Source organism: Carex rostrata, chromosome 18, assembly GCF_964058835.1.
Source record: "Carex rostrata chromosome 18, lpCarRost1.2, whole genome shotgun sequence".
Lineage (NCBI taxonomy): Eukaryota > Viridiplantae > Streptophyta > Magnoliopsida > Poales > Cyperaceae > Carex > Carex rostrata.
Genome location: NC_135935.1, coordinates 4,738,785 through 4,842,944, shown reverse-complemented (window position 1 = coordinate 4,842,944; position 104,160 = coordinate 4,738,785). Strand labels below are relative to the sequence as shown.

Genomic DNA, 104,160 nt, shown 5'->3' with positions numbered 1-104,160 from the left:
GTCTCACGTAACGTCTTTCATTATATCTCCAATTAATAAAGGATTAATGATGAATTTTGCGTTAGATTAGTACACCTCTATTATAGAGTGACTATTAATCTAAAAATACAACAGTTTTTTTGTGAAAAATATTTTATGCAACATTCTAAACAAATGGAATTTCACCAATGATCTTTTAAGTAGTACATTAGCTTCATTAAGTGCTTACCACTGCAATCTTTTTAAGGAAATCCAATGGTAAGAAAAATGTCCATGTCAAAATATAAAATTTAAATAATATTATTTTATATTATTTTTGAAGATAAATTTTTTTATTTAGTAATATACGAAGCCAATGTTGGCACTATTGTCGGTAGTACAAAAATTGATTGAAAGCTTCAAAAGAGTTATTTTGTTGTTACATAGAGGAATACAAATTTATATAGATGATGTATTATATTCTTGTAAGTCTCAAAAAATTTGTTAATCTTTAAGAATATCCGTCGAAATAGATGAAAAACTGTTATCACATTATTAGACCTATCATTTCGACTTGTTTCCATACGAAAATCTATGTTTTGAACCAACAAAGGGTGCCTTTTACATTGAACATCCATAGAATGTGGTACTGCTAAGTTTTGGTTCTTACTTTGCAGGAATCAAGCGAAATTGGGCAAAATCAGGCAATTGGCAGACTTCAGGAAGCTCTGATACGAGTCGCATTCATCTGGTGCGAGTCGCATCCAAGCCCAAAGCGACCTGCGATGCGACCCTCACTGCTCTCTCTTGAAGACCATCTGATGCGAGTCGCATCCACCTGATGCGAGTCGCATCAACTGTTGCCGCCCAGTTCAAATTAAATCTGACAAGCCCAAAGTCAACTCTGTTGCATATATAAGGAGGTCCTATGCCAGAATTTGAGGAGCTTTTTCCCCCTCTACATTCCAGAACACAAAAAGAGCGAAGATCAAGAGAGAAGAAGGAGATTGGAGCTTGATTGAAGAAGAAGAGAAGGGAAGATTTCAAGATCCTCTCCAATCTACTTTGGATCTTCGAGCTCCATCATGATTTGCTTATTCTCTCTCTTTTTCATGTTTACTTTTGTTATGCTTGAGTAGATCCCTGTTTCTTAGGGTTAAGATGTAATATCCAAACCTTTTCTTTGAGTTGAATGATGTTTTGATCTAATGTTGAACTTGTGTGATTGTTGTTTGAGTATTCATTGTTTGCTTGATTGTGATTTCTTGATTGATTCTTGATTGTCTACTGTTAGATGTCTATAGCATCTCTTCTAGTAATTAGGCCTTGATGTATCTTGTAATTGTAATTGAGCACTTGAAGTAGATCTAAGATCAATAGTAACCGAGAGGTGAAATTTCTATTATCGAGAGGTTATAGATACTTCTAGTTAACCAGACAATCAATCTAGGTTAGATACCAGTAGGCGAGAGCCACAGGTCGAAGCCTCGCACAAGAAATCAACTTAGATACGAACTCATGTCAGCTCTGCTCGAGGGCCATGCGACCCGCATCAGAGATGATGCGAGTCGCATCACACAGGTCGCATCAGAGATGATGCGAGTTGTATGATAGGTCCAGAGAAGGAAAAGTTTGGAGATGAAGTCTGAAACCCTAAGAACACCTTTTATAATTGATTCAAAACCAAACCTTTTAATCACTTTCATTTACCTTTAATTGAATTGTCTTTTGAAATTTAGAAATTGAAATAAATCAAACCCAATTCTTCAAACTTCTAGTACCTAACTTGGATTTGTGAAAGTCTAGAATTGAGTTTAACCGTCCCTGAGGATCGATACCTTATTTTACTACACGGATAGGATTGTACACTTGCAATCCTAGACGTGAGTAGATTCAAGGTTTAAAACAAGTACAATTAGTTGTATTTGGAACTTTGTAAGCACACTCTGAGAAGCGAACAAGTTTTGGCGCCGTTGCCGAGGACGGCTATCAATTCCTCTCTAGATTTACATTTTTCTTAGTTAATCTAGATTTTAGTTTGTATCTTTTCTTTTGCTTTACTTCTTTATTACTAAAAACTGGCTTTCATTCCCCCTCCTGCAGGTAAATACAAGCTGACTTACCAACTGAGGAGCAGAGGACCACTCTTCGACGAAACACCTCCAGAAGACACAGTTCCTGCTCAGACATCAACTGAAGCGACCCGCACAGAGGTTGACGCGACTCGCATCACAACCGAAGCGACTCGCATCACTACTAAGGCGACTCGCATCACAGAGACAATGTCAGAACATCCGAGCAGGGAGGACAGGGATGCAGAAAGAAATAAAGAGCGAGAAGACTTGACTGACCAGTCTGACGACGACATGGATGTCTTCATGCCAAGGACCTTGCGAGAGTTCAATGTACCAAGGGCTGGAGATGTGAGAGGCGCAATCCGGCTGCCGCGCATTCCAGGACAACAACCCAACTTCAATCCGGGAGTTGTCAACATGGTGCAGCAGAACACCTTTCATGGACTCGACCACGAGGACCCGCACTCTCATCTCCAAACATTCCTCGAGTGCATCACGACCATCAAAACCAACGGTGAGAATGCTGATTACACCAAACTTGCTCTATTTCCTTTCACTCTTAGAGACAAAGCAAAGAAATGGTTAGGATCTTTACCTAAGGACTCAGTTTTGACTTGGAGGGAATTGTCCAAATTGTTTCTGACCAGATTTTTCCCTCATAAACGAACTGCCAAGGTAAGACATGACCTGACCAGCTTTAATCAAATTTTTGATGAACCCCTGAATGAGGCATGGGAAAGGTTTAGAGAATTGCAATACTCTTGCCCACACCACGGTATACCAGACTGGCTCTTGATCCAAACATTTTATGACGGCTTGAACGAAAGCACTCGTGCTTACGTCGACGCTGTTGCTGGAGGCGCGCTGATGTCGAGGGAGCCTTTAGAGGCTATGAACTTGATAGACATCATGGCGCAGAACCAGCAATGGTCCGGCCGTGACAATTCAAGACGAAGAGAAGGCCAAGGAGGTAGCCAAGGAGGTGGCAAGTACGAGGTGGATCACATCACAGCTCTCACCGTTAAGATGGACGCCATGCAGAGAGCGATGGACAAGCTCAGCGTCAAAGCAGTTGAACAGCAACCTCAAGCATGCGTCATGTGTGGTGATGAGAGACATGCTTACGAGCAATGTCCGTTGGTGCAAGCTGACGAGGAGAGCGAGCAGGTCAATTCCATCAACAATGAACCTTCCTTTTTTCCAAAACCTCCCTTCAACCGATCCTACTCCAAGGATCCAATGGAACAACAGAATTGGAATAGGAATCAAAACAACCCTGCGCCTTTCAACAATGCTCCCAGGCCCCCTTTCACCAACCCCACCAACAACAATAACTCCTTCATCAATCCATCATCCGGCAACAACTGGAACAATTCTTCTGGAGGAGGCAACAGCAGAAACTTCTACCAAAACGCCTCTTTCCCCAATCAGAACAACCGAGCACCTCAAGCTGGCCCTTCCAGACCGTATGTGCCTCCCTATGCAACGAACTTCACACACGAGCAAGGGAAGATGAACCAGATGATGTGGGAGCAAATGCAATCAATGGCAACTCAAATGGCCACCCAAAGCAAATTGTTGGAGCAACTGAGTCATATCGTCACTTCTAGCCAACCTCAACCTGGCAAACTGCCAGCGCAACCAGAACCAAACCCCAGAGGAGAAGCTAAGGCGATCACACTGAGGAGTGGGACCCAGTACGATGAACCAGCTTTCCCAACGGATCAGATTCTAACTGATGCGACTGGCACCACCATTGATGCAACTGGCACCACCCCTGATGCGACTGGCATCAACCCTGATGCGACCTGCACCACCACAGTGCGACTCGCATCGACTCCAGAAGAACCTCTGGATGCGACTCGCATTGGTACAGTGCGACCCGCATCAAAGGAATCTGACAAGTCTGACAGAGAGAAAGGGAAAGGAGTTGGAAAACCTTACAGACCACCTGTGCCCTTTCCCCGACGATTAGCTGAGAACAAGTTGAACGCACAATTCGCGAAATTCACTGAGGTGATCAAAGGCCTGCAAATCACGATCCCGTTCACCGATGCCTTGACTCAAATGCCCTCCTATGCCAAGTTCCTGAAGGATATTCTATCCAATAAGCGAAGCTTAGGGGGAAATGAAACGGTGAAGTTGACAGAACAATGCAGTGCCATTCTGAAGAACGACCTACCTCCCAAATTGGACGATCCAGGTAAGTTCTCCATTCCTTGCATCATAGGAAAGGCGACAATCAGGAAAGCTCTCTGCGATCTAGGAGCAAGCGTGAGTCTCATGCCACGCACGATCTACGAGCGAATGGGGGTAGGTGAGCTCAGACCAACGCGAATGTCATTACAACTAGCAGACTCCTCGGTACGACTACCACTTGGCATTGTGGAAGACGTACCAGTTCAAGTCGGTAAGTATTTCGTACCTGTCGATTTTGTTGTCATGGAGATGGAAGAGGATAAGGAAGTCCCCATCATCTTGGGACGATCTTTCCTCAGAACGGCAGGTGCAATCATCGACGTCTCTCAGGGAACGCTGACCATGAACTTTGAAGGAGAGAAAGTGTGTTTTCAAATCGACCGCGCCATGAAGTATCCTTCAACCGAATCTTGTTTCCGAGTAGATGTGATCGAAGAATGTTTAACGGATTTGGTAGAAGACTGCCTTCTTGAGCGGACCAATGAGAGTATGAACGAGCACTTCGAATTTCTGTCTGAAATGCAAGTTGAAATAACGAATTTGGAAGTATGTGGAGCAGATGTGAAAGCAGCTGACTTTGGTGAGACTGGATGCGACCCGCATCAACCCCATGCAAGTCGCATCCCAAGGTCTGGAGAATTTGGAGCTAATGGAGGCGACTCAAGTACACCTGATGCGACTCGCAAGGAGTGTGATGCGACTCGCAAGGAGCATGATGCGACTTGCATCAAAGCCCAGGCAGAGAAACCCACTCTTGAGCTCAAGCCTCTACCAGCCAACCTCAGGTATGAGTACCTTGGACCAGATCAATCTCTCCCCGTTATAGTAAACGCCGAATTGAATCCCGAACAAACCGCCAAGCTTTTGGAGAAATTGACACTTCATCGAGGGGCGATTGGGTATTCGATCAACGACTTGAAGGGGATCAGCCCGTCCATCTGCTCACACCGAATCTTCTTGGAGGATGATCACAAGCCATCTGTTGAGCACCAAAGACGGCTCAATCCGAACCTGAAAGAGGTAGTCAAGAAAGAAATTCTCAAGCTTCTAGACGCCGGTATTATATACCCTATCTCTGACAGTAGGTGGGTGAGCCCAGTCCACGTGGTGCCAAAGAAATGAGGGGCAACGGTGGTGAGAAATGCGAAGAATGAACTGGTCCAAACCCGTGTGGTGACGGGACATCGCATGTGCATCGACTACAGGAAGCTGAACGCAGCCACACGCAATGACCATTTCCCTCTGCCATTCGTTGACCAACTCCTCGAACGACTTGCAGATCACTCCTACTTCTGCTATCTGGATGGTTACTCTGGTTTCTTCCAGATACCGATTCACCCACAAGACCAAGAAATGACCACTTTTACCTGTCCCTACGGTACGTACGCGTACCGTAGGATGCCATTTGGTCTGTGCAATGCACCAGCAACCTTTCAAAGAGCCATGATGGCCATCTTTTCAGACTTCATTGAGAAAGAGGTTGAAATTTTCATGGATGACTTCTCGGTGTATGGAACATGCTTCGACACTTGTCTGACCAACCTGTGCAAGATCTTGCAGAGATGTGAGGAAGTCCATCTCATTCTGAACTGGGAGAAATGCCACTTCATGGTTCAGTCAGGAGTCGTCCTTGGACATGTCGTGACCTCAAAAGGCATAGAAGTCGACAAGGCCAAGATCGAAGTGATCGAGAAACTAGAGATTCCGACGAGCGTCAAAGGAGTTCGAAGCTTTCTTGGACATGCTGGATTCTACCGTCGGTTCATCAAGGATTTTTCCAAGATTGCTAAGCCATTGACCAATCTGCTCATCAAGGAGTCTGACTTTGTCTTCACTGAAGAATGCGTCAAATCTTTTCACAGCTTGAAGGAGGCTCTCATCTCAGCACCTATCCTGCAACCACCTGACTGGTCTCTTCCCTTTGAGATCATGTGCGATGCGAGCGACTACGCAGTAGGAGCTGTTCTTGGGCAGAGGAAGGGAACGATGCCATGTGCCATCTACTACGCTAGCAAGGTGCTAGACCCTGCCCAGATGAATTACACGACTACCGAGAAAGAACTTCTTGCTGTTGTGTTTGCTCTTGACAAGTTCAGGTCGTATCTGGTTGGTTCAAAGATCATCATCTACACCGACCATGCCGCGCTCAGGTACTTGTTGAAAAAACAGGACGCAAAGCCTCGACTGATAAGATGGATTCTTCTCCTGCAAGAATTTGATCTTGAAATCAGAGACAAGAAAGGGGTCGAAAACACCGTAGCCGACCATCTCTCCAGACTCCGTTTGGATGACGAGAGTTCTGCCGACTTGCCAATCGATGATTCCTTTCCCGACGAGCAGCTCTTCTCCGCTTCAACTCTGGCTCACCTTGATGCGACTCGCATGGAGTGTCTTGCGACTCACATCCTTCATGATGAGACTCGCATGGGAGTCAATGCGACCCGCTTGAGCAGGTATCCAGACCCTTGGTATGCAGACATGGCCAATTACCTTGCCTCTGGGATCCTACCAAACGCCATGACTTACCAGCAGAGGAAAAATCTAAAATCTGACGCAAAATTCTATTTCTGGGATGATCCCTTTCTTTTCAAGTTAGGGATCGACAGCCTCCTCCGACGCTGTGTACCACATGAAGAGACACGTTCCATTCTTGAGCACTGCCATTCATCCGCCTATGGCGGACATGCCTCGTTCTCCAAAACGGCCGCCAAGGTTTTACAATGTGGTTTCTTCTGGCCATCTATCTTTAAGGATGCGAAAACCTTGGTGATGTCATGTGACAAGTGTCAACGCACTGGGAACATCACTAATCGCAATGAGATGCCTCTCAACTCCATTCTTGAGGTCGAAGTCTTCGACGTGTGGGGCATAGATTTCATGGGACCATTTCCAGCTTCATGTGGAAATGAGTACATTCTAGTTGCGGTTGACTACGTTTCAAAATGGGTCGAGGCGGTGGCCTGTCGAAGAGCTGACTCAGACCCAGTGAAGCGATTATTCAATGATGTCATCTTTCCTCGCTTTGGAGTGCCAAGAGCTGTCATCAGCGATGGAGGGAAGCATTTCATAAACCGTCAATTCAACAATCTCCTGCAGCGAAATGGAGTGACGCACAAGGTCTCCACCTCTTACCATCCTCAGTCGAACGGCCAAGCTGAAATCTCCAACAGGGAAATCAAATCTATCTTGGAGAAGACCGTGGCAAGAACAAGGAAGGATTGGTCTTTGAAATTGAGTGACGCACTCTGGGCCTACCGTACAGCATTCAAAACACCGATTGGGATGAGCCCTTTCAAGCTGGTGTATGGAAAGCCGTGTCATCTGCCAGTTGAGATTGAGCACAAAGCGTTCTGGGTCACTCATGCTATCAACATGGACTTGTTAGCAGCTGGAGAGAAGCGTATCCTCGATTTGCACGAATTGGAAGAGATGCGTCAGCACTCATACGAGAATGCGAGGATCTACAAAGACAAAACCAAACGAATTCATGACAAACGCATCATGTCTCGCGACTTCAAGGAAGGCGATCTGGTCCTCTTGTTCAATTCCAGGTTGCGACTCTTTCCTGGGAAATTGAAAACCAGATGGTCAGGTCCGTTTGTGGTACGAAAGGTGCACCATTTCGGCGCGATTGAAATTGGGAATGACACATGTGGGGATTTCAAAGTGAACGGTCAGCGTCTCAAGCACTATGTGGCAGATCATGATTATCAGGAGCGGGTTGTTCAAGACCTCTCTGACCCCGTCTCACCGGAGGATTAGCACAGAGAAGGTCAAGCTTGAGACCTGAAACAAGCGCTTCTTGGGAGGCAACCCAAGCCTTTTCAGTTTACTTTTAGTTAGATTAGTTAGCTATTTTTCCTTTTTATCGAAAAGAATTACCAACTTCCACTTGATGCGACTCGCATCATCTCAGATGCGACTTGCATCACTCGATGCGACTCGCATCCCACATGATGCGACTCGCATCCCACATGATGCGACTCGCATCAATGCGAACCGACGCAACATCAAAAGGGTGCGCCCAAACGACGCGAGTCTCACCATATAACCCTCACCCGCACCCCCTGTTCCTTTCTTCTTCCTCTGCCCAGCGAACCCCACCTCTCCTTCTTCTTGTTCTTCTTCGTTGCGACTCGAATCACCTCCGTGCGAGCCTCAACGAAACCCTCCACCGAAACCCTAAACCCTTCTTCTCCTACCCGTCGGTCTTCACCACCTCTTCACCGATCAACTCTCCATCCACCCCTGCCGAAACACCTACTCCTCACCCTTTTCTCCATCGCCTTCTCCACTCACGATCAAAACCCTCTCCTTCCTTCTTTTTCCGCCTCTGCTGGATCGTCCCTGCCACCAGATACCAGTCAGTGCGACTCGCATCACTCCCAGTGCGACTCGCATCATCTCAAGGCGACTCGCATCAACAACAGTGCGACTCGCATCACAGCCATGTCAGATGCACCAGATTTTCCCACATTCAACGAGCGTCGCACCAAGCATAACTTTGAGCGACGTCAAGCCGAGCTCCGCCGACAGAGGGATCTCCGTATCCAACAGGGGATACCGGACCCTACTCCCTCTCCTTCAGAGTCTGAGGACCACGACTGGTCTCAGCTAGGCGCCAGTTCAGCTCGCACCAGTGGTAACTCCTCTCACTCTTCTTCTTCTCATTCTTCTCAGTCTTCCTATCACCCTTCTCCCGCACAAGCAAGGGCTGGGTTGGGCACTATAGAGTACAACTCTGATGACTCTGACCCCATCTCGGGTAGGGAAACCCCCCGAGCAGCAGACTACCCAGCCTCTCACTTCATTCTCTCCAGCCATGGTATGCTGGAACGCTTTCTCTACCTCAGGCAGCGCACTTATGAGAACACGCGCCGAGTCGATTTCGACACTTTGGATGCCTTTGGGGTTCGCGAGGAATTCCTTCGTCTCACTGGAAGGATCGGGTTCACTCCCACCTTCTGGGCAATCGAGCGTAACTGCTACACCGAGCTTACCCTCGAGTTCCTCTCCTCTCTCAAGCTGCGTCAGGATGTGCATGACAACTACTACATCAAGTTCCAGATGCTCAACCAGACGCACCGGCTCACTCTGGTCCGACTCCGTGAGTGGTTCGGATTTGACAGCGACCCCGATACCGATTTCCTTGACCATCGCGTGGGGTTCGACAAGGCTCATTTCTGGCGTCTGATCTCTGGGATGATGAGTGCCACCAGTGCCCAGTACCGTAGCATTGCCATCTCTCACCCGGTACTGCGGTGCATCCAGCGCACCATCGGCTGCTCTATCTTCGCACGCGGGAGACTGCAGCCCGAGTCAATGAGGAGGACCTTTGCCTTATGGACCACATGCTCCGTCCTGAGGCTGAGTTGGTGCGACCGGACCTGATGTTGTTCATGGTCCGTCACTGGGTGGATCTCCAGCGCAACACGAAGGTGGGTGGCGCTGTTCGCATTGGCGCCTATGTCACCCTGATCGCTGACAGGCTTGGCGTCTCGACCGCAGGCCTCACTCTCTCTACTGGCCATCTCACCCTGGATGTCAGGGCATACGAGCGGGCGACTTTTCTAAAGATTGAGCGCGGTCCTGCTGGCCACCGTTCTCGGTACTTCTGGGCTCTGAAGGGTCATGGCTTGCATCTGATGCCTCTCCGCCTTGCACCCTTGTCTTTCGATGATGAGAGCACCTGGTTTTTCACCGAGCCCCTGCCAGACGAGCCGGCGCCACCTTCTCCTCCTATCCAGCCCACTTCTCCAGTCCATGATGACGTCGCCATGCCAGATGTCCCTCTCTCTCCTGCCCACCCTTACACTTCTCCTATGCACTTCCATGATTCCACATTCCAGGCAGACACATCTCCCTTCCAGGCAGGCACATCTACCTATCATGCTGGCCCCTCCACTTCCTATGCTGGTCCTTCCTATCCACCACCAGTTCCCTCACCCACTATCCAGGATATCTACAGCCTCGTCTATGACATGAGGTCTGAGCAGGGTGCCATACTCTATGATTTACAGCGCAGGGTGGGAGACATTGAGGATGTTCTGCGTGATTGGAGGTTCGACCCCTCCGATGACTGAGCAGGTTTGTTTTTCTTCTCCCCTTCCCTTTGTTTTATTCTAGAGTCTTGAAGCATTGAGGGCAATGCTCAGACTAAGCTTGGGGGGGGTGACTTTAGGATTTTTAAGATTTATTCGTTCTTACTTAGGCCATGTTTACTTGTTTATTGCATTTTTAGGTAGGAATTTGTGTGATTGTGTAAATTGGAAACTTTAAAACATAATTGTTGGTGTTGATCAGGATGACCCTAGGAGATTCGAACTATCCCATAATTGACCAACAAACTGATGAGGACAAATGTTTTGACCATTTGTAATGATGAAAACTTGAAATGCATTGAGAAACTCATTTAGAAATTGACTTGTGCCTTCTCAAATAGGGAAATGGGGGTTATTGATAAAGAAAGTTTGGGATATCATTTGGTATGAATGAATATCAAAGGATGTGTGTATTCATGATATGTGCAAAAGAATAAAAATATAATAATAGATAGAGAAACCAAGAGTACTGGCAATAAGTCCTTTTTAGGGTGCCTTTGAGCTCATCTCCTAAATAAAAAATTAAAAAAAAAAAATATAAAAAAAAGAGAAGAAACGAAAAGACGGAGAACATAAGAGTACTGGCAATAAGTCCTTTTAGGGCGCCTTTGAGCTCGTCTCCCACTTAGAAAAAAAAGAGAAAATTTTGCACATCAACACGCGAAGTCTGCAACTTTCTGACCTAAGCTTGTTCCAAGCTTGGGGGGGTTAAAAAGGGAAAATCTCCACAAATGAGGACAATAGTTAAATAGATAAATGATAACTTGATTGATTCAAGTGCTCAGCTTTACAAGTATTCAAATATTTCAGAATTTGAAGTTTGGTTGGTCGATTTGTGTGGAGAATCAAGGTTAAATAGGAAAGTCCAAGTTATACCAACATGATTTTTAAAGTTCCCAATTGAAACAACTCATATAAATTCTTACATTTAGGAAACTCGCATTTAGAATTTAGATTGGTACCAATGTTTAGATTTCTGCTTGAGGACAAGCAAAGGTTAAGCTTGGGGGAATTTGTTATCACATTATTAGACCTATCATTTCGACTTGTTTCCATACGAAAATCTATGTTTTGAACCAACAAATGGTGCCTTTTACATTGAACATCCATAGAATGTGGTACTGCTAAGTTTTGGTTCTTACTTTGCAGAAATCAGGCGAAATTAGGCAAAATCAGGCAATTGGCAGACTTCAGGAAGCTCTGATGCGAGTCGCATTCATCTGGTGCGAGTCGCATCCAAGCCCAAAGCGACCTGCGATGCGACCCTCACTGCTCTCTCTTGAAGACCATCTGATGCGAGTCGCATCCACCTGATGCGAGTCGCATCAACTGTTGCCGCCCAGTTCAAATTAAATCTGACAAGCCCAAAGTCAACTCTGTTGCCTATATAAGGAGGTCCTATGCCAGAATTTGAGGAGCTTTTTCCCCCTCTACATTCCAGAACACAAAAAGAGCGAAGATCAAGAGAGAAGAAGGAGATTGGAGCTTGATTGAAGAAGAAGAGAAGGGAAGATTTCAAGATCCTCTCCAATCTACTTTGGATCTTCGAGCTCCATCATGATTTGCTTATTCTCTCTCTCTTTCATGTTTACTTTTGTTATGCTTGAGTAGATCCCTGTTTCTTAGGGTTAAGATGTAATCTCCAAACCTTTTCTTTGAGTTGAATGATGTTTTGATCTAATGTTGAACTTGTGTGATTGTTGTTTGAGTATTCATTGTTTGCTTGATTGTGATTTCTTGATTGATTCTTGATTGTCTACTGTTAGATGTCTATAGCATCTCTTCTAGTAATTAGGCCTTGATGTATCTTGTAATTGTAATTGAGCACTTGAAGTAGATCTAAGATCAATAGTAACCGAGAGGTGAAATTTCTATTATCGAGAGGTTATAGATACTTCTAGTTAACCAGACAATCAATCTAGGTTAGATACCAGTAGGCGAGAGCCACAGGTCGAAGCCTCGCACAAGAAATCAACTTAGATACGAACTCATGTCAGCTCTGCTCGAGGGCCATGCGACCCGCATCAGAGATGATGCGAGTCGCATCACACAGGTCGCATCAGAGATGATGCGAGTTGTATGATAGGTCCAGAGAAGGAAAAGTTTGGAGATGAAGTCTGAAACCCTAAGAACACCTTTTATAATTGATTCAAAACCAAACCTTTTAATCACTTTCATTTACCTTTAATTGAATTGTCTTTTGAAATTTAGAAATTGAAACAAATCAAACCCAATTCTTCAAACTTCTAGTACCTAACTTGGATTTGTGAAAGTCTAGAATTGAGTTTAACCGTCCCTGAGGATCGATACCTTATTTTACTACACGGATAGGATTGTACACTTGCAATCCTAGACGTGAGTGGATTCAAGGTTTAAAACAAGTACAATTAGTTGTATTTGGAACTTTGTAAGCACACTCTGAGAAGCGAACAAAAACATTGAATATATGAAAAAACAGTATCTATATGAAAAACAGTGCATATGAAAAACAGTGCATATTGAATATATGTTAAGACAACTAATGAAAAAAAAATTGAATATATGAAAAACAGTGCATATTGAAAACAAATTGCATATATTTTTCCTCCGACTTGTACTACACATATATTAGTACAATTAAAATACATGTTATTATAAACCAGAAGTTTACATACAAGAATATGTTTATAATTTGGCATGACCGGTTGGGCCATTCCGGATCAATAATGATGCGAAAAATAATAAAGAATTAATGTGAACATTCATCAAAGAACCAGAAGATTCTTTAATCTGATGAATTTTTTTATGTATTGATTTTATGTCTAGAACGTATACAAAGTGATATTGTGGAACACTATATCCACAGTGTGGACCATTTAAATATTTTATGATTTTAATTGATGTATTAACAAGATGGTCATATGTATATTTATTATCAAATCGCAACCTGGCGTTTGCGAGATTACTTACTTAATTGATTTGATTAAAGAACATAATTTTATGATTATCCAATTATGAAAATACGTCTAGACAATTTCAAAATTAATGTTGAACATCCTATAGATGTTCGTATATAAAAAGAAGATATAATATTTTACATGCAACAAAACTAATTCCCATCATGCCAACTAGCTATTATAAAGTTTCCCCTTATAATTGGTTTTTGGTCACATACCTAATATTTCCCATATAATAATTTTTGAATGTGTGGTATATATTCTAATTGCTCCACCACAACGCACTAAAATGGGATATCAAAGAAAGTTATAAATTTATATTGAATTTGAATCTCTATATATAATAAAGTATCTATAACCATTGATGGGAGATTTATTCATGGCTAATTTTGCCGATTATGATTTTGATGAATAAAAATTTCCAACCTTAGGGGGAGAAAACTATTAGCTGGAAAAATATATTAGTGTAAATTATCATTATCTTATTTTGATCCTCGTACTAAAGAATGTGAACTAAATGTTCAAAAGATAATTCATTTGCAAATATTAGCTAATAAATTACCAGACACAATTACAGACTCAAAGAAAGTGACCAAATCACATGTACCAGCTGCTAATGCTTAAATTAAAGTCGATATCTCTGTTGGACAGACTAATTAAATTAGAACACGCATGAAGCGTGAAAGATCAATCGGTTTCAAAGATTAAAAAAATCCTCGAAAAAAAGGAGCAAAGAATGAAAATTGTTAAGTCGAGGATAAGATAATTTCAGATAAAACTCCATAAGAGAATCAAATTATAAGTAATATTGGAGTTTTAGCAGAAACTCAGGAATCTGAAATTTATGAAAATAAAGAGATCTCGATAAATTATATTATGAATGAAATAAGATGGAACCGAGATAAAATTGATATCAATGATATTTTTTGTAAATAATATAGCGCTAAATATAATAAATATTGAGGATCATGACTAGAAGTCTATTAAAGAATGTCGACAAAGAAATTATTGGTCAAAATAAAAAGGTGCAATTGAGGTAGAGTTAAACTCTCTTGACAAACAAAAAGTTTTGGACCTGTAGTCCTAATATCTAAAGGTGTAAAAATAGTAGGATTTAAACGGGTATTTACGCGAAAAAGAAATGAGAAGGGTGAAATTGTAAGATATAAAGCGCGACTTGTCACTCGAGGTTTTTCGCAAAGACTTGTAATTGATTATGAACAAACATACTCACTTGTGGTGGATGCTGTAACTTTTCGAAACATAATTAGTCTGGCAGTTCATGAAGGACTTGATTTGTGCGTAATGAATATTGTTACAGCCTATTTAAATGGCTCGCTTGATAATGGTATTTATATGAAAACCACTAAAGGATTTAAGATGCCTGAAGCAAGTAATTTAGGTTCTCGAGAATATTATTTAATTAAATTGAATAAATCTTTATATCGATTAAAGCAATATGGACGCATATGCTATAATCGTCTAAGTGAATATTTATTGAAACATGGATATAAGAATAATACGATATGTCCATGTATTTTCATGAAAAGATATAGAAATGATTTTGTTATAGTTTCATTTTATATTGACGATCTAAGTATTATTGGAACTCCTGAAGAGCTTCTGAAAGCAATAAATTATTTAAAGGAAAATTTTGAGATGAAAGACCTTGGGAGAACAAAATTTTGTCTTAGATTGCAAATTGAAGATCTTAAAATGACATTTTTATGCATCAAGAAAATTATATTGCAAGAGTGTTAAAATGATTTTATATGGATAAAATCACATCCATTGTGCACTCTGATAGTTGTAAGATCATTATATGTGAATAAAGATCTTTTTAGATCTTGAGAAAGTAGTGAAGAACTACTTGATCCTGAAGTACCATATCTTAGTGCAATAGTAACATTTATGTATCTTGCTGGACATACAAGATCTGATATATCATTTGCTATAACTTTATTAGCAAGATATAGTTCTTCTCCCATGCAAAGACATTGGAATGGAATAAAACATATACTTCACTAACTCTGAGAAATTTTAGCAATACATGAAGCAAGCCGAGAATGTGTTTGGTTAAGATTAGTGATTCAACACATTAGTCAGACATGTGGCTTGTCTTCTAGAGAAATGATCCCGACGATCATATATAAAGATAATACTGCATGAATTGCTCAATTAAATGAATGATACATTAAAGGAGATAGAACAAAATATATTTCACCAAAGTTCTTTTCACACATGATCTCCAAAAAGATAATGTTATTAATGTTCAGCAAACCCGTTCAAGTGAGAATCCAGCAGATTTATTCACTAAGGCGCTTCATACTACAATATTTGAAAAACTAGTTCATCGATGTAAAGGTCTTAATTGATGTTGTCATGAGATGGAGTTAATATGCACTATATTTTCCTTAACCATAGTTTTTTTTTTTTCACTGGGTTTTCCTAGTAAGGTTTTAGTTGCGTATTAAAAGAATAATGTACTATTTTTTCTTCACTATGTTTTTATCACATAGAGGTTTTCCTAGTAAGATTTTAATGAGACATACTTATGTAATAGATATCTAAGAGGGAATGTTATAAATAAATTATTAATGTGGATGTCCATAACTCTCAACATTCATTCTCCACCATCTCCATTACTATTGGAATTCATTTTCCCATTTAGTATTATAATTAATTTAGATGGTTTTTTATTCACAATTTGTAACCTATAAATAAATGTTATGTAATCTTATATTGTACACACATTAGAAATATATATATGAATAAGAGATTGTCATTTTTTATGTTTTCTCTATCTTATTTATTATTGTTTATGTTTATTTATCTTTATTTTATAATAATTTTTTATTAATAAAAATTTCGGCAGTTTGGCCCCTCCGACGGATCTCCTAAAGTAACTCAATTTTTAAGTTTAGATCTGGATCGTCCAATTTGAATCGGGCCGTTAATTTAAAGGGGCTCCTTGCGCTCTACCTCGGCCGGATTGGCTTGGATTCGAATCGGACGGTTCGCATCTAAACCCAAAAATTAGGTTAGTCGGGCCCCTCATCTTCCAGACTTCCAGTTCCGAGATCATAATATTAGTCTACTGTACGTCTGTACTCCTTTAGGCTTCTACTGTTGACTGTAAAGATCGATGGAAGGAGTCGAGCAGAAGTCGGATCCAAATCCGAATCCAGTACCAACTCCAACTCCGGCTCCGGCTCAGGTCGGTACCCCTTCGCTTAAAACTTCAATTGCAAGGCTACAAACGCCTCTTCGTTGCATCGTCAAGCTAGGTAATGTATACTGATGATTCGTAGTAATTTTGCAAACACAACAAATTCTGACGTATATAGCCCTGGTGCTTGTATCTAATGGATGCAAGAAAATATCACGTCATTGGAGGTTCTCCCATTTTACTTTTAATGGTCTTGCCAGTAACCTCAATAAAATAAGCAATAGGTGAATTTGACGATGTGCTTTCTTTTTTATGATTTTAGGCGGTGCTGCAATTACTAACAAAAATGAGCTAGAAAGTATAAGTGAGACAAATTTGAAATCAGTTTGTCTTCAACTGAGGGAAGCCATGATGCCTCAGAGTGAAAATGGAATTGGAATGGATTGGAGTAGGAGAAATGGAAATGAAATTGAATTGGGAGATGTTAGTAAGATTGGAGAGAGTTCATTAGATGACTTGAACTCCAACTTCATTGTGGTTCATGGTGCTGGTTAGTTAAATTTTCTTCACTCTCTTATGATCTAAAATTTGGAAATTACAGTTCAAAATGTTGGGTACAATCCTATGGTTCTCTTTAGTTAAGTAGGTGGTATATCTAAAAAGAACCTAATTTCAGATGATAACTCTGTGCACTAAAAAACTTGTTATGCTTGGAAAATTTGAGATTAAATTTCAGTATGAGAATGTGCATATTAGCAATTAGGTTTAGATTTAGGAGCTTGAATTTGAATTTGGGTTTGCTAGTCCCAGTGGTTTTAGGATGAAAAGGTTGAGGTAGTTGTTGTTTGGCATGGAGCTTGAGACAGCCTTTCAGCCCTTCTAATTTATACTTGGGGTGTTCCATCTTTCTAAATTTTCAAAAAAATGAATTTATATTTTCCAAGTTTACTTTCTAGTCTCAATATGTTATGAAGTTTTGTACAAAGCGATCAATTGACACATAATGTTTGAATCCCATCCATAGAGGCAATCAAGAATAATATGGCACCGTAAGTTGCATTAAGATTTTTTGCATTTGCATTTGCATTTGCTCACTGTATTCCTCCTCCATTATTATATCCATGTTTCGATCTCCTTTCTTCATCTAGTTAGGGAGAAAATGAATTGTGGTATCTCTTACTGCAAGGGGAAAGGGATATAGTATGTTTTCTGTTTATGAAAAACTAAATGAGCACTATGCGCTTCATTGTCTAGTTGATTGACTCATCAACCGACCAAATTGCTTCTTTTGAATTGTTCCAGGGCGAAATTTATGTTTCCCAGGTACAGTGGAGACCAACTGTATGCTTCGGCCTAATTAAATTTGTAACTTATGTTTCTTTTCTTTTTTAAGGTTCTTTTGGGCACTTTCAAGCAAGCAAATCGGGCGTTCATAAAGGAGGGTTGCATTCGCCACTTGTCCAGGCTGGCTTCGTAGCCACACGAATTTCTGTACCTCTCGTTGCATAGAATTAACTTGCCTATTATGCTACAATCATAATGTTTGCTTTAAGTTGTTTCTTTTAATAATATAGGTTACATCCCTCAATCTTGAAATAGTGAGAGCCCTAGCAAGAGGTTTGGTATTTGACACTAAGAAAATTGAAAATATATGGTTTATTGGACTTGATGTAATGCTTAATGTGTTTGAATTTTCTTTTATCTTTTTCTTCATTCAGAAGGAATACCCGCTGTTGGAATGTCACCATTTGCATGTGGATGGTCAACTCGACAAAGAGATGTTAGAAATAAATAATTCATCGTACTGATTTTTCATGCATTAGCTTCTTCCAAAGTTTAATTGGTTACTTGCTCAAGTTTTGAAATTGACAATTTCAGATTGCATCAGCTGATTCGTCTCAAATTGTGGACTCGCTCCTTGCCGGTTTTGTCCCTGTAAGTAATTTTGGTAAAAATTTATTAGATTATGTTTCCTCTTAATTTCCTCTTGCTACAAAAATGTTATGATGCATTTTATTTTAGGTTTTGCACGGAGATGCAGTCTTGGACCATGCACTGGTAATTGATGTTTATTATTAGCTCTCTTCTTATGCTTATTCCTCAAATTACTAGAAAGAATATTGTAATTTCATTGCTTTCTTCTTTCTTTCTTTTTTTGTCATGCACACTGATTGTAGGAATAAACTGAGCAGGATTGTACCATACTTAGCGGTGATGTAATTATACGCCATCTTGCTGAGCTATTAACTCCAAAATATGTCGTCTTTCTGGTAATTTTACAATAATGTTTGTTACTATTATTTCTAATTGCTGATCACACTGTGTGAATATATATGAAGTAGACTTGACTATGTTTAATGTCTTACACTCAAATGTCTTGATAAATTTTTTCTCCCATCATTTATGTCACAATATTAATCTTTTGAGCCAACCAAATTACTAATTTATCTTTTCATCAATTTTTAAGTCAAGTTTGATACTAGAATCTTCTAAGGGAAAACATGTAATAAGAACCTTTTGTACCGCCCAGTTGGTAACTTAGGAGGTCGAGGCCTGAATGAGACATAATGAGTGGGATTAAAGATGGATGCAAATAGATGCAAATTGATAATGCAGTAAAGGAAAATAATGTCATGTACTCGTGCTTATAACTTGTCTCTCTTTTGGGATCCTTGATGTAATATAGACAGATGTGCTTGGTGTATACAATCGACCACCTTCAGATCCAGATGCAGTGCTTCTTAAAGAAATAGGTATCTTATTTACTCCTTTCATATATCCATCTTTTATTCTCTCTCTCTCTCTTTTTCTCCCCTGTGCCTGCTTTGGTGCTCAGCTTAGTTAACAAAAAGAAAAGGTAAATGTAGACTATGTTTATTTACATTAGTGTTAGGCTGTTAGCTAATGCAGGTATATTTTGTTAAATTCTGGCTTAATTTGCCTAAATTTGGGCTTTATCATATTTAGGGAACCATTAACCTATTGGTCTCGGACTCTCGGTATAATAATGCTGGTCAAGTGGTACTGGTACACTGGCCTGAAATTTAGGTGAACCCACCAAAAGATGCAATCTTCTCTTTTAACTTGAAAACTTTTAACTAGTGGTACAAGAAGATGGAAGCTGGACTGTGATGAAACCTGATTTACTGCAAGCTGAAAAGGGAGGTAATTTATTTCTAATGCAATTATGACAAAACAATAGTATGTACATGTCTGAAAAGTTCATTTTTAGAATGTCAGAATCTTCTTAGGAAGGATTAATTTCATAAAACCAGCTAAATGGTTATGGTTGGATGTAATTCATCGTTTTGTAAAATGATCATGGTAGGAAGGACTAAGTGCATTTTCCACTATTTAATAGTTTTTTGGAAACGACAAATATTCTTCTTTGCTTGAGCAGTTAAGATAACTATGGCTGCTCATGACACTACTGGAGGTATGGAGGCTAAAATTATAGAGGCTGCTATAATTGCAAAACTAGGAATTGATGTCTATATTACAAAGGCAAGTATGCTCCTTTAATTTTAGTGCATTCATTGTTATTTTAAGGGATAGTACAGAGAATACATTGTATAGGTTAACTTGACAAAAATACCCCTGTTATCAGTGAGTGTACAGCTTTGCCAAAAATTTACAGTATCAAATAGTTACATGCAATAATTACAAATTTGTCAGTACCAGGAAGTATAAGGCACCAATCTGGGAAGCTAGTTTACCATGAATTACCATAGAATGAAAAGAGACGGATAGGAAAAGAAATGGGTATTTTCTGTGTATGAAGCATATTCTTTTTCCTTTTAACCCTTTCCTTAATGATGATATTGCAAAACCAACTTTTATAGGTTGGTACAGAGCATGCTTTAAGAGCACTTCAAGGAGAAGTGCATGAAAACCCAGATGATTGGCTTGGCACCATTGTTCGTTCTGACAAGTAGATTTCCAATTCTGCTTGGCCCTACAATGTGTTATTTATCCATCAATAGTCAATACTAATTTCATTGTTGATGCTATTTATTGCTGGATTTATGCATTTCTATTAACAGTCTGAAATCTGAGCATCATTGTTCAACCAATTCATTTCAGTAATTATTTCATTGTTCTGTGCTACATATTATGGTGTCAAGTAGAGTACAATCGAGTGTGCAGGGTCGAGTTCTGGCCCATTTGATTTTGGATGAATGTTGGGTCTCGAATTGTTTACGGATAGGGTCGGTTCATGTTTTGGGTTGCCGTACTTCAAATTATTCTCTTTGGGTTTAGGGTCATCTGACCTCAGGTCACTTTCAGGTTTTGAGTCTTCACTAATTGGATCTGGTCAGGTTTCGGGTTTTGGATCATTCAGTTTTCAGTTAGGTTATTTGAGTCTGCTCATTTTAGGTCACAGTTGTCTCGAGTTCCAATCAGGTCAAGTTTGGTCATCTTGGGGGTTGGGTAATTTTTTGGGTTTCAAGCATTTAGGTATGGATCATTCAGATTCAGGTGGTCAGGTTTCAGTCACCTGGCTTTTGGGTCAGTTATTTTCAGATCAGATTTTATTTCCTCTAGTTGCCAGGAAAACAACTGGTTGCTATTTGATTCACTATGGCCTGTAATAATGAAAGAGAAGTCAATTAGGCTGTAATACGGTAACGTGGTAAACAGGTGGATTGAGTTTGTTTTTTAACCTGGTCGAATCAGGTTCTGGGCATTTTCAGGTTATTTTGGGTCCCAAGTTTTTCGGGGTTATCAATTGTTCCATGTGATTTTTCTTGGGCATCCCATTCATTTGGTAGTTCAATACATGTTCAATAATCGAGTAGAACTATGGTGTTCTTAAGTTCACTAAGTCCTTTGGTGAACTCAAATTCAAACTCCGTCAAATCGGTTTTAAATGATGCATCCGAACTGTTGAAATCCGTCTATCTTACGAGTGATACGTCTACATGTGAAAATTTTAAATATTCGAATTAATTTAGTATAAAGTTAAGTGGTTAAAAAATATTAAAAAAATAAATGCATTAAAATTAATTTATTAACTTTCTAATTTTGATCGATTGACTTTATACTAAATTAATTTGAATGTTTAAAATTTTCACATGTAAATGCATCACTTATAAGGTATGCGGGTTTCAACGGTTCAAATTCATCATTTGAAGCAGATTTAACAGGTTTTAGATTTGAGTTCACTTACGAACACCCTAGTTCTACTCACCATTTTTTGCATAATTTCTTGAAGGATTTACTTGTGCTACATTTTAAATAGATTGTAAAACAAACTTAGATGCGGAAAATTTGTGAAAGTTATGGTCAGCTGGGTAGATGAACTCCTTATTTTAAAAACATTTATATTTCTATTTAATAAATCAATGTCAGTCTTTCACTGGAAAGTTTTCTATCCGAAGCTAACCATATTTTAAATATCAATTCAGCCCGTTATAAGATCGACGTCTGACAGTGCATCAGCACTCGGAGTTCACCAGGTCGCTCTCTTTGGTAACCACTCAAATCAGTACAATAAGAAATTGATGTAAATGAAGGTGTTCTCTGACAATTTATGCTGCTGAAATGTAAATTAATAAGGAAAATATTTAATTGAGAGTTGAAATGAGTAGGTTCATATGCCTCCTTTTTCGCCTCTATCATATCTCTATTTTTAGAACTCAATTAACTTAAAATTTAAAAGTTAAATGTCAAAATAAAGATCACGACATGTCTCTATATTATTTTCGCTATGCACTTGTAAAAAATCACAATATTTTGATATTATTTTAATTAATATCAAGAACTTATGAAAATACATCGATGTGGATAAATTCTGAATGAAGATTTTTTTTCTTGATGTATATAAAATCAAAATAAAAAGTGATAATTTTTATGTGTACGTATAAAAAATAATATATATCATATTTAAAAGTTTTATTTTGACATACAATTTTTTTAAAAAATATTGTTAAACAATTAATAAGTAGAGACTTGAGATATAAAAAAAATGAAAATATTCCAATCCTCAGTTGCAGAGCACATGCTTCCTGACCTCCAAATACTCTATGGCTGAAGCCCACTTAAAAAAAGAAATAAATTAAAAACAATAAAAGAAGAATTTGGCCCAACAAAGCCCACTTGTCTCCTGTCCTGTAATTTCTCCTTGTCCGTATCTTCTCCTAATCTCCTCCCTCCATCGCCAGAATTCTTCTTCGATCTCTGACATACAAGCTCCTCTCTCTCTCGCGCTCCCTTTCGCTGCGTTCGTTCATCTCTTGGTATGCTTTAACGCGCTTCTATTTCTTACTTCCTTTTAGCATCATATTTACTCAAAGACAGAGAGTAAAAAAGTCGAATTAATGTTTCAGTAGTTGCCTGGTAGGCCGAGAGTGCAATTACACTGTTAGACTGATTAGTTCTTGTGGTTAATATAGGATAATAAGTTACCTTTTCTTTTCTCATAAACTGTATTATCGTTTTTCTGTTAAGACAGTAGGTAATTTCATTGCTCCTAAAAGTTAAGTGTTATTGGGCTTTCACTAATTAAACCTGACTTTTTACAATGTTTGCAAGTAATGTTGAACTTTGTTATATAAAAAGAACAAGTCAAGTAACAAAGACTATAAAGCACACTTAACTTTGTCATATAACTATCCTGTATTCTGAAAGTTTCTATATTTGTTTTTGTCGATTTAGGCAACTCTATGTTTAGTGCAAAAATGAGAAGAAATAGTCTGTCTATTCTTTTGGTATTTTTTTGTTCAATATTTAATCGAAAATTACATAACCACTGTACCATCGCAATAAGTTAACTCCATGCAGTTAAATCAACATATCTTAAACTTTGACTGGATGTGATTTGATGTACAAAATGTATTGGGTTTAATGTTATTTGCTATCCTACCCCGAGACTTCACATGACCCCATGTATGCTAATAGCACGATTTTCCCTCAGTGACGAAATTTCTACAGTGAAACTATGCAAGCCCTATGCAATTTGGCTACAATAAATGGAGCACCTCTTCTAAATACCTCTCTCTGGAGAAAAACAGACCGTGGGCTTTGCAGTACATTTGCTGGAAGTTCAACATTTACAGGACTGTTTTGTAAGAAGGCTTTTCTGGGGAATAATTGTATAGAAAAATCAGGTGATTTGTTCGTCAGAGCCACCTGGCGTTTTTTCGGTGGGGGAGGTGGTAAGAGCACAAATGCAAGCATAGAGCACAGTGAAGCAGCTCTTGAGGACGTTTTGCTTTTTTACTTTCAATTGGATTTGGAGACCCGGGTTCAGGTGCGAGTTTTTCTCACCTTCTCTTTGTTACTTTTTTAAATTATTTTTATTTAATAGGTTATCCTTTTACTGTTTCCTTTGTCAGTATTGCCTCAATACGGAGCAGTATGACATTGCAAAAATGTTTAGAGATAAACTAAATGAGGTACTGAAGTTTTACTTGTCGCTACATTTAAAAAATGAGTAATTTGTAAAAATGCTATGCATTGAGATAATTGTACTTTGGAAGGTGGAAGCAGGTATAACCAAGCAACAGCAAGCTAAGAGGGGTTCATCAAAGAGTGAGGCCCAAGATAAAGAACTTAAAATTTTAACTCTACGGTGAGTTAAATTTTGACAGCTAGCTTCAAATCTACATATTACTATTAGTATTATTATTATTTCGTAATTTGCCTTGATTTCTCTTTCTTATGCAGTGCAGATATAAAAAAGGCAATTGAGAGTGAAAATTATGATGTGGCTGCAAAGTTACGTGATGAAGTATCTAAATTTGAGGTATTCAATCCGAGCTTCTTTGTTATTTCCTTTTACTTTTTTATTTACTCTTTTACCTAGGGGATTTCTCTTTAGACCGAGGCTTTGACGGCTTCAGCAAAGGCACTTGCATTTGAAAATGTAGAATATGCATTTCGGTTGGGGCAGCAGGTACAACACAAAGTTTTCGGTGAGTATAAATTTCAAGTTACCTTACAAAGTTGTGAAGTATTCATTTGTTGTTTATCCCTAGTTTTTTTTGTATATTCTTTTACCTCATTGCAGGGTATAGAGCTGTTATTTGCGGGATGGATCCAGTTTGTTGTGAATCAAAATCATGGATGGAGAAGGCTAATATTGACAAGCTGTCTCAAGGCCCAAACCAACCTTTCTATCAGGTTTTTATATATTTCTAGTCTTTTAAATGTTGAATTATGGTTTTAATTAAACTTGTACCAAATGTCACATTTTGGTATGTACTGAGATACAGAATAAACTTATTTTATTTAGAAAACTAAAAATGGATAATTACTTCTAAAATGTAATGTTTCAGGTCCTTGTAGATGTATATGCAGACCCAAATCTCCTTGTTGCTTATGGTAACTCCTTTTCCCCTATGTCAGTAACAAGCTTCTGATGCTTTGAATGGAAATGCATGTTCAACTTTTGTTCTTTATACATTAGATTAGATTGTTGGTTGATTCCTTTTTTTTTGTGATATATTGCAGTGGCAGAGGAAAATCTCTTAGCAAGTGAGGAGCAAGATAAAGCAAGTGCCTTCTATATATATTACAAAACATTATTTTAAAGACTTCATTCTATTTTCCTTTTCATCAAACTCGTAACCTAAAAATGATTTTTGTACAAATGTGGACAGAGAGTTAACCTAAAATTAGGCTTGTATAGAGGGGATAGACCATAGCTTGGCCTTGTATTTCGATAATTAACATATTTTTATACTCTTCATTTTCTATTGATGTGTAGGGAAGATTTGACCATCCATACACACAATTTCTGTTTTACGGAACTGATACAGCCGGTGACTTCATTCCAATAAGACAGCTTCGCGAAAAATTCGATCGACCACGTTACGAATCACCATATGAACAAGGTGATGATGGCACTGGAGATGCATAACATACTTATCATTTAGTTTCCTATTGCTGGTTATATCCATCTCGAGAGGTCTATATAGTCGATGCGCAGAAACATTGATGTACATGTAATTAATTCTATTTTTGAAGCATCCTATAATTTTGTTGATGCTGTTTATTTCTCGAAAACATCAATGTACAGGTTAGATGTTCTATTTCTGGCCGATCTGAAGAGAAATTATAAATGCCTTGTGTCATAATTGAAATGCAGGTGCGTTTGAGTTGCATTTATGCCTCAGTTTTGTTTTATTTTGTATCATTTCCATTACAGCGTTCTTTGCAGCACAGGCTACTGAGTGCTGCAGATGCAGCTGATTAGGATCCTGGGCTTAAAGACCATAGCATCTTAAGCTCCATGCTCAAGAAGCCATCTATGTTCTAAGCAAAGTTGGTTTATGGTATATAGTAACTAAGGAGATCACCTGCAGTTGGCTTGTACTCACAGAATTGGTCATATATTTAGGGATGCTTTTAACAGTTCCGACCAAATCAATTCTGAATATATTGCACCTAGTCTTATAACTATATTTGGAGACACGGAAAATGCTACTTGCTTCCACTTCTTTCCAATTGTAATGTAATTGAATCATAAACAATGTAGCTACTTGTAAAAAAGAACAACAAATAAACATCTATATTTCTCTAAATCTAATACATCTAAATATTTGATACAAGATATCCCAATTCTCATACATGTGCTTAAGCACAGTAAATAAATTATTTTGAAACTTATCTAAAACTTTTATCATCGCTATATAGGCATTTTAGAAAAATCAGCCAGCCTTCTTAGGCAAGGGTGCAAAAAATGAAGAGGTATTAGAAACTTCAAATAAAAGTAAAATTAACTAGTGGCTTCAAAAAAAAATGCAAAAGATTGCTGCTGGAAGAGACAGTTCATAATCTCAATCTGTCCTGTTATTCTTGTGATATTTTAAAAAGCACCGCAAAATTTGGAATTGCATTCAAGATCTTAGTTCACCACCAAATAGTTGAAATCTTTGAGAGGTGAGGTAAGAAAATAATTTCCAATAACAGGTGCACCTTAAAATATCACAAAAACATGGAGTGCAGACTAATATTTACCCAAACTCAACAGGGATGTTCAGGAGCCAAATAAAAAAGGAGAGCACAAAATGGGGCCCAAAGAAAATTAGGAAGGAATGTAGGCATCTTTAACTATTTCGTACATGGAAATGACAATCTCAATGGTCAATAAGATTATGACACCCCATTCGAGTAGATCAGATCTTCGGTTTTGTAGCACTTCTTGGAGAAAATGTATGTTATGCTGCAACAAACCAACAAAAAGTCAAAAAAAAAAAAAAAATGGAAATTTCCGTTCCACCGCCCAACAAAACTTAGAACCTAAACCCCTGCACGACAACTAATAACTTACAAAAAGGTTACAAAAAAGAAAGAAACAACTGTACCCGCCATCTAACAATTTCTCCATCTTTGTGCAGAGAAATTGTTGATGGTGAGGTTCAAGGTACAGGATAAAGGTACTTCTCATAATTTGGAAGATGCGCAGATATTTGCAATGTCTGTGTAAAATACACCAATATTTGCAAGGGTCGGGAAAAAAAGGACACCTCAAGTTGTCATGGGAAAAAAGAACTGAGGATTTAACACTTAGTTAATACATAAAAGAAAAGGAGAGAATCATACCTCCACAAACTTCAGTTTGAAATCAAGGCTACCAAATCGTTGATTAAGTTCATACTCTTCTCTTAAATACTCCAATATCTGTGCATAATTTGCATTTTTCCATGCAATTTCAGACCTAGTGACATTAAATAAAAATATTCATATTAACACATTATGAGTACAAGTTCAAAAAAAGCCAAGATATGAATTAAAGATATTAGCAAAACTAGGAAGAATTATTCGTAGGTCAAAACCACATCAGTTTATCATTCGTGCTCCACAAATTGGCATAATGCCCCACTTGATATGAAAGGTTCAAGAGATGCCCTCTCGTAATTTTTCTTCAAGTACCATGATTATTCCACTCCTTTGTCATTTACATAGAAACAGACAAGGAGGGAGTTTATTAGCCAGTACACTAATATCCCTTTTTTGTGCCTCATTTGTATGGAGACAAACAGGCAAGAAAATTAGTTTGGGTATCTAAGAATGAAAATTATAAAAGGAATGGTCAGGCCTACTTGCCTACTATCAGGCCATGATAGTTCCTGATATGGATCCTCGTAGAGGGTATACATGCAATTTGTATGTTTTGCAGGAGTACATCTGATGCTAACTTAGTATGATTTTATTTACCTGTCAAAAAGACCAAGCCTTATGATGACATCAGCAAGGTTAGAATTAGCCTTCCCCACCAGTTGAAAGAGCTTCTTTCTCTTCATGTCAAAATTACCAGTCTTCTCCATTACTCGATTTATGTCAGTAAATTCTTCCACCATATCATCAACCTAGATAATAAAAAATAGATATGTTATTCTTGAAAATCACTTTCAATAACACATGGTTCTGTATGTAATATACTAATATGTAAAATACAAAAGAGTAGGAATGTTAATTTTACATTAATAAATTTCCTACCTGTCTAATATAGTGATCTAGAGCTATGCTTTGGCCCAATACACTTCCAATTATACGAATTCCATCAATATCCAAACTTTTTAGAATGATATAATCCAGACCCCCTTGCATCCAAGTTGGCAGGGATCGCTTTTCTACTACCGCATAGTCTAATTTATTAAAAAAAAAGGTTAATAATTATCCTTCAAACTTCCAAATTACCTATAAAATCTAATAGTCGTCATCTATCGGCATGTCTTTACTACATTACACTTTACTTCTCCAGTTGGGGCAATAATTTCGGACAAAAGAAAATTGGTCTCTAACTAGTTCAATAAGACCCAAACAATAGCAAAAAAATAAAATGAATGTTAGAATGGTGCCGACACCGGGACTGGACCCAAGTATTGTATACAAACAGACATGAAGGCCTGCTGCCAGTTACGGCATGTATCAGTAAATTGAGAAAAATCTAATGATACTTAATTTTTATTACCATCTTTTCTCGTCTCAGGGAGCAAACCAGACGCATGCTTTCGGACAATATCAAGGTATTGTTCAGCTTCATGATCAGCTATGTTGAATAGAACAGCAGAGCCATATTGAAATACTACCACATATCTGTAAGAATATTTATGATCCCTGTTTTCCTTTATCCCAATATCCTAAAACAAAAGAATAAGATAATCAAGAGAAATATAAGACATATTAGGTCAATTCAGAGATAGAAAGCAATTATGGAGAAAGAAATAATTGGACTTAGATATTGTACTCATCAGGAATGGTATGAATAGAGGAATATGTCCGGTGATTCCAGGTCTGCACATTTCTGTACACGCTAAATCCAATTTTACATGTGTCTCACAGATAAAGTCCATTAAGAAAACCATCCGGCAACGTAGAACATGCTAGCTAGTCCATATTAGTATGGCACTAGAACGGTCTGGTATCTAGGTATACATGGGCTTTTGGGTTTTGTCGTAAAAGAGTAAGCAATAAATCTCTATAAACCAGTCTTTATCTGGAATCATTACAGTACCATATGAAACAAATAAGATCGCAAAATTGAGGAAAAAACTTACTGTAATTTCAGGAGGAAAATCAGAGTAGCGAAGAGCAATGTAGTTTAACGATCGAGATGATGGAGGAATCACATCACATGCATTCTCTACTTGTAAGCTCTTTAAATCAATACTACCACCGAAAACATAAAAATAGGAGAAACAGAAGACAAATCAGATTCAGCCGAAATTGTTGGGGAATGCCATACTAGCTAGTTTGTACTGGTACTGAAACATAATTGTACATTGTTAAGCAGCAGTACGGGAATGACCACTGTTAGGGTTTTAATAAACTTTTATACAGAAATCGAAGATGAAGCTCCTGGAATTTCCAATCTTTTTAAACCCCTTAACAATGGACGTACATATATGAAAAAATTATCCAAATTTCCCTCTATAAGTTTAAAGAAAAGAGGTAAAATTATCCAAATTGGTCTCTATAAGTTCATGTGCAATTTCATTAAAATAACAAAAGATCAATTAGATATAAATAAACCTTGAGCAAAGGACGTAATACAAAGCAATATGCTTCAATCCAATAAAATGATAAAGCAATTGGATACCTAGTGGAGAGAAAGTAAGCCTTAACGGGTACATATCTAACCACATCCTCCTCATCTATACTTCTATACCGACTGTCTCTGTGCCCGCTGACAAAACCTACTTCGTACGGTTCAGATGAAGCTGGTAATGCAGAAAAGCCCCTCAGAAAGGATGATATTACACTTCTCGTGAGATAATTATGCAAAGGGCTGTACTGGAATGGGGGCACCATAGTAGAAGAAGAGGAAGCCTTTTGTGGGCTTCTTGTTAAAAGACTTAGGTTGAGGAGAGCTCGAAGCCTCCTCATTTGTAGCGCGACGGGGGCGAAAGAGGAGAGAGAGGGTAATAGTCGAGAGAAAGGCGAGACCGGCGAGAAGGGAACAGTGAATTTCTGAGAGAACAAAATAACGTATAGGTCCCTCTAATGTTTTGTAATTGTGTCAAAGATTGATTAAGCCTTGTATGCAAAGGACTTAAACTAAACTTAACTGATTTAAGAATGTGATTAAACTAAGCGTTAAATTGAGGGACCAAAATGTTGAGAGTGCAAATTGGACTCCATGTTTCTCTGTACTTAAATTTTTCTTGGTTAATATCTCCAAACTCTAAATGTGGTTGCTTCCAAAAACTGAGAATTTGTGATAAACAGAGAGTCTCATGAACACAGTGGCAGCCGAACAGGCCCTAAGTGTGATTGCCTCATAAGAATTTAGATCTTAAGATAGACACACTGCTTAGCTATAAAACTCTAGCTGCTAATTAATTTTCTATAAAACCCATTAAATTTCCAATGAATACTCATTTTTGTTACTGTTATTAAGATTATGTTATGATTTTTTACATTTTATGCTATGATTATCATTATTAATAATAAGGAAATCCAGATATGAACAATAGGTATTAATATATCACTTATTCTAAATTATATAATAGTTTTTATAGGGTTTGTCATGAAAAAAAAGAAAAAAATTTATGTATATTTTTCTCTAAAATTTATAATATCATATTTATCTTTTTAAATTTTAAAAAATCATAAATTTATCTTTTTTATATTAAAACTCATTTTAAATATATAAAGTACACTTGCTACTCTTTATAAAAAAAAATAAAAAAGTATGTAGCTAGTTTGAAAAACTGTTAGTCTTCTAATTAGTATCACACAAGCATACATTTTTTTAGTAAGACAAATGAATAGTTGCACACTAGAATTGAATTTTCATTAGGGATGTAAAAAAATTACATTGTAACCAGATGCGTCACGATACAATATAGTTCTGTCACAACATGACATGACAAGTGTGTCAATCGTGTGTTCCGTGCGGTGATCATCTTTCAAAAACTGGTACGACGCGCCACACAAAATATCTAATCACGACACGACTCGTGATCACGTGAGTCACGAATGATTAACTAGAACCGGATCTTGATCGAATGATAAATTTTGAATATGATCACGGCGTAACTAACGTGTTGTAATCGTCTTTCCGAATTTAATCATAGCACAACACAATACGTTTTTCCATTATAAATATAAGAAAACAACGGGAAAAAAAAATAAAAATCTCTTCGCTCTGAATTTTCCTTAAATTTTCACTATTTCAAAATATTTGAATGCGGAGTTAGATTTACGAAACAAAGATGGCCAAGGCGAGAGACATAGATGTCTCATGTCTGTACTCTGGAATTTTGAAACAAAGATGGCTGAACCTTTGTCGAAGTTGTTAACCAAGCGTCAAAATACGGACATTGCATGGACTTCCGAATTTTGTCGACCGCTAATTCATCCACTTACAATTTGCTCCACCCACGTGTACAAATCCAAACCTTTTGTTTACCACCTCCCCCATCTCCACGAGTATCCCTACGGTACCTAAACCCTGTAGAATGCTCATAGCCGGACCAAAAACATTGCATTTCCGGTACCTATTTGTAAATTGGAATATAGGTCCTCTTTGAGATTCGTGTCAGATTAAAATGGACGACTCAGATCTTATGCTACATGATCAGGTATTGCATTGAATCTGAATTCCATCTTCCACCAGACACCAGAGTGCGTATCCTCGGAGATATCTCAACTTTTGCGTGACCGACGTGTCCGCACTATTCGGGGGTAGCGCGGGGGCCAGTATTATTTGAGCTTCGAGATTCGTGCAGAACGTATTTGAACGGTTCAGATTTTCCAAAAAGTCACGCAAAATATGAGATATCTCAGAGGATGTAGGTTCGTAACAGATTGAACTGCAGAAGAGCCTCTTTTGCCTGAAGGAGAAAGACAGAGAGAGAGCAAAAATGCTGACAAACATGGCTGCTTCTCTCGAGAGCGCCAGGTTCTTCCCAAATTATTCACCTCTATCTTCAAATTTCCAACAGAGATCTTTGATTAATGCGACGGGTCGACTAAACGGTTCCAACCTTGAATCGAATTATGGAACTAAGAAGCGGTGGAGGCGGGATTTGGTGGTGGCTGCCTCTGTTAAAAGCGGTGGAGCTGAGAGATTCTATTTAAACTTCACTGGATTCCCTTTTCCTCTTGGTCCTTTCCTCAATCGGCGCACAATAAGAACTGAGGTTGCAATCTATTTATCATAGATACCCAAATGAGCCCCTCCCCTTCCAATATTCCCAAAAAATCTCTAATATTAGATAAATTCAAAATTTTAGCACTTAAAGCAGTTAGTAGTAATGCAATGTAATAACAAAAGTAAACCACATAGAAAACCATCGTGCTAACTTTTCTAAAAAATAACAAATGGTTGGGCCAATTTTTTATTTTGTCAACAGAGTAGAGCCTCTCTTGTAATTACAAAAAGAGAAAAAAAAAAATAGGAGATCCTAATTGTAATTTCTATATGTTCCCATATGTCATTGTAAATTTCTGAAATTGAATCTTGTTTGATAAATCAGTAATTTGACTTTGTGCTGTGCCATTTGCTAGGCTGTGAAGGGTTGCATATGGCTATTTGAGCAAGAACAAGCTTTGGGTTTCAGTAGTGTTTCTACCAACATCCGCATGACAGTAATAAAGCTTAAATCAGGCGGCTTATGGGTTCATGCACCGATTGCACCAACCAAGGAGTGCATTCAGGTAAAAATTAAAATAACCCTGAGAAAGCTTCAGATTTAGATAAGTTACATTTGCACAAGCTGTGCCATTAATTGTTTACAATGTAGACTCTCCATACAATTTAATCTGGAAAGTTTGTGGGTAAGCATTATCAGATCTCATGCTCGATTCAGTATAAATGTGTATTACTTAAGTTTTTTTCTTTTTCTCAATTTTTTTATTCTTATTATTATATTTTTTGTGTAATAGCTATTGAAGGAATTGGATGCACCAGTAGAATACATCATACTTCCAACATTTGCATATGAGCACAAAATATTTGTGGGGCCATTTTCACGAAAATTTCCACGAGCAAAAGTTTGGGTTGCACCTAGGCAATGGAGCTGGCCCATTAATTTGCCCCTTGCATTTTTTGGAATATTTGGTGCAAAACCTTTAATAGACGAGGACGACTCTACCCCTTGGTCTGACGAGATCGAACAAAAAGTTCTCAGCTCTCCAGAAGTTGGTATTTGTTTTCTTCTTCTTTCCTTTATGTAATATTTCTGATGATACTGTGCATTGGTATATATGGTGCTGAAGAAGTCATAATTTATAGCCAGTATCTTTATAGACATTTGGGTAAGAGTCCGTACCTGCGACTGCCCCTTTAGTATTATTCTGATATGTACTGGCTGGATGGTGCTATTATAATTGGTATCTTTTTGGATCTTGTACCCATAACATTTTTTTTTTTTTTTGGTGCTTGTTTGTAAATTTAGTTTCTTATTGGCATATAACCATTCAGTACCAGTATTATTGGATTATTTTTATGTCTTGTCATTATGCCGAGGTCTTTATTACGTATAATGATATTTTCCTTAAATGATTCTAAAACCGTTAAAATATGCTGTAACTGCAGGCATTGGGCCTTATGTGGAGGTGGCCTTCTACCACAAAAAATCAAGAACCCTACTGGTCACTGATGCTGTAATTTTTGTGCCAAGACAACCTCCAGAATGCATTAGCAAAGAATCCTTGCTAGAATCAGCAAAGAATGGCTTGGCAGTAAAATTACTTAGCAAAGGAAAAGAGGTCCCTGACGATCCTGTGGTCGATAACACACTCAACCAGCAGAAAGGTAGTACCTTTCTTTTCTGAACTTGGTTAATGAAAATGTTGACTCCATTTGACTTTTGTTTTTCACATGATAACAGGGTGGGAGAGGATGGTCTTGCAAATATTGTTTCTAGGCCCTTCAAATCTTCTAGAGCCTAAAGCAAGCTTTGCACAAATGTCTCAAAAGCTGATTGTTTCCCCAATCGTAAAGACTTTGGTATTCAGTAAAGTTCCTGAAAAGGTATCCTTGGTTCAGACTATACAGTAGCTCTTTTGTATGTGTTGCATGCAATTAAGATAAAGTTTGTATCTGTACATGAATAAAAAGGAGAAATTTAAAATTAAGCCCCAAAATTGTCCCCAAATTGCAAAAAGAGATTTCTTTACTCAATGTGAGATGAGTAAATGTACTCTGTTAGAGGATCTTTTTTTCCTCAATCCCCGAGTACATGACTAGATTGCAATATTAGTAACATGGGGTTGTTCACTTCTTATTACATAATGTTTGGCAAGTGAAGTACTAGTGACTTAAGATGCTTCAAGACAAGTGAAGTAGTACTTTAAGGCGTTTCAAGGCACAAAACAAAAGTGTTTTACGGTGCTTTAAGGTGAAGTAAAATTAGAACTCAATCCACAAATAAGGAAAGTTAAATCACCAAATTTTAACTTTTAATTTTTTTACCCTCTCTACTTCACTTGCTAACAAAGTATACGGGGATAATTTGGTTGCTTTATCCAAAATTACTCCATCTACTTGTTACACTACTACCAAATGCAAGAATAGATGTTACTTTGAGAACTAGCCATAGTAAAATACAGGGGTCTTTCATATCTCCAATTAAGATTTTGGTTAAACAATACGGGTTGTTATCTGTACTTGAAGTTAACATGTTGTTTCTTCCACTCATGTAACTGAAAAAACACGAACCATCCTATTAAATAATTTTTCTTTTACAATTTTAGGTTCGGGATTGGATAGACAGGATAGCGTCAGATTGGAAATTCAGGAGAATTATCCCAGCTCACTTTGCTGCTCCAGTAAATGCCAGTCGATCAGACTTTTTGACAGCATTCTCATTTCTTGACGAATTGCTTGGGGAACGACCTGCAGCACGGCCTTCATTGTCGATCCTCTTTTCATCTCTCATGGGCCGAGCCGCAAGCTACTTCCCACCTGATGATATGAAGACACTTTCGTCCCTAGATGAGTTCTTGGTCTCAGTAGGAGCTGTTAAAAAAACCGTCTCTGGCCGAAAAAGGTGACCAGTGGGAACAATTTTTGTAAGATAGGTGTGTGAGAAATGTGAAGAATTTGTGTTCTCATTTTTTTTTTTACATAATGAAGAAAAATAGCTATGAAGGCGAAATGTATATATGAAACTTTTGGGCAAAATGTGATCATATTAATTGTTGATAGATAATTTTGAAAGATTGTTTTCTACATAAAACAGAAAAAAAGAAAATCTTAGCCCAGAGTTTACTTTCTTTCTTATAACCTATTTTAATCACCAATGAATCACCGGAAGAAGCCTGATAAAATCTTAAAGACTGATTGTTAAGGTATGTGATTGATATATTTTCTACTTTAAATTTATTTGCTAATGTTTTATTTATTTATGTAGTTTATCAATAGATTAATGGTTTAATTTTGGTCTGAAATGAACCATATAAACTATAAAGGCTTTAATAATAGAGTGACAGAGTGAGGGACAGCAAAACTTTGGATGTTTACACTTAATTGGACCATCCTCTGGACCGGACCGAACCGAACCGGAGGCCGATACTCAGAGCCTGTCGTATATTTTTAATTTTCAGATACAGATAATCTCGTTATATATGATATTAAATAAATATATATACGGATCGCATATTAAAAATACAAATACGAGTATAGTTTGGATATTAAAAATAAAATTATCACCTATTTTATAAAAAGATACGAACATTATATTATATATACATCATAAAAATTATCTACATAATATCTTCATAACAATTTTATTAATTAAAAAGTTATATATTAACTAACAAAAATCAATCATACTATCGTTGCATTATTTGTCAAAATGTATCCAAAAATTATAAATCTTCATATAAAATGAAACATAATTACATATAATTAAGTATTTAATCTAAAATTAATTGGGTTTGTAGCAGAATTTAATTTATATTGTACTTCAAAGTTCAAGTCAAAGTGATATACGTCTTCGAAACAAATATTCGGATTTTAAGAAAATAGATTTAAGAAATTTTCTTAATCCAGGATTAAATATCCGAATTTATTTAAAGAGTAAGACTTAGATGCTATGGATAGCATAAGGTCTTATGTGTTATTACTTAAACAATTTATTGTATAAATTTCAAATTTTGATCTAAATAGCTTAGTAAATTAATTTTATAATGAACTTGTAGAATATTAATTTTTACTAAAGGAGGATTCAAATGCCTTCATTTTTTGTGCCTCCATCATGCCTCTATTTTTAAAAATTTAAATAACTCAAAAGTTAAATTATAAATGTCAAAATAAAACCATTAGATGTGATCTGTGTTATTTTCTCTATATGCTCATAAAATATTATCATATTTCAATTTTTTTTTATGTAAATTAATAAGTTGAAAAATCAACGTCTAGAAATTATCCACATTAGTACATTTTTTTACAATCTCTTGATGACAACCAAAACAAAGTTGAAATGTCGTAATATTTCACATGTACATAGATAAAATGATGTAGATCATATTCAACTGTTTTATTTTGACTTTTAAGTTTTAAATTTTTAGTTATTAAAGTTTTTTTAAAAATAGAGGCATGATAGAGGCATTTGAAACCTCCTCTTTTTACTATTTGTTATGATTTATGAAAATGTAAAAAAAATGATATCAAATATTGATAATTAACAATTTTCTTTTATTTTTAAATATAAATTCATAAACGAACAAATAATATCCGCTTATGCATGTACATTTGAAACATCAGCGGCAACAATAATGAACAAACCGGATTCAGTTTGCAAGAGGGGGGATGCATTCGATCCGGTCTGTCGATCACAATCCAACCGTCTAAAGAAACTATTATCCTGCCACGAAAAATCCAAGGGGCTAATACAACTATACAAGACTTCTCGAAAGTTGACAAAAAAAAAATTGAGTGAGTCTATGGTACTATGCATATCACTGGTTGTTACCGTGTTACGGCTCTATATTTGAGTTTTCAAATCCTAACGGTCGATCCAAACTGTTCATCTTGTTCTCCATATTAATATGTGTTTGGAGACCAAATTTTACATTTTTTGAAAAAATTTTACTATTTTTTTAGATATTTAAAAAATCACTTGATCTGAAAATTCTGAACCATCCAAAAACAGTGATTTTCAATCAATCTAAAAAAATAGTAAACAAATTTCAAAAATGTAAAATTTGGTCTCCAAACACATATTAATATGGACAACAAGATGAACGGTTCGGATCGACCGTTAGAATTTGAAAACTCGAATATAGAGCCGTAGCACAGTAACAAATCGTAATATGCATAGTACCATAGACTCACTCAAAAAAATTTATCTTTTCCCTGAATTGCTCAACAAAATATCTATATGTAGATCTTATATATTTTATTTTTGTAAAATGTTCAGGTCCTACATTTTTTATACCGACAAGGTTATTATTAAACTAAACCAATTCACGATAAATTATTCAAATAAATTGAATGATAAAGTCATTGAACTGAATGATCATGCTATCGAAGTAAATTACGAAGTGCGTATATTAATTGTTTGGTTCAATACCTCTTCACTAATATTTTTTTATTTTTAGTTATCTTTTTCCTAAATTTTCTGATTCAATATTTGTTCAAGTCTTATTCAAATAAAGTAAAATATAAAGTCACTAGAGTAAATAATAACACATTAAGCCAAATTCTAAAAATGATAGTAATTGTGATAACAACACAAATATATAAGAGTTTGAGTAGAACTAGGATGTTTTTAAGTTCATCAACTTTTTTTGTGAGTTTAACTCTAAAATCCATTGAATTGACTTTAATTAAAGACGAATTCAAACCGATCTACTTCATGAATAATGCATTTACATGTCAAATTTTAAAGTTTTTTGAATTAATTCAAAATAAAAAGATCTATAAATTATTTTAATATGTTCATTTTTCGTTATTTTTTTACCGCTTCACTTTATACTAAATTAATTCGAAAATTTATAGTTTGACATGTAAACGTATTATTTGTAAAATATATTGGGTTTTAATGACTTGAATTTATCGTTTGAAATCAATACAATAGATTTTGATGGTACATGTAGCGAGTAGTTACTGAATCTCATTTACTGAATTGTATAAATAGCATTATACCTCACTTAGCTACATTTAAAATAGCACAAATTTACTGTACCATTTAAAATAGCTACATCATTCGTAATCTAGATGAATTTTAACAAGTTTGAATTCGTTGTTTGAAGCAAATTCGATGAATTTTAGAGTTGAGTTCACAAAAGAATTCAATAAACTTAAAAACACCCTAGTTCTACTAATGAAGAACATCTACAATTCGATTGAACGATAATTGTTATGATATCAAATACATTTATGGATATACCAAAAAAATAAATATGCGCTAAAACTATTCTTTCACTTATTTATAACTTTTAAAAGCAGCGTGACAATTTGCCAATTTGTTTGCGCAGTCATTACAAAAGACGACCAAAATTGGGAAATTGGATTGGGGCAGGGCGTGGGGGGGTGGGATTGCATCATTCGAACTTGACACTTTGACAGCACAATGGCGTGTGTGCATTCAATGCATCTGTGGAGAACATTAATTGATGTTAACTATTAGCACCTTTGAGTTCACAAGATTAAGCCAACAACACATCAATGCATGCAATAACAATTCAACCGAAAATGCCTCCTGCATTTAGTCCTTTTTTTCTTCCTCCCATTTAATCAGCTCACATTTTCTAACAAACAATAGGCAGATAGATTAATTGGTAGAGGCGTCCAGTTCCTTTGTTTGATCTATTTGGGATATTTCATGTAGCGAGTAGCTTAACAATATTATTCATTTTATAATTATGGGAGTCAAAATAGAAAATTTAAGCACGAAATATGAGTGTCAAAATGAATAAACATATCAACTGTCTAATTTCTAGAAAGTAAATATATATACACACACTTCTTCTTAAATTTTGAACAATACAATGTGTGGGGGTCAATCACCCCATTAAGGGGCGACTGACTGTCATGCGAGCCATGCACATTAATTCAAATCAAGTAACTTGTGGTTCATGTGGTCACTTTGTAATTCGGCTCAAAGAAATTAAACCTAACGAAAAGAATTTCAATTTGAACTGAAACAACAAGATAAAGAACCAGTCTTTGTCTAGTGGCAAAGACATAGTCTTTATGTGAGAACTGAGAAGTCATGAGTTTAAAATTCAGATGGAAGAAATTATTTGTTATAATAACAATGATATCGATATTAATTAGTTAGATTGCTTGATCTCCAACCTTTACTAAAAAAAACAGCAAGATATATCATCAAACGATACATCCATGCCATATAACAAGTGATACCCGATAAGTGATATGATAAAATTTAATCAATATTATATAAGCTTATTTTAGGATACATCACAAATAGAAACTTTAAAGTTAATCTCTATCAACTGTTCTATGGCATCTTATATGACACTAATTGATTGTTTACTAATTATAATGATAGAAATATCAAGCGTGTACAAAACATATTGTGTGCACACATGCCTAGTTAACTATGTTTTGATGTACAAAGTTAATTGACTTTTAGCGAGATATACAAATCCTACACAAACAAGAAAGCATCCAAAAATAAGTAGTAATTAATTAACAAGACATTTTTTTTTTTTAATTGGGACCTGCTACGTACATCCTCCATTGTAAATCCTTTCCATTACATCAAATTTTAACACAATCTCACGAGATATATATAAAAACAAAACTTGGAAAGAAGGAACAAGAAAGGATGGAAACTAGCAATAACACTAACTGATCAATACTTTAAATTATTTACTTATACAGAAAGTAAAAAAGAAAATGCTCTCCGGGCTGCTAACCTCCCGGCTTGACTAGCTAGTTATGAAGCGGATTGGGTCCGGTCGGCACAAGCCGCTTGGCCACTCCGTATCTTGGGTCAATTTCCTCATTCTGCTCTGGTGGTGCAGGAGGCAGGGGAGGCGGCAACTGATGCCGACGACCTTGAAGAATATGTTTGCACCAAGAAAGTGAAACCTGATTAATTTTATGGTGGTGGTCGTGATTGCGGCAAATCCGGGCCCATATGGCAGTGTCCGGTGAGGCTACCACCAATTGGGCGACTAGCAAGATTGATAGTGCAATCATCGGAGCCGACTTCATGGTTTTATGTAGGATGAATATCATTTTTGTAAGGAGAAAAAAAATCTGAAGATGTACAAGGAGAGTGGAGAGAGCAATGGAGGAGCTAGGGAGAGGTTTTAAGAGAAGTGGCAAGAGACCCATGAAGCCTGGGTTTTGTGTACTAATTAAATGCACGATTAGTCTACCGTGAACTAGAAACTAGTTCCACCAATGATCTAGCTGACTAACTGCAAGGTATCCTTTAGGAGGAAGTATTCTCTGTCCACCCGGCCTACAATTAATATATAGACCAGACCAGTTAGTGTTCTAACAAAATGTCGTCGTTGCCTTTAAATACATGCGCAATTAGTCAAAGTTGAGTTCATATTTCTGTCCTTCTGGGGTTAGTTGAATTGTTCAAGCTTCCCGGAGCCTTTACTAGGAACCGCAAGTCGAGAAACAGTTAGAATTGCAAATTTCACGAGATAAATTACAAGCTAAATAGTTAACAAACTATACAAGTTCAGCAAACGACAAAAGAGGAATCACACCAGATAAATCGAATCCAAGACTAATTAATGAGTTCATAATTTGATGAAATTAAGAAACTATATATGTAGTGTATTGTAAAGTGACAAGAGAGAAAAGTGAGAGAATTAATGTTATGGCTAAGACTCGAGAATCCTTAAAGTATTGAAATGAATTGAGAATTGAAGAATGTATTGGAAGAGCTACATTGGTAATACAAAGCTATATATGCCTTTTATAGGAGATCAGATTACAAGAAGAATAATAAAAACCAGTAATCTAATTAACTATAATGAAGGAGGTGATGACATCTAAGCATACACTTCAGCAATCTTTGCTAAGTCGGAATAACAATTAGTTTAACAGTCGCGTACGTGTTTTCTTCTCCAGTTGAACATTCAATCACTTCGTCAATTTCTGAGATATAGGGCCCACAATGCAGTGTCCTTGTTGCGAATTGTTTGCCTATAGGGCTACACTCTAAGTCATGTGTCTGACTTGGTTTGTCTTTAAGCTCGGCCTTAATTAGACTGTTACAGTGTTGACCTGAACAGGTAGAGCTTTTAGCCGAGTGAATATGAGCAAGCCGACAAATTCATATCATATCCTCTGCATTAATGCACTGTTTAAGTTAATTTTTTCAGCTGTGTAATCTAATTTCGGACCAATATATATGTCTTTTCTATGAAGTGAGATTTTGAAGCAATCATGCTTTTTAAAATATTTTTTTAATTCTATTAATAAAAATTTCAGAACTTCATCTTATTCTTTCTTGCTTATATTGTTATTTTTTCTTACTAACATATTTATAATCACTTAAATTTAAAAATGACTAAGTTAGAGAATCAATCTTTCTTCTAGTGTTAAAGGTAATACTTTCTATATAGAAAATCTCTTGAAATATTAAATAATTGGATGACTTAACCTCTAATTTTTACTTAAAAAATGAATTAAGTTACTTATTTTATCTTATTTCTTTTATTTTATATCTCATTTAGAAACTTAAGTCATTACTTCTTCTTTTTTTAAGAAACACAATAAAAAATGAGTAATCAAGCATGTTGACAAAATGCGGAGGAATTTTCTATAGAAGAGAAATGAAACTTGCAAAGCAATTAACTATTTGGTTAACTGAGAGAGGGTCTGCACCCTAAAGTTCAATGGGGGCCTGGGAATAATCGACTTCGCAGCTCAGAATGATGCTCTCTTGACCAAATGGTATGAACATTAGAAAACAAACCACAAGGCTTATGGACAACAACTGCAAGGTCGTTATATGGACTAACACCAGCTGGTCAGCTGGAACAGAGAAGGCCAAAAACATCATTCTTCATCGGTGACCTGGCGATTAACGGTTCTTTCTATAAATGCTCGGTGGAAATGGTAAATGGACGAAAGAAATGGAGATGGACCAATACGGGTGATTTCTCATGCGCATCGGCTTATAGGATGTTGCACAATGGTGGTGTCTTATCCGCCACTCAAAAGCAACTCTGGAAAATTAAGGTGCCGTTAAAAGTGAAAGTTTTTATCTGGCTAACGCTGGATCGGAAAATACTGACTTAAGAAATGTTGCTAACGAGGGGATGCACAATCCAAACGGGATGTCATTTATGTGGAGCCGATCTAGTAGAGACAAGGGACCATGTTATGTGGGACTGCAGGTATTCAGCCAGTTTCTGGTGGGGTCTCATGGCACACTACAACATCTCTAGGCATGGGGGCTGCCATATTCAGCCGATCTGGCTGGAAATGGGTCGCCCAATGACTCCAAGAACGAGATCTCTATGGCACATTATTTGGGCAGCAGAAACATGGGCAATTTAGAGGGAGAGAAACAGGAGATTCTTCTTTAACAAAAGAAAACTGGTCCCACGTCTCATTACAGACACGGCTTTAGAAATTGAGCCTTGGAGAGCAAATGGTTAAATAGAATCTAACAAATCGAGTTTTATCTACTATTTTATGTTTTAGAGAGGCTCACCTCATTGTATAGACAGGAGAGCCGAGCCTTTTAAATTGTTTCACGTGCTTGTAATTAAAAACTTTTCTTATCAATATATCTGTTGACGGCAATTTGCCATCAACCATAAAAATAAAAAAAATAAAAAAATCTCTATGTATAACAGTGAGCCTAGGGAAAATAAGTTAATATTTAGAGAAGTGTTTTGGCTAATTTTCCATCTCCTTTGACAGCTTAAGTGTGAAATATGATGTTTACTTTCACCTCTTGATAAACAAACAAATATATCTTATTGAAAAATAAATTCTTTATTTTACAATTAAATATGAGATTAAAGAAGAGGTTAGTGCGTATCCTCTGAGATATCTCATATTTTGCGTGATTGACGTGTCCGGTGCCTATTCGGGGGTGACGTAGGGGGTCAGTATTATTTGAGCTTAGATTCGCGCATAATGTATTGCAACGGTTGAGATTTCCCAAAAAGTCACGCAAAATATGAGATATCTCAGAGGATGCGAATTCAGAAGGGTTGGGCCTGGCCGAGCGTACCGTGCGTCCGTGCGAGGGGAAGGGTAGAATTAATTCATCGCAGGCCTATGGTTCCCATTTTAAAAGCAAAACAAGTACCCCTGCACAAAGCGCCAAGTGACGAAGCCTAGAAATTTATATAGCAGGGGCCCAATTCACATTATCTAAGCAGTGATGCCTGTTAAACTTAGCAGTGGTGCCTGTTTTGGATGGTCCAGAACCTTTATGTTTTACGCTAATTTGTTTCTTGCACAGGATATACTTGTGCAACTCTCATAGTTGATCTAATTAATCAATGAAACTTGATGTGCCTAAATCAGATCACCGAGGGGCAAAAACAAGAGTGTGTATCCCTTCGGTACAGCAGTGGGATGAAGCAGAGTTGTAAAAAACGTCTGTTTAAGCTGATTAATCGTTGGTGGTGATCAAACTGTCATGAATTTTTTTGACTAATCAACCGATTATTTCCGATTATGACTGATTATGACGGATTATTCTCGATTATTCCCGATTAATCACTTGGTGGTATCCTATCCGTCCGACGACCGCATACCGTTATTTACAACACTAGAATGAAGTAAACGTCAAACCATAGTGATAAATGAATAGTTCAGAATTGGTTCGGCAGGGTCAAAATTTCGTAATTCAAAAATAATTAGGGTATAATTTAGAAATGATTCGGTATCACAAGGAAGACAAAAAAAAATTGAAATTTTTTAATTTTTTTCGCGTTTTATTTACGTAACAGGAATAGCAAATGAACTCTCTCAAAGCCTCAATCCCTACAGTAGCTATTCTAAATGTTCAATCCAAACAACTTCCGAATAGCTTTGAGTTAGCGCTATTCTTAAATAATAGCTGTTCTCGCTATTTTTAATTTACTATTCTCAACAGTAGCTATTCTCGCTATTCTCTAGTGCATCCAAACGCTAAGATTTTTCTTTTTATGAATTTGGGACAAGTCCTTCTGTAAAATCTAAAGACAATACAGCGTTAAGTGTAGCAGAGGATTAGAGTTCATTTAGATGAATATTAAGAATTTAAAAGCTCCTATTTTATGTTATTATTAAAAATATGAAAAATATAACTTAGAAGCAATCGAATCTATACTAATAGCAATATTATCAACGGGTTAAAAATTATTTCATAAACTGCACAATTAAACAAGGGAACCCAAAAAAATATATTAGTATTTTCTTAACCTTGGTAATGAATAAATATAAAAGTATTTATTGTAAGTTAATAGTTAATACACAACCTGCGAAAACGGTAATAAATCAATTGGAAATAAAAGAAACATGTGATTCCGATCTCAACTATTTAATTTTTTCTATACACGAATTGCAATAAAAAAGTTTTTTATGCACAAATTTTAAGGAAGATTAACAGTTGAGATAGGAATGACAGCATATTTATTTCCGTGAAAAACTATTGCAAATAGTGGGAAAACTGATTCGTCAAAAATATTACTATCAAAGACTCCATTTTAAAGGCGTACTAACTATGTATAAATTATGTATAAATTTTCAAAAATATATATAAACTATATTTAATTTTAAACATGATTTATACTTTATAAAAAAGTATACATTTTTCACATACAATAATATTTTCGATGTTATATGTTTAAAACTTAATTAAACTCTTAGGAATATTTGAAATTAGGACGCTTTTAGCATCAAAATTAATTGATTATCACTTTACTAGCTGTTTTTCAATCCTACTATGCACACATACTCAGTCTAAATATCAAATTGAACTAGAACCAATTTGATGCGCAGACTGAATTAGCGCATCAACTGGTGCGCACCATTTTCACCCTCATTTTTTTTTTGGGTACAGGTACAATTACACGCTGAATTTGGTGCGCATTTTAAGTAAAACTTTTGCAATTATTGCAGAAGAATATAAAACAAATGGGTACGTGTCTCTACTGAAATCCACCACATGTGAACATTAATGTATCAAACACATTGTAATGTCAACATCAATGTGATCAGTAATATATCAAACTTGAAAATAACATTCAACCAATCAAAAACAAGTGAAAAAAGCAGCCCTTCCAAATCTGCAGTCAAACACAGCAGGACCAGACGGTATTCAATTAATTTTTATGTTAATCGCAAAAAAAAAAAAAAAAGGAAAAACTGGTGCGCAGCCTCAATTGGCGCGCCATTTGACGCTCCTCAGTACGCGTATCAGTTCAATTTGATGCGTGTGGGTGATAAGTTTTAAAATCTGATTAATTTGGTGGTAATCAATTCATTTTAATTTATTAGAGTGGTAACTAAAAAAATTTACGCTTTTAGCATCATCTTTATCTAAAATAATGTGTTCGTGTTCTCATTAGTGGGTGAGTCTAGAGAAGAAAATTTGTCACACTGTGATCAGTCGTGTCATGTTACAGAACATCACATTACGTCATGTATGTCGATTACATGACGTGACTCGTGTGTCGCATGACATGATTATTTGTGTGATGTGACCACATTTGAGCAAAAATTACACGTCACGTCTCGTCATGATTAAAAACATAAAGTATCTAATTTTTTTCTAATTAATTTTCAGCTTCTTTGGTAGACATAGAGTATTCAGGTTTTTCTTTTAGTATAAGTTCAGTGGTACCGATACCCATGTAGTATTATTTATTATTTTCTCTAGTTTAATCAATGAATATTTGTAATTTGAATTTTTAAAGTAATATCATATCCTCTTTTTTAGTGCCCTTCCTAAAAATTTTTTTTTGCAACATTATTTATTTATATTAAAGAATTTACAATTTTTCATATTATTTGTATATTTTTTCTGAATTTTTAACAATTTATATTAAAAATAAAAAAATTGGCATGACTAATTTATATCACGTCAAGTGTGGTCATGGCGTGACCACACGTGGTGTGATTATTTGCGTGACCGTCTGCCACCATTTTAGTCACGTCAAGTGAAAAAAAAAAAGTTGGTCACATAATCATGACGTATTTGTCACGTCACGGCGTGTCACATATTTTCTTCTCTCGTGAGCCTAAGGTTGTGCTCCAATATACCGACGTGTAGAGGGAAGGAAGAGCGTTGCGCTTCACTCACCTTCAAACAATATTTGCTACACTTTGATTTGAAGGTGACAAATCTCAGCAAAATCTATAGCATCATCTCCTCCGAAACAGTACTCGCTCCCCTCTGTTCTCCTCCACTCCCTTTTCGATTCCCTCTTTCTGGAGCCGGTCAACTCGTTCCATTAGACTTAATTTTGTGAACTCTCCTCCGCGTCCCCTGCCTCAAGCACGCCTTAAGCCGATTTTCTCAATAACAACTTTTTTAAAATTTTAATATTTATGTCACGATTAATAGTTACAAACTTAAATTTTTTTTTCAAACTATGAACTACTTGAATTGGAGTCCTAATTTTGTAGTATTTTGATTATAATACATTTATATAAATAGTAGAAAACTACATTCCAACATAATTGATAATGTATCTTCTCTCCTTTCTGAAAGTAGCATGTTAGATGGTATGGACCTCGACTCCTTATTTCATGAAAGAAATAGAAAATTAAATCATTCAAAGGGACTTTGTTAGGTGATTAAGTCCAAATAGCTAAAGGTATTCCTAAAAGTTCTAATAAGAACATGCAATCATTTTTATTGAATACATATGTTTAATCCTTTATTTTTGAAGAGGGCTGTCCAACATACTTTTAATCATTTATTGAACTATTAATGTAGGCTTAATGTATATGTGTCATTTAATTTTTTTTTTTCATATATTAAATTTTTTCTCAATTCTTTAATTTATTATATTGTTATTATTTTTAATTTTTTGTTTCAGATTGGTACGTGAAGTCAAGTCAATCCCATTAATAATATATTGACCAAATTATATTCATCTCTTCATAGATAGAATCTCTTTGCATTACAATAATATCGTCCTTTATCTTTTGTTGCTTGCTAGCCCGACATTTTTTTTATTAATATCCAACATTAATTAGAAAATATCAAATCTGACCAGATTATCTGTTTTTTATTAAAAATATTCAAACCGTGAACTAGATTCACAGTTTGAGACTTTTTTCTTTTTTTTAGAACAAGATTCTAACATCTTGTGGTTTGAGAGATTTTTGAATTTTTGAATCATAAAGTTATGTTTTTGATGATTTTTGAATCATAAATATAACCATAATTCAATGAAAACATCAACAAATTTGAGATTGATATCAAATTAAAACAGATAAATATAATCTATAATATTTTTTTTCTATATACACGTAAAAGATTATGATATTTTAGCTTTGTTTTGATTGATATCAAACTCGCATAAATATACTGATGTGAATGGTTTCTGGACGTTGATTTGTCAACTTACTAATACATATAAAGACAAAAATGAAAAGTGATAATTTTTATATACATGTAGAGAAAATACCATAAATCATATTTAATTATTTTATTTTAACATATTTGTATTAGAATATTTATTATTATAAAATTAAAAAAAATGAAGAAATAAACAAATGAAGATATTTTAACTCTCTTTTTAAAAAAATAATCCTTGTGAAAGAATTACAATGAAATTGAAAGGAATCTTATATTGAAAAATATTCCACCTTACTGTTGACCAAACCAAATGTAGAAATACTGAATATGTATTCAAACAAACTATACATTTGCATTTTATTATTTCCTCTGTATTACACTCCAATTGCACATATGTACTGTAGAAATTATTAAAAAAAAATCTCAAACAGTGAATCTAGTTGCCTTTTTGAGTATTTTTTAATAAAAAAATCAGATAACCTAGTCAGATATTTTCTAATTAATGTTGGATATTAATAAAAATGTCGGCTTCCTAAGCTTACGTCCAAATTGCACCTTAGGATGCAATTCAAATCGAATCTAAGTAGGTGATTTTGACTTATCGCTCAGATTTTTTTTTTTTTGGAATAGGAAGAATGAGGACCACCCAACACCTGATTTTTTTTTATTTAATAGAAAAATAAAAAAGACATGTTGATAAAAGGATACAGAAAAAATAAATTTCATTTTATAGGAATAAAGGAATAGATATCCCGTCCATTAATTTCATTCATATTCGTATAGTTAAAACTTAAAAGCAATATGAGAACGAGACTCCTCAAGAAAGTTCTTTAAGATAAGTACTGACTAAATTTTTAACAACACTAACTTGCCTTTCATCTGAAATGGAACTTTGAGACCGCTGACTATGCTAATATCCCTTTCAGAATCTCTTCTTGCAATTTTATTAATTTCTCTGTTTGGAGACTAGATATTAATACCTTGACAATAAACCCTAATGCAGCCTACAATAGAAAGTTAAAAGTGAAATTAACATTGAAGAGATGCAAAAAAGTATAAGAAAATATTTGTTTTTCATTGTTATTCTGGACGGGATAGACTATTTTGTCTCCTTTTTTTTCGTGTGTATATGAACGGGATGGTTTGTATCATCTGAGTTTTTATTTATTTAATTAAGGTATGGTTATAAATTAAAAAGATGTGGATGTCTATTCCGTTCGACGGATGGGAATTTCTATCCCATTATTTCATTTCGTAAAATATATCCATTTTTCAATATAATTTTTTCCTATTAATAAAAAATTCAGTCCAACACTTTCTAAAATTTTATTATATCAATAAAAAACAATCTATCACATCCGAGGATACTTTGCCATTAACTAAAGAATTTTGAATCTCTGATCTCTCACATCAGAGAATACTTTGCCATCAACTAAATGTTGGTTCTTCAAATTTTTGTTAAGACAAAATAAATATAGAGCATCGGATTAATCAAGCATCCTAACTCTATATATATAATAGTTCACATTAAATTTTCCTATAGTCGATTATCTCTCTGTCAGGCATGTCATGTCTTTTATCAAACTCGGTATTAATTACCTCCTTATTAAACTTTGTTGTTTACCTTCAATCAGCGGCATGGAAGCTTATTATATGATTGCATATAGTTTAATTAATTTTAGTTTTTAAAGTGGTGATACTGATGGCCCCGTTGTCGTGTATATATACTTGTTGGAGTTGTGAGATGTGACTAGCATGGATCGGATCGAGCGAAAAGCTAGAACCGTTGTTTTTAAAGAAGTAATTATGATTTTCTTTTAAAGAGATGAGAATTCGTATCCTCTGCATTAACTTTGAAAAAGAATTTTTTGAGTTAATGAATTTGGACTGTTCGATCCGCTTTAAAATACGCGCTGACTAAATCCACACTAATATTAAAGGGCCCCACAATTATAAATTGTGGCCGGATTAATTCTATTTAAAATCAGACGGTCAAGATGGGTTAACTCAAAAGTTGCTCTTTTGAGTTAATGCAGATGATGCGGACTCATGGAAGCGTATCCTCTGCGGAGTTTTTCTGTGCGGAGCTTTTAATCTGGTCCATTCGTTTCAGATTGGACGGACCCGATTTAAAGTTCTGCAAATTTTGATTTTTTTTTTTAATTTCGAGCAAGATCTAATCTGGTCCGTCCGATCCGAAACGAACGGGCCAGATTAAAAGCTTCACACAGAAAAACTCCGCAGATGATACGCTTCCACGGACTCATGTGGTCTTATATATGCAACCACATACCGAGATTACAACAGATATATGATAATTTAAAGAGGCGTTAAGTCATCTAAATTTTTGAATTACAACAAAATTGGCTCACATTTTTTTTATTTGAACAATAGCTTTGTCTTTTTGTTTAGAACTCGACTGATGCAGCCAAGAGTATATGAACAATAACTTTGTCAAATCATGCATTCAATATTTCAATGGCAATCAATTTCCCTCGACATATAATTTATTATTTAATATTCAATTTTAATTACAAAATGATCAAAATATCCACCAATATTTATAGTATAAATCTAATAATATATAGGTGACTTGTGAGTTGTGACTTTAATTTGTAAATAATAATACTTTTTTTTAAAGAAAATGAAGGCACTTGATTAAGTATTTATAATACTTGAGATGTTAGATATCTTGGTTTTTAATTATTGGTTTTGTATCCTTTTTATTTTTATGAAAATATATAGTTTCATAAATAATTAAAATCGATATTTTTTTTATTTGTACATGAAAATTATTTTTTTTATTTTGATTGATATTGAATTGTCAAGTATTAGAATTCATAAAAGTATTTAAAGAAGGATAGTTATCGAAAATATTGTAATCGTTTCATACTCAAAATTGAGTATTAAATAGTAACTTATCGCATATCAAAATTTTGGAAACCTCCCATGACATTAATCCAATTTATTGACGAGATCTATACAACGAAATGCACTTGAATGATTATGATAATTTGCATAAATAAATATTCAGATGTATTGCTACGAATATATTTTTTAAATGGCTTGATTTCATTAAAATTATATTTTATTAATAGTTATTAATATAATTTTATTGAAAATCTATTTATCTCTTCATTAAAACGTTTGAAAAATTATAGCATTGCAACAGACATTAAATAAGGAGTGAAATTATAAAAAAGTTCATCAAGAAAAAATTAATTTGCAAAAGTTTTACGAAGAAAATGATTAATAAGAGCAATGAAAAAGTTGGGGTGTTCTCTTAACAACAAAAGAATATCTCAAATAAACCAGAAATACTAGTAATTTGCTCTTAATTGCCATTGTTAATAAGAACCACATTCTATTATTGAAAGAAAAAAAAAATTGATCAAAGAATTTTGTTTTGATCAATATGTCAAGGAGATCGCAATCTACTGAGATTTGTTTATCTAATTCTTTTTCATGTACGATGGCGTTTCGTTGATAAAAAAGATGTTCCTAGAAGTTTATCTAATTCAAGAATCTCTCAAAATCTCATAACTTTCAATTGGGGGTGTTCAAATGGTTTGGTTTTCAACTGAACCGAAAAATTTCGGTTTATGTTTCGGTTTTTCGGTTCAAATGAATCGGTTCGGTTGAATTTTTGAATTATTTCGGTTTAAATAGATCGGTTCGGTTTAGACTTTTCAAAACCGACTGAACCGAATCAACCGAATTATATTGGTTTTAACTTTTAAGTATGGTTTATATTATGTTTGATTTAATCATTTATTTCATTTCTTTTAATTTAGTTTAAATATATTAGAAACATCTACATATTATATATTATGTATGAAATTGTACAACTTGTGTATGAACATATATAATTTTCATTAATAATAGCATCAATAGATTTATTTTGGTTTGAATTATTCGAAATTTATTTCAATTTATTTGGTTCAGTTCTTAATCAATTTATAAATTTAGGTTCAGTTCAGTTCTATTTTTAAAAATCGAAAAAAAATGATTTAATTATTTTAATTAGATTTCAACCGAACTTTGAACACCCCTACCTTCAATACTGTGGATAGAAAGAACCAAGCACAGAGAGAATTACGCAACCTTATATTTTCGGAAAAAGTAATTTAGAAGTTTCTAGAAGTTTAGTTCGAGTAAGCTTTCTTTGTGGTTTTATTTTGGATAATATGGAAAAATAAAATTAATGAACAAATGCTGTTTTAAAAAATATATATATAAAAAAAAAAAAAGAGTCGGCACGTCCCACGTGATATTTTATAGTACAATGTAAGCCCATTACATATTTTGGGGAATAAAAACAAACGACAGAGCACGCGCACCAACGGGAAAAAAAAGTGGCGTACGGCCGCTTACTTTCACCGACCAAGTTACTATACGACAATATCTAATCCCGGTCTTTTATTAAATTCTTGAACCAAGAACTTCAATATCATGTCACAATCTCTGAATAATGTGGGGCATACTTACCAGTGAGAATAGATTGACAGGTTTTGGAATTTAATTTAGAGGAGATTCTGCCAACAACTACCGTCCTGAACACGTGGTGTGTTTTTGAACCGTTTAATCAATGGCTAAATGACACATTTCCCTCTGAAGAAGAACACCTCGTCTTTTACCTCTCTTTTCTTTTGTATTCTTTTTAGAAAAAAACATCTTTTTTCTTCTGTTGATAACAGCCTTTTATTAATTAAAGTAGAAACAGTTTCTGTAGTTGAGAAATGGTTTTTATCTCCATTACTAACGATATTTTTTATTAACAGCAGCGGAATCAGGATTTGACTATAAAAGGGCTAAACATCATATTAAAAAAATATTAATTGAAAATAAAATTTATGTAACACAAGATAATAATCTCTTTCACTATTTGATTTCATAAATATATCAAATGAAAATGTAAAGACAAAAAGCTTTCCTTTCTTTAATTCAAAAGCAAAAGGGTTGACATCTTTCACTGTGTTTTACGTTAATTTAACTCTTATTATTTTCTGAAGATAGATTAATTTGTTGCTTTTGTTTGAATGAAATGGAGATGTTGCTCCGCTGAAATTTGAAGATTTCCTTTCTTTCTTGGACACTTCCTTTTTTACTTATTTTCTTCTATACGTTTGTTTGACATCTTTCCAAAATCAAAAAGTTTCTTTTTATAATAGAAATGATATGGAAACCGAAGAGTCTATATGGAAAAGAAAAATGCTGCCATAAGTTTGCTTTTCAAATTTTTATCATTCAAGACCTTATAAAATTTTGATATTGTATAAGATGGGCTATTGTGTATGAAAAGTAAAATTTAATTGACCTTCTATGTATTTAATTAGATAATTTAGAAATGATAGGGGTGGCTTAGCACACCCTAGCTTACACTATGTTCCACCCTTGTTTATTAATACCTTAAAAAAAAAAAATACTGGATGTGTCCTCATTTTTCAAATTTTTTGAGAAATGTCCTGTGCCTGCTTAACCGTGGGGCGGTCCACTTCCATACCTGACTGCCTCACAGTATGACAGTTTGCTATGATGTGTGTGTGTATAGAGTAAGGCTTGGGTGCTATGGATAGCATAGAGGCCTACGGTGCTACGGCTCAATATTCGAGTTTTTAAAATCCTAACGGTCGATCTGAACCGTTCATCTTGTTCTCCATATTAATGTGTTTGGAGACCAAATTTTACATTTTTTGAAATTTTTTTACTATTTTTTAGCTAGGTAGAAAATCACTTGATCTAAAAAATTCTGCACCATTCAGATATTTGATTTTCTACCTATCTAAAAAAATAGTAAAAAATTTCCAAAAAATGTAAAATTTGGTCTTCAAACACTTATTAATATGGAGAACAAGATGAACGATTCGGATCGACCGTTAGAATTTAAAAAACTCGGATATTAAGCCGTAGCACCGTAGGCTGCTATGCTATCCATAGCACCCAAGCCTTACTCTCTCTCTCTCTCTCTATATATATATATATATAGAGAGAGAGAGAGAGAGAGATAGGCTAATATGCTTTCGGTAGCATATGGGCCGAAATACACACGGTCCAAATTTGAAATTTCAAAATTTAAAAAGTCGATCTGAACCATTCATCTTGTTTTCCATATTAATATGTGCTTGGAGACCAAATTTTACATTTTTCTGAATTTTTTTACTATTTATTAAGTCACTTTGAAAATTGCTGATCCAACGGTGGCTTAACAAAACAGTAAAACCGTTGGATCAACGATTTTGAAAGTGGCTTAATAAATAGTAAAAAAATTCAGAAAAATGTAAAATTTGGTCTCCAAGCACATATTAATATGGAGAACAAGATGAACGATTCAGATCGACTTTTTGAATTTTAAAATTTCAAATTTTGACCGTGTGTATTTTGGCCCATATGCTACCGAAAGCACATTAGCCTATCTCTCTCTCTCTCTCTATATATATATATATTTTAGGGTAAATTTCGCTGTAGGTCACTAAACTTTGTTATTTGTCACGAATTGGTCACTCAAGTTTGATTTGTCCCTTTTAAGTCACTAAACTTTGTTATTTGTCCCAATCAAGTCCCTCTATTTTTTTCCATCCAAAATTTTAACGGAATATGCTAATTCCGTTAGTATTTTGGATGGAATATACTCATTCCGTTAATATTTTGGATGGAATGAGTATATTCCGTTAATTTTTTGGACGGAATAGGAATATTTCGTTAAAATTTTGGATGAAAAAGTATAGAGGGACTTGATTGGGACAAATAACAAAGTTGAGTGACTCAAAAGAGACAAATCAAACTTGAGTGACCAATTCGTGACAAATAACAAAGTTTAGTGACCTACCGCGAAATTTACCCAATATTTTAAGATATGTTTAGTGTGTATAGAATGAATGTTTTACATACAAACACTAATAGTGATTTTGTCTCATAGCTTTTATATTTTTTTTTCTCTCTTTTTGGATACTCATATTCTTTGATTTTGTAAATATATAAGTGTGAAATTACAGCTGAATCTTAGATATTGTATAAAATCAATGTAACAAGAAAATATACTCTTGTTCTCTTTCATAAAATATTGATAATTTTTTTTATTGTTAAGTTATTTTGTGTCATCATTCATAATTATAAAAATAATAAAAATTGGTATTCTACAAGTTCATTATATAACCAATTTACTGAGCTACTTAATTTGAAGTTTGAAGTATATACGATAGGTTTTGACTTATTGTTATTTTTCAGAAACTTCAATTACAATTTTGAGGTCCTAAACGGTATTTTTTTTTATTCTAAGTGCGCGGGATATTTTGTTAAATAAACTACAGTTTATCTTCAAAATTCATATCTCATCCTCCCAAGTTTTCCAAAAAATTGTCGAACGCTCAAAACAGAGTTTCTTACATAAAGTTATGGTCGGTCAAAGTTCGACCAAAGTTTGGCCAAAGTTGGTCCTCTCTCAATTTGAGCTATTTTAGACAGATACATTCGGATTTCAAATTCAATGTACGTGATACATTTAGCTTTGAAATAACTCGAGTAATATTTATTTAATATTCTTAATGGATTTTGAATTCAGATAATATCAGATTTACTGTGAGAACAATAGACAAAAATCAAATAATAAGAGTATCCAAAAAGAGAGAGAAAAAATAGAAATCATATAAACAGTGAGACCGAAATCATTCTATGTATACTAAATAATCTCTAAAACCAACACCCCACTGTCGGAGTAGTCAGGATATTTTTCGAAATGTTTGAAAACCGAGTGTAGATCCAATAAATTTTTTTGAGAGTATTAATAAAAAAATCGAGCAACTTGTCTGTCTCTCAAATAAAATTTTATATATTTTAAATATGGGAGAACTTCATATATACCACTCAAAAACTGTGAAATAACATATTTACCATCCAATTTTTTGTAATTACATATTTACCATCTAAAAATTCAATAACTCACATATTTATCTAATATAACTTTAGTATATATCAAATATACTCAAAACTTAAATTAATTATGTTTAATTTTCTTAAAACTATAATCAATCAAGGATTAACTTAGCATCCTCTCTGTCATTCCTGAGAACCATTCTTCTTATACCCAATATAAAAGATTAAAAACAAATATTCCAAATTGAGTCAATAACAAAACACAGATTCTCAAACTCAGTTACTACTTTGATAATAGAATGCGATATTAGCATCGAATTCAGTATGAGTTATATTTTGTTGGAAAAATTGGAACGGTTACCTTGTTTTTAGACGATCAAGCTGGAGTCGGAATCCTTAAATCCGAGTCTGCTACCCCTTCTATCTGAGTTTAAGCGGGAGAGATGAGATGAGGAGAGAGTTTAAGCGAAAATGAGAAATTACGTCAGAAAAGGCAGAAGAAAAATCTGTGCGCAAAAGGGGAAGGGGCAGAGAAGGAGAAGCGACTAAATAACTTGTTAATTATATTTTATATAATCTTAAACTTAATTAATCTTATTTTTATTAATTCGATAAATATGTGAGTTATTAATTTTTTTAGATGTAAATATGTAATTATAGAAATTTGGATGGTAAATACGTAATTTCACAGTTTTTGAGTGGTATATATGAAATTCTCCCTTTAGATATTAATACTTACATACAATTATTGATCTCAAACTTACAAAATTGAAAATGCGCACCAGTGGTATTCTCTTTACATGCTAGATATAAATATGAATATAATATACAACAATAACAACTATACTTAATTAGAGAAGGAAACAGTGCTAGATCTGTAAAAATTACAGCCATGAGCCATACTTAAATTGAACTTAATTATAATACCGATCAATAATGGCTAAATCCATTTTAATGAAGTACTAAAAGATTTCAATCATTCTGTGATCAAATCCAACTATTCCTAGCACGCCCAAGTGTCCAACTTTAAATGCCGGGATAAACTCAACTAATAATAAATACTTGAAAGCTTGAGAATAGACCTCACCTCTCCTGATCTCCACAACTTTCCAGAATAATAATTTGTGCATACTGTTGTCATATATCCATCAGGTCATCACCTCTCTCTATCTCTCTCCCCCAAAGATAGCTAAACCTGGCAACTAACAAGCTCTTCCTCTTTACCAAAATGGAGCTCGCTATATTTTTAGTGACAATCTTGGCCATTGTTCGGGCATCAGGTCAGCTTGCTATCTTCTTAATTTAACTTTTAATTTTATGATTGCTACATGATTATTTCTTTCAGCCTTTTTTTTTCTTTGTTTTTCCCTGCTCCCTCCAACCCCCAATAAAATAAAATAATAATAATAATAAAAAAAAATCTGCTGTCCCTCTTGAAAGCAATAAGCAAGCAATGAGAAGAACGATTAACTTGTTGACTTATCTTTTTCTTTTTGAATGAAATTTGTTACTTCTGTTGATACTTGGTAGAAATGGTTACTTTTTTCTTTTTTCCATTTGGAATTTCATTTTCCTTATATCTTCCAAAATTAAGGAAAAGAATAAAGAACACGAAAATTAAGTAATGAAATAACACACTAAAAATGGAAGAGCAGTATTATACTGTTAAAGCCTGGTAACAACTAATTGCTAAAGTGGTAGCAGTAGTACTGGTACTGGTTGACATCAATAATCACTAGTATGGAATTCACAACTTGAGGGGCCTATATTTTCCACTCATTTTGTCTAGAGAGATTTATCAAACAAATTTAGGTATTATTCTTTTCTCTGGCAACAGACATCAGTTCCACTTTTATTACTATTATTGATTTTCACGAGTAATAATAGTCTCATTATTTTTAATTTTTTTTTCTGTCTATCCTAGATGCAACATGGTGTGTGTGCAAGTCCGGTCTGAATGATACCGCATTGCAAAAAGCAATAGATTATGCATGTGGGCACGGAGCAGACTGCACGCCAATTAAGGAGAATGGGGGTTGTTATAATCCAAATACTGTAATTGCCCATTGTTCTTATGCTGCCAATAGCTATTACCAGAAAAATAATGAAGAAAGTACCGCTTGTGACTTTGGAGGCGCTGCTGCTACTACTAGCACTGATCCAAGTGAGTTCCTAATTTATTTATTTTTGAAAAACAACACCTAGTAAGAATATATACATTTCCTTAACAAAAGTATTTACATCCTTTTTTTAGAAAAATGCAACGCAAAGTCTCAAACCAATTATAATTGATACTGAACTGTTTTCCGATATACTAATCCTATATCTTACCAGGTACAAATGGATGCACATATCCTGCATCTACAAGGTAAGACATTGTTGTTTTATTCTTGTAAGCCTTAAATTCGCAAAATGTTAATTATTTCGTTCTAACTTCTTGTTTTTTATAGTACAAAATTATAATAAAATTCATATGAATGTTGGTTTGTGTTGTGCGACCAGTCACTCCTGGAGCATTACACACTGTGGTAGTGCTCTGGACAATGCTTTAAGTCGTATCCCTATAGCGAAATTACATTAAAAAAATGATTGGGGCATGAATGAAATAGGGCCATATTCCCATCCCATGGCCCCTCTTTTTACCATCCTAGGAAAAGCAATTTAAAATTCAACAATCAAGCAAGGGTGTTACCAGAATGAGATAATTTTTGTTCTCTAAATTGGCTGCAATTAAATGGCCTAGTAAGACCTCCAGATAAACATTCTATGCCCCCCCAAACCAAAGAGAGAAACTTATATCCTCACCGTTTGCAATTTTAGTTATCTACTGAAGTACCTGGATAATCCAGGTCTGATCACGTTCAAATGGAAAGGCAAAGTGAACAGGAAAAAAACAAATATTATCATATAATGGGTCATGGATGTATTGTTCCCAAAGTAAAAGATCACAAGTGGACCTTACACTATCTAGTCTTTTGTTAACTAAATCTCCTTTAAAATTAACTTTTCCTTCTTTTTTTTTCAGTGCGGCAGCAGGTTCATCAGGCTCAACTACAAATGATACCTCAATCCAACCTAGTGGGTCTGCATATGGATTGGGCCCATCATCGGTGCCTTATAACTCCAATGCAGGTTTTCGGCCTGAAACCTGGTCTGCTCTTTGGACCCTATCATTTGGTTTCATTTTAATAGCGTCTTTGCATTGTAAGGCTTGAGAAGATCTGTTTGTTATATGTAGTTTAGGTTAAGATGATGTAATTGTCTTTTGTTTTCCATTTTTTTTTTAGCTTTAGTCCCCTTGTTTTATGTGTTTGCATTTTCATTCTGCTTTGTACATGTATGGAGGGAGATGTTGTTCAATTAATAAATGTCCTAGGTTAGGTGGTTCTGATGTGAATCTAGAAACTCTTGGAATATTCTTTCGTATTAAATTGTTTATATTTCAAATACATGATGCTATCAGTACCAAAAAATATGATGAAGAAAAGAGAAAGAAGGTTAATCTCTATATTTATATGTTTTATGCACACTAATCTGTTTCAAATCTGACAGCCATGGCATGGATCTCTCATCCAGCCAAAGGAAATGATTGATCTCCTACATCGTCTTCGGCTTTTGAACCGCAAAGTCAATTTGCTGACTACTCTATATGCAACTCTGACGGTCCCAATTTCAAATTTCAAATATCATTACATGAAATGTGTCTTCAAATTTTGAAGATGTAGAATGCATTGGCATATTTACTCTTATGCGTCCTCTTCATTGGTCCTTATGTCTGATGGCGGTATGAAATACTCTGATGTTAAGCCCCACAAATTGAAATCGGCCTCATCAATTACCCATTCCTCTATCATCCTTAGCTTGTGGTTTACCGATCCCTCCCCGTATCGTAGCATAGTACCAGTGGTATGTCCGGCGTGTGCTATGTTAATCCCATTTATATATCTGCAACATGACATTGCCAATATATAATAGCATAGCAAACTCAACTGAGGTGCCTTAAGTTGATTATAATCAGAAATTTAGAATAGATGAAGATTAAAAATTGAGAGGAAGGGTGGAAGAAATCATTTACACCAACTTAGGGAGCTCAAGTATATAGGGCAATGGAGGTTGTAGGGTACTGTTAATTTTTATTTTTTTTCCTTCTGGATTCAGATATAGGTAATAATACAGAGGCAACTTCTCTGAAATTCTACTTCAAAAGAATAATACTATACTTACTATACCTGTAGTCCTCAATAATCGACTCCATAGAGGTCTCCCAGAAAATACTGTTCTCCACATTGCCTCCACGGCAGACCCGGCTGGATTTCATGCTAAGCAAATGAGAGTCCGAGAGCTGAATGAGCAGACCAGTGCGTTGGCTAAAGTATCCCCAAATAGTGTGGTGGATCATGTTAACGGATGACGTACAACGGGCCCGCAATGTGGCAGGGCTCGTGTCTAGTTTTAGGATAAAACACATGTCCCCATTGATATCCTTTTCTCCAACACACATTGCATCCGAGAAGAGATTCGCCGTTGCTCTTGGGTCCAGTCCCTGCTTGATTGTTTGGACCAAAACTGTTAAAATTTTCATGGGCAATTTTGAGCTTATAGAAAATGTGAAATATTATTTATCTAAGACCAGGGAGATACTTTTTGGCATTGAGAGCTACCATATTATTTGACATATTAATAATTGAAATCAATGTAGCAGAAAGAATCAGTTTCCATAAAAGATGAGTTTCATTTAAAACAAACTTCACCTGTAGTGACCGGCGGAGCGGCCGTGGGGGCCCTGGGGTGACATGGGACCTCTCGATAGATGACTGCTTCCAAGCAACTTGGCCATCACTGCCATGGGTCAGCTTACATCCAGCCATGATAAAATCAAAGTACCAGACCTCAGGATTCTTTTGCCAGAGCACAAAGGCGCCATATTCATTGTTTCCCTTCGGCCTCATTCCTTCATCCTCCATCCCTGCATGGAACTCTGAAGCACTCATATGAATCTTCCCCACTGCATACATGCTCTCAACTGATAGCAGTGCCGCCTGCCCGCCTGTCGCTGCTATGTACTGGTGGATAATGTACTTGGCTGTCGATGCTTGCTTTTTCAAAATGCAAAACCAGGAAGTCGGTTGGTATGCTATTAGCAATGATTTGTTGAAGAAAAATAACTAATAAACTGATGTGAAACCCATCTAAGAAAAGTGTGGGTCTAAATTTGCACATGTACTGGCTAACCTCGAGCAAATGATCGCCTGGGTCTGAATTTGCTCTTTTTTTTTTTTTGTTTCCCGAACTTATCTCTCAGTACCTACTTTTACCCAGAAGGCCAGGGAGTTAGGAATTGTATGGAAGGTTTTACACAATGTCATTATCTTTCACCAAGTCTTTGAATATCTTGTGTAATAAATAAATGTTCATTTAGTTCAAATAACTAATATTCAATCAACAAGTTGAAGACATATCTGATCAGATTGTGTTCAGTTTCATTTAAAAGCACAATTTCTAATATTGCTGGCTAGATTGCAGAACATGCTTACATATATTATATATATAGGGGGCAATGAAATATTAACGAAAATAGTTCATTGATGTTGTGAAATCTTAGCATAGAAAATGGTTATTGATACAGATCAATGTTAAAAGGATCTAAATACATGAATTAATAACTTATAAGAACCACATTTTCACAACATCAATGAGTACTTGCAGGGGATTGGAACACAAGCAGGGGATTTTATTCAAATACTCAAAACTACAATAAACTGATATGAAATTATGTGCTAACTTAACCTTGTATCCTTGCGTTTTCCATTAAAGAAAGTTGATATTTCCAAATAACAAAGATTCTTACAATAATGCTGTCACGGATGGATCGTGAGAAAGCACGATCATGCGGGACAGGGGAAGGGATAAGTGGCGCGCCGAGCTTCAACAGCAGATGAAGCTCAGCATTTCGTGCAGCTATGGTCCTAGAAGGGCCAGAGGCTGCAGGGTTATGTGCAGCACAGCTGTCGGCCTCAGACGCCTTGTCGAACATTTGAGATTTGAGCCAATTGCGCATTCCAGCAACAGGGCCACTGTACATCTCCTCAGGTATCGGCACCTCCAGCACCGTGTCTAACGCATCCTCTCGGTCGGTCGGGCATAACTTCCTCATGGCTTTGTTTAGAAATGATTATGTTTGAGTGGTGCTGGCAAATGCCAGACTTTGGGTGTGTGGGATGGGGGGTGGGGGGGGGGGGGGGGGGGGGGGCGAGAGAGAAAGAGAGAGAGAGGGAAAGAGAGAATTTTGTTTTTCAACCTTTTCTTGTAGGAGAATGGAAAATGACTATCTTTAGATAGAGAAAGAGTGGTCGTTTTAACAGGCGAAAATGGCGTTATTCAAGAACCTAAATTTGTTAATGGTAAATCTTTACAGGGAGAAGCTTCTTTGGCTTGGCCAGTTAATTCGAATTCATATCACCCAAAGTAAATTCAAATATTGAGTTTAGATCCGGACCGTCCCATCTGCTCTGGCACGAAATTAAAGGCCCATGAATCCACCCTTAATTCTGATCAGACAGTCCGGGTCTAATCTCAAAATTTGAGTTACTTCAGAGAATCCGGACTCAGTTAATTAGAGAAAATTAGGTAATTTCTGTCTTTTAATAACAACAAATTGTTTCTAGTGGTGCATGCTAACTTGCTAAGTCACTGATAATTAATAAAGGTTTTTAACAGATGAATTAGTCAACACTATATTAGAATTTAGAAACATATAAGTTATGATGACGTATCAGTTTCTCCAAGTAAGAAAAAAAAAAGAATCTGGCCCAGGAATTCATTATGTATCAAAAGTATAAACCAAAAAGCAGTATCAAAATTCAAAACTTCAAAAAATTTATAGGTAAGAGTAATATATCATTGCAATACCAGTAAGGTAAATTATTATTAGAAAGTTTGCGTAGTAAAGGTGGCCCACTAGCAATACAACAGTTATTATTACACGCATAAAAGAAATAAAAAAAAACCTAAAAATAAATCATGATGTTCAAAACTCCCCACTTATAAATAATAAAGCTCAACCTTTACAATAATTACCCAATTCAATTTATAATCTCACCTTCGATAAACACCATGGAGTGACCTCTGTCTCCCCTCGAAAAGATCAAGAATGAACCCTTCAAGATCATCTGGCCGGTACTTGATGTACCGGTCACGATGCCTGACCCCATCAATGCATGTCCCATACCTACCAACAAATGTTCTATAAGCCTGCAACACCTTTAAAGATGTTGAAATTCTCAAATCATCCCTAAGTTGTGAATTCGGCACAAGCCAGCCAGTTTGGACCTGATAGGCCTCTTCAAAACCTGAGTTGAACCCTTTAAACCGCTCCTTGAGTACACTTCTTGATGGAATGCTAGTCCCTGGATGGCAAATCCCCTCATCTCTCAAATAACTAAGCACCGAACCCCATGAGGCCCTCTCATAGTTCATGGCAAATGTTTGAAACCGTCCATTATGAGACCGAATCCAATTGTCGCCCATAATGCTTCTAAGGTCTGAATCCTTCACTTTTTGCACCATGTAGAAAATATTATTCATCATGAAAAAGTTTTGCAATGCCTCATCTGTATAGAACCGTAACCTTGATTCAAGGTTTAATTCGAGTATAATTGCTATCGATGCATAGTATTCCTCTTTTCCTTTTGTGCCCTCCAAGAGAGACTCAAGTGTGCTACTGTATGCTGAGAGGGTTTGGATGTAATTCATTACATACCTTGTTATCGGATGCACTGCTCCATTGGCAGGCACAGTTTTCGACTTGTTTGATTGGATTGCACTTCTAAATTCAATCAGTATCCCCTTAGCAAATTCCCCCAACCTCAGCAAAACTTCTCTATATTCTGCCAATATGCTACCATCAGTCTGCTCATTGTATAAATTCTTTACATCTCCAAGCATCTCAACCAGTGTTTCATGCATATCTAGTACCCGGAATAGTTTTTCAGTTTTCGGGTTACCTATTGCCACTGTAGTAGGAAAGCTCATCAGGTGAACCATCGGAACTTTAGATATTTCAGAAAAGCAAGAACAAGCTAGACTTTTTGAAATATCGCCAAAAATCAGTTCAATTAACCGCCTTTCACTTGTGAGATAAACTCGAACAAATATTTTAAAAACCCAATTCCACCTCTTTATCAAAGAATTTACTTTGGCCCACTCCATATTTGAAACCTCTTCAATACTAATTTTTTCAAATCGAAGCTTAAGTAGAATTTCATCTATGGCTTCCATTCTCGCATTTACATAAGCTTCGATCAACTCCTCCTCATAATTTGAAATGGACATTAATTCGGCAATTGATTTTAGGGTAGGAAGCACCAAAGGGTTCACTAAATCGACCACTGATTGCTCAGCTGATAAATTGCCAATCTCAATCTGCGAATTTTTGGCTTCAATTAAATCGTCTGCGAAAGAGTTGATTGAAAGATCTTCAAAGTTTTCTTCACTAGAACGAAAGGATGTTATTTCAGGCCCCACATGTGATTGTTTATAGTGAAAGAGAAGGTTTACAAACTCTTGTTCTATCTTCAACATTCCTTCATGGAGAATACTACAGCTAAATGACGATTTTTCGGGGCTTGTCAGAATTTTGGTAATTTGTTGGATTTTGGTTGTTATTTGCAAACTCTCAAATGCCGAATGAGGTGAATTTGAGTCAAGAGAGAGAAGCTTTTTGCGCAATCTCTCAAGCTGCCTCTCTAGCTCAGTATTTTCTTTCTCATCCTCGCTTTGCTGATCTTTGCAATTCAAAGCCGCAAGGTTTTGCGCTATCTCATGTGGCAGCATCTCGAGAATTGTGAGTTTACAGTTGCTTAATTCAGCCACAGAAGATGGCACCAATTGGTTCATGATCATTCTTTTTTCTTATAGAACTTTAGGAATAAGTCCTGCCCAAAATGAATACATATTGTTAGAATTGGGGATATATATATTATCCATATTAAAATCAATAATTCTGGTAAGTACAAGTAAGTAAGTGCTGGTTAAGCTCTGTTGGCTATTAGCTGGGCTTAATTTCTCAATCAACTAAAGGAGAATAAGAAATTGCTGTCTAATAAAAAAAGAGAGAAGAAGATAGAAACAGGAAACAAAGATTCTGTATCACTCCCTGTACTAAAACTGGTGGCTTAGTTAAATAAGAAAACCTTATTTTTTAAGTAAATCCTAAATTGAGCACCGAGCAAGGATTTTCTTAAACAAAAAAAAAACAGAATCTAAAGCTTGCAAAAGTTAAAATTATGTAAAAACCTAAAAAACTACACATGCAGAGATAAGAGTTTATAGGCTTACAGCATACCATCCTGGGAGGCACTCAAGATCCAAACTACTACAAGAAATTCACAGAGGGAGAGAAAGAGAGAGAGAGAGGACGAGGGGGGGGTCTGTACCTAAAACAATGGAGTCAATGTCAACATTGACAAAGACTTGTTGAAAAAGAGGAAGACTGAATTTATTAACTAATTCACTTTTTTGTTTACGCCTGGTTCATTACCTCTTACGTTATTTAATTGTCGGTGCAGTGGTCCTTAGTCCTGAGGCACAGGCCGTGAGATTTGGACCGTTACCACGGTGTTGGCCTTGGGTCGAAGGAACCGAGCTCCAGTCTGTAGAAAAGTATCGTCAAAATTGTACTTCTTTTTGTGTAGCGGGTCATAGCATGAAATAAATTTCTTGGCGCAATTACCTGCTGTGCTGGGTAACGCTTATTTCCCTTGATGGAAAGTTGGAGACTGAACGGAAAAAATAAAGGGTATCAGACATTCCGAAATTTTTATTAATATTAAAAAAAAAATTCAAATTCTACATGCTGTTTGACAAGATTTCAAAAAAATACTCAAATTGCAGTTTTAATTCATAGTTTTAGGCACCAAAACCGTAAATTTAATTTATGGTTTTAGCCCTCTCAAAACCGCAAAATAAATCCACAGTTTCGTAAAACCAAAAATTAAAATTGCGATTTAGATCTCTAAATATTTTTTTTGTCATGAAACCGTGAATTTAATTTACGGTTTTAAGTTTTTTAGATTATTTGTTTAATTAAATAGAAAATATTATAATTTATTTATTGTATTAAAATATTAGAAATATTTTATATATTTATTTGAAAATAGATAAAATACTATATAATTTAATTTATTAGAAAAACTATGACAAATAACGTGAATCAACATTTTTTAGGTTGGATTTTTTACGGATGTAAGAAAAATTAAAATATTTCTTTGTGTGTTATAAGTTATTAGAGAAAAATAAAAATATTTTGAATCTAAATTAGTGTTTTGATTTAAAAATCACTTTTAAATAAATAAAGAAAACCCTGATAAAAACATGTAAATGGAGAGGTACTCGCAAGTCGCAACAACTAGAAATTATGTTGCAATTCGTAACTGAGATAAGCTTTTAGTTTGGATGTATTAGACTTCATTTTTTGCACTTTCAAATTGAGAAAAAGAAGGTTAATAATCATAGATGAGAGTTCAACCATGATTCAGAACTTCAAAGTTGATCGATTTTATTTAAAAAAAAAAAAAATTTGAGTTACACATTTATTTTATAAATTTGGTTGCCTTTATTTTTTCCTCTGGAACACAAATTTGTCCTCTAAAATTCTATTGCGGAGAAACTTAAAATAGAACCTCTACACTACATGGCAATGCGACCATTATATCTAAACTAATAAATTACATTTACGACAATAGTTAGCTTCTTGAATTTAAAAAAGAGAGAGATTCCCCTTGTTTTGAAATCCAACATATGATGTATGGATTTTTTTTTTTCAGTTTAATTGAACAGCAAAAGATACACAAATCTTTGTCGCTTCTGCAAATTTTATAGCTTCTTATCATATATATAGGTAGGCAAAATCATTGTCCATGCTCAATAAAATGCGATGTTGCTAAAGAACAAGTCGTTGTATAGTTGTATTGAAGTTTAAAACAATTTAAATAATACTTTTCTTTGAGATAAAAGATGAGTTAAGTTTTTAATTATAAATATTCATAAGGAATCATTCATTCAAATTTTGAATCTAATATTTTCAATAAAATGTCTTTTTGTTTTCGATTTATAAAAGTCAAAAATAGAACTTGACAATTGCAATGTAAATCCAACTTTCTTTTATTAGTTCTTTGTCGCTCTCTTTTTCTTCAAGTCCGCGTTGCTTCCGCAAGGAAGTTAAGTTGGAGACTTTATATATTCTCAATACTCAATGCCCCATCTTGACTTTTATATATTCTCCTATATGAAGATCATGTTTAAGTTTGGTTTGATTGACTTGAAGATCATCTAATTCGCTTTAAGTCTCATTCACATAAAAGTTGAAGTAGGTATACAGTTTTGAATGCCTACCTTTATGTCTATAGGACTTACTCTGCTCTGTTTTAGTTTAATAGATGTCTACTGTAACAAAATAACGAAAATTTCTTGTTTTGACCTGAGAATTCACTGCATAAGAAAACAGAATTTGAAACTAGTGAATAAACAAAATTTATACGTCACTGCACACATAACTACCGATGTGACATAATATAGCACAAGGAATTATACACATACCGTGTCTAAACGTGTCTCCACCGGTGCATGAATAGAAATAACGAGATGCAGATTGCGCCGTGTGCAGGGATAGGGGTTTTTATCGGTTTTAAGATATTTTTCTTGATACTTCTGAAATGATTGAAGCTCAGTTTCATCAATTGATGTGGAAAAATATGAAGTACGCATTGATTGTCTGGACTCTAAAAGTAAGAAAAAAACTATTGAAATTAAAAAAGAAAAAGAAAAACCATACAGCCGACTCATGGTGTTTATATGATTAAATATATAATTAAGGGAGGACTGAATTGAAAAAAATCGTATCATTGGTGTGAATTACGTACAACAATGTGCAATAAGAGAAGAAAGGATCAACAATGTTTGAAGAAAGAAATTTATAATTACGACTTCACATATATATGCATCTCATTCAAGTTGAACCTGGTACCACTGAACCGAGCCGACCTCACCATCAATTTCTAGCTCGCATACTGACCTGATGAGGTACGATACTGCATCATCAAGTGAATCGAATTGGGTTAGATCCGGTGGTAGAGATTCACCAGGCCATCTCTCCAACCACGCCTTTAACCTCACTCTTAGTTCTTCCTCAGAAACAAATTCTTCATTCATCCCCGGTTCAAGAATCACATATGTGTCGGATTGTATGTATCCTCGTCTCCTCCTACCAGCAGCACATAACTGAAATAACCGGTTCAAATTTTAAAATGAAGAAAACCGAAAATAAAAATAAAAACAACGAACATTATCACTAAATATATGCTTCGATCCAATAATATAATTCTACACTATAATTTTATCTTTTAATTAGTTGCCTTTATAGACACTTTTATACACTTTGACATTGTTTTAGTAATTTTTTCCCTATTATTTAGCATGGGCAGAATCGGAAAAATATCATAAATGGGACAAAATTTTAGGATGTGGCATAATCATGGTATCTCTCTCTTTTTTTCCCAAAAATGCATAGTAAAGATTAAAAAAAAAAGTTAAATAATTTTTTTAGACCAAAGATGAAAAGTGCCTCCTCTACCACAATGTGACTCCACCATGCTTACAAGTTACAAGGTTTGTATATATGGTTTACAATTGCTATTTCATTAATTCAACATTAGTCAAGAAGAAACCTTGCAATGAAAGAAAGGCTAACATAAGCATAAATAAAACGACATCTAGATTGGATAAAATAAATGACCTACAAGACAAGTTATTATGGTAACTTTTAAAAAAAGATCATAAATTTTGATTATAATGGGCAGATAATGATAAAAAGTTATAAAATTTCTCCATCAATTATAACAATACCATTATTTCTCTACCTTAAACTGAAGGTTGCTAATGTTCCATGGTTGTTGTACCGAAAATGAAGATGTGAAGACGGTCCTTTGATGCGACCAAATATTTCGTCCATACAAATTCATCAATCTTTTGCCCTGTACTAAATAATAATATAGAAATATATAGCTTAATCATTTGTTCGGAAAAGTTTTGCAATTGTGCTCCAAAAAAAATTACTCTGACACGTCATCTGACACCTTGGAAAATCTACCTTCATTAGAGGGTTAATTGACCTCCATTTTTTCTTTCAAAAAATCTAAATTTATATATCATATTTCTATGTACTTTACATAAAATATGATAAATACTATAATATTGTATTTCAAATAGAGTTTTTATAATAACTCTTTATGTTATAAGCTATCTATGCTTGATATATTAAAGCTTGACAGGTGAGGCCTGGAATAAACTGAATTATTCTGATAAGAAAAATCAAGATGTATAGAGCTCATATTATACATCCAGCCCATCGCATAGGTGTTATTGTGTTAATTAAAAGAAAAGAGAGAAATAGAATACTAAAACAGTAAGTACCAGGCAAACACCTTGTTCCATTGCTGTACTTCAGTGCTACTCCCTCCATGCTCTCCGTTCCCCTCCTTTTCCCCCTGTTTTGTTTGGAACATTATCTCTTGGTATATAAGCTAACAGCCAGACGCTTAGGCCTGCTAAACAAGCCGGGCCGGATCATGGGCTTTGAGTTGGGCTCTTGCATGAGTCGAATTGGGCCTCGATCTGATCCGAACCGGGCCGCCCATTGAGTCTCCCTCTCGCGCACATGCCTCGCTTCTAGCCGAAGATAACCAACGAGAAGAGGAAGCGATATTGCTCCATCTCGTCGATCCAACCTCACTTAATCGAATCCGATCCTTAATCTCACTCCAACGAGAAGAGGAAGAGATATCGCCGCCTGCCCGCCTCCATCTCTCTCTCTCTCTCTCTCTGCGCTTTTACTAGTGAAAGGAATGTTGTTTCTCTGATAAAAAGAGCATTTTCAACCCGTTTAATGTTAAGAGGGGTGAGAAAGGGATGAGATCCAACCGTCTGATTGATTCTCAATGGACAAGAGTTACAGCTGCTAAATGGGCCTTCTCAGCCCGTTTACATTGATATAATTTGCATTTTTAATTAGTAACGAAATGGTTTTTGAGTTTAGAAAAACACAAATGGAAAAAAAAAATAGTAACAATTAATTCGAATTTTTTTTTTTTTTTTTTTTAAAGGAAGGCCTAAGCCCGTTTCATTGTCATGAAACATAGAATTTTAAACATAAAAGCAACGTACAAGTAACAGAAAGTGCATTAGTCATGCATCAACCCACCAAAAGCATATGCAACATGCAAATATTAGCTGAAATATAGTCATTAGCACAAAAATAAAACTAGTCTATGCCACCAGAGGGGCAATTGTGAATGTGACGCTCAATCAGCAGAGCCTAAGAAGTGTCACTCTGAAGATCCATTCCATCATTTGTGCATCTTCTGGGCGGATCACCTGGAGGGGCACTTCATCTAAATCCTGTGGCATCCAGTTGTTAGCTGCTGCCTGTACTTCCTCCTTCATTTGACCTGTCCAGTATGAAATGAGAGAAATAATATTTAGTATCATAGTGCGACATGTATGAACTACTGAATCTCTAAAGCACAATTGATTACGCTGGTTCCAAATATTCCAGATGGCTGCACTAACTACAACCAAAAATGCATTTCTGTGATCTTTATTCATGGTTAGGGCAAACTGGATGACATCATCCATACAATTCCATTGACCTATGTATAACTGACATGAACCCCATATAGAACCAAATAGACTTAGCAAAGTAACATTGAAAAAAAAGATGATCATTAGATTCAGGTTCTTGACAAAATTGACATGTAACATCTCCAGACCAACCCTTTTCTTAGAATTTAAGTTTAGTAAGAATTTTATTTTTACTCATCAGCCACGTGAAAATATTATTTACATATAAACAATAAATCGATAGAGGATTTCGCATAATGACCTCCAATAACCCAATAACCCAATAAAGCCAACGGCATGTCTATAATAATTTCTTAGATCCATCTCGTTTAGGGGAAAAAAACAAAGACAAAAAGCTTAAGAAAATGCTCATTCCAGAGCAGTCCTATTTACAGATAGAAGTATAGCATCAACTGTCAATATCTAATTAATACTTTACTAATTACGACTAGATCTGACTTCTGAGGCTCTGAGCTGATAAATATCCGCCAATGACACGCTAACTTTAAAAAATTATTTACGCTTCATCCATGGAACTTAAAAAAAAATGATTATAAAAGGACCTAGGACGACGCAAATAACTTTGAACAAAACATTATAATCAGTACAGCAACCAACGTGGCGGGTCGTGTGCTGTCTTCAATTGATCAACCCGTTCTAATAAGCAATACTTTAGAACAAATCACAGAAAGGATAACATTTTTTTACAATCGCTTCAACATTGGTAGTCAGCGGAATATTTATTTTTGTGTCTAAATATAATGAAGGAAGGATTTTTTATATCTATAAGAAGGCTAAAGGTCGAAAGGGGCACGAAAGAGAGAAAGGGGCAAGAGATCAGCAATGGCTTCTTCTGGCTGTGAGAAATTTTCCAATTTTCTTGTCTTTCATTTATTGTTCCTTTTTTTTTTTTTTTTTTTTTTGGGGGGGGGGGGGGGCGGGTGGTTTGCGAAGTGTACGTGGTGTGCTTAACAGCTTAGTCAAATCATAGTGTAATTGTTTGTCAGCTAATTGGCCCCAAATTAATGTTTATACGAAAAAAAAGACAAAAAAATCCCTGCAAGTTTGGTTTCTGCTGTTATATTTTTTAGAAATAAATTAAACCAAATGGCAGCTGTGTAATTAGCAAGATTTAAGCTTTTATATGGGTAGAACTATTCCTCTTTCAGAAACAAGCAATAATGTAAAAATTGTATTTTTAGAGGGACAATTAGAGAACTATGCCTTAAGATTGATTAGTCAATGTTGGTTGCTCCTAACCTGAACAGACCTTATTTATAAGCATTCAATTCTTTGCAGGGTATATAATCTCCATTATTTTGTTCTTTCAATTATTATTGGTGGGAGTAAGAGGGGCTAGATCGTATTACCCACTTCCACGTAAATTAAATGAAAATAAAAAACAGCCCCTGCAAACTTCTCGGCCTTATAATATAGCGCATCGGGGTTCAAATGGAGAAATTCCCGAAGAAACAACTGCTGCTTACCTGGTACTGTGCTTTTTTACTTTTTCTAATCAAGATCCTTCAGTTATCAGATTTTCAATTCCACTTCTTGTCATCTTCTTATAATAGGCAATTGATTAATGTGGTTTTGTTTTCCTTTTCAATTTTTTTCTATATAGAGAGCTATTGAAGAGGGAGCCGACTTTATAGAAACAGATATATTATCAAGCAAGGATGGTGTACTTGTATGCTTTCATGATGTGATTCTAGATGAGACAACGGACGTTGCAAATTACACAAAATTTGCAAATCGTAAAAGAACTTACGAAGTTCAAGGTTTTAATATCACTGGATATTTTGTAGGTAGTACATGTACAATTCTTTAAATAATTTAAGATTCCTTTTTTCAGTGTGTATATATAGCTCATTGATTAATTAATACAGTTGACTTCACAATGGAAGAACTTAAATCATTAAGAGTAAAACAACGGTATCCCTTCAGAGATCAGCAGTACAATTGTAAGTCACATTTTCTACTCTTTAATAATCTAAGAGTTGAACAAAAGAAAAACAACTTATTCAAATATCTGATACCGCTGCTATCGCAGGGAAATTTTCAATTATCACATTTGAAGAGTTCATCTCTATAGGATTAGATGCCAACAGAACTGTTGGTATATATCCTGAGATTAAAAACCCAGTTTTTATTAACCAGCATGTAAGTTGCTTCTAATTTACCTTTTATTAATGTTACTATTTGTTTAACCAATTGTGCTATTTCAGTAAGTTACGACAAGCTTTTATTATATGGAACTCCCATATTCTTTCTAAGTACATGGTTGGTTCTTCTCTCAAACTTGCTATGAGTTCTGTACCATGTTCTGGACCAGTATGGATTTGGTACCAGGATATACCGGCCTATTCCTTCAGAACACCATGTTTTTCAATAAATTTTTGGTTTTGTTTGGAGATTTCGGAATGAAAACCATTTCTAGAAAACCATGTTGAGTTGTACCAGTTACTGGTACAAAGCCTTCTCACTGCAAATTGTACTATCACCAGGTCAAGTGGGCTGATGGAAAGCGATTTGAGGACAAATTTGTGGAAACTCTAAAGAAATATGGATATAAAGGTTCATACATGTCACAAGATTGGCTGGAGAAACCTCTATTTATACAATCATTTGCACCAACCTCTCTCATCTACATATCTAACCTGACAGACTCGCCAAAAATTCTCTTAATTGATGTTGACACCATGCCAACCCAAGACACCAATCAGGTTTTCCCTATTTTTCTGGGCAAGAATTATGTCCTAATTTTATTTTGATTCTTTCTAGAGATACAATTTATTTTTCAAATTTTCCTAAGTACCTTTTTACAGTTTCTTTACTATAACTAAATTTTGTCCTTGTCATTTTTCTCCCATTCATCATCATATTAATTTATCGCTGTTAACAATTGGCTTAGAGTAAACACAATTAAAGAAAACTCACCAAAGCTTTGACAAAACTATAAACATATAAATTATATTTGCATTAAGAGAGGTACTACATTGAATTGCTGTAAGGTATATATGAAACAAGAAGAGTATGTGTATTTTGTAGTCAGCAAGAGGTATACTGGGAATACCTTGTGATGCTCTGGTGCTTGCCTGCTTTAGCAGCTAAAATTATTTTCCCTGTGCTTTTATTGTTCTGTAATGTTTGAGATTGACTTGTTATCTTATTTGATGTGTAGTCATACTGGGAAATTACTTCAGACAACTATCTACAGTTCATTAGAAATTATGTGGTTGGACTTGGACCATCGAAGGATACTATTGTACCAGTTGTGAATAATTATTTAAAACCGCCGAGTGACCTGGTTGCAAGAGCACATGCTCACAAACTTCAGGTATTGCTTATTGCAATGAGATCCCTTGTGAATGGAATTATTTCACTCACTATCTTGACAATATTTCTCAAATTAATTGAAAACAAAAAATGGTTATCGATGTATTGTTGAATATATTAATAGAGTTTGAACTTGACAATATTTCTATTAATTGAAAACAAAATGGTCATAAATATATTGTTGGATATATTATAGAGTATGTTTCAGAATTTCATGCAATTTGAATCTTTGACAACACATCAGTGGTCATTTAATTCTGACTGTCAAAAAGTTCCAATAGTTCAATGAATGATGAAACATGGCCATTTGTTTATAGGCTTGATATTTCTTAATTGCCCTTGATTTCATTTCATATTAGCTCAATCCATTTATAGCCTAAATTAACAATCCCTTACATATTGGCAGAGTTATCAGAATTTAAAGAGAGGGACCTTTGCCCTCACACTAAATTGTTGTACCATAGTAATTGCACATAATGAAAAAGATTATGGTTGCAGTGTGTTAGTGGCACACACGTAGAAACACCGGGTGGTTTCATCTTTTTAATTTACATTCTGTGCTATTTTACTTATTTGCAAATATATTAGACAATCAGGTCTTTCATGCAGGAAAGCGGGATTTTCCAATATAAGAAAAGACAGATTTTCAATAAAAGAAAGGACATGTATTGTATAAATCTGACAGTACATTTTTGTTATGTTCAGGTGCACCCATATACATATAGAAACGAGAATCAGTTCTTACATTATGACTTCCATCAAGACCCATATGCTGAGTATATTTACTGGGTACAAAATATTGGGGTGGATGGGTTGTTCACAGATTTTACTGGCAGTTTGCACCGGTATCAGGAATGGGCCTCTCCACTGAAGGATGAGATCTATGCCATGATCAACTAATATGAGGGGCTGTGATTCTTTCAAATTGTTCTTAGTTTCCCAAATTTAAGTATAAGAATTTGTACTTGTATTGTTTATTTGAATAAGAGGAGGGTTCAAATGCACCCAAATTTTTGTGCACCCAAATGCACCCTATCCTTTTTCTCCGTTTTCAAAGTCCGAATAGTAAATCCGAACCGTTAGATGCGATCTATATATTAAGATGTGCTTGGAGACCAAATTTTAAATTTTTTGGAATTTTTTTACTATTTATTAAGCCACTTTGAAAATCGCTGATCCAATGGTCCAGAAAATGTAAAATCAGTGATTTTCAAAGTGGCTTAATAAATAATAAAAAAATTCCAAAAAATGTAAAATTTGATCTCCAAGCACATCTTAATATATAGATCGCATCTAATGGTTCGGATTGACTATTCGGACTTTGAAAACGGAGAAAAAGGATTTGAAAGATAGGGTGCATTTGGGTGCACAAAAATTTGGGTGCATTTGAACCCTCCTCTTTGAATAAAGATGCTCATAAGAATTTGAAATGGAATTCTTTCTTTGTTCTAGATTGAAGTAACAGTACATAAAACCTGAGTATTGACTGTTGGTTTACCAGCCGTAATTGTTTTGTTCTGATTCCCTTATCCTACAAAAGGCGAAATAGAAGAGTTGAAGAATGGAAAAAGAAGGTGCTAGGAACACTTCCGTGTGGAGCAAAAGAGTCGAATCGGGTTTGCATTACTTTTGGATTTGATTACATGCAGATTTGTTTATGCCAGTTTCTGTATATTTTTGGATTTTTAATGATTATGATTCGGATTTTTTGAGATTTTAGACCCATTGGGTACAAATTAATCCGAATTTTTAATTAATAGAAATAAAAAAATATAATCGGTATTCGAAAATCTCACATCACAAGTGTCATAAACTACGACATTCCAACCACCATAGTTTATAACGTTCCTAAAGCAAAAGGCAAAAAAATAAAATGAAGCTTGCAAAAGGTAAAATTATGTGAAAAAGCTACACACACACGGAGATAAAAGAGTTAATAGGCTTACAGGCTACAACATACCAGCTTGGGAGCTACTCAAGACCCAAACTACAACAAGAAATGCACACAGAGAGAATATTATTGGCAGGTGCTGTCAATATTTCAAAAAAAAAAATCTTTTGAATTAATGCATTTAATTCGCTTTAAGATTCGTACAGATTAGATCCACATTAATATTAAAAGACCTCTGATTTATAGGCTATGGCAGGATTAAAATCAGATGACCGAGATGTGTTTTCTCAAAAGATACTCTTTTTGAGTTAATATAGACGATACGGACGCGAGGGGGAGTTGGGAGGTACCAAAAACAATAGAGTCGATGTCAACATTGACAAAGACTTGTTGAAAAAGAGGAAGACTAAATTTATTAACTAATTCACTTTTTTGTTTACACCTGGTTCACTGGTTTAATTAGAGTGGGAAAAATATCCGTTACGGAACATCATGATATGACACATGTGATCCGCATGTCTCGTGTTGTGAAATTATTTTTAGAAAATTTGGTATGACACATCACGTAAAATATTTAGTCACGGTACAACATGTGATCACACGAGTCACGTGTAATTAGAACTGTTGGATCTTGATCAAATGATGAATCTGGAATAAACTAATATAAATTATGATCAAATGGTCACGCGAGTCACGTTTAATCACGGCAAATTTAGGCATAGCATGACCATTCGTGTGCCATGACCACCTGTTGATTTTTAGAAAAAAAAAAATAGAGAAGAGAAAGATAATGGTTTATGATAAAAAGGCATTTATGTATTGATGTGTATCTTATTTTTCTTTACAAGCTTTAAGTCATATTTATATTACAAAATCAAACGGCTAGTTTTTATACCGTTGGTACTATTATAATTAATGGTATTTATTGGTACAGTTGTACCACGTACTCTTCTACTTTAAATTTCTAAATTAATCTTGATCCTTCATCTTAATCAATAATGAGTCTAAATTTGAGATCTTGATCTTATTTGTTAACACTATCATTTGATATTTTAATCATGGTACGACACGGCACGTAAAAACTTAACTGCACGGCATGACACAAAATTAAAGTCACAACGCACTTTCTCCACTATAGGTTTAATTGTTGGTCCTTAGTCCTGAGAGGCTGAGACACAGGCCGTGAGATTTGGACCTATACTGCGGTGTTGGTCTTGTGTCGAATAAACCGAGCTTTCGTCTGTACTATGTAGAGAGATTTCGTGAAAATTGTACGTCTTTTTTTTTTGTGTAGCGGGTGAAATCATTAAATAAATTTCTTGGCGCAATAACCTGCTGTGCAGTGCAGTGTAATTATTTCATTTGATGGAGGGTTGGGGACAGAACGGAAAATAATAATAATAATAATAATAATAATAATAATAATAAAGGGTGTCAGTGCTTTGTTCATTTAAATTCGACAACAAAATCAAGTATAATTTTTTGTTAAGAGATATTTTCTTTTATTAAAATTAAAAGTAAGTACTTAACTATTTAATATTCACAAAAAAATTACTTCTTTTAGAATTCAAAACTGCGGTCTCTCTTTTGCTCATAGACCAACACTGGTTCTATGTTAAGAGATATTTGATCCGAACTGATCTTAATCATTCAATTTGCAAAGACGGTATAACCGTAGAAGTATCTTGAAGCTCTCCAATAAAAAACCATGTAAATGGAGAGGTATTTGCGAGAACTAGAATTTGTGTTGCAATTCGTAACTGAGATGAGCATTTAGTTTGGAGAAAATGTTTCTGTCCACTGAGTTTTGTCCACTATTTGTCCACAACTTTATCCAACTTCTGTTCTAACTGTCGGTCTCCACCTCATCTTGCTATTTAAACACCCGGTCCCTCAAATTAGAATTCTCAAAACTAATCGCCTCATCTTCTCTTCTCTTTGAATCAGATCGGTCTCTTCTCTTTGAATCCGTTCAGTCTCAAACAAATCAAAGTTCCGATCTCTCTTTCTCTCTTCTTTCTCTCTTTCTGATCTCTCATTCGGATCTCTCCTTCTCTCTTTCTCATCTCTTTTTTAGCACAAAACAAAACTGGATTACTGACTCGAATCGGCCGTAATTATTGATAGAGATCTGGAAGATGAATACTGGATTACAAGATGTTCATCTCTATTAACAATTAACAATTACGGTCGCATATTCGCGTCAGAATGAGAGATCCGTTAATTTTGTGTCAACAATGAGAGATCCTTTAATTACGTCAGAATGAGAGATGTACATAAAAGATGAATATTTTCGACGCGAAGATGAATACTGGATCTTTATCAACAATTAACAATTACGGCCGTAATTGTTGATAGAGATTTCTTTCTTTCAGATTTCTACAAGATGAATACTGGATTACAATAGATGATCGGATCAGATCAGATTGGAAGAATAATCTGGATTGGCCGCGATGGCAACGAAATCGTAATTGTTGTTTTTTTGTATTTACCTTCTCTGATTCATTTTTCCTTTGCAATGTCGATTTTAATTGAGATTACTGACTCGATCTCATTTTTTATACATGATCGCAATGGAACCTTCAATTGTGTTTTGTTGAAGAGCACGGAAAAATTCAAATCTAGTAAGTTATTTCTGTTGAATTTGTTGTTTTCGTTGTATGGAGTAACAGATCTAGCATTTCAAATGAAATATGGAGGAAAGAGATGATAGAGAGGCGATATGGAGTATTGATCTGTTAATTTTACTGTATTGCCCCGTTAATTTTACAGTATTCATCTTGTCATTTTACAGTATTTATCTTGTGAAAATCTGAAGAAAATAGATGATAGAGAGGCGATATGGAGTATTAATCTGTTAATTTTACAGTATTGCCTTGTTAATTTTACAGTATTCATCTTGTCATTTTACAGTATTCATCTTGTAGAAATTTGAATGAAAGAGATGATAGAGAGGCGATATGGAGTATTGATATGTTAATTTTATAGTATTGCCCCGTTAATTTTACAATATTCATCTTGTGGAAATCTGGAGGAAAGAGATGATAGAAAGGCGATATGGAGTATTGATTTGTTAATTTTACAGTATTTATCTTATAATTTTACAGTATTCATCTTGTAATTTTACAGTATTCATCTTGTGAAAATCTGAAGGAAAGAGATGATAGAGAGGCTTCTTACTCATCCGAATGAACACAAGAGGTTTTTAATGTAAAAGTTATTTGTCTATAGTTTTTTTGTTGCTATTATGCTATTCTGAATGTTGCGGTGAATATTTTTATCTTGTGTTGAATAAATGTTGTTTGTGGTGAACAGATTTTTTATGTGATGATGGATGTATGTATAGATTTAGCAATTTTAGAGTATACATGATATTATTTTATGGTTTATATTTTGCAATTTTACAGTATACATGATTTTTTGTAGGTTGTAGTTTAAACTGAAATGTAGCATTTGTTACATTTTATCTTACAGTATAGATGGTATTATTTTATGGTTTAGTTTTAGAAATTTTACAGTATACAAGATTCAATTGAAAATTTACAGTATTATGTGAAAATTTTACAGTATACAAAATTCAATTGAAAATTTACCGTATTATTTGAAAATTTTATAGTATACAAGATTCAATTTTACAGTATATATTTTACAGTATGCAAGATTCAATTGAAAATTCTACTGTATACAAGATTTAATTTTTACAGTATACAAGATTCAATTGAAAATTCTACTGTATACAAGATTCAATTTTACAGTTCTGCTGATTCAATTTTACAGTATACAAGATTCAATTGTAAATTTTACTGTGTAGAAGATTCAATTTTACAGTATACAAGATCCAATTGAAAATTTTACTGTATACAAGATTCAATTTTACAGTATACAAGATTCAATACAGTGCGGACGCTAATAATTAACTCTGACTGCCAATAATCGCTAATAACTGCTAATAACTAACTCTAACTGCCAGTAACTTCCTATAATTGTAATTTCCGAAAGTACAGTTTGAAAGTACATTTATTTTGTCCTGTTGTGCAAGTTGCAATCTTTTTCTAACTATCATGGGACCACTTCAAATAGTTGCTGGATGTTTTGTGATTAACTGATATATTTTATGTGATATATTATATAATTATACAGCATGTAGAAGTAATTTTACAGTATTTGCGCAAGTCAAAGCTGTGGACAAATGGTGGACAAAAGGCTGTGGACAATTAGACGCTTCCAACTCTATGTCTCTATGTTATAAGCTATCTATGCTTGATATATTAAGGCTTGATAGGTGAGGCCTGAAATAAACGGAATTATTATAATAAGAAAAATCAAGATGTGCAGAGCTCATATTATATATCCAACCTATCGCGTAGGTGTTAATCGAAAGAAACGACATAAATCGAATAATAAAGAGCTATTGGTGTACTTCAGTGCCACTAGAGTGGGAAAAATAGCACAGCGGAGTCGGTCCCGTTACGAAACAGCATGACACGTGTAACTGTTCCGTGCTGTGATCATTCGTGTGCTGTAATCAGCTTTTGAAAATTTGACATGGCGCATCATGCAAAAGATCCGGTCACGGTATGACACGTAATCACATGAGTCACATGTAATTATGATTGTTAGGTCGTAATCAAATGGTGAATCATGAATAAACTAACTTAAATTATGAAAAAATTAGTTAAACGTGAGAAACGTAACCAGTTACGTTTGGACACGGCACGCGAATAGTCACGGCGTGACTCGCGTGCTGTGACCACCCCTTAACATTTTGGTCATAACACGGCACGTGTCACTGTTCACTTGATAACAGCACAGCACGAGACTAAAAACAAAGCACGACACGACACGTTTTTTCCACTCTAAGTGCCACTCCCACCATGCTCTCCTATTTTGCTTGGAACATTATCTGTTGCCTGTTAGTATAGGCTAGGCTTACAGCCGGACGCTTCAGTCTGATCCATTTTAACGGGCCGGATAAAAAGGAGCTGTTGGTGTTCCGGCCCAATAAGGCCTACCATGAGTCCATGACGAGCCAATTTACGTAAATATCCCCAATATGATACAAGACTTTATTAAATTCCTTATGCGGGTATGCTTCATTCGAGGAAGAGGATTAAACATGACCGAAAGAGGATCTCCGCAGAATATCCTTCCATTTCTTGTTATTAAGAATGTTTTCAATAACGAGCTTATCCCTAATAATACTGACTACCTAACTTAGACCTGAATTCTGCAGTAACTTAAATTTTAGTTTATTCAGAATAAATTTGAACTGTCTAATTCATATTGGCACAAATATTAAAGAGGCTCCGCGTATTTTTAGATGCGGATCGAATTAGTTATAATTCTGGTGTTCAAAGTAGGTCCGATGTCCATCGAACCTATTTTGATTCGATGAATGTAGTGACCATCCGATTGCATTAAGATCCGCGTGCTCCGTATTAAATCCATGCTTGTCTGTATCAATTTCTGTGCGCACAGATCTTAATACTAATCGTACGGTGTTTGAACTAATTAAACCTAAAAATAGGTCCAATGCTACTCCTATCTCATAATTCTGATAAGTCTAGATCCTAAATCCAAAATTGATTTAATAAACATCCGCATATGATACGCTGACTTTAATAAATAAATTCCTCATGCTTCATCCGTGGAACTTTAAAAAAGGTTGTCCCAGAAAAACATGATTAAAAAAGGACCCCTAGATAATGACGACGCGGGAATGTTGAACTAAACATCATAATCAGTAGTTCAGTACAGCAATCAACGTGGCGGGTCGTTTGCTATTCCAATCAACCCGTTCTAATCATAGTGACAAGATACCCGAATTATATCCGAATAATTCTTTTTTGAGGTGATGCCAAACCGGAACGCCGAATTATTCGGTTGACTAAAATTTGACCGAATTAAATCTGAATAATTAGCGAATTTTACAAACTTTTTCCGAATTTTATGAATAATTCACGATTTTTTTCCGAAATTATCCTTGAACAATTATTTTTTTGTTTTTGTATTTTTGCTCTCTCACGGAACTGAAATTTCTGATATGAATAATTCCTAATTATTTCTGAATTATACCCGAATTATTTTCAAATCACGAATTTTTGATCTCACCCAACCGAACCCGAATAATTCATTTGTCACTGTGATTCTAATAAGCAATAAGAAGTGAGAACAAATCACAGAAACGCTAACATTTCACATTCGCTCCGACGACTTCGGTTGTCAATGTAAACAGGTTCCCGCGGAATATTCTTATTCTGTCTAAAAATAATGAAAGGAAACCTTTTTTGGTATCTACAAATAAGAAGGCTAAAGGCCGAAAGCCTAAGAAGAGAAAGGAGTACGAAAGAGAGAAAGGGCCAAGAGATCAGCAATGGCTTCTTCTGGATGTGAGAATTTTTCCAAATTTCTTCTCTTTCCATTTAATTTTTTCTTTTTGGGGGGTTTTGCTTAGTCTGCGTGGTGTGCTTAACAGCGTAGTTAAATTTAAGTGTTTCGATTTTGGTGATGTTTTGTTGAGAATTACAAATGAGATAATTTAAATAATTGTCTGCCAGCTAATAGGCCCCAAATTAATGTAAAAAAAATCCCTGCATGTTTGGTTTCTGCTTGTATAGTTTTTAGAAACAAATTAAACCCCATTTCAGCTGCGTAATTAGCTAGGTTTTACCTTTAATACGGATAGAAGGTCTATTCCTCTTTCAGAACAAGCAATAATGTAAAAATTGTATTTTAGAGGGACATCTAGAGAAATATGCCTTAAGATTGATAAGTCAATGTTAGACTGTTAGTTGTTCCTAACCTGAACAGGCCTTATTTATAAGCATTCAATTCTTTGCAGGGTATATAATCTCCATTATTTTGTCCTTCCAATTATTATTGGTGGGAGTAAGAGGGGCTAGGTCGTATTACCCACTTCCACGTAAATTAAATGAAAATAAAAAACAGCCCCTGCAAACTTCTCGACCTTATAATATAGCTCATCGGGGTTCAAATGGTGAAATTCCTGAAGAAACAAAGGCTGCTTACCTGGTACTGTGCTTCATACTTTTTCTCATTAAGATCCTTCAGTTATCAGATTTTCAATTCCACTTGTTGTTTCCTATGATAGGGAATTGGTTAATGTGGTTTTGTTTTCCTTTAAATTTTTTTTTCTATATAGAGGGCTATTGAAGAGGGAACCGACTTTATAGAAACAGATATATTATCAAGCAAGGATGGTGTACTTGTATGTTTTCATGATGTAACTCTAGATGATACAACGGATGTTGCAAATTACACAAAATTTGCAAACCGTAAAAGAACTTACGAAGTTCAAGGTGAAAATATGACTGGATATTTTGTAGGTAATACATGTACAATTCTTAAAAATAATTTAAGATTCTTTTTTTCAGTGTGTATATATAGCTCATTGATTAATTAATACAGTTGACTTCACATTGGAAGAACTTAAATCATTAAGAGTAAAGCAACGGTATCCTTTCAGAGAACAACAGTACAATTGTAAGTCACATTCGCTACTCTTTAATAATCTAAGAGCTACACAAAAGGAACAAATTATGCAAATATCTGATACCGCTGCCATTGCAGGGAAGTTTTCGATTATCACATTTGAAGAGTTCATCTCTATAGGATTAGATGCCAACAGAACTGTTGGTATATATCCTGAGATAAAGAACCCAGTTTTTATTAACCAGCATGTAAGTTGCTTCTAATTGACCTTTTAGTAATATTACTATTTGTTTAACCAATTGTGCTATTTCAGAAAATTATGTGACGAGCTTTTATTATATGAAACTCCCATGTTCTTTCTAAGTACATTATGGTTCTTCTCTCAAACTTGCTATGAGTTCTGTACCATGTTCTGGACCAGTATGGATTTGGTACCAGGATATACCGGCCTATTCCTTCAGAACACCGTGTTTTTCAATAAATTATTGGTTTTGTTGGGAGATTTCGGGATGAAAACCATTTTTAGAAAACCACGTTGAGTTGTACCAGTTACTGGTACAAAACCTTCTCACTGCAAATTTATACTATCACCAGGTCAAGTGGGCTGATGGAAAGCGATTTGAGGACAAATTTGTGGAAACTCTAAAGAAATATGGATATAAAGGTTCATACATGTCACAAGATTGGCTGGAGAAACCTCTATTTATACAATCATTTGCGCCAACCTCTCTCATCTACATATCTAACCTGACAGACTCACCAAAAGTTTTCTTAATTGATGACGTCACCATACCAACCCAAGACACCAATCAGGTTTTTCCCTATTTTCCTTGGAAAAAATTATGCCTTATTTTTAGTTTGATCCTTTATAGAGATACAATTTGTTTTTCTTAATTTTCCTACAGGCACCTTATTACTGTTTCTTTACTATAACTAAATTTTTTGTCCTTGTCATTTTTCTCCCATTCATCACCATATTAATTTATAGCTGTTAACAATTGGCTTAGAGTGACCACAATTAAAGAAAACTCACCAAAGCTTTGACAATACAATAAACATATAAACTATATTTGGATTAAGAGAGGTACTGCATTGAATTGCTGCAAGGTATATATTGAACAAGAAGAGTATGCGTCTTTTGTAGTCAGGAAGATGTATACTGTACTGGGAATACCTTGTGATGCTCTGGTGCTTGCCTTCTTTAGCAGCTAAAATTATTTTCTCCGTGCTTCTATTGTTCTGTAATTGTTTGAGATTGACTTGTTATCTTATTTGATGTGTATTGTGTAGTCATACTGGGAAATTACTTCAGACAGCTATCTACAGTTCATTAAAAATTATGTGGTTGGAATTGGACCATGGAAGGATACTATTGTACCAGTCGTGAACAATTATTTAAAACCGCCGAGTGACTTGGTTGCAAGAGCACATGCTCACAAACTTCAGGTATTGCTTATTGCAATGGGATCCCTTGAACTGAATTATTTCACTACCCTAACAATATTTCTCAAATTAATTGAAAACCATAAAATGGCTATCGATGTATTGTTGGATATATTAATAGAGGATTAAACTTGACAATATTACTCAAATTAATTGAATACAAAATGGTCATAAATATATTGTTGGATATATCGATGTATGTTTCAAACTTTCATGCAATTTGAATCTTTGACAATGCATCAGTGGTCATTTAATTCGACTGTCAAAAAGTTTCAATAGTTCAATAAATGATGAAACATGGTCATTTGTCTATAGGCTTAAAATTTCTTAACTGCCCTTGATTTCATTTCATATTAGCTCAATCTATTTATAGCCTAATTTAAAGAGTTATCAGAATTTACTCATATTACATTTGGGCAGAGTTATCAGAATTTAATAATTTAAAGAGAGGACCTTTGCCATCGCACTAAATTATTGTACCATAGTAATCGCACATAATGAAAAGATTATGGTTGCGGTGTGTTAGTGTCACACACGTAGAAATTCCAGGTGGTATTCATATTTATTTTTTACATTCTGTGTTATTTTACTTATTTGCAAATATATTAGACTGTCAGGTCTTTCATGCAGAAAACGGGGATTTTCAATAAGAATAGACAGATTGTATAATCTGACAGTACATATTTGTTATGTTCAGGTGCACCCGTATACATATAGAAACGAGAATCAGTTCTTACATTTTGACTTCCATCAAGACCCATATTTAGAGTATATTTACTGGGTACGAAATATTGGGGTGGATGGCTTGTTCACTGATTTTACGGGCAGCTTGCACCGGTACCAGGAATGGGCCTCTCCACTGAAGAACGCAAAGAGCGCAAATGCTCTATTACATGAGATTTCTGCCATGATCACCGCGTATGAGGGGCCGTGATTTTTTTTTTTTTTTTTGAAATTTAAATTTGGCAATTTTAAGGATAAGAATTTGTACTTGTATTGTTTATTTGAATAAAGATGTTCATAAGACCAAGTAAATAGGACAAAATTCTTGTGAAGTGGAAGTGCTAAGAACACTCTTCCGTATGGAGTAAAAAGAGTAGTAGAATCGGGTTTGGATTACTTTTGGATTTGATTACATACAGAGTTGTTTATGTCAGGTTCAATATATTTTTGGATTTTTATTGATTATGATTCGGATTGTTTGGTTCGGATTTTATGAAATTTTAGACTTCTATGGATACAAAATTAATCTATTTTTTTTCTATTAATAAGAATAAAATAAAAATATGGATTTTTTTTTTTTGTTGAAAGGCATTGCTTGATTCAAAGATTTAAAGATAGCTATTATACATGTTTTCTTTGTTTAAATTAAGAACCATAAAAACCTATATATTGAATTACTTGTAAAATTATTTAATTTGTTATGTCAGAAAATAACATATATGTGAAGTCCGAGAATGTGAATTGGTCAATTCGCGTCCGATTAGCAAGTATGTGGGTCTTCCGATTTATTTTTCTGAGAATATAGACAAAGCAATAATTTTTTTCGAGTTGCGTAACTGGCCGATTATGTTGTATTGAACCCTTCCTTGAGATGAAACATCTTCTTCTTTCCAAAATAGACGTTAATTGTCTAAAGGAATACACAGCCGAGAGGCACTGAATTAAATTGGACTGGAAACTGAATCAATTGTACCAGAATAGTTACCACTCAAAAAGAAGGAAGAAGAAGGAGAAGGAGAAGAAGAAGAAGAAGAAGAAGAAGAAGAAGGAGGAGGAAGATGGAACGATCATAAAAATGCGTACGTTATTTACATACATACATACATATATATATATATATATATATATATATATATATATATAGTTATAGTAGATACTTCGGAGATGGAACAAATTCACAAACTCTCAGTCGAACTCGGGGAGTAAAAATAGATGGACGAGATGACAAGTGACGGAACCCTTGGAAGTAAACATCCACTCTAATGGAGCGAGACAAGTTGGACTGGACAGACGAGGGGGATGAAGTAGGTGGAGCGGAGTAGCAGGCCAGAGTTCACTAGGAGACAATAAAAATATCAAATTGGTATTAAAAAATCTCACATCATATAAACTACAACATCCAAATTATCATATTATAAGAGCACAAAAAAACTCTTATACAAAAAGACACATTTTCATAAAAAAGAAAAAAATTAAACCAAATAACAAATAGTATTCTTAAATGACATATGAAATGACATCTACACGTAAATAACATTTATTGAATGATATATTTCATCAAAAAATATATATATTTTTTTTATCTTTTTGATATATTTTCATACAAAAATCTCATACAAAATAATATATTAAATAACAAATAACATCCCTTAAATGATACAAGAAATAAAAAGAAATGAAGACATGACCAATTAATCTTAAAATAACTTAAATGTCATATAAAAATGGAAAAAAATCAGAACCAATAAAAAAGATGATATAATTTGTATGTGGCGACTGGCGAGTACGTGAATAAATAAATTTAGACTTTTATACATATAAAAACATAAAAAAAAATGAATAGAATCAAAAGAAGACAATCTATTTAATTGGAGAGCTGATATTCAATTTAAAAATTATCTTTTAATCACAGTTGTTAACGGATCATAACATCTACGTACTTGATATAAGAATAGAGATATATATAAGCAAGGTTGTACCACCAGATCGACAACTCGTTTTCAGATTCAAATTTAGTTTAATTTAATTGTTTAAAAATCAGGCTCTGTATAGTGCCAAAAAAAATATTGCACTCATGCAAGATCATAGATGCAAATCCAAATAGAAGTTCCTGTAGACACTGTATAGTTGAATGGCATGACACTAACCTCTTCATAAAACAATAACAAAAAACAACAAAAACAATTTTTTTGTTATCGCTGAATCTGATACATCCATTTTAAGCGGATTGCCTATTAAAACATATATATTTATTTACCAACCTCTTCATAAAACAAAAACAAATTTTTTGTTATCGTTGAATCTGGTACATCCATTTTAAGCGGATTGCCTATTAAAACATATATATTTATTTACCAACCTCTTCATAAAACAAAAACAACAAAACAACAAAAACAAATTTTTTTGTTATCGTTGAATCTAGTACATCCATTTTAAGCGGATTGCCTATTAAAACATATATATTTATTGAGGAGGGTTAAAATGCCTCCATTATGTCTCCATTTTTAAAAACTTTAATAACTCAAAATTTAAATCTTAAAATTCAAAATAAAACCGTTGAATATGAACTACATCATTTTATTTATGCACGTGTAAAAAATTATGACATTTTAGCTTTGTTTTATGTCATCTTGAGATTGTAAAAATGTATACTAATGTAGATAATTTCTAGACGTTGATTTTTTAACTTATTGATTTACATAAAAGCAAACTTAAAATGTGATAAATGTTTATGGGTACATAGAGAAAATAACATAGATCACATCTAATTGTTTTATTTTGACGTTTAAGTTTTAAACTTTGAATTATTTAAGTTTTTAAAAATGGAGATATGATGGAGGCACAAAAAATGAATGCATTTAAACCCTCATATTTATTATATCCGAGCAAATTCCCAAAATCAAATTAGCAAACTTCCTTCAGCTTGTAACAATTCTTTATGTAATTATATGTAATTAAGCTCATTGTAATGTTTTCAAATTTAATATCAATTAGAATAAATCAAGGTTCTAATAGTGGTTATCATCATTGCAAAAAGTAAAAAAAGAACGCTATAGCTCCACTATTATGTCGCTATAGCTAATTATAGCATTGAAAACGACTGATAGCGTTATAGTTTTTAAGGTATGAAAATATTATAGCATCGTTAAAGTTAGCTATTTAGAACAATGAAATAAATAGAAGATAAAATTAATAGAGAGTAGTTAATGGGCAATGCATGATTTAAAAAAAATATATAGAATGATAAGTAGGAAAAATGAACTATAATATCTATGTAATTCCTGTAATCATGACCGACATTTTTATTTTTATCTATTTTTTAATATATTTTATTAAAAATAACTAAGATTTTGAAAAAAAAAAATTAAAAATACCCAAGTTGCAGAATTTTTCCGCAACTTGAGATTAAAATTTTTTTTTGCACTATAAAAATCCCGTTGCAATATATCTCTTTGAATTTTGAAAAAAAAAATAATTATCGTGTTAAGGACATATATTGAACAATCATAGATAATTCTTGTGGTTTGGGATTTTTTTTTTTGCACTATAAAAACCCCGTTGCACTAAATCTCTTTGAATTTTGAAAAAAAAAATTATCGTGTAAAGGACATATATTGAACAATCATAGATAATTTTCATGATCTTTGAATAATAAATGAAACCGTAATCTATTAAAAAAATAAGCAAATGCACACAATAAATAGTAAATGCATTTTAAAATAATTATATGGGTAATTCTTGAATAATCTCTTAGGCTTTTGGAAAAACTAATACCAATCGTTGTATATCTACCATTGATAAAAAAAACTTAAACTGGATTTTTGAGGCACTAAACGACGTTTTTTTGCAATTCTGATTACTTCGGATGCCCGAGAATTTCCCCCTGGGCAAAATCAGAATCCGTCTCGTCCCCCCCCCCCCCTCTGAATTGTGGTCATACGCGCAAATCCGACTTTCCTAGCCAAAGTTATGGCTTGTTAAAGTTAAAAAAAAACGATGCTTCCGTGCAAAAATACCAATAACACACCGATGCTTTATGCCCGACTTAACGACGACAGAAGTGCCCATCAATGTTTCATTGCCAAAACATCAATGACGCACACATGCTCTCTAAACGGCCATAACTTTATTATTGCAAAAACACCGATAATGCACCGATGCTTTATGCACAGCTTAACGACGGCAGAAGTGCATCGATGTTTCATTGCTAAAACATTGATGACGCACCCATGCTCTCTAAACGGTCATAACTTTATTATTACCAAAACATCGATGACGTCAAAATATCAATAACGTACCCATACATATTCCATAACCGGTATTAGTTTTTTCAAAAGCCTAAGAGATTATTCAAAAATTACCCATATAATTATTTTAAAATACATTTACGTGCATTTGCTTATTTTTTTAATGGATTATGGTTTCATTTATTATTCAAAGATCATTAAAATTATCTATGCTATGATTGTTCAACATATGTCATTTACACGATAATTATTAAAAAAAATTCAAAATTCAAAGAGATATAGCGCAAAGGAATTTTTTTTTTTTTTTGAAATCTTGTCAGTGGCTGACAAGCGTTTAATTAATATGTATTAAATTACGTACAACCTGAGCCAGTCTCAGCTACATCACAACTACCTACCAAACTGCATTGCGTTACTTCCAGATAGACCAAGTCACACAAATGAACATCGGCAGCTAATGATTGTGAGGTATCTCTCCCTGTAATTTATAAATATTCCAAGAACTTTCCCAAATTTGCTGTATTGTCATAGCAGGTTTCATTATTGCTATGCCAATTTTTTGCGAAACCTCAAACCAGACCTGTACCGCATATGGGCAGAGGTACAACAGATGCAAACTCGATTCAATAGGACAATTCCTACATAGAACACAGCTTAATTGGACTTGCATATATACCTCTTTTTCTCAGATTATCTCTTGTTAACAGCTTAATTATCATGAAGGGCTAGGTATGTGAAGATTTTGACAGTGGCAGTAGGCACCTTGCATCGCCATATTCTGTTGAAATGTCATCTAATCCTACCCCCTCACTTTTTTTTTTTGAGAAAACAATAGGGGTCCAGCCCCTATTTATATTAACCTTAGTTGGTTACAGGTGTGTAGGTTTCTAAATCAGAAACCTTGTGTTGTGCAGATGGAGGGGTAGAATAGAATTAAAGAAGAAGATCCTGAGGGGTTCTAAGTGGGGGATAAAGAAAATAACCTTGTAAATAGATTTGGCCAAGTATATCCCTGTTCTGTCCCATTTTCAATTAATTTCATTTCTTCTATTATTGAAAATAACCATGTCCCCTTGTTGAGATTCTTCCGGGTTGATGTCAGATATACATGGCCATGCATCTTTGAGTGAGATTCTCGGTTTGCAACGGGATTTTTATAGTGCAAAAATAAAAAATAAATAAAAAAAAGAATCCTGAGTCGCAAGAAAATCCCACAACTTGGATATTTTTAATATTTTTTTCAAAATCTTGGTTATTTTTAATAAAATATATTAAAAAATGAATAAAAAAAAATGTCGGTAATCATGATGAGGTATGATATTTGAGTCTTGAACTTTCTTTTTCTCTACTTTTGCTACTCTCTATCATCTTCTCTCTCTACTCTCTTCTCTCTACTATCTCTTCTATCAAATTATCCATTAAGTTGGTAAAAGTTCCACAAATTATCAAAATTTCCAAAGTCTCATCTAATGACCATGTCCTTCAAGTTAAGGACATGACACTGAAGTGTCATTCGAATTGCTTAAAATTGTTGATCCTTACTTTGATCTTATTTTGTTTAATTTAGTAATTTATAGTTTGATAAGAGAGAAAAAACAAGAAGAAGAAAAGACCAAGAAGAAAGAAGAAAATAGTAGATGAAGGATCTAAATTCCCTTTTTTTTTTGTAATTACTTAATCTATTATTTTTGCTACATATAAAGTAAATTCATATAATTTTTTATATGTTGATATCAGATCTTTTGTCTATCTAATTACTTTCAAATTAAGTAAAATAGTTATACTAACTAATAGTTGATCTATCATATATTAATTACAAATTCTAAATCAAAAATAAATATTCCTACATAAATATTAATTTCAACTGAAATTTTCAAGCCTTGGTTTGCAGTGCGCAATGCGAAGCCATGATACACTCCATACTGTACCAACTTATTTTGTTTGAAAATTATGTATTAAAGCTTTCTTGTCTTACCTCAAACCTCTCACCTTTGAATATCTACAAGAAAATTTTAATTAGATTTCATATCTATAATTTCTCATACAGAAAATATTAACTTAACTAATATACAATACAAAAATAATTGAATTAATTACTTATGTTAGTATCATGAACAAGAAAAATTAATTCTAGTAAAAAACTAGAATTTGTATATCCATATTATTTCTATAAATAAATTAATAAATATACGAGCTATGTTTTAGAATATAGTATGCTTCAGCAACTGAAATATGTTTGCCAATATATTTTAGTTCAAAATTCTCTACTGATTTATCTGAAAATAGATTTCATAAACTCATAGTCTCATACCATACATGCATTTCATAAAACCAAATATTATATTATTTCAGACGAAATTGTATTATAATCCAACCAGAATGATTCTCTCGGAATGAGTGTGTGCCAACGCGGATGAGCCATAAAAATACACGCCACCCCCAATTTTTAAAGAGTTAGGCTGGGGTGCTATGGATAGCATAGTGGCCTCTATGCTACGGCTCAATATTTGAGTTTTCAAAATCCAAACGGTCGATCCGAACCGTTCATCTTATTCTCCATATTAATATCTGCTTGGAGACCAAATTTTACATTTTTCTGAATTTTTTTACTATTTATTAAGTATTTTACAAAATTGTTGATCCAACGGTGGCTGCACAAAACAGTAAAACCGTTGGATTAGCGATTTTCAAAGTGGCTTAATAAATAGTAAAAAAATTCAGAAAATTATAAAATTTGGTCTCCAAGCAGATATTAATATGGAGAATAAGATGAACGGTTCGGATCGACCGTTTGAATTTTGAAAACTCAAATATTGAGCCGTAGCATAGAGGCCACTATGCTATCCATAGCACCCAGCCTAACTCATTTTTAAATGCCCATAGTAAACGCGGCCATTTTTATTAATATCCAAAAAAAAAAAAAAAATTAATTGTCTCCGTGTTTGGTTTTTTTTCAAAACTGCTCCGACCACTGGGCCCACGGGTGGCCCAAAACACCAAGCAGACGCCCCCTAAAGAGGCGGGCCACACCCCTACCAGATCGCCCCCTGCAGGGGTGGGCCACACATCTAGCAGACCGCCCGGGCCAGGGGCGGTCCACTAGGGACCAGACCGCCTGTGGTCCGGACGGTCCTCTTTTTTTTTTTAGAGATCTTAATATTTTGATTTAAATAATTTTATGAAGAAAAGATTTTATTGTTTAGAGTGTATGCGATAAAATAAGACATTTGGTATATTTATGCAGTGATGTCGTAACTCTTTATAACTTTGATTTGATTTGTCAGTTGGATATCACACGTCTAAAGATAACATTAATTAAGGAATTGACATTGATTCTTAATAATTTATTTTATTCAAATATACACAAGGAAATATAGTTAGATTGCCTCAATGATGTCAACTTTTTTTTAGAGAATAATTGAATTATTTGATTATTGTCAACATATACCATTTGCTCGGAGATAGACAAACGAACACAATAAATAGTAAATGCATTTTAAAATAATTATACGGATCATTCTTGAATAATCCCTTAGGCTATTGACTAAACAAAATACCGATCGTTGTATGCCTACCGTCGAACGAAAACTTAACTGAATTTTTGAGGCAGTAAACGACGTTTTTTTTTTAAAATTCTGATGCTTTAGATACCTGGGGATTCCCCTCCGAGGTGATATTCGGGTCCGTCTCGTCACCCCCCCTTTCCGAAAAGTGGTCATACGCGCAAATCCGACTTTCCTAACCAAAGTTATGGCTGTTTAAAGTTTTTTCAAAAATGAACTTTGGAAATTCATAACTAATTGTAAAAAAATCCAAATAAATTGAAATTTATGTCAATTCTGTGTATTTTTGAATGCTCTACATGCTGGTATAATCACTTTTGCAGTTTGGTCCCTATATCAGTTCAGACTTGCTAATTTACCATAATAGGTCAAATTTGATGTTTTTAATGCATTGCACTATACCAGTGGCATTTGCTTAGTACTTGGCTGCTGAGTTTGGACTTGGTACGATACCAGATGTCAGTCTAGAGTGCATTGTGCATGGACAAAGATCTAATTTGAGATTTTAATATATTTTAGTAGCTCTAAACTACTGTTTTAGTACCAGAATTAAAGAGAAGAAGATCAACAAGCTATCAGAGCTTCGAAATTTTTAAATCAAGGTCAAATCCTTAATTAGTGTTATCTTTAAACTTATGATAGCCAATTGATAAACCAAATCAAAGTTATAAAGAGTTACGATATCACTGCATAAATATATCAAATGTCTTATTTTATGGCATACACTCTAAATAAGAAAATTTTTTCTTCATAAAATTATTTAAATCAAAATATTAAGATCTTTCTCTAAAAAAAAAAAACAAGAGGACCGCCCGGACCACAGGCGGTCTGGTCCCTAGTGGACTGTCCCGGGCCCGGGCGGTATGCTAGAGGTGTGGCCCACCCCTGCAGGGGACGGTCTGTTTGAGCCGCCCGTGAACCCAACGACAATTTTAAAATTTCCTTTTTTTGTATTAATAAAAATGGCCGTAGTAAACGAAACTTTCGAACAATCCTAACTTTATATATGAATTAATGGCAACAATATTAGACGTATTTCAGCATTTATCTAATATCTTGAAATTGTTATTCATTTTTTTTGTTATTCAAATTAAACAATTAATATTAGAGACATGCATGTTTTCAATTATCTAGTTATGATGGATATCAATGAGTGGTCAATCAGTTATTGGAAACACCACAACACTAATAAAACTTCTAAATTATTTAATTGAAGATATATCTTACATGGTTTTAAAATTGAACTAAATTCGATACACTTTCTATTCATGAAATGATGAACACATATACGTTTTTCATTTTTTTTGTAAAATTAAACAATATTATTTAAACTATCAAATGTACGTATATTTTAAAATGAATGTATACTAGAACTACCCACAACAATAAATTAATTAATTACAAGCAAAATATCATTTTTATATATCAATAAAAAACAAACCAAATATAAAATTACATGAGAAACTTCCCATTATTTAGCACACCGATACAAATTCTATTATTATAAATTGCTCAAGCCACTTATATATGTAGCTCAAGGAACAATCCTTAATTAAACACAAAATTCTATCCAAAAGGACGCCAAACAATAGTCCCCTTTATTATTATTACACTTCTGAAAAAGCGGAAATCATGCGACATATTGTAAAAATTTCTCTATTCATCATTCGGGTGGTGAAAATGCCTCAATGAATTCAAAGTAAGATTTTGCATATTACCAAAGCTTCCTATGGAATAATTAGCACCAAGTTCTTTTGTATCATACCCAGTATTAGCATTGCTATGTAATTGAGAAATTGTTGGATAAAACACTAGTTGAGGTCCTGCTGCCAGTGAAAGCATTGAATGGTTTTCATGAATTTGAGTTTCCATTTGGGAAGAATTTGGCACCAGCTGGTTGCTTAGATTACCCATCAAGTTTGAACTAGGCTCCATATTATTGCCTAGATTATCCTCAAAATGTTCCTTGTTTGAAAATAATGATAGAGATCTACCAGTTATAAGATCATGAGTTGAACTAGCCTCAATTGACATACTATCACCCATAAATAAATTTTCAGCAGGAAATTGTAATGGCGGTAATTTGTCGATTTCATGTTGAGCAGCATTCAGCAACCAATCAACAGCCTTGCTGGGTTGGTTTAGTCCCAATCTATCTTGGAGATCATACAATTGGATTGCAGTTGGTACCGAGAGCCTGACACGCCTATCTCTCAGACCTCTAACAGTACGCACCTTACTATGGCGATCCTTTCCTCCAAACGCGCGTGACACACGTACAATTCTTGGGTCTTTTAAACCGGTCCATTGCCGAAGACTTGTCACAGCGGTGTCATTCACGGGGCGCCCTCTTAAGGAGATTAGATCATTATCTCCTGTGTCTTTAATCATCTTACTTAATCAACTAGGACGTCGTCATCCTGCTACCTTATTAAAATGGACAAATTAAGAACTGAAATTTTCATTATTATTTTGAGATATTTCCTAGAATGCTTTGGATTAAATTATATATGTAGGTGCACACAAATTCAGAAGGCTCAAGTGATCAAAATGAATATTAATATGTACAAGATAGGTAAGGACCAAGAGAAATAATTAATGTCTTCAAATGGAACACATGAAGAGGTGTTTAATCATATTAATATTTTAACTAACAATTAAAGTTTGAATTATTATATTAAGTCGATGTATTCTTTGTATAATTAACATCATTGAAAGACAGATTGTAACAAGAAATTATCATGTACATGAGGTATTGAAATTTGGACTCGTTAAAATCTAACCAAATAAACAACGAGATGCAAAAATAATTTGCCACTTCCCCATATATAAATGATGTAAAAATGCTCTCATGCAAGCAATGGAACAGTATATTAAGTCCTCGGATTAACTTAATGAAAGATGTAAAAAGGAACTTAAGATGTATTTAACAATTCGCAACAAGAAAAATAGCAAAAAATCATTCTGACAGTTAGATTCTTAATTTGAAATTATTCTTTTATGTAATTATAAGATTTGTTTAAAAAAACTATAAACATTGAAATTTCCTTTTGGAGAGAATTTATCGTCAACAAATGAAACCACATATATAACATGGAACAGATCTGTTGACGGATATACTTAAATTGTGCAATTCTTGTAGATGCAAGTGATAGATCCTCAGAAATTCAAGCATGTGATGAAAGATTTAAGTGAAGTACATATATAGATTTAAGTGAAGTACATATATAGATTTATGAGAACTAGCCTTCTCTCTTACTTAACTGAAGAGTTCGTGGAACGTGAAGACAGATGAAAAAATTAATTTTAAAATAAGATGATTAAAATATGGAGAATTACTTAATTATAACACTGACCTGGTGAACCCATATAGCTTAATTTGAACTTGAGGTACTTGCTTGTTCTACCTTCTTCTCAAAATTCCTGCACGAATAGTATAGATTTAAGATCAAGGTACAGAAAGCAAGAGATTCTGTAATCTGCGCAAACCCTAAAAAGGAGAAAAGAAGCACGAAACGCACTATGAGCTGGAGTTTGTGGTGACTATTTTGTGTCTATCAGGAGAGGACAAAGATGCTACCAAATATCTCATGACCTTTTGAGATCGTAATATGCAACAGTGATCCAGTAAACATGAGAGGGAGAGGGGCAAATTAGTCTTTATATTCTCATTGGCCAGAATTCAGTAAAAGCTACTACTGGTGCTTTAATTATCGATCGTATAACTTTCTCAATGTATTAACATTAAGAGGGTCAAATCTGTCTTTTATTCCCAATATATATATATATATAGAGGAGGGATCGGATGACACCGTTTTTTGGTGACATTGGATGACACCGTCCATTTTCAAAGCCCAAACAGTCGATCCAAACCGTTCAACTTGATGGATATGTTAAAATGTGCTTGCAGATCAAATTTTACATTTTTCTGAATTTTTTTTGGGTTTATTCAGATGGGTACAAAAATTCAACGGTCCAAATATAGCGATTTTGTTAAATACTTAATAAATAGTAAAAAATTCAAAAAAATATAAAATTTGATTTGCAAGTAGATTTTAATATATCCATCATATTGAATGGTTTGGATCGACTATTTGGATTTTGAAACTTCAAAAATGGACATTGTCATCCGATGTCACCAAAAAAGGTTGTCATCCGATCCCTCCTCATATATATATATATACACACACACCTCGGTATATTCTACTATTGGTATATATAGCCGTCAGCTGATGAACAAGATGTGAAAGAATAGTTTCATCTTTGGGGAATAAAAGGCTTGTGCTGGATTCTGATCTGCCACTAGTAGAAAATGGACCAATCCAAGTGTGTTGCCAAAAATATCAATTTGGCCCCCCCCACTGAAACCTGTAAGGTAATTTCTGAGGCCATTTCTGTAAAATCAACAGATGTAGCTAGATAGTGACATTTCTTGCTTGCCCTAAGGAAATTAATATGTAGCTTTAGTTCACAATTCAAGATTAATTCTTTTTAATATATGTATATATATGCCTCAGATATTAGGAATATATATTTTTATCAATTGTCACAAACTCGTCCCAATATATATATATATATATATATATATTCCTTCCCTAGTAACCACTAGGGTTTCGGAAAAGCTACTACAAGCATCATGCACGACAACTTGAAAACACTTTTTAAGTTTTAATTTGCTTGTCAAACCGTATTTCGATACAAATAAATTAACAAAAATTAAGCTATGAGCAATGCATGTGTGTATATGCCTGCCTAGCCAGCTGCTTTGCTTCTTCATTAGCACATCACACAATTTCTGAAAAATTTATGTCAGATTTAAAGTTTGCACAACTCACAAGCGTGCTGTTGACAGTTTCAAAGAGAAATTAAAACTCGAGTCGATTGATTTAAATGCTTGATAACGACATTCTAATGGTTGTCTGAACTCTGAACTAGACCATAAATTGTAGCAGCCTTTTTCAAGCCCATATTTCTAGGTTAAGAAAATGAAAGCTAGAGAGAGAGAGAGGCTAGTGTGAGTGCGTAGCTAGATATAGGTTTGGGACCAATATGCGTGCATAGACTCTTTTAAGGCATCTATCCTAGGTTCTGGACCACAATACAGACTTGCTACCAATCTTTATACCATTGTATATATATATAGATGCATGCACAGTTGGTAACAAAACAAGAAAAGAAAAGAAAGTGTATATATATATATATATATATATATAGTTGAGTAAAGATGAATATTGCAAAGAATTTAGGTAGATATGTATGTAGAGAGAAAAATGGCACAGCGGAGCCGGATCCATCACGGTTACGGCACGGCACGTGTGTCAGTTATGTGCCGTGATTATCTTTTGAGACTTTGACACAGCACAGCACGTGAAAAATCTAGTTACGGCACGTAGTCACACGAGTCACATATAATTAGGATCATTAGATATTTAATTAATTAGATGGTGAATCTTGAATAAACTAACTTAAATTATGATTGAATGGTCACGCGGGGCACGTTTGGGCATGACATGACTCACATGGCGTGACTATTTGCATGCCACGATCACCCCTTGGTATTTTAGTCACGGCACGACACGTGAAAAATTAACTTGGTCACAACATGGCACGAGACCAAAGTCACAACGTGTTAATCACGGCACAGCACGACACGGTACGTTTTTTCCACTCTAATGCATGCATGCTTTTCCAAAATTTGAAACTTAGGAAGCCGTGCATCATGATGCATGCAGCATGCTACAAATAACATGTTAATTAAGAACTCAAAAACTTCAAGTTTCTGGAAGTACTGGATTGGAATCAGGATTATTTGACAACTCGTTTGAAATCGATTAAATCGTATCAGAAACTTGGGACTTTTTCCTTAAAAGAAAATAGTATTGAGCTTAAATGATCAAGAAAAATTATAAAAAAGTAAATTTGTCCAAAATTATGTTAAGACGCATGATCTCATTCACATAATCCATTTGTATGAGGAAAAAAAATGAAAAAAAAAATTACTATATATGTTCATTTCTATTCGGTTTATGGAATCATTTTGTTCTATTTTTTATTATGTTTTGTTCATTTTGGTTTAAACCACAATTTTATATCGTGGAATTTGATTATTTTACGAACAATTTTGAATTGTACATTTTTTTCTATGTGTTCTATAAATTTGTGATAGAGATTTTTCTCTATTTTATAGGATACATTTTCAAAATATTCAAATTTCGAAAACCAAATTGACAATTAATGCAAACAGAATAAAAAGAACAAAAACATGATAGAGTTAATAACAATTTAAAAAAACGAACAATAATAAAAAATAATAATAAAAAAATGAACTTCATTAATGTAAATAAAAACCCAACTAATATAAAAAAAATTCTAGATTTTGAACAGAATTTATCTGTAGCTAGTCACTTGCATATATTAATTAAGAACAGGTCCCCCAGTTTATATATATATATAGGATACTGTTTTCTGGGTTTAAGTCAGCTTGCTTGTTTCCATAATTTTGCAAGTAATATTAAATACCTTAGCTTTATAGGATACTGTATATATATAGTTCCTGCCAGCCGGAGAGGATGAATATATATATGCATAACTGAAATCACATACGCGGGTAAGGCTAAGGTGTTATGGGTTGCATAGAGGGCTACAGTGCTAAGGCTCAATATTCGAGTTTTCAAAATTCAAACAGTCGATTCAAACCGTTCATCTTGTTCTCCATATTAATATGTGTTTGGAACCAAATTTTACATTTTTTGAAAAAATTTTACTATTTTTTTAGATAGATAGAAAATCAGTTGATCTAAAAAATTATGCACTATTCAGATATTTAATTTTCTATATATCTAAAAAAATATTCAAAAAATATAAAATTTGGTCTCCAAACACATATAAATATGGAGAACAAAATGAATGGTTCAGATTGACCGTTTGGATTTTAAAAGCTTGAATATTGAGCCGTAGCACCGTAGCCCTCTATGCAACCCATAGCACCTTAGCCTTACCCCACATACACATCATCATCTGCTCTACTATTATTTATAGTTAGACCAAAATATCATTTTATTTGCACTTTTTCTTGCTTTGTTTCTTCTTCCTTTTGTACTATTACTAGCTTTTCCTATTTCATGCATTGTCTCAACAGTTTTGAGACCTCTTTTTCTTACCATATCATCATCTGTTATAGAACTTTTGGGAAACAAATCTGCTGTTATCAGGATTTTGTTATTCTGACCTCAGTCGTTGACTTTTGTTGAGATTCGGGCATGAAATTTTTTTTCTTGAGATTCGTGCATGAAAAACTTTGAACGTTTGGAATAGAAATAGCAGGGTCCTAGCTATGATCCCTTTAGAATAACAGCAGATTTATATCCAAACTTTTGAAATGGATACCATCAATGAAATGAGGGCTCGACCCTAATTTTTACTAAAAAAAAAAACAATATATGCACATTTACTAATTACTAATAACATAACCATACAACTTTCCCAAAAGCAACTAATTAAGCCAAAGGTCGAGTTATCTACACACATGCATTGCATCTAGATTTGAAACTTGTAATCTTTTACAAGAAAAGTATCGTCTTTAATTACTACTAGACTAAAAGCTAGTTCTTTATTTATAATATATATTTAAAATGGATAAAGCTTTCAACATAACAATTTTGACTTCATATATATACAATTAATGCTATTCTGATTGATGCATATATGCATGAAATTAAATCTTAAAATTTTTACTCAACATATTATGGCCGTTTCCAGTTTCCCCCGTTAATCTTTTACAATTATATATATAGGAATATAACGTAGTTTACACTACAAGTAATTAGTGACAAAGATGGATTAATTAGTTGTGGGATTTTACCTTTGTCGTGTACTAGGTAACCAAGCATGTAGAACTAGATCTTATACTTTGCTTTACACATCAACTAATTAAGTGCAGAGGCGGACTTAATTAGGTCAAAGGAATGGAGTCAACTGACCCCCCTCCTCCCATTTTTTGTTTAGATTTAGAATAAAATGTCATGGTATTATAAAATTAACTTTCATTATTTATAGAAAATTTTTATAATTATTATATGATTAACTCATATTGTGTGTTTGACCTCCATTATTCGAAAGTGTGGCTCCGCCCTGATTAAATGAATCATCTAATTAATTGATTCATGTTAAATATACAATTAATGCAGAAATAATATGAACTAATATGTTTTAGCACTTTTCATATATTATATTTAAGGCAATATAGATCAGATGAAATTAATTAACATGCTGGTAAATTCGGGGCATTTTGATGATGGATGACTTTTTTAAGGAACTCCATAACAACATAATTAGATCAGATCAAATATAAATGATCATATCATACGTACATAACTTGTATTCGTACAGAATTCAAATTATTCAACATAATTTATTAGTTTAGTAGGGTTAAAATACACTATTGGTTTTGTGTCCCAACCATACCCCACGTCTCTATCTCCGTTTACAAAGTTCAAATAGTCGATTCGAACCGCTCAACATGATATACATATTAAAATGTGCTTAGAGACCAAATTTTATATTTTTAGAATTTTTTTACTATTTTTTTAGATAGGTACAAAATTACTATTTTTGGATGGTCCAGATGCAGTGATTTTGTACTTATCTACAAAAATAGAAAAAAAAAATCCAAAAAATATAAAAATTTGGTCTCTAAGCACATTTTAATGTGGAGATCACCTTAAGCTGCTCGGATCGACTGTTTGAACTTTGAAAATAGAGATAGAGACGTGAGGTATAGTTGGGGCACAAAACATTTTAACCCTACTCTTATTAGTTATACAAGTAGAGTTATATGTGTGTGCGCGCGCGCGCAACAAATATATGTTTTAAATTTTGGATTAAAAAGATGACTAATATCGTGGGTATAATTCACGAAGATACTTTTTTTTTTTTTAGTAGAAATATGGGTCTAGCCCGTATTTGATTAATATAAAGCGGTTGTTACACTGAATATGTAACTTACATTTGATAAAAGAAAATAACAATGCTCAAGAGTAATGAGCTTTGACTAAAATTAAACGCAATGGAAATGACTAGCCTAAAAGAAAGATGCAAAAATTGCCATAATAAATGAAGAACAGAAAGAAAATTTTAAAGTAAAAAAATGCAGAAAGGTCCTCTATGTCAGGTTGAATGTCTCCCGGCTATGTTATTCCCCTTCCTGGCACATTAGAGCCTTGTTTTCCATAAAAATTGAGCTGCCATTTAATTTCTTCCATGAGATCCTGGATGCTTTTGTTTGAGTCTGCGAAGCATCTTGCGCATCGTTCCCTCCACACTATAAATTGCATAATTATTACTGCCGATTTTTGCGCTTTGCTCATGGTACCAGTCTTGGTACGGTCTGTTACTTATTCATGTAAATCGTAAAATCATGAGCAGAGAAATATAGTCCTGTAAATTTGTGATTTGAATCAGGCGATTTTTATTATTCCTACTGTTGCATTACGAATCATGTGATATGGTCGCATTGACAAAATATGTTATATGTTATGTACATATTTGTTGTTACACGTAGAATATTTATAAATTAAGGGACACAAATTAAGAGTATGGACAATAGATTAATGCTTAATATATTAATTAAGATGTGAACGTAATTAAATGCGGTGCCTGGTGCATGGTTGCTTTGGTGGTAATATGTCTTCCAATAAGTTTTAATAGTCAATTGTTATCATAATATAAATTAATGATGATATACATAGTCATTTTATCATCATAATGTGTTAATGGAGTAACAAAAGGTCATTAACTTCTTGTGTGTGTGTGTGTGTGTGTGTGTGTGTGTCCGTGTTGATCTAGCTAGATGACAGGGGATAGCGTATATATGAGCTTGAGATCGAAACCAAAATATCGTGACATATATATAAGAGAAGAGATTGGTTCTTAAATCTCCCAGTACATATATATATTGTTCCCTATTGTCTCCCTAAGGCTACAATCTTTGATCTTGGATTATAAGTTTAGAATAAGTTATCAACTCTAGTAGTTAACTACAATAATTTGTACTTCTAATTAAAGACGGAGATAAAAAATTAATTAATGTGGTGGGTAAGAGTACAGAGATACTTATTCCCGAGGCAATGGTTATTCATGTCATATAGAGAGAGAGAGAGAGAGAGAAAGGGAGGGGGGGGGGGGGGGGGGGTTGGGGGTTGACTAATATCAAAACGTTAGTTTCCAGAATTGTGCTGCAACCAATTAGTTTTTCGATTTTCAAAATCTAAATAGTCGATTCAAATCGTTAGATGTGAACTCTATATTGAAATGCAGTTGGAGACCAAATTTTATATTTTTTGAAAAAAAAAATTTACTGTTTATTAAGTCATATTTAAAATCACTGATTTTAATAAACAATTAAAAATTTATGAATCATCAAAAACAACTATTTTAAAACTCACTTAATAAATAGTAAAAAAATTTCAAAAAATATAAAATTAAAATTTGATCTCCAAACACTTATTAATACAGATTCAATGAACTGTTTATATCAATTGCAGATGACTCTAGTGGTCATTCGGAAAAGTTCTAGAAGATGAGACTTGACAGACTAAACCGTGTAATGCTCGGAGAGGAGAGATATTGACACTCGCAAAACAAGTCAGCTCGATTTACTAGCTTTCACATCTTGAAAGATAATATATTCATTTATCATTCTTATTGACACACCTACAGAATGTTGAGTTAGTAGAATAGTACTAATTAAGCCATTAATCAGGAGAGAAAAAGACAAGTCATGATCACTATTTTTGGGTTGTTGATATTCACGTGCATTCAAACATACTCTAATACCATGTTTGGATGGAGAGTAGAGGAAGGAAGGCGAGGTGACGAATAGAATAAAAAGAAAGATTAATATATTTAACATTTTTCGTGTTTGAATGATTAATGAGAAAAAATAAATTTAACTTTTATTTTTGTCTTATTTTTTATTTGGTTGATTAAAATTTAGAAGGTTAATGAGAAATTTAGTAGTTGTTATATGATTGTGACAAAAAAAAATTTGAAAATTATACAAGCTAAGAAATAGGGTAAGACATTTGTGTTATTTTTTTTAAAAATATTTGCAACAAATTTCTTTCCATCCGTTACATCGCAAATTAGAAGAAAAACATATTTTATTGATTACAATGATACAAGGTAAACCTTTCACCTCATATATCATTCATCTTTGATGTAATTTTATCAACCAAACACAATTCGACAGAAAGTTTTATTTTCTTTCTATTCCCTCCCTTCCTCTACTCTCCATCCAAACGAGGTGCAAATGAATAATCATTCTGATGCACATCTAACTTCTATGATAAGGGAGGTATATTTATTTGAATTCCTAAATAATTTTCCAATTAAAAAAAACTAATATTGTAAATGTGTTCTCAATTATTTAAATAGTGAGTATTAAATTTAAGTCAATGTAAAATTTAGTTCATGATCATCGTTCGTCACAAAGCCATTAAAACTCACAGTCAAAATTTAAAATTATTTAATCAAAGGCTGAATGTCTTTCAAAACAATTCAAATTTATATATAGAAAATAAGAACATGTTTAAAATTTTTTTTTCTATTTTTAACAGCGTTTTAAAATGCAATTTTGTTCATG

The 104,160-nt window shown here is 34.4% G+C and overlaps 10 protein-coding genes and 1 long non-coding RNA gene across 18 annotated transcripts; 6 read left to right on the top strand and 5 right to left on the bottom strand.

The window, feature by feature from the left end:
- Window positions 1-16,321: 16,321 nt before the first annotated feature.
- LOC144569387 (Amino acid kinase family protein) lies at window positions 16,322-20,547 on the top strand. The gene is made up of 12 exons (XM_078319714.1): window positions 16,322-16,556; window positions 16,761-16,988; window positions 17,832-17,929; window positions 18,013-18,055; window positions 18,157-18,218; window positions 18,317-18,373; window positions 18,461-18,496; window positions 18,631-18,708; window positions 19,125-19,191; window positions 19,541-19,603; window positions 19,839-19,942; window positions 20,281-20,547. Exons 1-12 carry the CDS (start codon window positions 16,415-16,417, stop codon window positions 20,371-20,373), a joined length of 1,071 nt encoding a protein of 356 aa, XP_078175840.1. The 5' UTR covers window positions 16,322-16,414; the 3' UTR covers window positions 20,374-20,547.
- A 2,003-nt stretch (window positions 20,548-22,550) lies between these two features.
- On the top strand, window positions 22,551-25,556 carry LOC144569278 (uvrB/uvrC motif-containing protein). Its single transcript, XM_078319545.1, has 10 exons — window positions 22,551-22,677; window positions 23,355-23,690; window positions 23,776-23,835; window positions 23,920-24,011; window positions 24,107-24,185; window positions 24,261-24,354; window positions 24,450-24,562; window positions 24,718-24,763; window positions 24,893-24,933; window positions 25,149-25,556. The coding sequence occupies exons 2-10, from the start codon at window positions 23,379-23,381 to the stop codon at window positions 25,299-25,301; spliced, it is 990 nt and encodes a 329-aa protein (XP_078175671.1). The 5' UTR covers window positions 22,551-22,677; window positions 23,355-23,378; the 3' UTR covers window positions 25,302-25,556.
- Window positions 25,557-25,946: 390 nt separating this feature from the next.
- On the bottom strand, window positions 25,947-29,902 carry LOC144569277 (protein RETARDED ROOT GROWTH, mitochondrial-like). Its single transcript, XM_078319544.1, has 7 exons — window positions 29,487-29,902; window positions 28,945-29,056; window positions 28,359-28,527; window positions 27,884-28,032; window positions 27,602-27,753; window positions 26,987-27,101; window positions 25,947-26,606 (listed from the first exon to the last, which is right to left on the bottom strand). Exons 1-7 carry the CDS (start codon window positions 29,771-29,773, stop codon window positions 26,469-26,471), a joined length of 1,122 nt encoding a protein of 373 aa, XP_078175670.1. The 5' UTR covers window positions 29,774-29,902; the 3' UTR covers window positions 25,947-26,468.
- Window positions 29,903-31,701: 1,799 nt separating this feature from the next.
- Window positions 31,702-35,045, top strand: LOC144569606 (lysine-tRNA ligase). The gene is made up of 6 exons (XM_078320053.1): window positions 31,702-32,034; window positions 32,402-32,551; window positions 32,780-33,038; window positions 33,432-33,650; window positions 33,727-33,869; window positions 34,592-35,045. Exons 1-6 carry the CDS (start codon window positions 31,756-31,758, stop codon window positions 34,889-34,891), a joined length of 1,350 nt encoding a protein of 449 aa, XP_078176179.1. The 5' UTR covers window positions 31,702-31,755; the 3' UTR covers window positions 34,892-35,045.
- Window positions 35,046-56,257: 21,212 nt separating this feature from the next.
- Window positions 56,258-58,637, top strand: LOC144569729 (PLASMODESMATA CALLOSE-BINDING PROTEIN 2-like). Its single transcript, XM_078320196.1, has 4 exons — window positions 56,258-56,468; window positions 57,113-57,352; window positions 57,523-57,556; window positions 58,214-58,637. Exons 1-4 carry the CDS (start codon window positions 56,417-56,419, stop codon window positions 58,401-58,403), a joined length of 516 nt encoding a protein of 171 aa, XP_078176322.1. The 5' UTR covers window positions 56,258-56,416; the 3' UTR covers window positions 58,404-58,637.
- A 297-nt stretch (window positions 58,638-58,934) lies between these two features.
- On the bottom strand, window positions 58,935-61,633 carry LOC144569803 (spindle assembly abnormal protein (DUF620)). The gene is made up of 4 exons (XM_078320278.1): window positions 61,037-61,633; window positions 59,940-60,284; window positions 59,418-59,731; window positions 58,935-59,133 (listed from the first exon to the last, which is right to left on the bottom strand). Exons 1-4 carry the CDS (start codon window positions 61,340-61,342, stop codon window positions 58,935-58,937), a joined length of 1,164 nt encoding a protein of 387 aa, XP_078176404.1. The 5' UTR covers window positions 61,343-61,633.
- Window positions 61,634-62,085: 452 nt separating this feature from the next.
- On the bottom strand, window positions 62,086-75,214 carry LOC144569601 (exocyst complex component EXO70E2-like). 4 transcript variants are annotated; one of them, XM_078320041.1, is made up of 2 exons: window positions 75,154-75,214; window positions 62,086-64,121 (listed from the first exon to the last, which is right to left on the bottom strand). In XM_078320041.1, exon 2 carries the CDS (start codon window positions 64,087-64,089, stop codon window positions 62,284-62,286), a length of 1,806 nt encoding a protein of 601 aa, XP_078176167.1. In that variant the 5' UTR covers window positions 64,090-64,121; window positions 75,154-75,214; the 3' UTR covers window positions 62,086-62,283. The 4 variants fall into 4 exon arrangements, with proteins under 4 accessions (XP_078176167.1, XP_078176169.1, XP_078176166.1 ...); XM_078320043.1 differs by having other exon boundaries at window positions 75,161-75,190; XM_078320040.1 differs by lacking the exon at window positions 75,154-75,214 and adding an exon at window positions 64,525-64,641.
- CRR7 (chlororespiratory reduction 7) lies at window positions 67,034-68,796 on the bottom strand. Of its 4 annotated transcripts, none has more exons than XM_078320051.1 (3): window positions 68,667-68,796; window positions 68,103-68,221; window positions 67,034-67,464 (listed from the first exon to the last, which is right to left on the bottom strand). In XM_078320051.1, the coding sequence occupies exons 1-3, from the start codon at window positions 68,674-68,676 to the stop codon at window positions 67,189-67,191; spliced, it is 405 nt and encodes a 134-aa protein (XP_078176177.1). In that variant the 5' UTR covers window positions 68,677-68,796; the 3' UTR covers window positions 67,034-67,188. The 4 variants fall into 4 exon arrangements, with proteins under 4 accessions (XP_078176177.1, XP_078176175.1, XP_078176176.1 ...); XM_078320049.1 differs by having other exon boundaries at window positions 68,656-68,783; XM_078320050.1 differs by having other exon boundaries at window positions 68,103-68,216; window positions 68,656-68,782.
- On the top strand, window positions 70,628-74,181 carry LOC144569604 (glycerophosphodiester phosphodiesterase GDPD6-like). The gene is made up of 8 exons (XM_078320047.1): window positions 70,628-70,720; window positions 71,161-71,351; window positions 71,486-71,669; window positions 71,751-71,825; window positions 71,915-72,024; window positions 72,369-72,587; window positions 73,046-73,201; window positions 73,906-74,181. Exons 1-8 carry the CDS (start codon window positions 70,705-70,707, stop codon window positions 74,098-74,100), a joined length of 1,146 nt encoding a protein of 381 aa, XP_078176173.1. The 5' UTR covers window positions 70,628-70,704; the 3' UTR covers window positions 74,101-74,181.
- Window positions 75,215-81,278: 6,064 nt separating the features above from the next.
- LOC144569603 (glycerophosphodiester phosphodiesterase GDPD6-like) lies at window positions 81,279-84,999 on the top strand. Of its 2 annotated transcripts, XM_078320045.1 has the most exons (8): window positions 81,279-81,480; window positions 81,933-82,123; window positions 82,254-82,437; window positions 82,520-82,594; window positions 82,682-82,791; window positions 83,138-83,356; window positions 83,834-83,989; window positions 84,684-84,999. In XM_078320045.1, exons 1-8 carry the CDS (start codon window positions 81,465-81,467, stop codon window positions 84,918-84,920), a joined length of 1,188 nt encoding a protein of 395 aa, XP_078176171.1. In that variant the 5' UTR covers window positions 81,279-81,464; the 3' UTR covers window positions 84,921-84,999. The 2 variants fall into 2 exon arrangements, with proteins under 2 accessions (XP_078176171.1, XP_078176170.1); XM_078320044.1 differs by having other exon boundaries at window positions 81,297-81,480; window positions 82,520-82,791.
- Window positions 85,000-93,917: 8,918 nt separating this feature from the next.
- Window positions 93,918-96,119, bottom strand: LOC144569600 (uncharacterized). The gene is made up of 2 exons (XR_013516104.1): window positions 95,876-96,119; window positions 93,918-94,946 (listed from the first exon to the last, which is right to left on the bottom strand). It is a non-coding gene; the product is annotated as an uncharacterized LOC144569600 (long non-coding RNA).
- Window positions 96,120-104,160: the final 8,041 nt, after the last annotated feature.

Excerpts from the sequence above, each read along its gene's own strand:
- LOC144569729 (XM_078320196.1), top strand. The coding sequence starts at position 56,417 with ATGGAGCTCGCTATATTTTTAGTGACAATCTTGGCCATTGTTCGGGCA. Across the intron at positions 56,469-57,112 it reads GGCCATTGTTCGGGCATCAG|ATGCAACATGGTGTGTGTGC; the intron begins GTCAGCTTGCTA and ends TGTCTATCCTAG. Across the intron at positions 57,557-58,213 it reads ACATATCCTGCATCTACAAG|TGCGGCAGCAGGTTCATCAG; the intron begins GTAAGACATTGT and ends TTTTTTTTTCAG.
- LOC144569606 (XM_078320053.1), top strand. The coding sequence starts at position 31,756 with ATGCTGACAAACATGGCTGCTTCTCTCGAGAGCGCCAGGTTCTTCCCA. Across the intron at positions 32,035-32,401 it reads GGCGCACAATAAGAACTGAG|GCTGTGAAGGGTTGCATATG; the intron begins GTTGCAATCTAT and ends GCCATTTGCTAG. Across the intron at positions 33,039-33,431 it reads TCTCAGCTCTCCAGAAGTTG|GCATTGGGCCTTATGTGGAG; the intron begins GTATTTGTTTTC and ends CTGTAACTGCAG.
- LOC144569603 (XM_078320044.1), top strand. Across the intron at positions 82,792-83,137 it reads CAGTTTTTATTAACCAGCAT|GTCAAGTGGGCTGATGGAAA; the intron begins GTAAGTTGCTTC and ends TACTATCACCAG. Across the intron at positions 83,357-83,833 it reads CAACCCAAGACACCAATCAG|TCATACTGGGAAATTACTTC; the intron begins GTTTTTCCCTAT and ends TGTATTGTGTAG.
- LOC144569277 (XM_078319544.1), bottom strand. The coding sequence starts at position 29,773 with ATGAGGAGGCTTCGAGCTCTCCTCAACCTAAGTCTTTTAACAAGAAGC. Across the intron at positions 27,102-27,601 it reads AGGCTTGGTCTTTTTGACAG|GTCTGAAATTGCATGGAAAA; the intron begins GTAAATAAAATC and ends TAATGTCACTAG. Across the intron at positions 26,607-26,986 it reads TCAAACTGAAGTTTGTGGAG|CATAACATACATTTTCTCCA; the intron begins GTATGATTCTCT and ends GGTTTGTTGCAG.
- LOC144569604 (XM_078320047.1), top strand. Across the intron at positions 71,352-71,485 it reads AAACAACTGCTGCTTACCTG|AGAGCTATTGAAGAGGGAGC; the intron begins GTACTGTGCTTT and ends TTTTCTATATAG. Across the intron at positions 71,826-71,914 it reads CAGAGATCAGCAGTACAATT|GGAAATTTTCAATTATCACA; the intron begins GTAAGTCACATT and ends CTGCTATCGCAG.
- LOC144569387 (XM_078319714.1), top strand. The coding sequence starts at position 16,415 with ATGGAAGGAGTCGAGCAGAAGTCGGATCCAAATCCGAATCCAGTACCA. Across the intron at positions 18,219-18,316 it reads GGTCAACTCGACAAAGAGAT|ATTGCATCAGCTGATTCGTC; the intron begins GTTAGAAATAAA and ends TGACAATTTCAG. Across the intron at positions 18,374-18,460 it reads TCCTTGCCGGTTTTGTCCCT|GTTTTGCACGGAGATGCAGT; the intron begins GTAAGTAATTTT and ends ATTTTATTTTAG.
- LOC144569803 (XM_078320278.1), bottom strand. The coding sequence starts at position 61,342 with ATGAGGAAGTTATGCCCGACCGACCGAGAGGATGCGTTAGACACGGTG. Across the intron at positions 60,285-61,036 it reads CCATCCGTGACAGCATTATT|CAAGCATCGACAGCCAAGTA; the intron begins GTAAGAATCTTT and ends ATTTTGAAAAAG. Across the intron at positions 59,732-59,939 it reads CGCTCCGCCGGTCACTACAG|GGACTGGACCCAAGAGCAAC; the intron begins GTGAAGTTTGTT and ends ACAATCAAGCAG.
- LOC144569278 (XM_078319545.1), top strand. The coding sequence starts at position 23,379 with ATGCAAGCCCTATGCAATTTGGCTACAATAAATGGAGCACCTCTTCTA. Across the intron at positions 24,355-24,449 it reads GGTACAACACAAAGTTTTCG|GGTATAGAGCTGTTATTTGC; the intron begins GTGAGTATAAAT and ends ACCTCATTGCAG. Across the intron at positions 24,764-24,892 it reads AAATCTCCTTGTTGCTTATG|TGGCAGAGGAAAATCTCTTA; the intron begins GTAACTCCTTTT and ends GATATATTGCAG.
- LOC144569601 (XM_078320041.1), bottom strand. The coding sequence starts at position 64,089 with ATGATCATGAACCAATTGGTGCCATCTTCTGTGGCTGAATTAAGCAAC.
- CRR7 (XM_078320048.1), bottom strand. The coding sequence starts at position 68,747 with ATGTTCCAAACAAAACAGGGGGAAAAGGAGGGGAACGGAGAGCATGGA. Across the intron at positions 68,217-68,666 it reads AAGTACAGCAATGGAACAAG|GGCAAAAGATTGATGAATTT; the intron begins GTGTTTGCCTGG and ends TATTTAGTACAG. Across the intron at positions 67,465-68,102 it reads TTAGCAACCTTCAGTTTAAG|TTATGTGCTGCTGGTAGGAG; the intron begins GTAGAGAAATAA and ends CGGTTATTTCAG.